This window comes from Nipponia nippon, unplaced genomic scaffold (assembly GCF_047370975.1).
Source record: "Nipponia nippon isolate SJK-2023a ecotype South Korea unplaced genomic scaffold, ASM4737097v1 scaffold_5, whole genome shotgun sequence".
Classification (NCBI taxonomy): domain Eukaryota; kingdom Metazoa; phylum Chordata; class Aves; order Pelecaniformes; family Threskiornithidae; genus Nipponia; species Nipponia nippon.
In genome coordinates this window covers 76,098,935-76,202,389 of record NW_028262369.1, presented here as the reverse complement: position 1 = coordinate 76,202,389, position 103,455 = coordinate 76,098,935, and the positions used below count along the sequence as shown (strand labels likewise).

Here is a 103,455-nt window from a genome sequence, read left to right as displayed (position 1 = left end):
CTGAGTGAGTCAAAAGGTAACAAGCTTGGGGAGCCACTAGTAAAGTAGACAGACATCTATACACAGGGTCACCTGAGATGTCTGCTGCCTTTCAGACAAGGCTGATCGTGGGGAAAAGGGTACACGTTGACAGGGTGAACCACATGGGAAAAGATGGGATGTAAATCCAGAAATCATTATTCAAAGCTGATTCAAGTAGCTCATGGTGACTCAGGTGGCTTTCTTATTGAGGTTATGGAGGAATAGCTTAGCCAGAGCTTCTCTTTACACCAAACACACAATTGTAACTCAGCAGAACCATTTTATATGTAAACAAATTGGTAAGTATGATTAACAGGGCTGGAGCTACACCTGACCCCTTGTTTAGCCAAATGCAGTGGTATGGAAATCTGAAGCTTGAATTAAGCTAGTCCACTAGACTAGTCCACAACATTAGGAAATATGAATTGCCACCTCAGATGCCTGCACAGATCTCTACAGTACCGAAAGAACGGAACAAAGTTCATCACCCACCAGAAGGGCAGCAGTACACAGATAAGCTTTAGCCTGGAGTTCTAGTAATCGTGATCTGTCTTTCATCCAAATGCATTGTATGTCAGCTCTGAAACTGAATAGCTTACAAGAATGGAAAATAGTAGGTTCACAAAAAACCCCAGTGTGAGCACAGACCACATGGAAGACAGCTACAATATGCTTTACCTCGTACCTCTCCCTCACCCTCCCCCCAAAAACCCACTTCCAGACCTATTCATATAAGGCACTATTAATATTGCGCTAGAGATGAATATTTAAAGATGCTGCATATTCTACACTCCTAAACCTCACATATATAAAAGGGTTTACACGGCAACTTTTAATCCTTTTGAGATGACAACCGTTTTCTTCCAAGAACATATGGGGAAAGTAGCTTCTCATGCTAGGTCCAAGTTAGACTACATGAACACTAATTTGGTATTTGAATTCAGATGAAAACAAAGGTCTTGCCTGCACCTTGCACTGATCTGAGAGCCACTAGTCATTTCTCCATTTCCCTAGGGATAGGCAGCTTACAGTAATAAGTTTCCTACATTTAATTCAGTAATCACCCATTTAACAGCAAGATGACAGAGCCAGCTTGTATTTGTTGAATGGTCAGATCTATTATTTAATATTCTGAATAAAGTTTGAGATGCTATCAACCCCCCCACCAGATTAGTATATAGTAGCACAGAGTATGTTGCTGTAAGTGTAGACAACACTGTAAATGCATTTAGATTGTTAAAAGGCAGATACTGTGAGAAGCAAAGCTTGGTGCTGCAGATACTTTGTTATTAAAAATGCTTTGATCCTACTGCTCTTTTAAAGAATTTGGGAGATAACACAAGGCTGACTTTACAAAATTAGGAAGCTGGAAGTTCTCCCTTTTAATTAGGTGATACCAAGAATGCAGTAACTAAGTAAGTGTGTAATATCAATGTGCTGCCATTAAACGCCTTGGACCAATCGAAAGCAGTAGTTAGTTTAGTTCAGCTGGGACACTGCTCAGAACCAAGTGGAAAATTTTTACCATGGTGATCAAAATTTATAGTGTAACTGAAAACTGATGCAAAGAGAACTTTCCTATGGATTTGTTCATGGATTTGTGTTTAGCTCCTTCTATCAAGAGGTGCCAGAACACCTTATGTGCCAGCTAGCCCGAGAAAAAACAAATTGTACACAGAAGAAACAGCTCTGGGTAAGTTTGAAATAAGTGAAGGAACAAGGCCAGTAGTATAGCCTTTCACATTTAATCCATGTATCCTTTGATCTTTCAAAGATATGCCACATTAATTTTACTAAACAAGTGACACTCCTCTATATATATTAATAGATAAAATGTTTGACTTGAAGTCATTGTTTGAAGGTCCTATGTGATATGTCATTATCAGGAGAAACACATGGTGACTGAATGACAAGATGCTGTCTTCCAGATATCCTAGTGAGAAAGATAATAAATGCAGGCAACAGGTTGACAGTTAAAGTTGTTATCTTTAATGAAATGACTTTGGAAATAGCATCAATTTCCATGACACCAACATTTTGGGAAGTCCCATAAAATGCAGAGTTACATTCCAATGCCAGTGTTACAGGCAGATCTCCTTTCACATGGCAAATAGGATCAAGAAAGCAACCATCAGACAGAAGAGACCCATAGCTTCAGACAGGGCGAATCCCAGGATAGCATATGAGAACAGCTGCTGCTTCAGAGAAGGATTTCTAAAAGAAAGCAAAGGTGTAAGACCTTTTTATCTTTACAATTAGTACGTTTTTTCATACAGCTTAATGCATCTGACAGATTCAGAACCTCATACTTCCTTGCCACAGGTTCCGTAACAGGAAAACCCAGTAAATCCAAGCAGAAGTAACTTTTAGTAAGGATTTCACTGAAGACAAATGACTTGGCAATTAAGACTAGATTCAGGTTATGCAGATTGTATACGGCTTTTCCAAATGAGCGCAGTTTTTGTGACTACATTCATATATGCTTTTGAATTTGACTTCTCTACATCCTCCCATGCAGGAACTGTCAGCATTATGCTTTATAAATTTATTTCGCATCTGTGACATTATAACTATATTCCAAGGAAGTTTGTGCATAACATTTTAAGTAGCTCTCAGACAAATAAAGGAACTGAAACCATCTAGAGCAAAAAAAGAAATACACAGCAGTTCGTTACAAAAATGCAATGAATTATCCCTCCAAGAAGGGTGTGAGAGAGAAAAAAACCTTCAACATAATACTGTGAAGTAATGTTCTACAATCTCTTATTGGCATGTTCATACCGAATTCAAAAAAGGAGATAGTAGTTTTGTACTTGAAAACACTTAAGTTTCTTCAAGTGGAAAGTGAACTTCCTTGTCTTCAGCAGGGCTTAAAAATCTTTAAGAAATAAAACCTAATTAAGTCTTAACTGGTTGGAAGAGTAATGAAGAACATAAAACCTTCAGTAAAGCTTTTTTATGCCTGTATCAGTTCTGTTCTTCCATGATACCACATGAACTATTCCTACTACCGGAACATTGTAAAGTTATCTGGAAGAAGTTCACCGCTACTATAAAATCCTCACCCCCTTCAGATTTCCAGAAGGAATGATTACTGATTTGATAATTACATATTCTGAGATGCAAAGCTGAACGTGTTAGAAAAACGAATTAAGCATCCATTTCTAAGTAACAATCCTGACTACTAAGTCTAAACCTCACATTACTTATTACCAGTTTTCATACAGTTTCTCTTTAGGACTTCTCCTCCCCTCTCACATGGGAAAAGATCCAGGCTAGATTTTTAATTCCATTCTGGAACTGAATCCTGAAACATTGGCCTTCAGTGATCATAACACTGACCAAATCTAGTGATCTCATTTCTTTCATGTCTCTTCTCCAGGTAGAGTGTACAAAGTTCCGAATTTAACCATGCAGCCATCCTGATGAATATACTACAGTTTCGTATGATTCTATTTATCCATGCTTATCGTTAATAGTAACTATTAACAGAACTTATTACAGTGTCATCATCCTTACTACAACTTAGCTTATCTGGGGGTGCTGTCTCAAGATACATCTGCATGCAATTCAAGAGTTTTGTAACAGAGAGGTTGATTACCTGGCATAACCAATGATTAGACTACCGAAGACTGTTCCAATACCAGCACCAGAACCAGCCACACCTACTGTGGCAGCACCAGCACCAATAAATTTGGCAGCAGTGTCAATGTCTCTGCTGATAGCACTAGTCTGGAATTCTCTAAGTGCTAGTCGGGAGACAGTATTTTGGGCCCCATTAAGTGCTGAGTTGCCCTAAGAAAACAAAACATGAAAAAACATTATTTTCAGACAATTTTCTATGACCACTTTCATAGTGTTATTCTGAAGTTTTAAAAGTTGTGTTAGACCCAATGTCTAGTTCCTCTTCCAAGTGATGAGACTATAACCAAGAGTTAAAAACTTCAGAATGTTACCTGTTCCACCTGAAAGCAATCAACTTTAAATGTAAAAGACTTCTCAGGGGAAACAGCAAGAAAGCAACAAGTATTATTAGGTGTTTGACTTAAAGCAAGTTTCACACTATAGATGTTTGAGTTAGTACAAGTGAACTCTAGGTTGAGGACATTTAGGCTCACCAGGTAATTTAGGAAGATACAGAATTTTGTTTATAAGGTACCTCTCCAGTCTTGACCTCTGGCCTAGACAACACAGATGCCGAAATTGGTCTGTACAAGATTCTTGATCCAGCACGGATCTGAAAGAGGAGGAAAAAAGCTATAGAAGAAGAAACATTTGATCACAGGTGTTCCCATACGATAGTCTGTAAGATTATGAGCCATTTGTCTTACTTGACAGACAGCAACCTCTGCGTAGCTGGATATTGAATAAACGATACAGAAGCAAACACTGCCATGCAATTTGATAGCACTGTTTTCAGGACACGCTATTGCAAATAGCTACATCATTCAATGAGCCTGTACATGCGTTATACTGATGGAAAATGTAGCAAAGCAGCAGCAAAAAAGCCAGACAGACCACCAGGCAGCAATATACATTTTGAAATGAAAAAATAAAACCCATCAAAATGAATTCCAAAGTTGTTAAATGCACAGACATAACCCAGACTTTTAAATCTAGCGAGGCATAAATGAATGAATCCTCTTTCACAAGCGGCCTGCATGTGTCCTTGGGCTTCCAGCAGTCTAAGGTCATATCGGCTCTTGCACAAAGCTCTTCCTGCAGGGGAAACCTACGCCTGCACCATGCAAAACAAAGCCGTTCTGCAGGCTAGAGAGGACATTTTGAAGAAAGATAGCCCCTTGTCTCTGCAAGGGCAAAAAATCCCGGCCTTGTGTAGGACAAGCAACAGGCTGGAGTTTGACCTACAGCAAGGAGCTGAGCGCACCAGGCCCAAGAGCTTTCTGCTGCGCTGCCCTCCCCCTTCACCGCTCGTGTGGGAAGGCCCCTCACCTTGGCACAGGGCCCTGGCCCACGCCAAGGAGGCGGGAAGGAGAACCCGGCCCCGCCGCAGCTCGCCCCCCCTCCTCACCCTTTCCACTCGGCCGGGCAGCCCTCGGTACGGGCTCGTCCTAGGGGCCTGCCCCGGGACTCAGAAGCCCACCCGACCCCCAGGCGCCCCGCGACCGCCGCCGCCGCTGCAGCCCGGGAGCCGGCCGGCGAAGAGGCCCGGGCGCCCCCCGCGGGCCCGGGCGCCCCCACTCACCAGGGAGGGCGAGGTGGCGAGCTTGGCGCAGGCGAACATCTTAGCGGGCGGCGTCCCGGGGGCCACAATCCGGTGTCTCTGCGGAGAGAGGGAGAGGGTGAGGGGGCGGCGGGGGCGGCGATGGGGGCGGATGGCGCGGGGCCGCCACTCACCCGCTCCGGCTGCCGCACCTCAGAGCCGTCGGGCTGGGGCGTCTCTGCGCAGGCGCGGCGGGGCCGGCGGCGAGCGCCCGGATGCAGCGCGGCGGAAGGGGGCGGGGCGCGGCGCCAAGGTCACTTTGTACCGGCTCCAGTGGCAGCGGCGGGCGGCGCGCAGCGCGCCCCACCCCGCCCCGCCCCGGCGCAGCCGCGCCGGCGCCGGACCCGCCTCGCTGCGGGGGGCGGGGTGAGCGTCGCGGGCGTCGGCGGTGGCGCGGTGGCGAGTGGGCTGTGGCGCGTGAGCTGTGGCGCTGGCTGGGGGTGAGGCCGCGAGCCTGGCGGTTAGGGCCGCCGATGGGACCGTTAGGGCCGTTAGCCAGAGCTGCGCACCGCACGGCAGACCCAGCCCGGCGGCTTCGCTGCCGCTGTAACCCCGCGTTGGGGGGCGGCGCGGGCTGGCGCCCCGAGGGCCTGCGGGGGCAGAGCGGGGGGGGAGAGGTCGCTTCGCCCCGGCGAGGCAGCGATTCGCGGCGTGGAGAAAGCCCGTTAACGAGGGGAGCGTGAGAGCGCTGCGGCGGGTTGCGCTGAGGGGAAGGAGGCGTGACGCCACCGCAGCGCGCGAGTGGCGGCGAGCAGCCGGCGCGGGGAGGCCTCCCCAGGCGGGTGAAGACGGGCAGAGCAAGCCCCGGTGTCCGGGAGCGCCGGTGCCTGACTGGAACTGCGGCTTCTGGCAGGGTGCGGGGCGTTCGCAACCTGCAGAAACGTACCCGAAACGCCTCAGGTGCCACCGGGGCGCGATTCACAGGCAGGGCACGTCTGAGAACCCCCGACGTGCTCGAAAAGCCCCCACTATTCCATTAGTTATTTTTGCATGATGAGCAGGTTCACAGCCAAGTAATGAAAAAATCCTTTTTAGTCAAGCTTAATCAAAGCAAGATTATCATTACTGAGCTCAGCATGTGTTCCCGAGAATCCCGCTTGAATCACTTACATGTTCTTTGATGTTTTTCACTTGATACGGGGGATCATTATTTTAATGGTCATTTACCACTGTTAGTAGTATTGGTGCCAACTAGGAAAAATGCAGAAAAATCCACGTTTTGGGTAAAACACTGGGAAACATATATTTAAGTTGTTGCAAATTTTTTTCATAAAACTAAATTCTAAAACAGTCTGTGCGCTACAAACCTTCTCCGAAGGGATGAGTAAGAGGATATGTACGTTATATTTTTGGATGGGAACATAGCACAGTGTCTTCGGAGTTAGTTGCTGTCCTCCTGCAAACTTCCATGGCCTATTGATGTTGCTGTCACCGATCAAACCACAGGTGCCACGCAGCTGAGGCACACTCCCTATCAGCAACTTGAGCGCCCACCAACAAACATGATCGATAGGCACTTTCAACAGCTGCATACTAATGTTAACGATAATGTTGCTTTTATAACCTACAATGCAGTGTCTTGTGACCCTTAGGTATGGTGGAGTTGTACTCCGTTGTCGGTCCTAAGGTGAGAGACAACAGTACAGTTTGAATTTCCCGGCTTTCTGCTCTCTGCCTCAATCCCAACAGCAAGCTTGGTTTGGTTCCGGGGTCCTTCCAGAGCCTTAGTAATAGAGCAGCAAGAAGGGAGTCTATGAAGGCCAGCAAAAGAGGTTATAAGTTGCCACTTTTTTTTGTTTATTTTCTTTTTTTCTTTTCACATCTTACAGCCGTTGTTTGGGAACTGAGGGGAATGGGCAGATCTGCAGTGCCTGTCAAGTGGTTCTTCCATAGACAAGTGCTAAGTAAGAAATAAGCATCAATGGCAAAAACCTTTAATGGCTAGGCAGAACTTTTCACTTTTAAAAAAAATTCAATCTGCATGCTGTTGTGGTAACAAATACTTCCAGCACCATGAATAAAGCCGTAAAGCAAATGTGGATGCTGTACTGGTGGAATGACTTAAATGTAACGTGTCGCTGTATGCCAGTGTACAAAGTACACCGTTTATGAAGTAGTGTACTTCCCAAGGGGAAGTGTAGCAGCGAGCAGGCCGTTTGCAACAAAGAAACCCACTTGTTCATGGAAGGAAGCGCAGCAGTTAGAGACGTTTTCTTTTGGACCTCCAGGCATGAAGTGGATCTTCCCACAGCTCTCCTGAGTAGAGAAGAAAGTGGACGTTACCCTCCTGTTTATGCAGAGCGCAAAGTCACGGGGATTCAAAAAAGTGTTAAAATGGAAACCCTCTTCTTTCACGAAGAAAGTGTCCTCTTCTGTCACGATTCCCACCCTGGAATGTTTTGCAAAAAATGCATTCACAAGCTGTTCAATCTGAACAACGTCAAAACCACCATTAAACACTTGTTTATTGTCGCTTTTAAGGCATAACAGCTGATACTGTATTTTACATGCAACTCGGCTGGTGCTTTCAGGAGGAGTTAGAAGAGCAGTTATTGATCTCTGGGGACCACGTTCAGTTTAATTCAAGCAGATCTTCATAAAAAAAGACTTCAGTTAATCTCATGCTGTTTCCTGTCTGCTTGACCTGCTGCTGGGTCCCCAAGGAAGTGCATCGGTGCACTAAAGGGCAGTGTAATTTCTAATTGCTCACCACGTTTCTGAAAGTCTATGCTACTGGGAATTTTATCTTAAACTCCCAAAATCTCTTAGAAGAGATTCCCAGTTTTCCAACTGACTCCCCCAGACAGGACGAGTTTTGCATGTAGGCGGTAGCCAAGGCTGCCAGAGGAGGTTTCCTCCCTGTTTCGCCTCTGGCAAAGAAGATGCAGTGCAGCTGCTTGAGCAGTACGTGGTGCCTAAAGAGCTGCTCCACTTCTCTCCCGCAGCTCCCTGCTGCTGAGCCAGGTTTGTGTCAGGGCAGTAAGAACAACAAGTAACCACTAGCTGTGGTTCACTATCTGGGAAAGAGAAAGATCATCCCAGATTTCCCGAGCCTTCTGAAGACTTCCCCTGAAACCATAAAGATTTTCCCAGTCATTTTGTCCTTATTTTTAGAAAAGCCTATTTCATCTTCTGTGCCGAGCAGCTGATTTCCTAGGTACACCATGTGATGGATCAGTCCTACAGTGACATGCAGTTTCACTTTGCAACCCTGAAATGAATTGGTATCTGCACATATCGGACTCGGTTACAACACGAGTATCAGCAGAACAGACATTGCATACAAATGGCATTTTTCCGGTGACTTCTTGTGGTGGGTTGACCCTGGCCGGATGCCAGGTGCCCACCAGGGCCGCTCCATCACTCCCCCTCCTCAGCTGGACAAGGGAGAGAAAAGATAACGAAAGGCTCGTGGGTTGAGATAAGGACAGGGAGATCACTCACCAATTACCATCACGGGCAAAACAGACTCGACTTGGGGAAATCAGTTTAATTTATTACCAATCAAACCAGAGTAAAGTAATGAGAAAATAAAAACTAAATCTTAAAATACTTTCCCCCCACCTCTCCCTTCTTCCTGGGCTTAACTTCACTCCCGAGTTCTCTACCTCCTCCCCGCCAGCGGCACAGGGGGATGGGAAATGGGGGTTGCGGTCAGTTCACCACACGTTGTTTCTGCCGCTCCTTCCTCCTCAGGGGAGGACTCCTCACACTCCTCCCCTGCTCCAGCATGGGGTCCCTCCCACAGGAGACAGTCCTCCATGAACTTCTCCAACATCAGTCCTTCCCACAGGCTGCAGTTCTTCACAAACTGCTCCAGCGTGGGTCCCTTCCATGGGGTGCAGTCCTTCAGGAACAGGCTGCTCCAGCGTGGGTCCCTCACGGGGTCACAAGCCCTGCCAGCAAACCTGCTCCAGCCTGGGCTCCTCTCTCCACAGGGCCACAGCTCCTGCCAGGAGCCTGCTCCAGCGTGGGCTTCCCATGGGGTCACAGCCTCCTTCGGGCACCCACCTGCTCCGGTGTGGGGTCCTCCACAGGCTGCAGGTGGATACCTGCTCCACCATGGACCTCCATGGGCTGCAGGGGGACAGGCTGCCTCACCATGGTCTTCACCAGGGGCTGCAGGGGAATCTCTGCTCTGGCACCTGGAGCACCTCCTCCCCCTCCTTCTCCACTGACCTTGCTGTCTGCAGGGTTGTTCCTCTCACATATCCTCACTCCTCTCTCCGGCTGCAATTGCCGTTGCACAGAAACTTTTTCCCGTTCTTAAATACGTTATTCCAGAGGCACTACCACCATTGCTGATCGGCTCGGCCTTGGCCAGCAGCGGGTCCATCTTGGAGCTGGCTGGCATTGGCTCTGTCAGACATAGGGGAAGCTTCTAGCAGCCTCTCACAGAAGCCACCTCTATAGCCCTCCCACTACCAAAACCTTGCCATGCAAACCCCATACACTTCTTAAAGAGATCTATCAAGCCTTTATACCTGTATACTTTTCCATCCAGGAATCAGGTAATAAGGAAACTGGGCACAGTACCCATAAACTGGTATGTCTACCTGGTAGATACATGTGGGATTTTCCTCCAGGTACAGTCAAATTTTGACGATTGCAGATTGGTTCAATTGAACAAGTAAAATCCTATGTAATGTTGAATAAATTAGTATGTCCAGAGTGCTTTGCACCAAAGGGTCCATCAGAATTCAACATTTATTATTAATAACTTATAGAAGATGAATGTCTGTTCTATATTTGCTGAAGGAGAAATCTTGGCTAGTCAGGAGAAATCCCATTGTCCAAAGCCTAAACAAAAAGTCCTTCTAGATCGAAACCTATTCCTTCAGGTTAAATTTTATCTCCCAGCAGAGGATTATTACCTCAAAGCATGTCACACACTCACACTAGTCTTTTTTTTTAAAATCTGTTTTGAAGAGGAGATGTGTCTAGAAGACCAATATATTCCAATAACCCTTAGTTGTTGGAAGAGCCCCAGAGGATGAAATTGGATCAAAGGCCTCCTGAGATTGTCCTAATGTTTGTGAAATGTTTTAAAATGTAAAGTGGTGTTATTACCTCAGGGTTAGCTCTCTAGAACTTCCAGATTTATGATGTACTTTGCAGGGCATTGATTGATATTGATTTACAAAGTCAGGGTTTTTAGTGTTTTTCACAGCCTGGGCCATGTTTCCGTCCGGAGAGTATCTTGTGCTCTTCCATTCACAACTGTGTGGTTGAATCTTCCCATTCAGGACTGCATAGGTCCTCTCGGGTAGCTGGAGCAATGGCTTGTGGAAAGAAGGTATATAGAGCAGAATTAATACGCTTCGGAATATTTAAACCAATTTAGTTCTGGGAAGAAGGAGTGAAACCATTAGTAGATGGCTCTGCTTGAAGTAGAAATTATCTTGGTAACACATGCTTAATACCTGTTTACCTTATTGATTATTAGTAGTTGGCAAATCTTGACATAAGTAAAGGTCAGAGTTCTAATTGCTGAGTGGGCTGGATTGGAACTGATGCTTTATAGGAAAGCAGATGATAAAAGTTTTTTATCATCATTGTAAACTTCTCCTTTACAGGGGAAAGGGAGAATCTGTTTCTTGAGTGATCTTTGTCCCCCAGAGTACTTACCCAAGCTATTTTTTGCTAAGATTAGTTTTCTTTTAGTCTCAACAGCTCCTTTTAGTAGAGAGCTGAAGGCAATTAACAAAGTAGGGCTAATTTAGGCTGTAGAGCATTCTGCTCAACAGTCCGTTGATTATGTTAACACCTGAGTCCTAGAAACGGATGGCATGAACCACAAACATCATACCATGTTCACACTTAGCAAGATTCTGAAAGAATGCTAATACTGTTGAGACCATTGATGCAATTTGAATTGAAAATCATGATAATCCTTGTCGTGTCGTTTCTGTGTCTCTAAGATCTGCTTTAAATGGCACAATGATTATATATGTAGGATCTACTGCCGCCATAGCCATTATACGTATAAATGGGATGTTGTCAAGAGGAAAACCATTCTGCTACAGCAGAAATTCAGCACGGAAAAGAGGTGTTCTCATCTTCATCCTAGCTACTGGATTCTGGTGGAAAGTGAGATCAAGGCTCCAAGGCAGCCTTGCCAGATGAGACTGGTAGAGCAGCTCTCACTCTGGATAACAAGCCCTATTGTTCAGCATTCAGGTTCTGCTGGTTAGCTTCAGGATGCTGTACAACAGTGTAAACATGTAAAAATACAGCCACCCTTTTGTAAAACCCAGCATGTCACACAGTGCAAGGTGATCCTGTATTTTTAAAATTCATTTTCTATGTCAGCAAAAATTATAACTTGTCTAAAAAATTCTGATTCCATACTTTAATGTAATATTTATTTGTATTTGCAATGTAACTCAAAGTGAAAGGAAATCTTAGGTTCATGAATAGTTTCACTTTATGGTTCCGATCTATTACACTGTGTGTGTCAGGATTGCCACCTTCAGAGTGAGCTTTTGTGTATTTAAAAATCATTATTATGTATCTACCAGTATTTTTTGGAAATTGATTTTTGAGGAAAAGCAGTAATAAAAGAGTCCACTGGTGTTTAATCAAAGTAATTATTATAAATACACAGAAAATTCAGAACCTTTGGAATGAAAGTGCCTCTTCATGTATTCCTTTAGAACATAAACTCCCTTAACTAAGGTGTCTTACTCAGATGACTCTTGTATTTCCCAAAGCTGGTTCAGGCTTCCTCTTTGCTATGTTGCAAAAACCAGCTGATATCTGAAATGGTCAATCAGTTGACAGGATAACGCACACATAGATTTCTAGTTTACAGAATATCACCAGATTAAATGAAAATAAATTCAGCAATGTTTTTTATTCCTACTAATAGTATTAAACACCTTTTTAACAGAAAACAAAGTTCAGCTGTAGGTTGACACTGTTAGCTGCACTGAATACGGCACAACGTCGGCAACCCAATGACAACACCTTTCATATCATACACAGTTTCTGATAAAACACAGATCCAGAGAACAGCACAGACAGCCAAGACTTTGGCTGCATTAGAGCCAGTGTTTCCAAAAGTATCCATAAATTTTGGTTGCTGAAGTTGAAGAAACCTAAAATGGAGGGATGTTTTGTTAGTGGGCTCTTCTGAAAGTACCGGCTTTTTGTGCAGGGGGAATTGCAATGCCAGATTCTTAGTTTTTAACGATAGTACCTAAGCTATTTTTGTTAGATTTTTTTTTCGTTCTTCCTGTTTCTCAGAATCATGTAAACGATCCGAGGCAAGTCTTTTTTGGACAATATATTTTGGCTGTTCGCAATCTGAAAAGAGAAATAGGAAAGCTGTCGGGTGTTCAAAAACCGTAGGAATTACTAATTCCTGTTTGGAGATTAAATTAGCGTTTTGGATAACTGATCTGTTATGGCTATTTGTGCCATGTAAAGGTCAAAAGCAGGGTACACATGTATCTGCCGGGACTGTGGATTTTGTCTTCCTCCACCCTCTCCGCAGAGACTATACTTCCAGTTTATAACCCCTGGTTGGAGGGGGGATGGGACTATAGCCCATCATTAATACATGCAACATTCATTTGCTTAATTGTAAATGACGTACCTTCCAACTATGAGTTTAAATTCTCATACGCTTGCAGATTGCTTTAGGATCACTGCCTGAAAGGCACTGTATAAACGAAGAATATTCATTATCATCTGAAAGCTCTTCAGTCTGAGCCACTTAGCAGAAAACCTCTGGAATCATTTTGACTCCGGTGCACAGGTTCTGCCCTCTAGGACCTGGTGCCATTCTGAATCCAGAGAAGCAGTTGTTCTAATTCAGCTGACTACTGTCATGCTTTGCATGGCTCAGATGAGCTATTTTTAAATTACTATAATTAATTTTGCTCATAGTTACAAAAGAGATCATATACTCTTATATTCCGCACCTAAAGTACAGAAACTCTGGACAGCCTGCTGTTTCTAAATTCTTGGAAAGGACTCTGTCCCTAATATTCAGACTTGATGAACATACTGGTTCTCTGGCATGCCTGCATTCACTCCCATCTGTCAGGCTGGCATTGTTCCCACTCGGAATTATCTATGCCAATTTCAACAGGGCATAGGTGCTAACCAAACATGGTTTTAGAGGGACAGCTTTCATAACACAGCAAGTGCCATCTCTTTTGCCAGGAGATCCTGCTGTTTGCAAATAATTCCAGCTTAAGGCCACATGCTTCATTACATGAGATCACATCTGTAGATGCTTGTGGCCATTATAAAAAAATCAACAAATGTCTACTGTATTTCTCTTTCAGTTTGGCTCAGTGCTTGGAATTTTGCATGTGGAGAATGAATGCTCTGCTCCCTTGTTAACAGGAGAGAGCCATAGGCTGTTATATGCTCTGAGCAGTCTTAACAGGTTTCTGCATCAAAGCTGGGGCAACAAACTGCAGAAGTTTACCAGAGCTGCGCTGCTTTTTCAGGTGGCCCTTGATTGCTTTGAGTCTATGGTATATTCTGAGAGAATGATAGAGCATTGCCTTCTTGCCCCACAGCTTTTGCCTCTCCAGATTCTGAACAGATTAATGTATAAGGCATATTCTGCCCTCACCCAGTTGTAAAGTGGTATATATGTACAACAAAATTAATACTGCTTATTAAACTTAATATTCTATATAATGCTCTATATAAGATACATAAATATTATATTATATTATACATATAGCATTAGTATCATATTAATATATTATAGCTGCACTTGAGTCCTGTTTTGCCCCCCTGAACAGATTACTTGTGTTAGCAGAATTACTCTGTACTGCATAAGGCTAGAAATGGCTTAGGAAAGAGCAAAACCTGTTCATGAGCCTCACCTGGACAGCTCACTATGCTCAAATTTAAAATACAACTTTGTAGTTAGGCAAAAGAATATTTTGCCCAGAATATTTCTCCAAAAAGAATATTTGTAATAAAATAAGATTCACGGTAGATAATTTCCAGCCATACATTTCCAGTCATGATTACTGACTTTTAGGTATTTCACCATCCAGCCAGGATCTGTGGAAAAGAAACCAAAAAATGCAACCCCCTCAACACCCATAGTGTTTTTACAGTAGTATGCTTGCAGTATAGCACTAGGAAAGACCATGTTCACGTCCTGCATAGAAATGTAATTTTGCAAATCATGAGAGAGAGTTTCAGTTGTTTTCTTTACTAGCAGAGCACCTAAGGCTGCTTTTAATTATATTTTACACCTCCCTGAAAGAATATTGAATTTAAGAATGTGCAGACGAGTCCTAGCATTTTCAAGGATGCAGAGTGACAAGTAGAGACATGAATATATTGGAAAATTCTGTTGGGAATCAAGGTCTAAAATTACCAAACATTTCTACTGACTGTGTATTTCAGAGGAGTAATGTGTACATTTTTGATAATTTTTTTTTTGTTGTTTAGCATAAGTTTATGGAATCAGGTACAGTTGACAAGATTTCATAGGCTTTGAAGCATACTTAATGTGCTTCTCCTATGCTATTGAGAAGTCAAATTTCAAAGTACTGTGTGGAGCTCAAGAAACAAACATAACCAGTCTCATTTTGCAGTATGTTACTGTATCAGTTGATCCTAATCTTTACCTCCTCTCACCTGTCTTCTGTCCTTAGTCTTTTTGGCAGCTAACCTGACCTTCTGGACTGTTAGCGCTGATTTTTTTGCATACCACTTGGACTCAGAGATACTCTTTTATTTCCTTTTTTTCCCCCCTTCCTCTGGCTCCTAAAAGTATTCCCTCATAATAATTGTATTCCTTGGAAATCACTTGTCCCTCAGGGAAGGGGAGCAGAGTGGCAGAAGACCTGTATGTTATTAGTGCCATAGAATGAAAAACCTCAGGGCAGATGCTTGAGAGACCACGGGTTTTCCAACTCAATAGCCCTTGAGGGGTGAAAAGCAGGTTCTACTCCAGTGGAGTCAGACCAGGAGCTGCCTCATGTGGGGGCTGTTGCGGTTTTGAGTGAGCTGTATTTCGGTTGTTCCTTACCAGTCACAGCAGCAGAGTTATAAGACGATAATCTGGCTGCCTGGTAGGAGTCTCAGCTCTGAGACGTTGCACTGAGCAGTCAGTCCATTATCTCACTAGCCAAACCTCAAATCTTTCCCATAAAATATGAAGTTGGACGTGGTACTCTTGTTAGGGAGCACCTAACGGCAGCATAGCCAGGGCAGGCAGTGGAATAGTTGTAAAAAGTGACCTGTGTTTGTTTAGACAGCTTGGAAGCTTTGGCTCATTGAAACTGCTGTCTCAAGAACACCAATAATTAAAGATACATATGCTAGCTAATTTGAAAAAGCCATGGCTGGATTGTTCTGATTCATGGCTGGATTGTGTTTTTAATGCCTCTACAATGACCAATAGTGTGTATAAATAGTGACATCCAGTGTTCAGTTAGATCAACCACAGGTCCATGTTCTGTAAGGTCATTTAATTAAAAGATTTATTACAGACCCTATTTAAAATGCCTGTGTAAAGATAGTAGGCTAATTTGAATATTAACTACCTGCCAACTTCAACACACCTCCACAATAAAAATTTCCTTCCTGACTTGTTGGGGAATAAGAATGGTGTGGCTCTTGTATAATGCTTTAACTTTCTTTTTTATGACAGCAAGTGTCTGATTATTCCCAGGTGTTCTTGATTTCTTCTTTCTCTGCTTCTGTTGCTATGAATGTGGCCATTAGGGCAGCAGTCATAAAGGATGTGTTCACCACTTCCTCCTCTGTCTGTCTCTTAACATAGCCACAAGTCCACCGTCTTCTATCCACATTAATTCCCTGAGGTATCCACACAGTATTTGTGTTGACTGCCTTAATTTTGATCTTCTCTAATCATTCCCTGCCAGATGGCAGTTAAAGTTTAATGGTCCCTGTAAAAATAGTTCCCTTTCTTCTTTTAATCAGTCACGTGTGTTTGCTTAGCTAACTGTTAGATGTTCAGAAAGCATGAAGGGACCACCAACACAATTACTTCAAAATACACATCCGTATTGTGATTTCAATGTTATGTAAAAATAAAGGGTTATAGGGTAAGCAAGATTCCTGGAAATTAGCATGGGCTACACAACCTTATTTTTTCTGTGTTTCTTTAGGTATATTGGAAAGACAAAAGTAATAATTTGTGACATTTCATATAACCAAATGTAGATTATTTTTAGTATCTTCTAGGCTCAAATGTTTGTGTATGCTATGCTGGAAAGCGTATGAGTATTATGCTTTTAGGGATGAATTGAGCAATACACTTAAGCAGATGCTTAACTTTAAGCATATGTGTATGGCTAATGATAGACAATACAGCCTTGAGCAAGGTACTTTGGCATATGCTTAATGTTAGGCTCCTAAGTAGTTCCACTGAAGTTATTTACCTTCTTGCATGTTTAGGACTACATATCGACACCTAATGACACAGAACCTAAAATTCTCCAGGATGTGTTTACTTGATTGAAGCTTATTAGAGCTTTGAGGGTTTTGCTGAATCAAGAATTTAATTCAATTGCATATTCATGCTATGCCTAAGTAGCAAATCACTTTAGAGGCAAACGGTTTAAGCCATATCAGACACCTATGGAGTGAGCAGGTATTATTGTGCCATTGAGGAATATGGAGAGCCTGGGAAAGTGACAGGCTAGAAGTCTAATCCAGCTGACAGTGCTCCCAGAGAAAAGATTGCTGTGGAATTAAATGGAGGCTGGATCAGACCCTGAATGTCTTGCCTAGAGCAATACAGGAAATATATAGCAGAGTCACTAACAGAACCCAGATCTCCTGATTCAAATTAGACTTCTTTTGTATCCAACATCTGTGTACACTGCAACTGCATGTGTCATTGCAGCCTGCGCGGGCTAGATTCTAGATTAAAGCTCGCGTGAGAACGCCTACGCATACTGCAGGCATCACACCCACCTACACATCCCAGTAAGATGAGACTAGCAGAACTGCAGACCATCCTGTGTTATTCTGCCTGGTGGGAGACTGAGAAAATAGGGATCCCTGTACCTTCTGCCAAAGCATGTTTTAACAACCATCTCCAAAACAAGTTACCAGATACGACAAAGTATGCACTGCAACAGTACTCCCTGCCCCATTTTTTTGTTTTAAATAACAGTGACGGAACTCAATTATATGGAACTTCTGATCACCTTACTGCTTTTTGATTTTGCCATGTATGCCTGGGAGTTGGACAATAAAGGGAGTTGCTACAGCTCCAATTTTTCCCGTTATGCCTTAATTAGCGATAAGCGATTTGGCTCTAACATAACAGAAATAGCTATGATATTTTGCTTAAGATTTTGACCTGAAAGGAAAATTTTCTGTGCTTCATCCAGGTATTTTTCCTCAGTTCCATTTTACATGCAGCTTTTTTGGGTAAGATCTAGGCCAGAGAGCAGAGACGTAGATGGGACAGTTTGTATTATGATAATAACAAGATGACCTCGTTGAGATCAGGGCCTCAGGGTACTGGATGCTGGAAAAAAATGTAATAAAAGCCAATCCCTGCCCAAAGGAACATGGAGTCTAAATACACAAGCTATTTTGTAAATCTGGGACACAGAGAGGTTGATTTGCCCAGTGTCAGACTGTGGCTGTTGCCAATGATTCACTCTTGATCTCTTGTGCCTTAGCCAACGGCCTTAACCCCAGCAGCATCCTTCTTCTCTATTTATATTTAATTAAAATGGCAGCAGAGCCCAGCTTTGCTAAATTTCCATATGTCTGAGCTGTAAAATCTGTCAGCTGTGGAAAAGTGGACATACCTTTATTTTTCTCTCCCCTAGTTTCCTCTTCTGTTTCCGTATCAGAGAAACATGCACTGGTTCCTTCCCTGCTTGGCTAAAGATTGCAAACATATAAACGATCAAAATAGAGCTTGCTGGGCTGATGATGGCTAATAGCAGGTGTCGAAGTGAAGGCGTTCCCCTACGGACACAACCCATCACAGTTGGGCTGATGCCCAGTTCATAGGAGGGAACATGAATCTTTCAGATGGAAAGGGAGATAAATTGCATCTAAACACTCTAATGATGATAATGTAGAGAGACAGATGTGGTAACTGAGTGTTAGAATCCCTCCATACGCTCTTTACTTCTATTATACTATCACATTATATACTATTGACTAATATAAGCCAGATACAAAAACAGAATGTTGTTTGAGTTTATCCGCTGGACTTCTCCAGATTTGTGCACCTTATAGATAGAAATATTTTTCACTGGCAAACTGACACAAAGGTCGCTTTTACAAGCTCATATGAAGAATGCCTCGGAAAGCACTCACTGGCATTTGTTTCAGCTGCGCAACTTTGGTTAAAACATTTGCACTATAAAAATTGAGACAATTGCAGCTCAGAAATCCTGATTCTGGGCAAGGGATTTTGTTTCCTTGCCCCCAGTGTGGCCACTCACACCTTTGCAAAGAGGGTGCTACGCAGACTTGTAATTCAGAAGTGGTTTGGATCTGCTTTACATAAATGTAAATGACATAATGATTTCACAAGGTGAAAGGCAGCAGAGGAGGAGGTGCAGAGCACTGCCAAGTGAGTCTAAGCATGGAGGATCTGTAAGAACCACACAGAACATTTGTACACCTGATATAGTATATGCCAGTTGTTAAGGCAGAAAGCCAAAGGTAATGAGCACTGTGAGAATTGTGAGAGCTTCTTTTTGGCCCAGGTTTTGTCTGTAATTGAAGCCCTATCCTCTACTGATCCTCCAGGTGCTATTGGAAAGATTTTATCCAGGCTTCAAGGGAGAAGCAATCCCTAAAGAGCGGAGGAAATTTTCTTTACATTATAGCTCTGTGCTAGAAGCAAGCTATGGACGTGACTCATGAGTATGCTTAATAGTTTTCAAAGAAAGTGAAATTCCTAAGGGAGGTTTTGATTTTAATTTAGAAAGTGATTTTTATGTGTGCTGCAAGATGAACAGAAAACTATATGTATGTTTATGTATTTATGTTATTAGAACCCACCATGAAATGTATATTGAAATTTATTAGAATTTATATTTAAAAATATTTCTATACAGTATTAGAAAAAAATAAGGCCAATAATAGCCATCCAGGAATATTCTCCATCAGTCTGTACTCTCCATCAATTTTAACAATAGGCTATTTTTTTTTCTTTAACCAGCTTCTAATGTATTTGCAGACCAGGAATGGTTATAAGACATTCTAATCTTACTCCCGAATAATAGATTTTAGCTTTTTTTATCCTAGTGAGCTTCTTCTCACCTACAATGTTGAATTTCAAGGAGCTAGTGCCTACTCTGTGATGCTGAAAATTTCTTTCTATTTCTCTGTCAGTTTCCAGCCTTGAAATATTTTTAAAGGATAATATATACTTGAGAAAATAGTCAGACTGAGAAATCAAAGACTAACTAACCTGGCAATCTCATTAAAGCGCAAATAGTAGTCACTTAGCTTCCCTTGCCTTCCACATTCTGTCTTCCTTTGTACGGTTTTACTTCAGTTACAAACTGTTTAGGACCAACACTTGCTTTTACTTTTGACAGGGGGCCTGGGACAATTGTGTGCTGCCTAAATAATCAAATCTATTTTTTAATCTATTCATTTTATTGTTTAGGTATGGGCCATCTGAGCTCAGAAGCATCCCTCAGAAATGTCCACTTGGGAAAAACATTCCAAAACTTTTAAAGATATGGTAGCAATCCTGGAAAGCACTGAATTTATAATTGACAAATCAGAAAGATGAACAAAATAATTACTGAAGCTGTGGAGAACATGCAGGCTTACAGATAATGATAATGGAAAAATTGTTTGCTGATTGTTCTATTCCCCCCCCAGCCTCCCAGGAGTTCAGTGATGTACTATAATGAAAGGGAGGAACTGTTAATTTAATTTGAAAGTGGAAATTCAAAACAATGGACTTCACTGCAAATTGGAAACAATGGAAACCCCTGTGATTCAATCATTGAAAACCAGACTGGCCAAAGCACTACACTTGATTGCACACCTGCAAGGATGAGGCAAACTTCTGTCTCAATTTGTTACTAATGACATTGATCTGGGAAGACACATATTTAATAAGTAACATTAAATGCACTATTTCTGTTACAGGACAGTGCTAGCTGCTAGGCAAATTATGGGAAGGACCTCCTTTGGCTGTCCATAACTGCTTAAGGACATCACATAATTCATTTCTCTGTTTATCAGTAATGATTCTTTGAATCATACAAAAACAAGTACACTGGTAGAATTAAAAAAAAAAAGCAAACAAACAAACAAACAAAAGAAAACTGAGATAACACCAAATTATGCTTTAACACTAGTGCAAGCAGACTAACAAGTCTAATATCAAAGAATCTTCCATGCTACCTAGTATCTTTTTACCTTATGGTAACAGTAAGAAATAGTTTTATCAGAATGATATTTGCATTTGGTTTTCATGCAGAAGGCTTTTCCAGGAAACAGAAACCCAAATTATAGTACTAGCTGAGAGAAACACAGCAAAGCAAATCCATTTTTCTCAGAAGAAACAACGTTAAAGAAAAATTAGTAGCTGTACAATGTATCACTGCTTCTGTCAGAGTTCATAAGTGGAAGTTACACTGGTATATTAAACTGGCAACTTACCCTCTTTGATTATACTGTATCCACCTAACTCATGAGGAAAGCATAAGAACATTAAAGAACTGCTTTTGCACCTGTTATCCTTATATTACGTTTTGCATTTTTAATGCTTAGCGGAAGCCTTTGGTGTTTAAAAATCTTCACCAAATGTATCCATGCAGCGTGGAAAAAGCTGAAGTCATTAAACTGCATGTCATACAACAGAATCATCTTGCATTTAATTACTAGATTTCTAAAGCAATTACTAAATTTGGACCAGGTGCCTGCCTAGAGGGAAGCCAAGTTTTCATTCCATTTTGAGAAATTAGCCTCCATTGTTTTCTCCACGGCCAAGGAGCGTGCAGTAAGAGTGCTGCTTAGCATAGGTGGCCAGCAGCACGTGGGACGCCGTGCAGGATGCCTGGGCGCAGGCAGGCACGGCACGTGTAGGAAGACCTGTCATGGTGGAGCAGGTACAGGTGCTGGCTTCACCTGCCCCACAGGCTGTGGAAGGACTGACACGACAAGCTAGCCTTTCTGCAGGAGTCAGAACAGAGCCAGCCTTCCCTTTTCGATTGCATATAACTATTGGTGTCTTTGCAGAGGAGTCTACGTCCTTGCATTTTTCTGTTATTTTTCCTATATGTTCCCATGATAACTTGACATAGAGTAAATATAAAATTTGTTTTTAACTACAAACAGGCATTTAGTAAATGCCAGAAGTAACGTAACACTAAAAGTTTGGAAACAAGAAAACAGCAGTTTTAGCAGAAGTGTGTTAAAGAAATTGGCTCATCTAATTTAAAATAGTAAAATGACCAAGTTCCAGGGCTGAATTATTCCCAGAAGTAATATCATTACTTCACTCAGGAAGCATTACTCAGTGGGATTATAGCTGGAACATTTTCGACCTTAAGGATTCATCTTCAGAAACATCATTCTTGGAGTGCAAAAGATCCTGTACCTCCCAGTCCTAGAATAGGGTTCTGTTAGTAACTCACATTTCTGTGTATTACAAACTTCAATTTGCTCGTGAGTCATTTTGCTGTTCAAGAACTGTATAAACTGTTAATTTTACATCAGTAAGGGTTAAGAGTCCAAGGAATTCAGCTTTCATTGAACTGTGGGATTTCCCTACACGCTCTTGAAAATCCTGTCTCCAATATTATAATACTTCACTTTTTTGTCCACAGGAGAAAATTTCATGCAGTTACTTATGGTATCCCCTGTAAGATGTGGTAAGGTATCTCCAGAGATAAGAGATAAGGTAGTCTCCTACGATGAAGCAGACTGTTTAGTGTGGTGAGGAAAAGAAGTTGGTTTAATTTATTAATTTACAAAAATACTCAGAAGATTGATGCTAATTCAAGTGTGCAAAGCTGCATGACATGAAGAGCTTTTTCCCCTGGTGTCTTAGACACACCGTGGAAATTTATTGCCTGGTGAGATAAACTAATGGATTGACAAAAATATAAACTCTACCTAACAGTAATTGCAGTAAAGCAGTGTCTTAGTCCAGAATGCAATAGAGAAAACATCACATTCATAGTCTCCTATCTTTCTTTCTATTACACAAGAAATCAGATTGAGCAAGATTGTGCTAAATTCCACTCATAAATACTGTGTAGAAAGCTGACAGTCTTCAAGCTTTTATTATTTTACTTTAAAACTGATACGGAGGTGGTGGTCTTGAATTGTTGTTGATAAATATTTTCTTCTGGAAAAACATGTGAAGTAACTTTCATTATACTAAAAGTTTAACCTCAGTTAAATTTATTGTTTCTTTAATGTCTGCCATTCTTCTGTGATTGTGAAAATGTGGTGCTTCCTTGGAGGATCACTGTCCACATGGAAATTGCGTTGGAATTAGGTTAAAGTAGCTCTTTCTTTTAAGAGAAAGTCAAGAAACTGGAACTAAGCTATAGCTTTCATTGTATTCCTCTCAAAAATACTGTTGCTGCTGCTAGTGGTGGTTTTGTGCTGAACTACCAGTGTAAGAATTACGAGTCATTAGAAAGTCTTTCTGTATTTGTCAGAAAACTGTATTTTAATGTCAGGAGTTCAGATCACTACTCTAAGCCTGGCTCCTTATGTACCTGCATGCAACCCTGTAGTCAGCACTCCTATTATCATGTCACTGCTTCCAAGTGTATCCTTGACAGATCACTGCCATAAATATCTCTTGAGGTGAAAGTAATTTAGTTATGTAGATCTCTGTATTATTTCAGTCCAAAAAGCTCAGCTTAAATGGAGACTACCAACTGAGTTAAAACGTTTTTGCGATATGCACTGATGTGAGACCAACAAACCTATTTCACTTAGGTGCCTTAAGTAGACTCAGATCTTTAGTTTTAGCTGTGCTGTTAGATTTTCCTGAAAGCTCCCTTATCCATAAAAAACAAAGTAAGAGCAGAAACACATTTTCTTGCGACCTGAAGGCATTTGGCTGTTGGTATTTATCTTCTTCCGTTTACAGAATAACGAGTGGGGAACATACCGTCCTTGAGTCTGAATGGTCAAAACTTACATTGCAGCATGCTCTCCTCCCTCTGTAAAGGTACAAGCTGTGTGATAAACACTAAATTCAGGCCCAGATTCTTCCTTCTATAGCAGTCAGTGGAAGGTGCATACACAGATTAAATGCTAAAGTAATATGGCATTGCATCAATTTGCCTTGGCTGAGAATTTCAGTTCAGAGAATTGTCAACAAACTATAATTCAGTGCTTTAGCTCTTTACCATATTCATATTATGAAAATAATAAGACCTTTCACTCACATGGTGTTAAACAAAGATTTAGTAGGAGGTGTGGAGTGATCTTGGATGGGAAAACATATGAAGGCTGTGCACATACATCTCCTGAGTGAGCTGTTTATTGTTTCACTTATGGTACCCCTGAATAATTTCTGTTGGGAGCAGGGTATTGGCCATACATTCACAGAGTTTTGGGCAGAATTCCTCCTGGATGCTAATTTGCATCCTGATTGTGATCTAATGGTTGCTTCAAAATCAGTATTTTCACGAGGTAGTATGGTTCTTTATAAAAAGAATCACGGTTGAAAATACATGACATTGCAGTAGCTAGGCCACACTGAACAAGTCAGATGAAACAGAGCTCAGTTTTACACCAAAATTGTGGATATTAGCTAATTTACACCTATAAACTGGGAATATTGTAACTTCTATGAAGGAGTTTAAAATCCATGATGTTGATTGTAATTTTATTTTTATCTTTCACCACCAGCAGAGGGAGCACCAGTGATTAAGCTGCACAAACCCTGGAGGTTTTGTACACTGATAACACTCCACATCCTCCATCAGCCAAATTCTGCCTGCAAACACCCAGACAAAACTTCTGGTGCTGTCAGCAGGAACCGAGGAAAAATATCTGAGGGTAGGACTGATCCTTGAATGTGTTCAAATATTCATGTTTTCTTCAAAATAAACTCTTGTCTACCCCCCAATCAAATGAGTAGCATCATATTTATGGCTTTATGAAAAATACATGGCACACACGAATGGTATTTGGAATAAGATCTGAGACCTGACTACACAGACCATGGCCATCACATCTTGTGAGCTGAAGGCATGGTCCAAAGATGTTTAGCAAATTCCATTTCTGATTTTGTAACTTAAACCACAGTTCCGTGGGAAAACATATTTCAAATACAAAAACTGTAGTTACTCAAAACCTAAGATTTTGAAAGATGCTGGAATGCATTTCAAAGTTAGCATTTGTTGCAGTTGACTTTCAGACTGTTTAAAAATGTCAGAATTATTAATCAGTCCTCAACAGATATTTTAGCATTTTTCATTCAACCCTCAAATCTAACAGAAAAATGGAGCTTCACAGCTGTTGAAAAAACATGTAAGAGAAGATTGGATATAAAGCAGTATAGCTCATCTCCAAAGTGCTGGATTTTCTTTAAAACTTTTGCTGGGGGAAAGCAGTATAGAGAACCTCTTTAAACAACTCCTGATTGAGTCCTAACATGCCAGCGAACATGTTAGGTGGCTGTGTGACATTTTACCCATTTCAGCAGTCATCTTTACCAAATATGAACATATATATTGTTGCCACTTCATATAAAATAATATAAAGCTGCACAAAAATCTTATATCAGCTTGGATTTAAGCTCATTCTACCAGATTTTCTCACAACAGCAAAAGCACTTAATTTGAGAGTTAAGCTAATGTATATGCCCAACAAACATCACCCTAACAAAGACATTTTAGACCTGACGAAGAGGCTGTGCACATGAAACCTTTTTTCCTTCAACCCTATCAGCCCCTCTAATGGAAGATACTCTCTCTCACTACAACCTTACATGCTTGTAGACACAGCCAAAAACCCCCTAGCAACTCAGTTCCTGCCCAGGATCATCTCAGTTCAGTTCATCTCAAAGACAGACGTCTAAAACGGAAAACCTAACTATGATCATCAGCCTGACTTTTATCACATTATTTCTAATGCACGTAAAGCAGCAGTAAAACTGGGGAAAATGGCAGTTATGGAGACTACATATTACAGGCAAAGAAAAGATCAAGAATTTCACTGGTGATCTTGCAAGAAAACAAGTGAGGGATCTCAGAGTCTCTGTGGGTTGCCCATCACTATGGTATCACACATCTATCTGTTGGAGAAAGTGCCTAAGGAAGCATTGCTGCAAGTTACTCTACGCCTATATAACTTGCTAAGGATCCAGTTAAAATGCCTGGCATGTGCGAGGTGGACACGTGCTATCTAAAGCGTTCACAGCATTGTATAAGTAAATTATACTTAGTCACCAAAATCCATTTAATGTATCCACTCTCTGCTACATGTCACTGTCACTCCTGTAGTATTTACTTAGCGATTGGTGTCAAGAATATGACAAAATTAAATCTTCTTACCTCAGGTGGCATTAGAATAATGACAAAGCACTCTTCAGTATCCAGATCAGCATGGTCCTCCCAGTTGCTTATTTGGTTGAGGGCTGGGCATTGGTCAAAGATTTTTTAGTACCTGCAAAGAAAGAACTCAAACTTCCATATCCTTCCTGACCAAAAGTTTCTCTGATAAAGGTCAATGTTACTGTGTCCAAATGGCTTATTCAGTGTGCTGTACAGCCATATGGGCTAAGCAAAAGTCAGAAGGCTTTATTTTGTTAAACAAATATCATTTTAGCCAGCTTTGAAGAAAAGGCAGAGGACGGATTACCAGTGTAACTGGATCATGTCTTCTGTTTACCACCCTTACAATACCTTCTAATTCTTAGGTTAATTAATTAAATGTTCATGCTTTTTCAAAAAGAAATTCCTGAAAACAGCAGTGCAGTTTGGTTTGCAGCATGTGATATTATTAATTCATATGCATTCAGATTCATAATTCATATTCAAAATTGCTGTCACTAATTGGATTCTTTGAAAGGGAATTTGGAGCATACTTTCACTGTATATTTAACACATTCATTTTTTCCATTTTGCTATATCTGATTCCTTTTGAAAGTTATTTACCATTTTTATAATTTACCAGAATTGTTTACCATGTAGGAAAAGAACCAACAATTTCAGAATTCCGAAGGCTAACTTAGTGGCTCACTATTGTAACTCAGTAACTTAAATACTGAGTATTTATCTTTCAGATAGCTCTAGTCACTGGATGTTAATGAATTACAAGATATTTACTAATGTAACTAAAATGGGTCTGAGTTGTTGGATCCATAAGCTATTTTTGTTTGCATTCTGAAAAAGTGACTATTTCTCTTAAAAAATTCATTGCTCTGCAGTGTTGCTTTCTGATCACTGGGTGTGTCACTACTTAGTTAAATCAGAAACATTTTTTGCCAGTAATACTGAATGGTTAAAGTTTCTACATGCTTTAAGTGCATACATATTCATAAGCAACATGATTGTTAACTTTCCTATAGCTTAATTTGCCCAAGTCTGCTACAATGTTTTAATTGAAAATGACAAATATGCAATGATACTGTAGCTTGTCTGCTTTTGGTTGTGATCTGTAAGTGTATGTGCTATTTAACAACCAATAAAATATGACAGGCATATACAATTCTGTCTGAGCAGGAAAGGAAATTTTATTGCTCAGGTTTTAGTCACACATGCCCTACATAAAGTTGTACAGTCAGATCAGTATTTTATTGTTATTTACCATATGTGTTACACCCCTTAGGCATGAAAGCGCAAGTTAGACAGAAAGCATTAACCTTATCTACGGAAGAAGAAATTACTTCAAATAAGTTTACAGTCAAAACAGCCTTTCTTTAGGAACAAAACAAGAAAAACTGGAAACAAACCTACATCTCTCATAGATCTCAGCCAGAGAAGAAAGGAGCCAATCTTACAATCTTAGATTTATTAGCTCCTTTCTTAAACACCATATCTCCTCTTACATGCTGAAATACTTGATGATGCACTACCACAGACCACTGAAATCAATAAGTAAACTGCTATCTCCATACCCACTGTATCCCCCCAAAACTCCTGGTGCTCAGGGTCTTCTTGGCCTAACACAGAGGAAACATTCATAATCTTTTGTGGCTACATACATAAATTTATGCATAAATTTATCAGAATCACCAGGTATGTTGTGCAGGGGTAGGTCGGCGGCGAACAGTGAGCTCAGCAGGATACATCTGCACTCTGTTCACGCTTTTCAAGTTCCTTGTACATCACAGTGGGAGAGGGCAAAAGGAGAGGTGATGATTTTGAGGCATTTCTGCAGATAGGGAAGGATTTCAAAACAAATTCCACTGGCTTGTTATCTTGGAATACACCGATCATATTTTCTTTAATACACATATGAACCGGAATTTATTTTTACTGATGTACTACCGGCATTTATCTCCACCAGTTTAAGAAGTATGTTAACAGCCTGCAATGCATTAGAAGAGCAGGATATGAACCTACACAGGATATGAATTTATAAATGCTAAAGGAGTGTAGTAGTAGCAACATGTAAATCAAAGTTCATAAAGCCAGGAAATATCTTACTTTAGATCAGCTGATACAAAGTAGCAACATATTTATTGTTTAGGGGAAACAACAAGTACTTTTGTGGGACCAGACTGAGGTCCTGAATGATCAGTAGGCAATGCCCTGACAAGGATTAATACATGATAGAAGAGAGGGAGAGAAAACAAGCTGTATTTCAGATTCCAGCATGCAACACACCAAAACCACTGAGGAAGGCCTCTGGAAGCCAAGTAAGGAAGCTTGTCAGATTTTCTGTTTCTTTGGGCACTTTACCTGTCAAGACAAACTGAAAAAAGGAAGAGCTACAATACCTTCATTTAAAATGTTCCAGGTAGCTGAGATATTTTTAAGCAACACTGGCTGAAATAATGGAGGAATGAAGAAATAGCACCAAGAATCTTTAAGACATTTATCCTGGATAAAGTTGCTGATCTCAAGCTTCAGATAAATTAACACAGCGCTTGCCCAAGCAAAACTTCAGTACAAGTTCCTTAGAAAGTGGGGGAAAGTTCGATTTTCTCTGCAATCACATATTCCCACGGAAATAATGTATTTGTATATGTAGTTAATGCTTGATGGATTTATGGCTGACTATAGATGTCTGAAGATTACAGAACTATTGCCTGAAGAACGAACCCTTGAATTGAGCCATATTAGTTGATAATATTTTTTTTCTGATTCTATTTTTTTTGAATCAAAGTGATTTCAGATTTCTGAACAACTACCCATAATAGGAAATAATCCGCCCGAAACACTGGAGAGTGTAAGTAGAAGGTGTTAATTATAGCTAAATGCCCAATTCCCCTCCCCCCCTCTGGGCTAAACACTACAGTTTTAGGTTGCTTTCATTTTAGTAACCATTTGATCTTTCCCAGGAGAGGATTTTGTACTATTTCTTTTAATCTTCTCTGCATGCAGTTCAAAACTGGATCACTGAACTCAATTTTAAGTTAGTGTTTGCATTTATGAGCAAAAGATCGCAGGATCTACAACAAAACAAATAAAAATATTTATAAATATCAGTTAAAGAAAATTGTGTGAAGTAAAGTTAGATGCATATGATTGAATGATGCTGTTACTCCCTCTGCTTGCTATGATCTGTGGGAAAAATATAATTTAAAAACCTTTGTAAAGCACAATAAGCTTTTACCATAATGCCTTTTCAACTAATGAACAATCTAGCACGTAATTTTAAAATTATGTTGAAAATAAAACAGATTGATGTTTCGCTCTATGCATATGAGGATCTTCAGTGACTAGAACCAATTAACCAGACAGAACAAAGTTAAACAAACACATAAATCTTTGCAGGGTGGACATCTATGCAGTAAATAATGCAACACTTCCATTGTCATCAGATAACGTGCACTGTGCTAACTTCCACTGAGCCAGATTTTGGCACTAGCATCAGTGCCAGAAAGGTGTATCTTGTAGCTTTTGACTTCTATGGATCAAAGGTCTTCAGAAATCAAAAAGCCTCTGTTGCATCAAACTGGATGAGATTTAAGTTAAAGTGGAAACAAGCCATGCAGTCATCTAAGAAATTGTGAAATGTGTTTACCCACCTCAAAATATTGCTCCAGATCTCATTCCTTTTGTAAACATGTCTAAAAATCCAAAAAACTTATTTTCCACGTCCATTGTTTTAATAAAGTTCCAAAGAGACGTTCATTTCCCAACTTCCTTCTAGCGCTGCAATAGCAAAATATGCTGCTGGTGTTAGCCATAGCCATGTCCACAATCTGGGTTCAGACAAAGCGACAAAGCAGCTGTGAGACCCAAATGCACAAAGGAGAAGTTGCAGCAATATCCTAATCATGCTTACAACAGAAAAACACACTGCCAAAAATATTGAATAAATATTTGACAAACAAAGGAAAAATCAAGATATAAGGAAAATAAAAAATAACAAAAAAGAAGAAATGAGAAATGTAGCACAGTATGTACTGGTTTGGACCCCACAGAATAAGGACTTCCATGCATCAATATACCAAAACCAGAGTTAGTAGCCTTACTTTTAAAACCTAGTGAGGCAAATTTATACTCAGGCCCCATTAAAACTGACTAATTTCAAAGCTGTTGAATTTGGGAACATTGTATCGTATAACTGGAAGCAGAAGTCAATGTACTGAGTGTTGAGTTTCACTAAGATGAAATATTAATTCCTGTTTATTCTGAATGTTGATTGTTTTAATACCCTGAATTTAGATACAGAAGATTAGATGTAATGGGTTGTTTCCATATGTCACAAGTAACCCATTTGCTCTTTTAACTGTAAATTCTGCAAGCATTTTTTTTCTTACCTAGCAATTCAAGCAAATGATTTAAAATTAAACCATTTTTCCAGCACCTGTAAAAACGTGCAAATGATAGAACTGGCAGTATGATGATTGCTTTACAGATAAGCATTTTCTTCATCATCTTCAAGGACACCCAGATTTACGATCTAATCACTCAGCCCTTTAACTGGATGCATTTGAGTTTGATTAAAAAAGAAAACAAATAGCAGTGCAGATTTATTAATGAAATCTGCGTGACCTTTTCACATATGGAACTCTCTCAAAATAGTCAGTTTAAAATGGAGTACGGCCTCCTTAGCTGCTTTAGCTTTGCCTGTCCCGGTATGCAGCATGTTTTTCGTGTGCTTTTTCACATTGGCAAGTGCAAATTTTGGAAAGCCATCTCCCCCCTCCCCCTCCTTGAACTTTAATTGCTTAACCTACATCCTAATTCAAGTTGCTCATAAACCTTAGCCTTTGTTGTAGGTCCGACAGCTGCGTTATGTCAGTAGCAAGTAAAACCTTCACAAAGTTCCGGAATGCTGCAAGACATTTTATAGGTACTGCAATAAAAGGCAAATTGAATTTACAAAAATGCATTTGTCACTGATTAAAAACTTACAAAGTTAATTGGAAACACTGTGTAGGTGTTGCCACACAACTAGAGGTGTAACTGGTGGTTTTAATTCATTTGGAGCATGGGGGAGAGTAGCCGTTCATGTAAGGCCAGCAATCTTACTCATATTTCTTTTCCCTTGAACAAACAGGGTGTATTTACTGCAAGACTTCCATGAATGGTCAATATTTAGCAGCATTAAAATGTTAGCCAAGGAGTAGTGACCACTTTCTGGCTCCGTTTTCAAGGCTGTATCAAAGTAAAGTTTGCAAGTACCAGTCAGTGCCCATTAGTAATTGCAGCATCCCTTGGGAAAGTTTTCCAGGCCTCTTCTCTTCCCCCTTGTTTTACGTTGGCAAAGTTGACACTACTGGAACAATCATTGCTTCAGCAAGTGAGGAGGGGAGAGGGAGGTAACCAACAGCCCAGGCAATCAGCACCCTCCCCCTGGAGCTGAGTGAATTATCTCCACATAATCCACTTAACCTTTGCCATTGTGGGACCTGGGAAGCTGAAGGTATTTTTAAACTTGAGTCTTTTAATTGCCAGTTTATAGTGTCACTAGTCCAGCTCAGCTGGAAAGAGGATGATTGGAAAATAGTTCTATGAGGCAATAGCTTTTCACCTCGGCTAGGAGTCCTAATTATTATTAGTTTCGTCGCTCACTGTCTTCTGTGTCTGTGGGGACAGTGATCCACAGTGAATCCACAGGTGACGGAGATTCTTTACCATAATATTAATCCTGGTTAATACAGCTAAAATGTCATAGATTTCAAACTACTTACAATCTTAAACTCAGGTAACAAATATACATTGTCATTAATTGCCAATATGCAGAAAAATCCAAACTAACACAAAATATTGTGGGAACAGCTCGGTAACAGCGAAGTTGAGTAGTATGAGAAAACTGCTTTGCAATTTCTATTCTTAGCAATCTCCACTTGCTAAAATAATTTATTAAAATCCCACTTAATCCCCTTATCAGACTTTAAAGGAAAACTAAAAAATGCCTTAAGCAAATGCTGAAGGATGCTTGTTGATAGTTTTCCAATGACAAGCTATGGAAAATTCAAGTAGAAAGTGATCAGTTCATTAGACTGCAGTAGGCTGTGAGAGCCTTCTGATATATTTTTTTGGTGTGTCTGCTTAAAATTTAAACAGATTAGTGCTTACCTATTTTATTGATGAATATTCCACTGTGCTGGACTGTAGGTATGTCCACATTTCAGTGATCATCAAATCAAGCAAGCAACCTTGTATATAGTCTTAACAGAGATACCAAGAAATGGAAAGTGCACCTTTTCCTTGAGCTGGGATTTCAAAAGAGATAGGCATTAACAAAGTTTGGCTTCTTTGGAAATCTAAATCTTAGAGTCCCTGAATTGTATAGGTCCATCTCGTCCCTTTAAGATCTCTGGGTAAAAATGGGATACTAATACCTTTTACAAATACTCAGGTAATCTTCAGCCCTATAGTTTTTACTCCTCCCTCTCTTCACAATTTTAAGTTTCCCACTCACTGGTAGAGACAAAGAGAGCACATGGATGTCTTCCACTGCTGGTTGCACTCATGCAGGAACGTGGCAGTCCACTGCAGACCTACGTTGTTAGTTATTTTTCAACAATAGAGATAATCACAGTCCATCATTCTTATACTCTATATACCAATCCAAAAAACCCTAATGGTACACACTCCCAAAGAAATTCTGAAGGGGAATTACTAATTCAGCCATCTCCTTGGTTAACATTCTTTGGTACATACTCCATCAAAAGTAAACCTCCCTATGTGATATCTTAGCACCAGTAGAAAAAGAGAATTATTCTGGGAAATTGATGCCAAAACAGAGTTACTGTTTCTCACCACAGTCTCTCTGTCATCTCCTTGATCTTTTATTAATGATAAGGAAGCAAGCAGCAGTAGTCAGGATTCAGTAACAGCAGCAAGGATGATCCAAATATTCCATTCCTGCTCCTGTTATTCAACAATTCAGCATTATATGATGGGAGTACCATATTACGTTATTTTTCACTTGCAATCTTTGAAAAGAAACACAGACTAAAAAAGGAAAAACAAACAAAAAAAGGATTTCCAACCCTGAATGTATATTTTTATCCAGGCCTACTGAGCAAGAAAAAGCATTTCTTCCACTTTGTTGGGTATCCCTTCTCACCTTCGTGTGTTCATGGCTCATGATCTTCTTTCCAGAGAACTTAAACAAAAAATGAGAGAAAGCGAGTATGTCGTGGAAGACTGTAGTCATGTCTGTGAATTAGCCAGTCCTCCATTTGGGTTGGTCTGGGCTAGAATTTCAGCAGATTTTTTATGGAAATTCGTTCTTTTTGGCCCACATACCAAGATGATCAAATATATGTGGTAGAGAAGGAATAAATGGGATTAAATAAAAAAGGAAGTGTTTAGGTTATTTTTCTAATTTCTCTGTTATTTCTGTAGTTAAGACTTCAATGGAATGATTAGCTTTAATATGACATTTAGCAATTAAGGGATAGGGAGAAAGAGGGGCTTACTGACCTTGGTGCAAAACCAAAGGAGCCAGCACAGCAGCTGTAGCTTGGTGCCTTTCTTTTCTCAGGACAGGCCCCAAGTGCAAAACAAATTAAATGAAAGCCTGTATTTATGTCAGAGACCGTGGCATAGTGAAAATGTGGCTGTTATAGATAGATGTGGGTCTCAAGAACCTTCCCCTTGTTCAAGCTAACAAAGAGCAGTAAAGCCCAGGCCTGGCCTCGGCGTGCCATGCCCGCACCCCGCTCCTGCTCCCCCAGCCCTCCTGCAGGCCAGGCTCCACTCCAGCCACTGCTGCTGGGACACGTCCATGCTGGCCTAACGACCCCAGCGTTAATCGAGGGGCGTGTACTATTTCACAAATGAGTATTGCTGAAAGCTAATTAGATGTTACAATTCTGTTTTAGAAATAAAAAAGACAGACACATTTCCTCTTGTGTGTTACAGTCTCCCTTGTGACAAGATGTACTACCCTTGAAGTCTCGAACAACCTCATGAATGGGGGATGTTGATCTTCACAGAGTGATAGGTAAAACGTGGTGCCATCAGCATCAGTGAGGGTTTTGCTATGGCTTTCAGCTTTTCATCCTTCCTGAACAATTATGAGCATATAAAATAGATTACCTTTGTGCTTTCTCTTGTAAAAATGGGCACAGAGACAGAGAAAGAGAGAAAGAAAACGCTTTCAGAGCTTTACTAGTAGCTGCTGAGCATGGGAGATGCTATCTAAAGTGATGTTTTATACAGCTAGAAAACAGTTCATTTTATATATATTGTCCTTTATCAGTTTAAGTTCTCTCACAGCTGATGAGATGGATCTTTCACAAAGTCACGATAAGGTTGTTATGATTTCAGTCATGTTTTTCCCGACAGGAAAGACACCTCTCACTTTCAGCCCAAGGATAGTAACTCCAGATTAAAGATAAAGCAAAAGAGCAGAAATGAAGCCTCTGTGAAAGAGCACCCTGACTACCTCCTTCCCATAAGAGGCTCCAGCTGACCAAGCTGCAGACAGACAGCTCCTAAAATGGTACGTGTGCATTATACCATAAACTAAATTGGAAGTTACATACCCATATACCCACCGCTTTCATCTTCACCATGTAGGAGTGTGCATTGCTAACTTTCTGAGCAAAAATTTTTGACTTTGATATGATTGAAAATACCACACTGATGTAGCACACTGCTGAACAATTTAGCCAGTTTGATTCATTCATTCAATCTCATGAATATGAGGCACGAGATTACTGCTATTAATTTAATAACTTTATTCAAAGGCTGTAAAATCCTTATCACTGATATCTGATCTCAGATTGGGGGAAAAAAATCACCCATTTCTTACATGAAGCTTATAGTAAAGTCAGGTTGCCAAAAGAAGCCTACGTTCTGCAAGATCCCATGGACATGCACTCAAACATTTTTCATTAATGAACCTGTGTCATGAACTGCCATGCCCTTCATATTCCCACTGCCGCTATAATTATTACATTTCATATGCTTTTTTTATGTTTGTGAATATATGTATGCTGTGTTTGCTCCTCTAGCTAGACACAGCATGTTATATGCTGAATATTTCTCTTGGGAGGGAAATTGTCAAATACAGAAAAAGTTCACAGCATAATTAAGAAACGAAGTATTTTTTTCCATCTCATGATATATGCCTTGTATCATACCTCCTTCTCAGCTGGAAGATATTGTTGTAGTGGTGGGGACAGACAGAAATTTTGATTGCATTTCAACAACTGAGGCCAAATATCATATACTCACATATTGATTTATTTTAATTTGCAGGAAGGTGCTTTTTTCATGTAAATATTTACTTGAGTATAAGGAGTAATAGGAAAGTGAAACAAAGCAAATAATGAAGAGCTGTGGGTAATGCACCAGTTGTTAGATGGATGGTGAACTATGTCTTGGAAAGTAGGGGCTATGAAGATTTGGAAGTCATGGCTGAAAAGCATCTGGAAAAGATGTCTCAGAATGACAAAGAAAGACCTAATGTAATTCTTCAATATGTAGATGGATATACTGAGAAAAATGTGGAGGATGGTAATAACAGTGATACGCGTGGCATCAAGTCTATTTCTGAGGTTCAGCGTGGGACGTACATACCCTTTGAAAGTATGTTGACATATCAGAAAACCTCTGAGAAAAAAAAACCTTGAGAAGTGGGAACCTAACTTTCCATAGAGATTTGGAATAAGCTCAATCTATTTAGTTCAGCCACAGTTAATTAAGAGATAGTTTGATCGTGGTCCATAATTATCTACAGATCAAGATGTTTGATACTTATAAAACAGTTAAGCTAGTGACACAAGCACAGGAAGATCTCATGACTGGAAAAAAGACAGTGAAGCATAGAGTGAGAATAAAGTGCAAAGGGCACTTAAACACTGGAACTATTTCCACATGGCAGATTCATCTTCATCTGAAGATTTTATATCAAGCTCAATGTCAGTCTGAAGAAACAGGCTACCTCGCCAAGAACTTAGAGGTTTGATGCTTGGATCGTGAGGTGAATTTCTACTCCCTGTTTTATCCAGGAAGCCAGGTGATATCAGATCAATGCAGGGTTGATGTAGGATTAATAGCAGCTTGTGATCATTGCTGATAAAAGTGAGCACGACACCACTTAAAAAAAAAAAAAATCTAATTACTTACGTACCTTAGAATTCTTACCTCCTAGCTGGTTCTCCTGTTTGGCCAGAGTTTCTTCAGAGTTTTCATCTGCAAAATCTGCTTCAGTGCGCTGAGTTCTTAATAAATGGAAACAAAATCAGGAACATTCATTCTGGAAAGAAAGTGCACATTATTAATGTATTTTTATGTTGATTAGAGCTCAGGGCTGCATTCCCTGAGCAGTCATTTCCTTGGAGATCAGGGTTGTCAGTGAAACTTATGTTTCCATCCTGGGTCAGACCAAAGGTTCACCCATCCTCCTGGTCTGTCTCTGACAGTTGTTTCCAGCAGATGCCTGGCATGCATAGTGTGATTTATCACGTGGTATGTCCATGGAGATTGCATCTGGGTTGTTGTATTTCCTAGTGACCAGTGGATTTATACTTTGCAAAATTGTCCAATTGTCTATTTTAAATGCACCTTCTCCCTATTTCAATGTATGAGCAATATGAGCAAGCTTTGCTTTCTTCACAATATCATTGATTACTATTGGATGTCCTTCAGCCATCTTTTGAGGTAGTTTTTAAAAACTTAAGAAGTCCCAACCTGTTCAGTTATTATTTGCATGGAACTGCTCTGTATCTGATCATCCTGTTGTACTTCCTTGAATTTTTCCCTAGTTCTGCTGTAACTTTCTATTATACTCTGACCAGAACAATAAGCTGGATCCAAGATATGGGCACATCAGAAGTCTAACCAGTTCAGTGTTTTCTTTGAAAAGTCTTTCCAAATGATTCCTGACAGTGTTTGCTTTATGAAAACTGAGGAGTACCAAGTTCATGGTTTTATAAAGCAACCCAATCCGAGATCCCTTTCTTGAGGGGCAGTAGCTTGCTTAGAGCCGATTTCTCCATATGCTTCTTTTTACCATGTTATTTTGACATTATTGACATGAATTTCAGCTACCATTTTATTGCCCAGACAGTTATTATGAAAGTTGTAGGCAATTTCTACTTATGGTTTTACATTTGGCTACCCTCAATAATTTTATACCTTCAAACTTTGTCCTTTGACAATATACATCCTTTTTGCAGCTTAGTGTTTAGTTGAAAAAAAAAGAGAGAAAAAAAGAGAAATATCTTTATATATATATGCAAAAATAGAAATGTATTCATTTAAACACCATTTCTGCTGCTACTTTTCCTCTTTTAATTTCTCTCAGATTTTTGCTGGTTTGTATTATAAGGAAGTTTCAATCTGTGGGGCAAATTAGTGACAGATTATGAATATTTCTTTAATCACAAATTCTGATTACTGGTAACACTATTCCTAAGGTATATGCTTTCTGACTAACAAATCTTACATTTTATTGGCTGTCTCATTTTGTTCTCTTTCATATTTCACATTTATGATATGTTCAGACATACCCCTGTTTTGTTAAGCAGGAATCTGTGTGGTCTTTGATGTAAGACATAATTTATTTGACAAGGAAATATGAGACGGTGCCCTGAATCTGCATTTAATTGATGGATTGAGAATTTTTAGCATTGCAACAAGACAGATTCTCATCCAACGTGTGATGGAAGGAGCGTTCTCTTAATCTGTTCTCCTGTGAATTAAAATACATGTGTATATATTTTGAGGAGTAATTTTAAAAATTCTTTATTGAAGGTATTTAGCAGGGTTTTCATACATGTCTGACATCCAAATACTAAAAGTGATTGATGCTATTAACTGTTCATAAGGGTATTTTTATATCTATGAGAAGTGAGTGCTCCATTCTGACAAGTCTTCAGTAAATATCACTAACACTGCAAATAAAGACTAGCTCTTGGTAGTGCATTAAGGCTGGGTATAAATATAACCGTTTTTCATCAATGCAAACTTGATGTGAGTTTGTGCTTGTAATTAAACTTTCTGCCACTTAATCATCAATCAGCTCCATTTTAAAAAATTATTAATTGATAATTGCATTATTCTTCCACATGATTTTCAATAGGACAGTATAGCACACCAAGAGCTTTCAGAGATTTGAGTAAGTGTGGTATGCTTCAACTTGCCATCTTATACAGTCTTCTGCTTGTTACTATCTCTTTATTATCTTCACAGATCTTCCAGCTATCACTTAAAGTTATAGGATGCCTTTGATCTGAGACAACTAACATTTATTTATTAACTCCAATGCAATCCCTTGCTACAGGTAGTTCTTCTGACATTTTGATATGGAACACAAAGACAGATTTTTTGGTCACCTCCTTTTCTGCCAGGATTTCTGCTTCTTAGGTAATGTATTACAAAGCTATTTTAGAGCTGTATGGATGCTGGGAAGTAACCAGGCCTCTGAACAGCACGTTTACAGTATGCCTTTGTCTAGTTTTTCTCTTAGCAAAAGGAAATTTTAAGCGTGGCTATTAAATGAATACTAGTATTTTGCCTAAACTTCTGCTCCCATAGATGTCAATACAAATGTTGCCACCAACTTTAGTGATACTAGGATTTGGCCAAAACATCAAGACATAATTGTTGGCAAAGAGCCCAGTCCTCCACCAGTGAAATAAATGGTGATTTTGCCATTCGTGCCAGTAGAAAGTGGATTGAAGTCTAACATCTTTAAGTTGATGCCCTCTCTGTTTCACAGAAACAATAAAATAAGATTATAAACAAGGTATTCAATTTTGGTTTTTTCCATGTCATTGTAACTTCAGAAAACTACACAAAGCAGCCTATAGATACTCTAGTGTCAGTAAAGTTAAAATAACAGATCCTGAAACATATTTTTCCTCCAAGTATCAAGATACATGTGTGTTTATATATATATATACACACACATATAAATTAGTTCAGGAGTACTTTTAAATTATTTATCAGGAGATAATTTAATTTGTGCAATTCAGGTGGTTGACCTCATACTTCTGCTTTTTGGATTTGATTAATTTTCTACTTCTAATAGTGAAGCAAAGCCTTTTTTCATGTTTTTGTAGTTTTACAGACGTTTTTCCATTTACAAAAAACAGAAATTAGCTAGGTGCTGGGGTTTGGTTTTGAGAAAGGACTAAGCAATTGCCAAGCAACTGCTAATTTTTTTATACAATATTAAATGTAAGCAAATAGATCCTCAGAAATACAAGAAAATGTGATAGTTAAATTATGAAAGATTGCTGTCTTCATGCTTTAAATATCTTCTTACTTTTTGGTGTCTGTATGTAGGGGCTGAGAAAAAAAAAGACTACTAACAATTGAGATGTTTATAAAATTTGTTAAGAAAATTCTAGTCACTGAAGGTTCAGATTTTTATGTTTTTACTTTATGTTAGGCAAGAAGGTATCATGGTTATGACAGCAACAGAATTAGAAAAGAGAGGGCATAAGCAGCAATTCATATTAAAATATTTCACTGATTATTGACTTTTGAATTCTTTCTCCCCCAATTCAGCTAAAGACTCTTTCTTTCCTTCAAGATTTTCATGTGACACTTGTAATCTGTAGTTGCTTCCCTCATACTTTATCTTGTCTTTATTATCACTGATTGAATTAGGTAAATTTGATTTTTCCTAGGTAACCCTATGGATCATCACGTGATCCAGAATGCTCTCCTTTTCCACTTCAATCCCTATTCCGGTCCTGCAGCAGGTTGGGTGGTTTGATGCCTGTTTATCTGTTACTAGGACTGGAACTAGAAGACACCTACGCATGCAACCCATTGGTTCACAGGGATTTCTTGATTACATCTATCTTCTTTTTCAGGCCCTTTAGAAACATAATGAAATAAAACATGTCTTCAGTATGCCTCTGATGCCAATAGGCTGTCCCAGTAACTTGAATTTGTAGTACATATACAATCAATTTCTTCTTTGCACGCCCTATGGGAACTCTCCCCTCCCACCAGCAAACTGTACTCCCTTCCTTCCACTTCACCCAGCCAGAATTAATCAGGAAAATGATACTGGCCTATGCAAACCGTTCTTTCTTGACATTGTACTAGTTCAGTCTTTTGGTGGTTTGGAGGGGGGTTTTGTTTGTTTGTTTGTTTTTTCTTTCTACCCCTCCCCCACCCTGAGAGTACAATTTTAGCTGCTTTATACAAGATCAAGTTTTGTGTCCGGTGCTTTGCCATAGTTATGAATGTGAACCAACAAAACCCAAAACGACAGCAATGGTGTTCCTCAAAGACAGCACCAGAACAGCAGCTGTCTATAACAGAGAGCAGTGGCATTACAGCAGCGGAGAATCATCATCGATAGTCAACATCGGAAGGTCCTTACTGACTAGCTAAAGCTGAAAGTCAAAGGAAGAGGCAGATAACATTTATTTGCTAGTGAGACAAACAACAACAAACTCTTCCAATATCCCTTAACAGAACAAAGGTAATCTGTGTTACAATAGTATCAAAACTGCACTTGTAAAAACTTCCTGAAAAGCAAATTTTATGTTTTCATGACATCTTAGAGAGCCTTTAGGGACCAGGCTAGAGACCTGGAAAGCCTGTCATTTTTTGCCTGAACAGGGATTGCAAAAATCAGACTGCATATTCTGAAATTAAAATAAAAATAAAGGTGAGGTAATATACAGCAATGGCCTCCTTCAACTGTAACAACCTCTCTCTTGTTTTTACCTTGCCTGCAAATTCGTGCGATAAAATAATCGCCATTTTTTCATCATTATGTCTTTATATCTTTCATAAGAGAACCACTCTCCTTGTTATCTTTATTCAGCGCTGTAAAAAAAAAAAAAAAGATAATGTCCCTTACTACATAAAACAATGCCTTTTTTAAAGCTTTCATTTTAGAGCTAGCATTAGGCCATGATGAATTGCTGAATGGTTGATTTCCTGACACTCTTTCTTACTAACCTTTCCTGACAGCTTCTGGATTGCTCTACCTGGTAATTTGCACTATAATAATGGCTACAGTGAGATGTCTCCTAACTATTTCCTTTATTTTTAACAAGATTCTTAACACCCTCTGTAGGTGACAAAATGCAATTACAGACATGAAGTGTCCCCCTGAGGATGGCTGTTCGCAGATGCCACCAGTACTTTAGTAGTGCAACTGTTAAATGAAATGAAAACAAAGAATCAGATTCTCTAAACATCCAGTTCAAATAAAAATTTAATTAAAAGTTATGAAAGCATTTTATTGATTAACGATCTTAGTAATTAAATAGCGTAGGTGACATTTTTTGGTTGGATTTGTTCTTCCGTGGAGATCTCTAATTGTTGTATGGCTTTACATTTATTGATAACTCTGTTTGATGAATACAGATGCCACCTTTTATGGTAGTCGTTGACAGAGTAATCATATTGTGAGAAACACCAGGCTTATGTAGTAACAGCTGTTGCAGTTATACATGCTGATATCCATTGGGAAAACGTGTTTGCTGCTATCATGGGTACACAATAAATGGAAGGTGCAATAAAGCACAAGCTAACATTTTGAAAATCCTTACAACTCTAGGAACTTTATTGCAGATTACAAGCACTTTGATCTCTGTCCAGTACTTAAGTCTTAATTATCAGACTAATTGCACAGACTATGTTCATTTTCAGTGGTAATCCTTTTGTGATTAGCTTCTGTGTTCAATAACTGACTTATCCTTTAATTAAAAGGACTATTAACCTTAAGGCTGCTGCTGCGGCTTGGGATTAAACCTATACAGAGTTAATATTTAATATCATTGTAAAAGCCTTTGGTGAAAGGTATAGAACGAAAATATAGTGATTCCATCCTTTACCGTAACTGGCTTTAAGACATAGCTTCATTATATGTCAGTATAATGTGTTTTACTTTGACATACTACTAGCCTAAATCCATTAAGGACATGCAAGAATATGTATGCACTTTGAGCACTTTTCTCATTTGCAGGCAGGGCATACTTGCATTGGATATTTCCCAAGTCTTTCTATACAGTCATGATCAGTGGTCGATCTGCCACACAAAAAAACCCCACCAAACACAAGAGTGAGCATTTAAAGTCCTGTTTTTTTCCAACATTAAAATATTTTTGTATTAAAGGACTGGGCAGTTCAATTTTTGCTTATCTGGCAGTAAGAAATTTATTTAGGAAAATGGAAATGCTGTGTGAAATGATGTGCTATGGAGGAAAAGGTTCTGCAGTTTTGCCCAGGGCCACTGCAATCTAACTGTTTGAAAGACTACAAAGCAAATCCAGAGTCATCGATGCCCAAGTGTGTCAACTCTGCCAAAAAGCCAGATGCTGCTATGGGAAGCATTATGTATCTTTTCTAGTTTGGCATCTGGGTCCTGCTATGAGCAGCCATGCCTAATGTCTGTCTGTGACTTAAGGTCCTACTGCTGCAGTAATAACAACTTGTTTTGGTAAAATATAGATTTTTTTTTTTTTTGGTTATATATATATATATATATATATATATATATATATAAAGTCCCTTCTGCTCCCCTGCCCCCATTTAGTCATTCAGATTGCTTCAAAAGCAAGCCAGGTGCAAAGTCCTAAAATCTACTCTTCTCGATAGCCTCATTGACTCATGTGATGGTATGGTATCTGTTGCTATCTCCATATACATTTTGCTCGTTCTTCTGATTGTGGTAAAGGAACCTGATCAAACTAGACTTCTTAGAGACAATCTTCTTCACTGAAATTGTTTATTTTCTATACAGTTAATTTGGGGTTAAGACTTAACTATTTGTTACTTGCCATTAATGAAGGCTAGTAAATATCAACCAGCTGGTCAAAATACTTACAAATTGAAGAGGAAAATTTATTATCTCATACCCATATTTAAGGCAGCGACAATATCCCTATCATTTCATTGGGATTATTATCTTACTTTCAAAGAAAAAAAAATATATTCTTTTTATGTGCACCATTCTGGGAATTAGTATAAAGATGCATTGCCTTTGTACAAAGTTTCCTCCAGTATGTTACTTTTCTTATATTACTCAAATGATATATATAGTGAGGGTGACCCAACCACACTCTTTCCTGAATGGAGTGGAGATAAAAGCAGCATTGTATTTGAAATCAATAGAAGTGACTTGTGGCCTGTGATGGGAGTGTCTGGCTCCAGAATTATTATCTGGTGTTAAGTGCTGACAATGCAATAGGATCTTTACAAGACATAAGTACAGTGAGGGATCTCCAAAAGCTTAATGCTAGCCTGGGAAGCGAAGCTGGTCAGGCTGCCTATCCAGGGTGTGATGGGAAGAGACTCACACTCACACTTTTCCAAAGACAGATGAAGAGCACAAACTGAAGCATCTCCTGTCAGATACAGAATGAAAGGCTGAAGTGCTCTGCATTAAAATTTCCACATGTGCTATTCCAAGCACTTTAACCAACAACAAATTTGACCGAGTTCAGAAAGTTGCGAGTGGACCAGGGATTTGGACGCATTTTCTGGAAGTTACTGACTTTCATATACTGGGGGATTTGGGGATTACCTTGCATTTAACTATAGTACTCTGATGATTCTTGGTTAGTTCCCTGTTTGGTCTTACTAGTCTTGTTTGCAATAAGACTGCTGATATTCATTGTTGTTTGCATAGTCATAGCTAGCTAATTTTTAGCTGCCTGTTAAAAAAAAAAATTTGAAAACTTGAGAGGAATTAAGACTCCTGCACTAGTCACTTAACAGTTTGAGAAACAGGAACCAAATACGGAGACCTTTCCCTTTTCACTGACTGCAGAGAAAGGTGAGCCTGCCTACATTAAAGCTGGTGTCTCTCCAAAAATCCCTTGTTCTGTCCCTCCTTGTATATGCCAATTAATTTGAGCAGCTGCATGGAGCCACTTCCCAGGGAGGTGCCAACCCAGGCAGGGAGCCTACAGATTTCTTTTGCTATCTGCAGGGAGATCTAGAAGCAGTAGGAAAACCATGACACGGCACAGTGGTATAAAGGCCATCACCTAGTCTGTAGTTTTAGTCATGTTTGACACTAGTGTGCTCCAGTAATTCAATTAGGATAAAAGAATCATAGATAGAAATGAGCACACTCCCACTTCACTGAGAGACAGTCACGGATGTACCATTATGGATATGAAATGCTGCCAAAGCTACCTGCTACTGGAATTACCAAACCACAAGAGCAAAGAGATCTAGTATAGCCTCCAGCTATGCACATACAGATAAAGTATCAAAATGCCTGTGGTCAGGGAAACAGATGCTGTTCTGCCATCTTTTTCTGGTGATAGAGACATAGAGCACCAGGCTGTCCAGTACAGCTCATTCAATCTCACTAACACCACATGCATGATCCACAAGAGTGGTGGGCACACAGGGCAAAAGAATGCTACAGAAAGTTCTGACAAAGCAAATGAGGATGATCCTAAATCATTATTCCCCTTAAAGTCACAATGATTATTGAAGGACATGCCTTATTACTACATTGTGATCTTCCCAGGGCAATATTTTTTTTTCCTGTGTATTTGACTGTGCCCTCACCTCCTCCCTCAATCTGGGTCTCAAGGTAATAAAAACTATTATATTCTTGAGCATAAAGGAAAAGCCTTTTCTTACAGAAATATTTAACTGTTCGCGAATGATAAAAAGCCAACATTCTCAGCAAGTATAATAAGACCACCACAAAAAAACATTGCAATGTTATTAAGAAAACTGAAATCTCCTTTTTCACCTACAGTTATCACAACACTGTGCCAATACCTGCTGCATCTGAGTGCCCCCTGGTTCGTAGTTACCTGCAACTTCTGATAATGCACAGAAAACAAATTTGTAAACAGAAAACAGCATCCAGTTTTGTTTTTCTTGGGTTTTGTTTGGGTTTTTGGGGGGATGGTGGTGATAGGAATAGAAGCCAGAGGAGGTCTGTTAGGCTGGCAGACCACCTAAGTAACACAACTCAAAATATCCTTTTCATTCCCATCATAGCCAGAGCGTGATTACACAAGTATTCGTTTCTATGTGATCTTCCTTATCTTTTATCCAGCTGACATCCATGTAACTATTTCACTCACTCTACAGCGCTATCCTAGTAAATCAGCATGCATAGTTATGTTTCCAAGACCCCAGTTCAGTATGGTACTAAGACCATACTTAACTTTAAGCATGATTGTGAATCTACTAAATAAGCTTTGTTACAGGCCTATATTACTATACTGAGTCAAGATTAACGGCTTGGGAATATCAATGCGTTTCAAATAATAGTACAAGAACCCTATATTCTTCCGAGAACTTTAAAACCACCGTGAAATACAGTTAAAGCATGCCAGTGCTTACTATAACTGTAAAACTGAATAAGGGAATTAAAATGAGTGGAGAGGTTGTTATGTGGAAGTAATTACTGAAATTCAGCCCAGAAAATATGACTAAGCTCCACATCTAAAATAGGAGATATTTATAGCAAGTGTGCTATTTGTCTATTGAAGTTGGTAAATATTGGCTTTTTAATAGCTTTAACTCCATGTTTTAATAGATGGTAATTAGACATTTTCATCTGGATGCTCCCACATCCAGAGAAGCTCCTGGGCAAACAGGAGCTTTTGTCCCTGACTGAATTCCAGTTGCTGATTTTAGATGGCTGGGATGTGGTCTTCTCATCTGCACCTAAGCAGACGTAGTAGCCTATCATGTTCCTGTTGCTGCCAGCTCTTTGCTAATTTGTACAATGATAAGCACCTATTTCCATCGCTCCTGGTAATCTTGTCATTTTCATGATGTCATCAGCGCAAGTCAGAAGAGAAAAGGTCAGTGGTACAATGATGTACTGTATATAAAATGAGCCGTTAAAAGAAAAAAATGGCTAGACATTTAAATGCCCAAGCTCACCAAGGCACAGTAATAGCTATCCTGACCATCTCAGGATATATTTATTATGTGATTCCCGTCATAAGCAAATAACTTACCCTTGCACTGTATTTTCCCACAGTGGTACAGCGTGTGCTGCACAAGGGAGCCTAGCTATACCCAGGTAGACCAGTGGGAGTCTGGATAAACATACATTTAATGACAGCTGCTATACATATTCACTGAATCTTTTGAATGTCCCTCGTTCGTTCTGCCTTTTAATTTCTGTAGTGTCTGTATTATAGAAATATATATTTAAATATGGTGTATAGATTTTTACCACCTTCTACGTAAAAAAAAAAGAGAGAAATCAAAAGCAGTGTAACAAAACCTTTGGGTGCCAGAAATTAAACAGGAAATAAAGTCAAAATTCAGACAAAATGAGATGTTATCAAAACTTCTGAAATCAAGTTACTAAGTTTATACCTTGAGGGGGGATAAGGGAGACAGTAGAGAGACAAGGAGACGCAGTGAGAGACTCCCACCAGATTCCTGTGCTGCATTACTGCTCAGCCTGCAGACAGACCTCATGCGTAGGCACTACTTGAGGAGTCCTCCAATGCTCATGTGTTGCTCTGTTATCCATGAAAGCAAAGCTGGAGAAAAAATGATGGCAGGTGCTCATTTCAGGACGTAACCAGCTACAGGACTTTTGCTAAAAGTGGAAAGCCAGGGACTGAAGTAAGCAAGCTGAAAGGTTGCTGTGTCCTTGGCTGCAGGAACAAGATCTGCAGCTTGGCAGATCACAAAAAAAAACACATGCAGAAGAAGAGAAACACCTCGTTGTCAGATGTTACACGTTGTTTAGGAACAGAGAGCTCAAGAAATTTCTAATATTGCCAGCTACTTTTCCTTATCCTTTTTTCCAGCCTCCCTCCTTAGAATTATGACTCATGTCCTTTCAGCTACCTTCAGAGAACATCACCCTGCTCCACTTAGCCCGCAGCTCTTTCCAAACTGACAGAATCAGCAGGACTTAGTATGCTTAGCATATACAGGCATATTATTAGCATTTTGAATTTGTGATAGTTGCAGTACTTTATGGATTTCCATCACTATTGCTCACAAAACTAGTGATGAGATAAGAATATGGGATTTAATTGGCCTGAAGTAAATATTAGACTCACTGATTCATTGCTACATTCTTATGAGATGCTGCTGGTCAAGTTAGGAATTGAAAGAGTGAAAAGCCCACTTCTGTTCTATGTCAGAACTGAGGGATGACCAGCAATATGCTGTGGATAAAAGTGAACAGACGCTTGCGCTCGTGGCTACTGGTGGCATAGTAAGGCAGCAAATAGTCCTGTCTGAAGACCACATTGTAGTGCTTTCCTTTTTTATCAGTGATCTTTGACCACAGGTGAGCACTGAGGTGATAAAATGCACAGATGACTAAATTATTCAGCTTGGTAAAGACTAAGGAAGGCTGTGAGGTTGAAAGGAACCTAACTAAACTGAGAGAGACATGTGCAACAGCAGTTGAACTTCAGTGCTGACCAACGAGAAGTAACGCACGCAGGTAAGAATACCCTGGGCTTCTCATCATCTAACTCCTGTCACTTAGAAGAAGGGCTTGGGCATTGCCAGTGTGAATGCACTACTGAGAAGCTGACTCAGCATAAGAAAAGCTAAGGGACTTCCTCCAGGTGGGGTTTTTATCATGTGTTCCTCTGAAACCCTAAGTTTTGGTATCTCCTGCGAGTTGGATATTAGCAAATGCAGCAACCAGTTCCTGTCAGCAACGTGGTCCCTATATTCTTCAAGTTAAATATAGACAGTTTCATACCACTGTTTGTATTCACATCTATAATTTATTGTTTTCTTTTTAAAATGTGGGGAAGTCATGTGATTTTTATGAAGACTACACCACCAGTCTATTTGTATTGTATTTTTAGAGACATTGTATTGATTGAAAGAGAATTGGCGAACCTGAGATGTAAACAATGACTGGCATTGGCCTTAACCCATGTGGTTAATATCACTGATTTGTCATGCTGAGTGATGTGAAAAGAGGAACGATTGGTTGTTGATTATTGAACAGCTCAACACAGGGCACATTTGGCATGTCAGATGAGAGGCTATTCTAATGAGCTAGAGCTGCTGCCAATTACTTAAGAGCCAGTGCCTCCTCTATAAGCTATTTTGTACATCTTCAAGATGTTTAACTAAATTCCAGCTCAGTAACGGATTGCAAATAAGATGGTTAGATTTGAGAATCTGTGCGTATGTATTCCTTTAACATTGTCTCACGTGCACCTGCCTGCTAATGGAGCCCTTCCTTCTCTAGTGATGACTAATTAATATGTAGCACAACAGTCAGTTTAAGAAATGTTACGTTCTTTGTATAGGCTGATAGACTTGTGTAATTAAAACATCCCCTTGTACTTTTTATTTATTTATTGGATTCAGGAATGAAAATTTTATCAGCCTTGAAAATCGTTAGAAGAATTAACCCTGGGAAGAGACATCTCTGATTGTGTGTGGCCCATTATAACGGCAATGTTTTCTTTGAGGTCAAAGCTGTAGGCATTAGAGAAAGTATGACAACCAGTAAGGTATAAATATTACATCCTTGATTGTATCTCAGTACTGAGCATGGTGATCATAAATATCTGTAGTTCAGTATCAGACAGAACTCTCATTTTATTTTTTCCTGGATGTGAAATCAAATTCCTCTTTCTCCAGTAGCATAGACAATATCCATGCTTAGATCTTCTGCAGACCTGTCTTAAAACAAGAAGTACTCTGGTCAGGCCCATTCAGCTACTCAACTCCCTCTGCTTAGACATTCTTATGTACAGTCTGATTTTGTGATGCAAACACATGATCTGAAAGACTGGGACTAACGCCATTACCCTCACATATTTTTAGTCACTGCTGATCAGGAATTATTTTAACTGGCAATTAACAACTAGCCAGCACATTTCCATTTCAAATATGATTAAGTCATTTAAAGGTGTACACAAGTTAATCTAGACTTTCTAGAGCATCTAGTCTGCTCATGTGAACATAGGACTCTTAGTGATAACAACCTACATTATGTGTACAGACAACGATAAGAGAAAACATTTTCCAGTTTCCCTTGCATTTTGTTAGGTCAAAACAGGAGCTTATGTTAGTTACCATGGTACATGTTAGTAATGTTGAAAAAGCAAAATCACATGATGATATCTTTTTGACAGAAAAGATTAATGAGAAAATAGAAATAATTAACGTTATATTGATGTGGGGACACATACTTCTTCTAAAAATGGGGCTATGAACTTTGTTTAAAATAGATATTTAAAGTTTTGACTATTTATTTAAATCTGGGTTTAACAGAATCAGGATACTTGTCATGGAAACTCTAGAAGTTCCTTTCTTTGTAGTTTTAGTATGCTATCTAGAAAGCTGTAACAAAAAAAAAAAAAAAGACTTCATTTAATTTATCTGAAATTCTTCTCATAGTAGCTACATTGTTTTCACTTAAAAGGGTCTCTATGAAATCTGACTGTAAATTGAATATTGAAAAAATGTGCGCTTTTGTGAGCCTGATGGGTCTAAATAGGCTCTGTGACCATGAAATTAAGGGTACTTCAGTATTATTTCTGTTCTGGGCATGTGTGCAAAAGAGCATGCTATGTGCTAAACTGCACAAAAATGCATATTGACTGCTTCCCTCCTTTGATCAAACCAAACATGTATTACAACTGAAAACCTAATTGAGTTAAACCTCACTGCAAATGTAAGTTATTTTTAGGTGCACTAACACCATAATTTATGGGTATTAAAATTAATAATTTTCTTCTACTTTTCCTCTAGATACATAGGATATGAAAGTCTCTTTAAAAAAAAAATGTGTTTGTAATAATTTGTTTGGGGTTCTGCAGTTGAAGCACCTTTATATTTTTTCTGATGAAATATTTGCTGCCTCCAATCACCTGGGGAACATTACCTTGATGAAGCCACTGAAATATGCTCCATCAGTCTCAAAGGGTTTTCCTAGCCTACTTTTCACCCTCTTCTTGCCAATTAAGCTGCCACATTATGTATGATAGTGAGGGTCACTTGTTTTTTCCAAGTGTTATTCTGAATTGGTGAAGATGACAGAAGCATACTGGTCTAGTGAATAATTAGAGTGGATCTTAGAGTCCCAAACCCCCATCTTGCACTGCCACATGCTCACTATTTTTAACCTCAGCTCCTGTCTTCTAGCAGGCTACACACATTTTTGCCAGGAAAACCTACTGTGGTATTCTGCACTGCATGTCTATATTTTATACTAAAAATCTACCAGAAAATAACTAGAGAGATGATGTTGAAAAATATAAAACATTTTAAGAAAATAAATATGTAATGCAGGGCTTACTTCCACAGAGTAAAACACAACATTGCTCTAACATAACATTAGTTATACTGTATTTGGCAAATATCTATAGGCAATACTTCAGGTTTTGAATTTGCATACCTCAGTTCATAAACACAGTAAAAAAGCAATTCTTCTCAATGCTTTAAAACCAAGTGCTATTCTAATAATCCTAAAGCAGTAGTCTCCACTGCACTCAGTGAGAGTTTTATAACTGATGGCAATTATTTATTTATTTATTATTTTAAAAAATAACCAGCCCAGAATTTCTGTACAGTTTTGCCACTGCACAACCGCAGAACAAACAGAAAGCACAGGACAGAGCAGGATTTAGTAGTTTCCTGCAGTGACAAACATTTATGTGTCTAAACCAGCCTTTCTAAAAGGGAGACAAGTACCTTAAACGTTCAGGGTTAATCCACTGTCCAAGACATTTAACAAAAGGGCTTAAAGGGAAAATTACTGACGCTAGGTGAAGTTTTTAGTGAAAGAGCAGAGATACTTCAGCTCGGCTAACTTTCCTCACATAGTTATTAGCAAATTTTACTGCAGCGGTGATCACCAGAAACAAAGGAGAAAATGATACAGTAATGAAGGGCTGAGTAGTGACCTTTCTCCCTCCTTCCTCTCATCTTTCAAGTTAGGGCAATGATGCATCTTGTGACCAAGTTCCTTAATTGAGCTCTAATTCTGTACAGAGTGCGAGAATTGGAAGATTTGCAACATAGATCAAACTTCTGAAAACAAAATAAATAAGATTACCCTTCAGGAAGTACTCCAGTGGCTTCTAGTCATCTTTTTCTTTTAAAGTGTAGCCACACAATTGTATAACTTCCCCCCCCCCCCCCCCCCCCCCCCATTCCTTGTTACACTCTCTTCCTTAACCTCAACTCAAGATAAGTTGTTTTGGAACTGTCAGTTATTCTTGGTTTACGCAGCCCTGACATAATAGGACCCCTTATACTGAGAGGGACAAGGACTCATCTCAAATATAAGTAAATATCTGTAATTTAATGGAGTTGTTCCTCAGAAGCATGTACAGCCTGTGATTTGTTAGCCAAGAGGCAGGACCCACGTGCTAAGGCAGAAAACTATGGTTTCCACTTGTCTTATGCCCTGGGTCACCTTGATCTTCTAGCTACAAGAAAATATCTTCTTCTCAACTCTACTGGAAATAGTGCTATTTGTTATGTGCAAAAGTGGCTGGAAAGTGGAGACCAGATGTCCCATTTCACAAACGGGGAGATGCTGGGCAGCTGATAGCAGAATTACAGCTTAGACCATGGTCTAGCCTGCTTCAGGCTATTGAGGGCTGCACTGACTCACCCAGTCCCAAATACATAGGTGAAAAGATCCTCTCAGTCTTAAGAGTATAGCATACCTTACATTTTAGTGAGTTTTCCCTTTCCCCTAGAACATGAAAATTTTTTTATTTGGCATCCTTCTAATAAGGACATTTCAGTATTGGTTTCTATGTGGGAGTTTGCCTTCTCCGCCTAGGATTTCAGCTAGCAATTTTGGGTTTATTTGTTTCTCTCCCTCTTACTTCATACAATTTGAAAAAATAAGGGTGGCAACAATACAAAAACTGAGTGCAGGCAAAAAAATCCCAAAGCAGCCAACCCACATCAACATTTGTATACTGGTTCTTTAGGATATTCCAAAATGGCATAGTAAGGGCTGTAGCAAGCAGGAAACTTGGATATAATGTTTATTTTAGAGTTAGTGATAAATCACTGTGAGATAATAATGGGAGCATATGTCTCCAACAGCTTTTCAGAAAAGGTGTTCTATTCTAAATGTAAACTAGTGGACCAAAGAGATAGTGAAGATTTATTTCCTCTTTCCTGGCAGAAATAGATTTCTTTCCTTAGCATATTAATGATGATACATTAAAAATGTTTACAAAATACCATCACTTGAAATTATGAAATGAATGTAATTAAATTGCCTACAAGCCCTTAGGGCTGTGAACACCAGCTTAAGCATTAGTGAGACAGATTGCAAGCCAGGATTCTAGTTGTTTCTCTCATGCTGCGGAGAAATGGAAATAGTATTGCAACCGAGAGCCGTACCACTGCATGAAACGTAACACTGGAATACGGTAGAGAGGAAAATGCCCAGCAATAGCTAGCACCAACTTGAAATCCTGCCCATGTGAACAGCACTGCCAATTTGTATCTCTGATCAAGGTTATCCAGCAGAACATTTACTATCATCCATTTGCTAAACAGCTTATTTGAGACTTGCTATGGTTAGACTGAAAATGGCCTTGTAATGGGGGAAAAAAAAAAAAATAGGGGGGAGACCTAAAAGGGATCTTAGCTTGAAAAAGCAGTTTTCCTAAGGAATGGCATCATCCTCTTGGCAGACAGTTGTCCTGAGGACAGAACCAAGCTCTTCCAGCAGCGCTGCATGACCAGACTAAAGTGTATATGCATTTGCAGACTCTGGAGTCACCACTCTCTCATGGCTCCTCTGGGTGCTCATGATCACCAGTGTCCAGCCCAGTTTCTCTATGGGCTGGTATTCCGTTGGTGAATATTCACCTCATTCAAAGTGACCTTTCTCTGTGCTAGAATATAAGGGGATCCTCTATCCACTTCTTGTCAGATATAATTGCTTGTTAGCCACATCTGTAAATGAAGTGTTCCAGTCAACAAAGAATGGAAGGTGGAAAGAAAGTCAGCAGATGAGGTGGGAATGGGGATGAATGTTTTCAAAACAGGGTTTACCTATTAAGACCTTATTAAGAAGTCAACTCCATCACCTACAAAACAAAATCCTCCCATCCCCTTTACTCTACAGCTTTGAGGAAAATTATGCTCATCTACGTTAAAATCTTCTACTAGCCTTGGCAGAGCAGGTCACCTGGTGAGAGAGAGGGCACAGACCTCCAGCGGCCTCTCTTGGTTTTAAGCTTCCAGCATTTCCATACCTGCCTGGACCCAGACAGCATAAGCCCCTTGTGTCTTGTAGGTGGTGTTAAATGGGAAGGTGAGAGCATCCTTCTGACTTCATGACAGCTTGGCGCTCTGGACTGTTGCAGTCCCCCTCAGATCTAGAAGCCTGAGCAAGACCACATGCCTCACATTCAGTCTGGGTGTCTGTCAACTGTAGGCTCAGAAGCTAAAAATCCATGGAAATCAGGAGAGAGAAACTGTTTGTACATGATGTATCTATTTCTGTACACATTAGAGAAAGAGTCTCATTGACTGCACCAAATTTTTCTTTTGCATCTTACAGTATTTGATGTTTTAATCAGAGAAACATCTGGCACAAACAGTCCCTGTGCTGCTTAATTTGTTAGATAGGATTACTTCTGTCCTTTTTCTTTCAGTTCTCACTTGAGCATCTATTATTGGCCACTGTCAGAGACAGGTTACTGAATGTGACAGTCATTCATTTGGCAGTTCCTGTATTTTTATTTTCCTCCCGCTCCCTCCCAGAGTGTTTTGGAGAATATCATTACAGAGAAAATCTGTGAAACGTTGTTTGAGTTCATCTTAAAATTAAGAAAAGAATTTTTAATTTGTATGTATGTATGTGTGTATTCATACAAATATGCCCTATGCTAAGACATCTTTGCAGAACTGTACTGAAGACAACATTAGGAGAATAGCTTATTTACTACAAAGTCTGAATTCAATTTTTCTAAACATATGTTGAAGAGAATGGTCTCACAATTAAGACAGTTGCATATGGCATATTCCATCTCAGTTTGATGGTTATCTCAGCAACAGTGCAAGTGTTGAGTAACTCACTGAAGAAAAAAATTTCCACAAGAAAACACAAATTTCTGATCATAATTTCTCATTTTTTTTTCCAGTTTGGGAACCATGCAGATTCCACGTGTGTTAGACATACGTGCAGTTGGAGTCAAAAGATCTGTAAAAAGAAGGGCAGGACATGCCAAGAACAGGAAGCCCCAAGTGTAAATTTGAGGGTTTTTTTTGCTATGTGTTTGTTGTGTTCTTCTCAGTAAGTCACTTAGTGCTTTCTTTGTAATCTCATGTATAAATTGATGAAAATAAAGCTTATGAACCTGTCCTTCAGAGGTATCTTGCAGCTTAAATAACTGACACTCAAACAGTGCTTTAAACAGAGTCTGTTTTTCCAAAGGTTTTCTTAAAGTGCTCTGCATTTCCAAAGAAGAATGTTTCAGAAGTGTCCAAAATTAATTGAGATTTAATCTCCCTTTTTCAGCTTGCTTATCTGCGTGTACAGTACAAAGGCAATTTCCAAGCTGAATACATTAACAACAGCAAGCTGTAACTCTGTAAAACCCCTATGGCAACAATTCCTTCATTAAGCACTTGTCCCAGTCCTTGGGAAACATCCATCCAGTGGGACTGGGGTTCTGTGTAAAAATTATGTAAGATAATGTAACGAAAGATTCTGTTACATAGGGCATGTCCCAAAAGGGTCAGATTTGAATATGAATAAATTATCAGTAATAAGTTCTAAGGCTATAAAATCCCTATGGCAATGATTCCTTACTCAGTTCGGGAGGTGAACATCAAGCAGACTGGCATGGACCCACACAGTGAACAGAATAAAAGCAAGAATAAAAGCACACTCAAAAGCTGTCTTAGTTCTTGGGAGCCATTCATCCAGGGAAATTTGGATTTTGTGTAAAAGGTATGTAAGAAAATGTAATCAAATGTAATGTAACAGATGATTCTATTACATGGTACAGGCTGGAAAAGGGTCAAATTTACAGTACATCATCAGCTTCCAATTTCATACCCTAACTTCAGGTATATAGGAGCAGCTAAGTACTGCAGGCAATCACTCTAAACATGAAGGGTATAGATACCTGCATAGGAATTTCATCACGTACAATAAGTTTTTCTATGCCCAGTGCTCATCAAGCAGGAAATGTCTTCCTGCGCATTTGAGAAGAGGTTGCAAGTACCCTTTCTCCTTCAGGCTGCAGGGCCTGTGCCCCTGGACTGCCTTGTCCCTAGGCAGGTATCACCCACAGACACCAATGAAATGGGCTTCTCCGTGTTTGACATTGTGCTTTGTCCAAGCCTGGATTCTAAGCTAGATTTCCCTGGATGCTTAATTGACTACCAAGTGTGGTCTGCTGGTGTCTTCACCAGGCACTACCTGATCCCTGTTCACACAGACTAAACTGTAGAAGCAACTGCAGAATTGCAATTAAAGGAAGGATGCGCATGTGACAAACTGAACAGCCACCTCCTCCTAGCCAATGAAAAGGTGCGCCTATTATAACTAAACACCACACCTAAAACCTCACCTTCTCGACTCAGAGCTTTTTACCCCCATAACCAGAGGGGTTTTTTATAAGTTTGTGACAACTGCTGAGATACAGATGCATGACAGATTCTACATCCACCTGGACAGCATCGTTCCCATCTATGGAAATGATACTTATTACTGTAAAGCAGAACATCCAAACTGAAGTATTGAATTTCATATGAACAGTTGCATACTAAGTCAGTATTGCAGTTTCTGTATTAGATATACTACTATGGAAAGCCTGAAGACAAAAGATGAATATTTCACCAGACCAAGTCCACAGACAAATCAGTGGATCTGAAATGGTCTCCCAGAACCTGCGTCACAGGTGTCTTACCTTATGCCGCTCCTCTTGGATTCACAAGAAGTCCTTTCAGCACGTATCGGAGGGTTGATCTAGCTCAGCAGTGAAGTCCAGAACATAGCTGCTTTGGGCTACTTATCACCACCTTCCTGAAACATTTTTACATTTAATTAAAGGCTGCCTCAAAACCTGGAGCTCTCCTTTTTACTGAGAGCGCCAGTTGTTGTCCTGAGAGCAAATCCCAAAGGGTTCTTTTCAGTTAGCACGGGCACTTGCCACAGCACTCCAGAAGGGATGGCTTTTGCTTCATAATGAATGCATCAGCCTACAGTTAGTGAAAACAGAGATAGATTGACACTCGTATGTAAAAGATTTCTCATGTAAACACCAAAACTACGGGGTAAGGGAGTCACTTTGCTGCTTTATCAATTCAGTGTTCCCCTTTAATCATTGTTTAATATCCATTTTATTTACTGTACCTTTGTGGACTGCAGGAGCACTACATGCTGTTAACAATGGCATTACATTTATTTTCTATGTTACAGCAATAGTACCTCATCCTCTGATATTCTCTTAAAAGACACATTACGGTGAGTAAATTTCTGTTATTTATACAGCTAACCTCAGTGTGACTATAGGAAACTAAAAAGAATAGAAACGAGTATCAGATTACTAGTAAAAGTTCAATAAAAACCCCCAACCCTTACCAGGCTTAGTCCTTAGTAATTAAAGCATTTTCAGACTCTACCAGATGTGTTAGAAACACTTAAAAGCACTTCCCAGATACCTGAGAAGTGCACATTCTCTCTTCTGCAAACTCAGCGCTGCAGAAACTGAGCAGGAAAACCTCAATATTACACTTCCTAATCACTGTTTTCTTACTTTAATAGGAGGAACAGTCATCCCACTAACTTCTCATATATGAGTTTTTGGGCTACTGTTACCCATTTGGCCTTATTTCAAAGAATAAATCAAGGTGCTGGGTCTGAATTCAGGTGGCAGCTCTTAACCTGTAATTAAGAGGGTTCCGCCCAAGCCTAGGTTTTACCTCCATCTCCATGGAACTACTACAAAACCTCAATGGTTTCAGAGAACAATCTCAAATACCCTTGTTTGTCACCTGTACAAAGGCACGTGAAAAAACTGAGTACAGGCCTTGAGTCTTAATCACACTAAAACCAGATACTGATATGCAAGTCCTAGTCTTCCTGCTCTACGCTCATAAGGTGATCTAGCTGACTGGGCAAGGAGAAAGCAACAATGTTATGGCCTCTGCAACAGGGCTGTAGAAACACTTTGTCTGAAACAGACTGGGAAAAATACTAGTTTAGCTGGTCCAACATGGAAAGAGATCCTCTTGCAGCAACACAAATTAAGCTGGTTTCAGATCAAACGGCTCTTCATTGCTGTGTCAGGCTCTTTTGAGGGAAGTTGGGACACCCACTCAGGGTACCAGCACCTGACTGAGTGCTTCCCTCAGGTGACTAGTTTCCTGCAATTTGTGTTTCTCTGGCCAGAGTGATTCAGCTTTGGCAGCTGTAGAATTTCAGGACTCAACCCTAAAACTGTATGAAACATCTAGGGTAGCTCAGTCCAACATAGGCTGTCTCTTGTATAAGTCACTCCCTTTCCATCTCGATACATCAGGACACGTTCGGCCATTCTTGTCCCCTCCAAGAAAGTCCAGTGGGAAGGTCTGGTCCAGAGCTCTCTGCAGCTCGGCTGCTCTGAATCTCCTCTGTTCTGCTTGGAATGTCAGGGTTATTTGTGCCTTGGAGTACCAGAAGTTACACATGGCCTCTACCAAATGAGATGTGGAACCACCAGACAATAGTTTTCTCCTGCTGAGTATGGAAATATGCCATTTGGAGTAGAATAGCAGCAGTAGAAAATACTGAAAGCAGCTCATCTTAGAATAACCTTACTGTGGTGGTTAGGTGCTTTCCTGAGAAATATTTAATTCTTGCATGCCAGCAAGGGGACCTAACTTAATCTCAGGTGAGAACTTTAAATCTACTGGTTTATAGGATTAACAAAAAAGAGGAGCTTCTCCTCTGTTTTGTGAGCTTAAAAGGAAAAACATGGCCAGTCAGAAGTATCAGAGTACTTAAAAGCAATGCACAAAGTAGTTCACCTGGAAAAGCTATTTTAAGAAATAAAATAATTTACAAGAGCATAAAAAAGTACCCTATCCTGAGGGAGTGACATGAATTACAGTTATGACGCATCTATATCAAACTTTGAAGTCTCCATACAGAGGGTCTCTGTAAACACGTGTATGTATTTTCTGCACCTTTAGATATATATCTTCGATCTGAGTTGTATCTTTTTTAATTTCGTGTTCCAACGCTCCTCTGAGGCTACTCATGTACCATACCGGATTGAAGTGGTACATCTGTTCCTTCATTATGCTCTGCTCAGGTCTTTAAATACCTGGAGCAAACCCCAGACTCCAGATTTACCTGCTATTTTAATACAGCTGCACTATCTCTTCTCTACTTGGCAGTCAGTATTATTGCACAGGCTGTATAGCTGAAGATCATAAATTTTTCTTTGTGCCCCATAAATGCACTCTTTCAATAGGTTAATGCTTGTATCCTGCAATTATTTCAAACAGGTGGGCACTCTGACACTTGCCATTAGCCAGTCCGCAACACACAAATGTATTGATCAAGTCAAAGATGCACTTCTGACTTGTGCTAATCAATTTATCAGTTCTCCAAGGGTTTTTACAGTGTAATGAGCAGGAAATATATATACCATTGCTAAGTTTCTCTCTCTTCAGGGAGCAACTGAGTGCACTTACAGAAGAGCTGATGTACTGATTTGCAGTAAACTGAAATGACATCTCCAAATAAAATTTTAATCTTAAGTATGTATGTAAAGTTTTGAGGAAGACTGATGGGCAAACTTGCAAAGTTTGCAGAATTATAGCACTTAATATACAGCTATGGAGCTACTGTGCAATTGTACCCTTTATTGTGAGTTTTCCAAAGTTAACTAGAGCTCCACCTGCTTTTAGACCCCCCAGGGAAGCCAAAAGGTGCCACAGGAACTGTTTTTGATGAGGAATTAGTAGCTTCTGTTCCCACTGAGCTGGAGCCAAACACATTCCTCAGTGTGTTCTTGGGTTTTTGCTTTTGGAGGTGATATTCTCAAACTCCATATCAGTGCCTGGTCTTTAGTTTACCATGCTTCACCTTCAGTCTCGGAGTTGCAGCTCTGTGTTAACAGTGTCAAGCAACAGTCATGCATTCTCTGTTAGTCCAACATTCTTTACAAAAATGAACAAATTGGTTCTTTGCAGACAGTCATGAAATCAAAGCTTGCTGAAGGCTGGCATTGTAAACATATTGCTTTCAAATTTACAGTTAAGATTGAAAATCTCTTTTTCACATGAGATTTGTTGAGCCACTCTCCGCTGGATCTTTCATTAAATATTCAGAGAATAATACATCTTACCTCCAGTCAGTGGTGTCATTTGCCTCCTTCAGTAGTTTGGTCTGTTGTATCTGATAAGGTGACTGATAAGGTGGCAGACAAAGGGCTTAATAAGCTTCAGTTAGGATTCTGGGTCAGTGCAAACCAGTGTTGCCCCCAGGGAGGGTCATGAAGAGTATCTGAGGTTACCCAAGGTTTAGGTAGCACAGCAAAAATGATGTAGAGGAAAAAAAAAATCCTCTAAAAATTTTTGTTTACAGTTTACCTGAAATAGATGCCAAAAAGTATACTGTGATCAATCCCTACAGTTTTTACTGTATTCTCATAGTTATATTCTGCTCATAATGACAGGATGTGGATTCAATAACTCTCTTTTTTAGCTGTATCTGAAAGCGCATACACCAAATATGCATGTTTGTCTCTTACGTGTCTCTGAACCAAAGATAACCGAACCAGACATTTTTATAAGGTCTTTTGATACCTGAACACTTATACAAGGTTTATGGAAAAATATAACTGAACACCAGCTGACCCATTTCTCATTGCCTACTCTATTCAGGGGGCAAAACTCCTTCTGAGAGGCACAAAAGGAACCTAGGTATTCTTAATCTCAAAATTCAATGTGTAATCCACTGGCACAGCGTGTGTCATATATTTTAATGGCCAGCGTACATAGACGTAAGTGTACAACTGCAAGCAGCTAATGGGTTTACTCTTTTAATGGAGGAAGTCTTGGCTGCTAATCTGAAGGCCCTGGGTTCAAACCCTACTGATGACCCAACTTAAATTGCTGTTTTATTAAGCAAAGACTTAAATATGATTGATATAATTTAAGCTATTTAATCTTCTATTATAGAATGATTAAGATTCATCCATCTGTTCTATAATCAAAGATGTTAATAAAGTTATGAAGCTAATAGTGTAACAAGTGTTTTTGCTAATCCCAAATTGTTGGGATAGTCCTCATCTGGGAACAGTGAGGGACACAGCAGGAGGAACAGTCCATCTCTATTAGGAGTGATTAGTATAACTTCAAGCTATAATTACTTGGATACATTCACACAGGAGACTGCTACCCAGCCATTAAGTATCCTTAAGAGGATGATCTTTTGTATCAAAAGGTCCAGCAGTTTTTCTGACAGTTGAGAAGTTTATCTCCACCAAGTGCCTGAAGGGTGACTCATGCATACAAAGTGCTTCAGATAGACAGCAGCTTTTTTTTTTTTTTTTAGTGGCTGACAATTAATAAAAAAAAAAAAGAGATGATGTATCATTTTTCTAAGCTTGTTCCTCTAAGGGGATACCCAGCAGTTAAGCAGTATAAGGGTTTTACTAAGCTGAAGGCACCTTGTGCAGCCTACTAACTCCGTAGTCGCCTGGAGAATCAAGAATTTCTCTGGCTGTTTGGCATTACGACGTCTTCAAATGAGCTAGAAAGAAACTGATGGGAAACATATGAAATCTCAGGGGAATGACTTCTACCCTGGAGCCTGAAAATTAGTGTAGATGAGCCATTCTTAGGTGCCAGGAACAGGGTCTGGCAGCTCATGGGTATCTGTCGATAAAAACAGCAAAACAGTGACACTTCATCCTTCCTCCTGCAGTACATTCTCCTTCTCCAGTGCTGGTGTACTCTCTTTCTCAACCATTTCATGCTTGCAGATAGTTGGCCTAAGCATTCATGAAAAGTACATTGAGGTCTAGAAGTCAGGAAAGCCCTCTTTTCTCTGCAAAGATATGCAAATAGAGGATCCAAAAGGTAAAACTGATATCTCAAGAATTGCATTTGTGAGACTGCGAGTCTGCAGAAAGTTAATACCACAGCGTGCAGATGGAAGAGTTTGGACAATCTTTTCTGGATACTGAGTTTAGTGGTCAGTTTTAATTTCTGAGAGGAGCTGAAGATGCACCCAAGGAAAAGGTGCTACTGCAATTTAGACAAACTGTTAAATGAAGAAAACATCACTGGAGAGGGCTTTGAAGCCAGGTCTCTGATACCACAAATAATCACGTCATTGTAACTGATCCACCTTAAAATCACACATGTTCCTCACATTCTGCTTCCTTTTGGTGGAATGTTATTTAAAACTCAGGTTTCTAGTGAGCTGGATGGACCTTCTTCTAATTTTCCATTTAAATTTTAGATTGGCCTGAAATTGGTCTTTCTCTATTTGGCATAATTTTTTAAATAGAATCTTCTTTTTCTCTGTTTTTATTTCTTTGCTGTATGCAAAACCAGTATCATATATCCTCCTCAGCTTTACTATTAGTAGGCTAGACAAGCCTTGTACACCTGGAGCATACCTATGTTCTGAAACACAATAATGTGCAGAAACCTAGAGGGAGCCCTGAACGTTTACATCTTTACCAGATCTATTGCATTGGTGGCTTGGAGTTGTATGTGCCAGCTGATTAAAGGATGACTTTCACTTCATCTGATGTTTCTGATGAAATTCCAGGTTACAGCTAGAGTTCTCTTTAATGTTGCATTTAATTTTGTTAAATTTCAATCTTTTTTTCCCTACGTTCTACCTCTATAATATTCCAGACCTGTCCCAAACCATCAGTGCCTTCCAAATTTGCATCAGCTACAGAGTTCATTAACACATCTGTTTTGTGTCAAGGTAATTGTGAAAACATTTTTTAAACTCTTTAGATTTGTTCAGCCTTTGAACCAATACTCTCTTTCCAATAATTTTCCTCTTCAGCTCAGCTGAATATCTACTGTTTAGCCAGTTTCTTGCTCATCTTATTCTTTTGCCAATGCTCTATTAACTAACATTTACATGAGACACTTTACCAAAACCTTAACTGAACTGCTAATTCAATACATTGTACTCACAGTCCCACATTTGACTTTTCAGGATTTTTACCTTCAGGGTTCTCAGTTTTTCTAAAGACTGTATTCTACTTCTTGTGCATTAGCAACTGGAACTGGAGGAGAGTGAAAGGGCAACAAAAGCATGTTCACCTGAAAAAAAAGGAGGAGAAGAAAAAGGAAGGCAATGTTTACTGTTTATTCAAAATTCTGAAAGTTTTTAGAACTCAACTCAAATACGAATGCTCAAAGTGGAACTGTAGAAATAAGGAATAAGGATAACGGTAAAGATAAGAAATGAAGACATGTAAAATATAAATATTAAATGCAGAGTCACCTAGAAACTTCTCCAGTGTCTTTCCAAGCTTGCTGCCCTCTGGCAGCTTAAAGAATCTGTTCACATCCTCGTAGTCTTTATACAAAGTTTCAACTTTTTATTCAATTTTCCTGAGAAAGAACTGAACAGAAACCAACCCAAGACTACAGTTAGGTTTGACATCTTATTTACTCAATAGTGAGATAACTTTCAAAGATAAATTATCTATTTTAGTTTTCTTTCTGAATAGTAAGCTTTCTGGGTTTTTTCCTGCTTACCTCCTTTCCTGTTTGCAAGCTGCATCCATTACTGCCACAAAGAAGGTTTATCTCATGAGCAAAGAATCAACACTCATGACTTTACCTACAAAGAGAAATAAAGGGGAATGTTTTTCTATCCTTTTCCACCTACTGTGGAATCAGCAAATGTACCTTACTTTATTTTATCACAAAATCAAATATATTTAGAATTCTATACTTACATTAGTTTACATTTTAAGTCACTTACTCTGGTAACTGGTTTTTTATGTTTGAAAAGCATCTCTAAGTTGCAAAGTTCCTGATAAAACTGTTAAAATGTAGCTTCTCTAGTTGTAAGCAAGTAAAACCAGATAATTGCAATAAAAGCAAAATGTCAGCCACTTTCTCCTACCCCACAATAAATAGTAAGTGCTCAGATCTGCATATGCATCAAAGAATCAAACATGCATGGATTGAAGCAAATGCTGTGTAAAGAGTAACAAGACACATAGGTCAGATTAAACAAAGATGCTGCTGTGGTACAGTGTTGTCTCTACTACTTTGACTGCTATAGAAAGAAAAACACTTAAGACGAAAAGGTGGTATATGTCAGAAAACTGCAAAGCCTTCCTGCTCCTTGTTTGCAAGCAGGTGGTTATGTCTACCACTAGGTCTATACAGAAAATGTGCCATAAATTGTCTCTGTAGTTAGATTATGTTGTTTCAGCACACTACATCAAGTCCAACTGAATCACTTTATCTCCTAGTAGAAATAGCCTGATACAGGAGTGTACCCTGTGTTCTGGATCACCATTGCTAAAGCTTTCGTAATGTCTTATCTATTTGCCTCATTGTAAAAATCATGAAATGTCAAGTGCTCTCTGGATCTCTGTGAACTGAGTTACAGTCTGGATTAGAGCCTTAACACAGAAGAAGATAAGTAGTCTCATTGCTACTCCGTTTAGACAGTGTGAGATTGAGGCTTTTTGTTTCAGCCCTCCCATAAAACATGAAAATAAATGGAGCAGTTTATTCTGCAAAGGTCCTTGAATCCCCAGACCTTTCTGCATGATCCCTGGGGCAAGCATCACACCTACTCCCCAACGTGATGTTCCAGAAGTTCTTGTGTCCTTCGACCCTAAAGCTTTGGGCTGAGCTGGAGCAGTTAAGGCTCACAGTCCTTTTCTTTCTTTGTGAGTCAGCCAAGGTGGCAACTTAATACTTCCTCTAAAAAGCCAACTGGTCAGCTACAATGCTTATACATTGATAAACCAGAGCACTGTGACCTCCTAAAGACAAAATGACTCTCTTAACAGTGATCAGGAATATTTGATTAGTTGTAAACTTGAGGTTCACAAAACAGTTAAAGGTAGATATCGGTAGTACTAAACCTATTTTCATTTCTTCATTTCATCTTTCAGCAGGAAGACTTCCCATTGCAGTGCATTACAATATGGGAAATAAAAATAATTCCTCTGTCAACACAGCTGCATAAATATGTCAGAGCCACTCTGAACAGGAAAAATTGCTAATCAGCTCACATTATAAAAACTAAATATTGGACCAAAACACTGAACACTTTGGAGAGTTTTCACTTTATTTCACAAAAGAGATTAACTGGATACAAGGTGGGCTTGCAGACAGGCTATTGTAAATTGGACCAGAAATCATCAGCCACCTACAGTCTGAATTTGACCCCATTATATTAAACAAAGAGCCCTGAGAAATAATTGAGCTGGGAGCTGCACAACAGCCTAAACCCCTGCTGGCTGACAGTGTCCAGCAGAGAACAAATGAACCCACTACTAATGGTAGTCAACAGCTTCTTCAGAGGACTGAACTTACCAACCTCTAAAGAAAAAACAATATTCTGCCTGATCCTTAAACAACCAACACGATGTAGAAATCTGACAAAATTCTCAGCTGCTGTAGATTGTTATAGCTCTTCTGAAATCAAAAGATCAATGAGAATTTAGATCAAGTTCTTGTCAAATTCTCCTTGCCAAACTGAGCATGTGAAAAGAGTAATAAACAAGCTTCAACATTATTCAATGCGTAGGACCCTGCTTACTCATGTAGGCATTATAGATGGCATGATCTCTCAGCAGTCTGGGTGCAAAGACAGGGTCCCCAGAAGCACTGATGCATGATTATCATACGTTATCATGCAGACGGGTTGACTGAACAGGTGTGCTCCTCCCCAGGTGAACATGGTAAGTCTCTAATGTGCCAATAGCTCATCAGAAAACAGTCACAGGCTCGGAATTGGGTCCTTCCCCAGTAATGACAGCTGTCTGAGCAATGGAGGCAGGATCAGTTTTTTTCACTTTTGCATTTTTAACATAGTGGAGCATTAAGTAGCTCCTGCTCTAGAACAAATTGTGTGGATCCAGTGCTGTGTGTTTTGCAGGCATAATAAGGAGTACTGTGAACCTACAAACACAGAAGCATTGATGGCTTTCTGGCAGTGGTCACTGCTATCAGCTATGGCTGGTGATATTCATGCTGCAAGTTAAGGGAACAAAAACAAGCTTCCTACCTAAATTAGTCGGGATACAAAACCCAGCTGCTATGCAGAGAAGAGAGAATTAAATAAACCATGCCCCACTTAAACTCCCTAGCACACCGTGATTTCTCTCTGAACGCGTCACCTTTCAAAAAAATGCTTCCATTCTTTTGCAAAAGTCAAAAGAGCAGGTAATTAAACCAGAATCTGAAGGGGCTGCCCCATGCCAGGCCTGACCCTGCTGCTCCTGCAGCGCTCAGGCAGCTGCCCCTGGGGCAGGACGGATGCGGAGCCTGTGCGACACTGCTCTCTGCTGAGCTGCTGGCTCGGGAGGGGGCAAACCCGTCTGTCTAGTCAGATGCCACAGAGGGGAGAAGGTTCTCCTTTCCCACCCAGAGCATTTTCAAGCTACGGTCATTCCTCCATAGGGTCTTGAGCTGTAAGGCTTGTCCTCAGCAGGGTTTATACTGGGGAAGTGGGTGGGCAGCACAGAAATCTCAGCTAATCTGTAAAAAGAGCTTGTATATGCTGGGAGAGTCTTGCATTTTGCGAGAAACTCTTTTTGTATTTAAAGTTTAACAGTGAAAATTTTTTCCTTGACAAATTGATCAGTTAAGGTCTTCTCAGGTTCTTCCAAATGCCCTTCTGAGTACAGGAACTTGCAATGTAGCTCTGAATTTCAGCACAGTCTGACGCAGAGACAGTATATCATCTGCAGCATACACGCAGGGTACACCGATAATTCTGGTACCACGTAGCAGGTCAGTCTGATTAGGACTCTTTTGCCATACACTGTGTTTTGTCTTTTTTCTGCAACTGATCAGGGAATCTCAGAATTAATTAAATTTCTTGATGTACTTAGACAGCTTGTGGAATAAGTGGTAAGATATTAGAGACACTGAACTTGTTCATTTGATTTCATCTCTGTAACCTGAGCTCCAATTTAATGCTGTATCTGCTACCCTCTTGAAGATTAATTGCTGCACCAGTTAGCAAGTCATCTCACCTTCTTTCATTTGTGAAGAGTGTAAGTCAGTAGAAATGTAACTCAGGTATTACTCTGGCTTTGTACATGACCGGTGAAAATTCAGTTAAAGATTTAACACTTAAATATGTTTAGCACTACAACACTCTTTTCTTAAAACCACCTCTAGGGCCAACTCAAGCATGGTCATGTTACAGGTGAAGGAATATGACTAACGTTTGAATTCTGCCTTCAGTTGTCTCAGTACAGACATAAATGCTCTCACCCCCAGCTCCCAGTACCAGAGGAGTTTTCTGGATTTACACTTGTGTTAGGGAACACATGCTAATTCTTCAGATTTTTTATTTTTTTTAACATATCAGGGCATTATAGGAATGACAGCCTTAATGTCGGCAGGAGCATTGCAGAACTGATTTTGCAATTATAGCATGCGAGTCTCTCCTGGCTCTGCAGTGGTCTCATGACACAGCTCTGAGCTACAGGGTACCAAAGCATCCTGTTTGCAGATACCTCTGCTCTAGACCCTTCATCTGTCTAAATAAGACGAGGTACACAGAGAACTTAATGAGACACCATGTTCTGGTAGCTCTGCCGTGAGGAGGCTCCAGCACAAGGCGACTGGCTGGCAGCAGGTTCACGCTTGTGCCGGAAATAGGGTTCTGGCAGTGAAAGAAAGCACAACAACTTGAAAACATAACGAGGTAGAGACGTAGGAAAGCAAAGCGGTACAGACACGCTCTTCAGTTTAATAACGACACATTCAAGAGGCTCTAGGTTGCCAAAGAGTAACTTCTTTGAAAAGTTAGTGGCCAGAAGAACATTAATTTTAATTTCTTAGACTCTGAGCCAAGCATATTTTCCTGTCAAAATGAAATCGATTAATTCCCAGCCATTTTCAGAAGTCTGTAATAGGTGCAAATCTACCTTTAAACACAGCTGAGCTTTTAGATAGTCTTGGAGTATAGCTAGCTTTGTAGACAACCACTCCTTGTAATCTTGACGCTTACCATAATTATACATAATACAAAAAAACCCTCCAAAACTGTTCTTCGTTATGTGGCAAAACTTGCCCCAGCCCTGGTGAGGACTTGTTTTGCCAATGAAACATTTACCTGTCCCTACAATCACTGTAGTTCTTAGCATTACTGTTAATATTGCCATTGCTTCTTGCAGTACCCACTAACCTTGCTGTCCTGCATAATGGCATCAACGATCCCATCCTCGGTGTCTGAAATACAGTACTTACACAGTCTTTTCACAACACGGACACCAGTGATTCTTTCCTAGAAGCCCTTGTCCCAGGAAGGCCAAAGGTGGCTTCTTGATTTATGCCCTTAGGGTTAATGGATTTTTCCAATGGATTTTTTCCCCCAGGATCCAATCTCTGCATTGTTTCTCCATACGGCTCCTAAAGGACTGCTTACAGCACCATCAAGAACCCATAGCAGTTGCCTCCAGGAGCACTCTGAAGACTAGTATTTGTTTTCTTAAGTTTCTTTTAGGTTCCTTCAGTTATACACCCTAGAAATGCATCCAAGTGCAAGCATCGCTGTCTGCTTTAGCAGGGCACCAGGTTGCCTGTTACAGACAACATGCAACAAGTCTTGCATTAATTCAGACGTCCATCCCTTATCTTGACATCTGAAAATGGCACCTTCTGGCAGCTTCCCCTTTTGTATTGTCTTTCTTTTAAGGATGATGTATAGTGGCAATTTTGCTTTATCTGCTAAGACCACCAGCAAAGTGGCAATCCTGTTTTTTCATTGGCAGTATTTTTGATAAGTGATTTGGGCTTTTTTATTGCACGGTAATATGATGTCTGAAAAACCCAATGCATGTCTAAAGAAAAAAAAGGGATGTTTGATTTGTGTTGCCTGTATGCATTAGTAAACATTTGTGAATTTTATATATTGCTGCATAGCGTTGAAATTCTACTATTTTTTCATATAGTTAAAACAGATTTTATCCCAGTGTTGTTTTACATCTAACATCTTGAGCCTGAGTATTACATTATTTATACATGCCAAAAAATGCTGGTTTTGACTTTCGGTTCAGCAAGATCTGTGGCTGTGAAGAAATTTTTAATTGTGATGGGAACCCCGAAAGAAGCCCCTTCTAAAACTAACAAGAAATTTTTGTTGGAAATTTCCTAATCTGAATAACCCATTCTGAATTTCACTATTAGCAGAATCACATTTTTCTTCTTTCTATAAAACCTATAGAAAGACACAGTCATGAATCTGCTAAGAAGTTTTCATGTGTCTCATACCACGATGCATAAGGTTTCCAAACCATCTTCAAAATGCAGGAATCTACTACTTAAAGTATTCAGTAACAATGGTAATCAAGATGTTTTAGAGATTAGGGAGGAAATGACATATATATTATATAATATAAACTATATTATATGTAAGCTAAGAGTAGGTAAGCAGTAGAAAGATATCATTCTGTTCTCAGCTTTGAAGGAGCCAGTGGCTCACAGCAGCTGCTTTGGCTGCTTTTGTTTGTCATCTTCAAGAGGAGGAGCAGGAGAGCGGCAGCTCTCAGAGCTTCCCCTCCCTGGGGTAAGTGGTGGAGGCTAATTAGGCAACATTGCTAGTGAATGGCTATACTGGAGTAGCTAAGGAAGATGCCTGTCATTGCTTACCATCTTAATAATGCACCTTCTTATTTCATCTTTTCTAACATCTGCCCATTACCGTAAATCTATGCTTTCAAATGAAAAAAAAAAAAATCCAGTAACATAAAATCTCATCTAATGATGCAACTGATAAAACATTTGATTTTCCCAATGCTGACATCCTTAAAATCGGGGTACAAGTCTTCTCCCTCAATATCCAGCATCCTGGTGTATTCCTTCACAGTGCTATGAGATCAGGAGACTAACAGGTCTTCCCCCTTGAATAATATAGCCCAGTTTAGGAGCTGGAAACACAGGGATCTGTGTGGAAGACCTGTCTTCTGGTGACACAAATAGCTCATGAACACTTTCTGGTGTGAACAAATTAGTGGGGAAAGTGCAGGAGTCTGTAGCTCTTGATCTTGCACCATGTGAGGGTCATTCAGCTGCCTTGCTTCCCAGAGACACCTGTTCTGTGCTATTACACAAAAAGTGACACTAAACGCATACAGTAGAAGAGTGGGGTTGTACTGTGTTCTATGAAGCTTTGTGGACACAGCAATCCTTCTCACAACAAACAGCCTTGCAGGACACACCTGAAGTGGGTTATGAGAGAAAGGTGCATAGCAGTAGATAAGTTAATTACACATGACTGTCTGCACGTGTGCCTGTGGGTTTCCTGGGATGCATGCCTGGTGGGAGAGATGCTACTCTGGCCTGTGGCGCAGGGACATGAGTGATTTGGGGCAGCTCCATAGATGTGTCCTTGCAGTGCTAAAGCACCTCCTGGCTGCCTTGGGATCTGCACCAGGACACCACAGGCTTTCACTGGTGACAACTCACCGCACCCTCCTTTCTCCTGCCTTCTTCATTGTACTCTTTCCCTGTTGTAAATGCAAGGTAGCTCTAGGTACCTTGTCCATTAGTTAAAGAAGGTAAATGACCTTCCTTAATGGAAGAGTGCCAACAAAAACACAGGCAGCTGACAGCCTTACCCAGCCCAGGTCTCTTCCCAGTCCGTCTACCCCGTTGCTGATACAAAGAGAGCACAAGCAGTTTTAACACCTAGGGTATGCTGAAAAAGTCACCACAAAAGTGTTACAAAAAGGTTTTTCCTTATCAGTCATCAGAGAGGATCTTTGGATTTTAAATCTCTAAAGGATGGGAAATTATTTTTCTGAATTTATGTATAATGGTAAAATCTCATCTACAGACACGGATAAGTTTAAGCTTTTGATGAAAGAAGCTTTTACCTCCCATCATCACAGGTTGTTATGCCACATGATCTCCCGCTGGTCTGCAGTGTCCCCCTTGAGCTGAGGCAGAGAAGTTGATTTTAATTCTTCCTTTTCCTAAGGGGAAAAAAAAGAAAACCACAAAACACCCACAGTCCAGCACTACATCCTTGCCCCTCCCCAGCTTGACAGCTCCTTTGCTTCTTGCTTTGGTGCAAAGCTAACTCATGATATTTTTCTCCCCAGGCTAAAAGGATTGATATGGTTTCATCCAAGGGTCTTGCCTGGTCTTTCTTACATCAACACAAAGAGGGAAACAGTAGTTACAGGGACCAAAGTAAAAATCCGTGTTTAGTCACCATATTAAGTTGTCCATGTTTCTTTGTCCATGGCTTCATCCTTCAGGCCCGTTACTCCCAGGGGATTTTTCAGAGCTTACCTCTCTAAGATTGTTCTACCAGACATCTTTTTACAGTGTCTTTCACTTGAATTTGTGACACAAAAGACACCACTTACAGTCTTGACTTATTTCTTCGGACCAGTAGGAGTGACTCTGCTAGAAAAAATAATCTTGATAAGTATTTTCTTATCTTACTGGCTTCTCATTCCAGTAAAGAATTGAAAAAAATCTGAAATGTCTGAAATTTCCACAAAATAGAAATTCTGGCTCCCCACTCTAAATGAGCATTAAGACTTATCTTCCTATCAGCAAAGCGGCTTCTGAGTTTTCTGTTTAAATGTGTCATTTTGTGTCACTGATAATAATCAGAAGGTGTCTGCATTAAACGTGAGCACACCTGCCTTTTTGGGAAATTCATATTTTGATATGGATCCAAACTTTGCACCTAAGGCCCACAGCTAGTGGATGTGAGCAGGTTTTGGAAAATAAAGCTGTGCCATGATGATGAACATCAAATTAGATTATCCTGGAAATTGTAGCAGTGATGACATCAGCTCGTTTAGAGACATGAGATTCTCAAGCACAGACAAAAGCCAACGCTGGAGGAAGTCATCCAGCCCTGCTAGAGCTGAGTAAAGGCAGGGTGCTTGCTGGGGGTCCCAGCCCCGGAGCTGAGGTCATTGGGAAAGCCGATTTTACTAGTGGTGTTACACCCCTGCCAGCCTGCACGTCTGACACAGAGGTGAGGTGGTAGCCAAGCCGCCTAGTATGGTAAAAGCAGAGGCTAGTAGAGAGATGCAGAGGGGATGCTGCAAAAGCTGCGAATAGCAGATGATGTGAGCTGGGTGGGAGCCCCATCCCACCCCAGCAGACACGGGAGGCACTGCTCTGAAAAGCTGGAACCATGCTACAGGATACACCCTGCAAATGGCTGGTCCGTCCAGTCCTGCAGGCAATAAGCCCATTTCCCTACACATTTCAGGCTCAAATTCATCCGTATGTGGGAGAAAGCACTTGCCAGCTGCGGGGGAGGCTTTGCCATCAGGACTGCAGTACCACTTGTAGGAGAGCACTGGACTAGTATAGGGGAAGGGCTCCAGGATTCCACCTTACAATGGCAATACTGTATGTATGTGATATGTCTTTAGGTAATCGTGGTTGAGAACGGTTTGTATTTTAATAAAGGGAACAACTACACGAGTTGGCACAATGGGAGTTTTGCCTGAAGTCAGAGTGACTGAAGGTCCTCAGAGCGTGTGGCGTGCTTTGCCCCGCTGCCAAAGCTCAGAGGAATTAAACCGCTCGGCACAGGGAGCAGGTACAGTTGTGAAAGCTCTCGGGCGCCTTTTTTCCTGCAAACAAATATGCCCTCCCCTCCTTCCACTTAAGCAATGCAGCGCATGGTTGTTTTTATTATGGTTCTGTCACTTCACACAGTCCAGCTTTATTTCAATAATAAAAATATAGAAATATAATTAGCATCTTTGTTTTAAGGCACTGAGTTTTTAAATTACCACGTGTGACAACTGTTATGGCAGTGAAATCGTTAAAATCATGTAAATGCTTAAACCATGTAGGCCTGGGAGATTATAGTTTCATTAGAGAAAAGGCTATAAAGTTAGACCTAGGTAATTACCTTTCCCATTAATGCTCGAAAATTCTTTGCTCCACTGAGAAGTGATTGTGGTGCATCATGCCTTCTGTGCTTTTACATTCAGACTGCAGGAGCCTTTATTTCATCAGCACAAACTGCAAGGAAACAGCGGCAGCCTTCCAGGTGTACTTTGCAAATTGGGGTTTAAATGTGGAACACATCAAATTAAAATTCAATATTAATTATTTTGTCTTGCTAGGAGCCTGAGTAGTTTAAAGCAGCAAGGGTAATTGTCTAACTCATTGTATGTGTCTACAGCGAACTTAATCATTATGTCAGCTTCCTAATAAAAGGTTATTATAGAAACAAAGATCCCAATTTTACATATGGTAGGCAAGGGAGAATTCGAAGAGCTAGTCTCCAAGGTAGACTTGAGGTTCTTGACAAATGATGCCCATGCTGTGATCAGATACTTAACAAGAAATCTCGTTATTAACTAGGCCTGTACAGATAATTAGCACTTGAGCTTCAAATTCTAAATCTGGCTTGAGATGTATAATTTATCAAAAGCCCTAGCTCGCTGTCAAAGTCCTATAATAAGGCAGTGTTATTGATGAATTGAGATTAAGAGCAGATTGAAGAGAAAATTAGGCCACTGGTTAGTCTGAAAGGTCTGATTTCAATATTTGCAGTACTAATTTGGTATTATTTTGGTAAATGGATGTGGTCCCCAAGTGCTGCATAGTATAAAAGAATAAACTGTACGTCATTATTCTAACAAAAAAAGTATTGTTTACTGTATGCCAAATTTTGCAGCACTAGCAGTCTGGTTAATAAGCTTCTTTACAGGATAAGTGTACCTGTTTTTATTGCATTAATTTATTATAACACATAGAGAACACCGGGCTTTTATTCAGGGTTAGAAAATGTATCTTCTTTACATTAAAAAGTATATTACATTAGACTAACGATGATCGAGTATGCCAATCCCTAATTTAGCTGTTTCCTTTATATCTTTGAATTGTCTTTCAAGCATTCTTTACACTGGAATGCAGATAAGTACCGTTTTGTATATTCAAGCTACATAAAGGGAGCAATCTTTTTTTAATGATTGCTGGTAGCACTTCATTGCAAGTGGTTCCAAGAAAAAAAAAAAGAAAGAGGGACCGTATGCAATCTATCTACAGTAAACCGCAGCTGCAAAGGTGTTAGATACACATTCATGATCCTTAGTACGTTAAATCTTTTTGATACACATAATAAAATGACGTTTAGGGCAATATCTGATTTCCAGAATTATGTTAGGTAAAATGTAAGCTTGGGAAAAAAAAAATTTTTTTTCAGGGTTTAATTCTTAGCCGAAGCATGCAGATCGTATCAAAAAGGCACTATGTTTTACCGTATATCCTGTCAAATATATATCAAATGCAACTGTGTAGCACTGTATATATCTTATATACCACATCAACATCCTCCAGCAAAATAATAATATCAGTTGCTGCCCGTTTCCAGGAAACTTTGCACTGACAATCCCTTGTAACCCGTTATTGGCAGCAGCTCCTTTCCTCTCAGTTTCCAGCTGTCCAGCGGGGTATGCCAAGTCACAGCAGGACCTGAGGAGTGTTTGTATTCAACTGTGGCACCGAGCTTTATGGAGATTTGCCTTGTATATTGTGCACTTGCAGACAAGCGGGATTTCCAGGACCCAGCGGGGGCTCCCCGGTGTTTATGCTGAGGTGGTTAGCTCGTTGGCAAATTGCTTTGGGCCAGAAACGTGTGACAGAGGAAAATGTATTGCGTTAGCTTTTCTATCAATAACATCTTAACGCTGACTTATAACACAATTGCTTTCACGCTGATCCAGCCTCCTAATTTTAATTTTAGGATTGATTGAATTTTGCAATCAGGTTTCTTTGGCGATACTGGAAAGAAAAGCCTTTTCTTCCTTCCTTAGAAATAACATGCTGTTAAAAACACAAGCAACAAAATATAAACAACTTCAACCACTCTCATAAGCCATTGACTGATACATATTTACACTGGTTTGGAAAATGTCTAATCCTTTGGATATATACATTGTTATAATTTTAAGAAGACTTAAAATAATTCATTCTTTTAGATTTTACTCTGCTGTACATAGGGCAGTAGCGTTTTGCAGGACCACCTGAGTCTTGCAGGAGTTTTAGTAGATTTGTAAGAGATCCAGAAAAGGAGGGTACTGCAATTCTCAGCGGACAGAAATGCTCATTTATACTTTTGTGGGGGTATTCATTCAGTCACTTCCAAGTATTACTCACATATTATGGACTGATTCTGGTCTTGTTTCTGCTGAACACACTTCTGCTGTGTATTAATGCAGTTTTAGATCGGGAGACACTCCTGGTTGAATTAAGACGTACATTAGTGTACGAGGTAAATCTGAGGAGCTTTAAGGGTCATTCAAGATAAAAGTAATCAATAAGCTACAGTTTAACTTTATTTAGAAAAAGAATTTAGGAAGTATTTTATATCTTTAAATGACATTTTCAAGTGTGATCAAAGCTAAAAAATATTTAGATATTTCAGAATTAGGAAGAAAAATGAGTATGCATATGCCAAACAGAAGCATGGGGCACGTCACAAGGCTCTGTCAATTTAGGACACTTTGGAACTCCTCAGATAAGGCTGCTTTCTAATAAGCTTAGCTACCCAATCGCCGACTTTGAAGTCCTTTCACATGAAATGTTCCCACAGCTTGTAAGGGGAGCTGTGCACACAAAAGATCGGCAGTAGAATGCATGTATCTATATTTGATTATATTCATATAGCAAATGTAATAACGATATAACACTTTTCATGAATTAAGGTAGGAAATAACAGCTACCCACGATCACCGTGCGAAAGAAAAGAACAGAAATGCTTATTATTTAATACCCGGCATCTGACACTGCCTTATTAAAAACAAATGGGTTTGGTACTCCGGTGGTTTGTACAGTCATTCCTACATTCCTTTTTTAAGAGATGTGGTAGTGCTGGCGTAAATGACCACATGTGGGCTGTATGAATAATAACACAGAGGAGAAGCAGGCTCAAGGATTCCTATTGATATAATTACAAATAGCAACTACTTAGTGCAGTGCAGGATAATAAAACAGGATTTTGCCAAGATACATTCCTTCAGCCAGCCCAGATCCATTCCAATGGTATAGACACTACTGTCATCTGTATGCTTTCAATGAGCTGAGTTATAAAATTCCAGGAGGAGGATTTCCTGCGCTTAGATACCGCTAGAAGAAAGGCAAAGTTGCGCCTCTAACTCGGTACGTTCCCCCACCGGTTGTAAAAATACGAACCCGGCGTTACTAGTCCAGGGGTACGAGAGCAGAGCTCGCCTGCTGCACGAGGGGAGGGCTCGGCACACACCTGAACAAAACGAGACGTTTTTAAGGAGCAACCCCAGCGCTGCGGGCTGCGCGTCGGCGCGGCTGCCGGCGGGGCCTCCCCCAGCCGCGGCCCCGGCCCCGGCCCCGGCTCCCCGCCGCCCTTGCGCCCCGCCGCCGACAGGGGGCTCCAGCGCACCGCGGAACCGCCCGCCCGCCGGCGCGGCGCGGCGCGGGGCGGGATGGGGCCGGGGCCGGGGCCGGGAGACCCCGCCGCGGCTCCCGCCTGCCTGCGGCGATGTGCAGCCGGCCCCGTATTTTGTTTACATCAGGCGCCGCTTCCCCTCCCCGTTAAAAGGAGCGCCGTGCCGGCAGAAACGGGTTTTGTCTTTTTCTGGGCACGGAGCGAAAGCAGCCGCTTGGGAGGGAGGGATGGCGTTGGGCTGAGGCAGGGTGGGGACCCAAACTTCGCTAAAATAAAGCATTCCTGATGCAGAGCGAGGTAGAATAGTGCATGGCTTCCACTTAGCGCGTCACAGCCTTCCTCTTTCCGTTTGGATTAACCAGCTATTTCCAATAGACCTAATGCTGATGGCTTTAGTATTCGGGCAACAGAAGGCAGAAAAACTCATTTTGTTATAGGTGATAGTAAATAATAATGCCATTTTGTTACACGAACAAGACATTCGCAATCAATTGATTTTTAAAATGTACGCAGAGTTTGAGTTCTCTCTCTCCCCCCTCCCCCCCCCCCCCTTTTTTTTTTTTAATTAAATGATTCAGGAAGACAACTGTCCGGAAAGCTTAGGGCATTTTCCAACCGGAATACAGCTCTATAGTCTGTGACAATGTACAGTGGTTGATGAGTTAGTTCTAGAGGCTTCTGAATTTTAATGATGTTGGAGATGATATTGTGTGTCCTTCAGCTTGTTAGAGTGACACTAGCACTCCATAAATCATAATACCTGTGTATTGTAAAATCAATACAAAAGTGCTATCTCAGCGCTAAACCTTAATAAGTTTTTCAGTGCTCTAACAGCTTAAACTTTGCTGTAATGCCATTGGACCTGTAGGTTAGGATCAGAGCATGCATAATTTGTTTTGTAATAGAGACTTTTCTTTAATGAAGGGCCGATTAGTAAAGCTTTGGTTGCCACTCTGGTGATCAGTTGGCAGAACAGCCTCTGCAATTAAACTCGTGTATCTCTGTCCTGAAGCAAAAAAGCAGGCTTAAACAGTCAATAAATGTTAATCCAGTCAGAACCTGTCTGTGCCTTTGAAGGCTGCCCATGAGGGGTTTTTCAAATCACATTTTTTTCATCTTGTTTTAAATATGGAGGTCCCCATAGAGCTGGTACGTAGTGTACAAGGCCTCCCACTGCTCTGTAATAAGATCTGGCATACTAACAGCATTCTGTACAGATCTGTCATCTTTAGGTTTGTTTGTCCCTCCCCATCCCCGCATACCTATCTGAATAGTTACTGGTTATGAAAAAAAGCAAACATCGCATTTTACATTTCCTGCACATGAGAATAAAAAGGCTGCTTTAAAAATCATTATACAAAACATGTTACTATGGGTGCATGCGATTTTTATCATTTACAAATATCTCCCCCAAACTTTATTCCGTTATTATCTGTTTCTTTGTGGGGTGATACTCAGGGGAGGAAGTTTACATTTATACATAAACTGCAAAGCATACATGGGGAGTGTGGAGCTGCCAAACAACTGTCCTTAAAGCAAGCAAAAGGAAAAGTTGAACCTTATCTAGGTTGTTCTTGCTCTCTCTAGGATATGCTTCTCGTGAAACGCTGCCAGATATTTATCTAATTCTGTTTTCCACTCTTGTCTGCTTGCTTTCTTTTCCTATGAACAGGATAAACAAAGCAAGTTGATAACTAAAAGCAGAGGGCGGGTTAGCAGAAAGCTGGCTGATGGAGTTGGGAGGGAAATGTGGGTAAAAGAAAGAGGCAATTCCCAATCTTTAAATGCTTTCCATTTGGGGAAACACAGCCTTTGCTACAAACTTTATTTTCTTCTATTTCCTAGCCTATTTTCTGTCTATCCCTTTAGCTGCATGCATAGCTGTACATAAAGCATTAACATACATGGGAGAGTGCATTAAATTTAGCCTAATCATAACTGGCATCCCCTTTATGTTGCTTTGTAGAATTTAGCTTTTGCTCTTCATCAGGTGACTGAAAGCTTCAGATAAAAAGATGAAGAGACTTGTATGAGTCACTGGATTGGAAATGAAAATTTCCTGCTGGAGAGAGAAAGCGAGGGAAAAGAGGGATAGCAGTCTCTTTTTACAAAGGGCCAAATTCATCACTAGCACAATGCCTTGACTTCCCCGGAGCCACTCCGTTCCCTGCCAGCATGACCTGGCAGGATTCGGAGGACATGAACTGACGCAGGAAATTCGTGCTGGCCCTCTGGACAGCGCAACTGGTACGGCCCAATCATGCAAGATTTCAGCCAAGGCAGGCAGAAGTGCCAATACTGTGATGGGATGTTGTCTGCTATGTCCCGTTGGCTGCCAGAGCAGTACAAACCACCAAGCTGGCTTCAGTTTAAGATGTGCTGAGGAAGTAATAGCTAAGTGTAGCACTGTAGGCATTATTAACTATATTCATATTACTTATAGATATGAATATATACATATATCCTCCATATTTGCTCTTTTGAAATAATTAGTTCTGATGAAGAATATTATGACATTTTTTAAAATACAAGTATATACATTTTTTAAACTACCGCTCTTCCTTCCAGCTTTTTCAAGCCCTGCCTTATTGCGAGACCAGTCACAGGCAGAGACGGAAGTCGTGGTGTAACTATCCAGTGTATGTCAGGTTGGGTCAGGTTCAGCCTGAGGTACACATTGAAAGGTAATTTGAAGCTGAGATGCAATAAGGAATATATTTTGTCCTATCCTTTGCTGTGTTTCCCTTTTCATTATACCAGATTCTATCTTAGGTTTTGATCATTTAATTCAGACTGGTTTATGATACAGGTACTTGCCTTGACTCTACCTCTTACGCCACCTCTGATTTCAGCCCTCTGTGTTTCCTCTAGTAGCCGGCATTATGCAGCCAAGATCTAGCTTGATTTTTGTCTTCCTTCACTCTCCTGTGATCTCAGCAAAGTCACTGGCATCAGACTTTGGGTTCCCCTTCGGTCGGGTTGTGTGCAACCTTGCAGAAATCATAGAGGAGATTCTTGCAGAAATACAGAAATCACAACTGCGGTCTGCAGGTTTTGATTCATTAAAAACACAAGCAGGGCCTGGGAAGGGAGAAAAAGGAGTCAGACAGTGTCTTTCAGATAAAATAGAACAAACAAAGGGGTTCCAAACAGGCAAACAGGATCTTTAAATGTTGGGAAGTGCTTGTTCAGTGCATGAAGCTGTGGAGGCCACACAGTCCTAGGCAATGACAGCACAATAGCGTGGATATTGATGGCCTGAAAGTCCTACTAATCCACAAAAGACATTTGTAAATTATGTTCCTGAATGATAATATGCTAACTTTTGCATTTAAAAATCTTTTTTCAAGTGGGATGTGATGATAAAGTGTTTACATTCTTTTCATTTCATTTTCCAGCATTCTACCACAAAGAGCTGGGCCACACGTTTCTGACTGCATCTGGTTTGTCGTGTAGTTTAGTAAGCACATCCCCAAATTTAAGAAAACAAGACTTGAGCCTGCAGGCTGTTGAGTACTGCTGAAAGGGAATCAAAGGGAGCAAACACTTGTTCAAGCAAAATGGTACACGAGATGTGTACTATCACAGAAGACCCAGTAAAGCATAAAGAAATGCATACGTCATTCAAAAAGGGAGAATGTCTTCATGCTCATGAGGTCTCTAATGACAGGCAGAAGTGAGCAAGAGGGTGGGCAGAGACTAGCTGTGGCCAGGGGTGTTGACCTGGGGCTGTTGACCCATGACTGTCTATAAAATCCCTCTAGATGTTCTCTGATGTATCTGCTCACCTAGTCCTGCATCATATTTAAGTGTGAACTAACCTTGTAAGAAACTGAAGCTCAGATGAACAGAACTGATGTTGGTTTCTTAGCTTGGGTCAGTGAAAATGGCTTCTGACCACATGGTCGCAAAGCCGGCTGTGTAGGGTCAGTGGAAAGCAGCAGGATTAGGGACTGGTGCATACCCTTTCTGTTCAACAAATTCAGTTTGTTTATTTTAAAATGTGCCCGGTTACTGGGCCAGCATTTCCTTCTGGAGGACTAGAGCTGTTTGTGTAAAGGCGAGTTGTCTGTATAAGCTGCGACCTGGGTGGGGAGGTGGGTTTGGAAAGGGAGGAGAAGGGAGACACTAAGCACCAGGTTTTGTTTGCTTTCCACTAGGTGTTAGCACTTGCTGAACAACAACTGCATGATCACAGCCAGAGTGTGACAATTATTGCAAATGGAGAAAAATCAGAAAATTTAAACAGGTCCCCAAGGTGACAAATAGAATTTAGTCTGTGTCTGGATAAGTATGTGTGTGTCTCCTACGCCTCCTTGACATGCTTTCCCACTTGCACACTGTTGGGAGGCCCACGGGTGTAGGACAGAGTCACACCAAGTATTCAGAGTGAGTGCTACATCAGCAGCTAGAAGGGGTAAAAAGAAATTTGGAGTAATCCTCACATGACCCACAGTGGTCTGGGCAGCCTCTGTAATTGTGAGACACTCAAAGACTCTCCCAGAAATTTAGGAGCTTTTGCCTGTTGTTTCAGTGGACTCCCAGGGTCAACCTTGGGTGGCTGCAGGAGGTGAAACTTTAAGTAGGCTACGGCCTTATAAAATATCAGCAGACACATACTTGAAAGCCTAATGATCAGTTTAGCTTGGCTTAATTGGGTTTATGTGTTCAAGGATATCCTGGCAGCCACTCTTGGAGAAAATTAACGCTGGAACAAAATTCTGCTGATCTGATGGAGAGCGTGAGCCTACCTCTGCGTGAGAGCTGGCTCTCTTAGCTGACTTCTTGTACTCAGGGAGGAAGGCTGAGCCCAAATATCTCACTTGTTCGTCAGCCATCAGCTCTCTTTTTGGGGTGGTGACAAAGCTCTGTGCCGGGGAAGCTGGTGAGTTGGCTCAGTGCTGCTTACTCACTTGCTTTCTCTCCCTTTCAAATCTCATCCACCCATTGCAAAAAATGAGTCCATGATGAATAGATTTTTGAATTGGCTTATAATTGGTTATTCTACTCTATAATATTAATTTTCATCTTCAACTGTTCATTGATTGAAGAATACTGGATGTGGATTGTTAGTTTTCTTCATGACACTTATATTGAAGAATGATTTGGAGAATATGTTAGTGCATATTGATGACATTTTCCATCTCCTATGTATTTTTAGAGTATTTCTCTTATTTGCTTCCTTGGAAGAAGCAACGCTAGCTTCTTTAGCTTCTATTTTTTACCTTTTATAATAATCAACTATTATTAACTGTTAAAAATGCTAAATAAAAAAAAATCCAAACATGCAACAAAATTTAAACTGCATTAAAATGAGGAAGACTTCCCTGAAGAAAAGAGTCAGCTTTGCCCATCTTACCAGTCTTTCTGACTTCCTTTCAAATACTTCCACTTCTCTCTCCATGTTGCAGTGTTGCCAGATGCAGAGTAGTGTCCTGTTTCTTTGGGCATTTCCACAGACCACAGTGAAGCTGAAAAAGAAGCATTTGCAATAACATTATTAATCCTACTCAGTTCACTTCAAAATTTGTGGATATGGATGGGTTATGTGAACAATTCTGAAGTAATGCACTATGCTTATCCATAATATGGAAACTTAATAAACAGTGGTTTACCACCTACGACTGGAAGAGATCCCTCCGTTTGATCTGTGGCACAAGCCTAGGAAAGGCTGACATTGCCACCGCTATATGCAAAGTGGAGGAGGACACTGATGGCTTCTCCCTCTGAGCGTTTGGTGGCCTGGACACTCCTGCAGCCTGAGGGGGTCACCTTGATCCTCCCTTTGGCACAGCTGTTCCAAGGGCTCCAGGGACTATTTGAAAACCAGTGCCCTCATGTGAGCTGCTTTTGTGGGGCCTTTTTCTGTCAAAGCTGCTTGATGTCTTTCATGGAGTCAGGATCACGCCCTGTGAAATAAGTTCATCAGGCAAGTGCAACAACCTGCTTTCAAACTTCCCTTGACATGATTTAATTTAAAACAAAAAAGCATCACAAGGCTGTATGCTTCTCACCACAAACTTCCATACTTTTAACAATTAACTTGCTGCAAGAGACTGCCAAAGAATGTAAATACACTTATTTAAAAATTGGTTTATTTTATTATTGCCTTCCAAGAAGTGGCAAAACTAATTTTAATGAAAATTTGTATTTAGGAAACAATCAACAAACCACACACATAACCACATGCACAGCTCGACTTGCTGCTGGGGTGAACCATGGCATGCCAATTTTCAGCCTGAAGCTAATTTTTTACAGCCAAGTTATAAAGCCCTGAAAAGGGGGTTTTATTGTGGAAATGCTGACAGAACCATAGTGGTGCTACTGGCCGCCTCTCTAATTAGTCTAAAGAATGGAAAGTTATATTTTGCAATATGTGGTAAGCACTATTGTCCTGATGTTGCTGGTTTATGCCAGAACTACAGGCTTAATTTGGTGCTACGTATTCTATTACAAGTTTGAAAAGGCGAGTTTGACTCTTTCGCTGTCGTGAAATGTTAGCACTCTCAGACAGCAACCTTGATTTGTACTTTCAATTATATAAATATTAAAAGGTGCAGTTTGGATTTGTTTTCAATGACAGTAGCAGATCCCTGCTGTGTTCACTCTACTTTGAAGAAGATGTGGAGTCCACATGGTGTTTCTTGCATGTTTTCCAGAGACTACTTTTAAATTCCTTCAATAAAAGTTACTTTTATTCCTGTTTAAGTGTTTTGTGGTAACATTTACAGAGAAACATCCTGCCAGCAGACTAAAGTAAATAAAAGACAGGACACTAGTAACATAAAACACATCATTTTACTACTGTTCTCCCACCACCTGCACTCCCCCATCTCTGCCAGAGCTCCCCGCTTGTAATTCCACCTACCTGGTCTGGCCTCCACTGGTTTTGACTTTCACAGAGTACACCGAAGGTTGCAGGAGCCATTTACCCTGCCACCCTATCATTTTCTACTGCAAGGTTGCTGTAGTATCGCTGTGATCAAACAACTTCGGTATTTTACCATCTCTTCAGCAATACTGAATTATTTTTAAGCTAAGACGCTGTTACTGTGCATCCTATCATAGTGCTTACCAGCTCTCGTCGTAAGCCTGCACCCCCCTATGCCAGCTACCCTACAACCGGTAACAAAAGAGCAGTCCTTTCTCCAAAGATAGGGCAAACATAAGGGAAATGGATAGCTGCAATTATAAGATTACGCAGTCTTGTGACATACCAAGCATATCTTAAAAACATGCATAATTATACGAAAATGAGTCGACCCACTGATTTAAATGAGACAACTATGTGATTAAGTGCTGTGCTGTGCTTTCATTTTGCTAATTTGTTTGTTTGGGTTTTTTCTCCTAATACAGTACCTACAGTGTCTTGAAAAATGTTACTCACAGTTGGTATATAATTGCTGTTGCTGCTATTGTTAGTGTGCTGGGGCTGGGTACAGACCTGTGCATCGGGGCAGGTTATAGTAAGGTTCTAAACACCTCTGTATATTAGTTTTAAATATACTATTATTCCTTCAAGTGCCTACAAATCCTTATTAGTTATTATACTGTCAGAATAAATTCTTATATTTACACCTGAAATCAAGACATTGCAGTCCCTCTCTCCTTTCTGGATAAAACTGTGAATTCATAACAGTGCCCCCTGTTGTATTTGACATCGTGCTATTTAGCACTACAAGGATTAATCGAGTGACAATAAGAAATTAATCTATTCTCTTTCTTCCAGTCCCTGCTTTCTACTCCCATCCATTTGCAAGAAATGCCTTTGTCTGGTACTTGACAGAACCCGCAAAGGCTTCAACACAGAATTTAGTACATCTGCTGAGATTACACTAAAGGCAACACTGGATTATTTTCTAAGTGCTAATCCTTAATGCAGAGATCTGTGCTCGTTCAGCAGAGGAAGGTCTCCATTTCTTTCCTCCTTTGTATTTTATTTGCTGCCACCTACACGGGAGGCAGCCTCTCCGGAATGACCTGATGGGCTGATGCATCGTGATTTGACTCAACCAGATCTGACCCAACAAGCAGTGCTCAGAATTAGATCACAGTCTCCGTGCACATTAAGATCTACAACCTACAGTAGCTCCGCTAGTCTGTTGAGCAACCAGACTGGCTCTGATTGAAATTACCATTTTGATGCTCTGACCTTCAAATCTCTTAATAAAGCAGAAAACGACCTGTCTGCTTGTCCTTCTGGCTGTGGGGAGGCAGAGTGGCACCAGTTAAGTGAGCCAATACAAGATTTAACTTAATCCATGCTCCCAAATGCAGCATCAAGACAAGAAGAAAAAAAAAAAAAGTTGAAGATCCTGATCCTTATTTACAACCGGGACTGCTCCCACTGCCACAAATGGGCCTTCTGCACCCCACGGAGGGTCAATAAGCATCCTGCCAGTGTGTGGCTAAATGGGCAGACACACACCTCCTGCGTCAGCTCCAGGGCCTGGCTGCATTTAAAATCCACCGCAAGTCACATGCTGCAATATTCGCTCCAAATACTTTGCGCTTAGATGCAAGTACAGATACCTGGCCACTGCTGAATTACGAGCTCCTCTTCAGAGCTTGGAGATGAAGGAATGGAAAGAGAGTTTCTTCAAAGGAGGAGGTAATTGCAGCAAGAGGGAATAACTCTTTTCTGTGTTAATCTAAGAGTACACATAAAGTAGATAGAATCAGTGATACCCACTCTAGGGCAGTTGTACCCTATGAAATCTGATGTGGAGGAAAAGACAACCTCATCTTTGAAAAATAAATTCTTCTTTAAGTGCTGTATTGCCATTTGATGTTAAGTAGTAGGTAAAAGATACTAATCTAGTATAAGCAAGAGAGAATCCACTGAAATAAACTGGATTATTTCATATCTTTTTACATCGAGCTGAAATTTAATTTTGCATCTCTAGAGTAAATACAGGAAAATACCAAGACAACAGTTTTCAAGGACAGTAGATCACAAGATTCTCTTTTGACCAAGAGATATAAAAATAATTATGTCATACTATATGCAAAAACCACTGAACCAAGCAACACCCATTTCCCTGCCAGACTTGCTCACAAAAATAAGTAACCTTTCTGCACTAAACTACTCATCGTGAAATTCAAAGTAAAAGGAGTAAAACAATTAGCCAAGGTCTATTGTAGAAAAAAATAAACTGGAGCAATAGTAAAGGCAAATTGAGAAGACTGGTAAAAATAAAGATGAAATGCACAGATATATGAAAAAAGGTTTTGTGTTCTATTATCTATGAAGCTGATAATTGGATCTTATTTATTAAACATTTTCATTATTAAAACTAAAATATATCGATGTTTTTCATGAGAATCGGCAAGTACTTTTATTGCTTTGCAAAACAGTATTGAATTGTACTCTATAAATCTAATCTGTATATAGATTTTGAGGGTGTTCACTCACACATATTTATGAGCATGCATAATTAATTTTGAACTGCACCATTTTTTTTTCTTCTAGCAAAAAACAAATCTCACAAATTGCAGCCAACCTGGTTTTGTGAATATAAAAATCCATAAATTGCAACTTAATGTATCTAAATAACTTTGATCGGGAAATCTTGTAAGAGCAGAACTTCATGTGAGATTTCCAGTAGTTCCTGATTTCAGCCATGTGGAAATACTCTCTAAGCAGCTTTCCCATGCTATTTACTCTTCCGGATGAAAATAGTAAGAATAATAAGAATTTTTACTATAGTATATTGTCAAAGTGGGTGAAAAGCATAATTAAATAAGCACTGAAGAACTGTCTGAAACATTTTAGTATATCAACAAACAGCTAATCAAATTCTTTTGAACATTAAGAGAAAACCTGGTTCCATTTGATTCATTTTCAGTAAAGGTTCATCTTCTTGTAGCTGAGCACAGATAAACCTGTGATGAAGACCGAGTAGGTGCACCTTCAGGCTTTCGATGTTCGATGAAACGTTACGCACCACCATTTTCCTGGTAAAGCAGGAACTTCTGTATAGAAGAAAAATGACCAGTGAATACAAAGTCCCTTTAAGGGGTGCAGCATTTTGTTTGTCCCAGATGCAAAGAGCACCACAGGTACAGATCCTAAAGGTGGCATCCAGATGGAACTTACAATAGGTTCAGTCACGCTACATTGATAATAGCCTCAAGGAAGGGGCTTTGTGCCAATGGACGCACTGTACCAGAAGGGACAACAGAAAGGAAGCATCTGATTCCTACATGTCTTATAGCTGTCACTCTTCTTGCTGCCTACAACTGCCTGGGCATGAACATGATGTCTTCCTGCTTGCTTCGGACAAGCAGAAAGGCCAGCAGTGCTGTAAAGACAGCCTGGGCATCTCCCCCACCCCCTTGCAGGGTCCCAGCCAAGGGGCTCTGCATTGCCTGGTGCTCCTGTACCATAGCAGTGTAGTATTTCTGTGCCTTCTGCTGGTGGGGCTAAAGCCTGCATCGCAGTTGGGCTGCAACCTCACCTCGTCTCTGGCAGCACCTCTAGATAAGGTGTGTGTGTTTTGGGTGGGAAACTGAAGTAGGGGAAAAATGACATGTGGGGAGAGCACTAGACTCAACAGAGATGAGTAAGGCAGCACAGAAATAAGCTGCTTTTTAAAATGTTCTCATGCTTTGTTCTAGGAGATTTATTTTCTGTATTCACTGGTATCAGTCACGCATAGCAAGAGACTTTTGTGGAGCCAAAATTAAAGCAAAGCAAGGCTGTTCCATGCCTTTTTTTTTACTTGAAAAATTGTTTTATACCTGAGACTTCTCTCAGGAAGAGAGCGCGCCATAAAAATTTTATGTGTATATTAGAATGTTAAAAGCACTGTAGTAACAAGCCCTGTGTTTTAAATAAAATATAAGTATTGAATCCCATATTAGGAGCGATGTAGTGGAGTCTCAAAGGCTCACTCTAAAAATTAAGGACCACTAGCTCTAAACCCAAATAAAATCCAGGGAGCTGGGAATACCAGAGGGATTAATAGCAATAGCGTTGCATACGCAATGAGCTCAAGTGATCATTGATGAGAGATTCACCCAAACACAAGCTGGATTTGGAAGCTGCATGTAGCGGTGCGCAGGGGCCAGCAGAGTAGCAGAGTAGACTACACTCTATGGTGTTCTCAGCACTGAGCGAAGCAGAAGAGATGCAGACTTCCCATCCCTCTGCCAGCTTCCCACTAACCTTGTGTGGTCCTGCTTGTCCCTGCCCCACTGCCCACCAGTGACCCTGTGTCCAGCCCCGAAACACTCTCCTTACCCTCCCAGGGCCCCATGCAGACAGCAGGGGCTGCTGCATCCCGACAGCCCACAGCCTCTTCTCCAGTTCTCTGTTCGTCCATCACCTTCACAATGCTTTATGTCAGATCCCTTCAGGATGGTGCAGCCTGTTCCCTACATGGGAAAAGGCAAGAATTGGTGCTAGCTGCCATACGCATTTCTCACTGGCACGATATCACTCCAAAGCAAGACCATGGGTTTTACTGGTGTTATTCTGGATTTGTATTTTTGTATCTGAGGTCAAAATTTGACATGAGTGAACCTCCAAGCGAGCTATGCATAGGAATATTAAGAATTGCTGTCTAGGTAGCAGTAATGTATATTAGACCTGTATATCACCAGTAATGTATATTAGACCTGTAGCTGCAATATAGCTGGGAATTTAGCTCACTTTTTATAGCTGGACTATATGTTGTCTAGTGTACTGGTATCTACAGCATGACTCTCCCAGTTTACCCTTCCTTTATCGCTTATGCCTCTGCAAAAGAAGTGCTAAGTGGATCTGGAAGTACACCATTCTAATCTGATAGGCTTTTATCTCTATTTTGTATTCTCTCTCTCCACAAGCACAAACCACAAAAATTTTAGGGAGTCAGTATTACATGGAATACATATTTAGTGCTACACAACATTGCTTTTACTAAGCGATACAATAACTGTTCTAGCCCTTGGTTAATCAACAGGCAAAGAACAACAGACAAAATATGCTTCAATAAATAGAAAATTCATTACTCAAAAAATGAGTAGGAAGAAGAAAATACTTGGTACTATGCTTTCCTTCTGTTCCTTTTGTTAAAAAGACGTTCCAAATGTCTAAAACATTTAAGAAAAGCATGGGAAGCTCTAATCTGCATACTTTTCTTTTAGGGCTCTTTAACACATCTTCTAAGAAGTCCCAGAGATGTTAGCCAACCCATTATGTATAATGAATCTTGGCATGAAACAACAGCACAGCAGCAGCTACACATGAAGCAGCCTATACCATAAATTATCTCAAATACAAACCAAATTCCCCTTGTTTATCATGTATATAAAGCACCAGTGTTCAAGATTCCCTCCAGAAGTGCTGGACTGTGTGTAATATTACTCATAGCATAACAAGGTCTAGTTCTGTCATTGCAATTGCTTTTTTTCCTCAGATGATAAAGTGCAGACATGTAGCAATAGGAAGGCTGTCCAAAGAAATAAAAATATCAACAGGTTTAACAAAAAGTCTGGGGCAACTGCGTGAAGAAGTGAATAAGTGCCACTGCAGATCTTTTTGAAGTATTTAATTAAGTCACCAAGGCTGACTGAAGTTCTTCACTGGTGCAGCACAGTGTAGCCCTGCTGACCTCAATGCTGTGAATGCATTGATTAAGAGTAACTCAAGATCAGAATATAGCAGAGAATGTACAAAACCCACTGTTCTGCTTGGAAATATATTTATATCACAAGCAATGCCATTTAGTACCAATATTCAGCTGCCGGTGCCGTCTCCAAGAAGGAATCCGAACCTGTGTGTCTGGGACACTGCTAAATGTGGCTATGAAAATAGGCCATTTTAGCATAGCCCAACCTGCTTCAGCTATGCAGAAATTATCCCACCAAGAATCTAAGGGATGGTCAAAATCTCTGGGAACCAGAATACAGGCCTGGAAGCCATAGAAATGCAGAAGCAGACAGGTAGCTGAACAGGGACCTCCTGCCTTGAGTCCCACAGGCCTGTATTTTTAGGCAGACAATGCTGACAGGGTGCTCTACCAAAAGTTTAGCTATGGTTTGTAAATGAATTTACTTAGAAATACAATGGAAACCTCATCCTGGGTGTGTTACATTTGCACATCAAATATTATTGGTTTGGCGGGGTCTTTCTGATTTTATTTCAGCAATCCAGGTTTCTCTGCTTTTTTTAAACAGTAGGACTGGAAAATGGTAGGTTAGGTGATTTTCCCTAATCACCTAAGGTACAAGGTTATGCAGGTGCAATCAAAATTGCATACTCTTCCCCATGTGATTTTGAGGTACAGCTCAACCAACTCAGGAAAGAGAGTACCTTTTCCCAGGAATGAGGCGAAATCAGTGTTATTTGAAAATGTGTGACCCTGCAATTATAACCTTTGCTGCCCTGAGGGGGTCAGAGTTTTACACTTTGGATGCACATTACGCTTTCGATGACTGAAGAGTCAACCAGAGACACTGGATGTGAAACCTGCCACGAGGGTAGGTGGCTCCTCTGGAAGTTCGTTCTACAGTGCAAGGAAAATAGAAGCATTTCTTTGTCAGATTGCTTGAGAGAGAAAATTGTAATTCATTGAAAGCTCTTGGAGGTTTGCAATGTTGGAAACAATTCCCAGAGAGGAAGATATCAGCACACAGTCAGAAAAAAGTTGCTGAAAGGTATAGGCTATCTACTGAAGGTTTGTGCAACATATATCTGCCAGTAGTACCATAAAGTGCGTGAATTTGTGTTTTTTCTACAAGCAAATCCAGAGTACCCTTATTGTGTACATTTATATGTACAGAATATCCATCTCTTAGTACCTATCATCTGTTCACACAACACACGTATATGACAACCTGTTATAATTTAATTACAGTCAAATTTGAGCATCCGGAACATCCTTTTCACTATTACAAATACTTATATGTTTTTTGAAAAGAATTATTTTTTATGATCATTGCCAACCACTAAAAATAATAAGCAGAAACAGCAAATAAGAACACAGAAAATAATAAGCAGAAACAGCAAATAAGAACACAGAAAATTTTAAATATTTCCACAAGAACCATGCCACTTGGGTATTTGTTACCTCTTGTAGCTGAAAGATTCTGCTAGAATTTGTGTTCGTTTTCTGTAGAAGGATTTGTACATAACAGCAAGTTTCTGGATCTTGTTAGCTCAGGGCAAAAAGTCATGCTTTGGAGTAGTTGCCCCAGCAGGAGGATAAAAGATGATGGTTGGTAATTACATCAGTTTTGCACTGTTGAGCAGATGTTCTTGCAGATAGATTTTGGCTGGCATTTACAGAACATCGCTAGTGAATCTCATGATAGTGTTGGAGGAATGCTGCTACAAGTGGATGGAGCTGCATGCTTGTAATAAAAACATTATGAACAGAAGAAATAAATGAAAAGAAGAAACAAATGAAAAGCGTACCAGCTAAACTGCTTCAAAAACTGTTTTTTGTTTTTTAAAAAGAGTTATATTTAATCTTGAGTAACCTGAATGTGGGCCAGCAGATTTAGAACTTAGCTTAATAAGCTATATGTGGTACCAGTTTTCAATATCCAGAGAGAACACACTAGTCTGCATAGGGCCAAAATTAGAGAAACGGAAGGAGATTCAGGGCTGGAGGGGCAGCAAAGTACTAGAAAGCTAAGAATACCCCTTACCTGCATATGACTAACAGCAGTTTGAAGAAAATTGGACAGCGACCAAAAATACAAGGTAAAATTTGTTAGAAAAAAAAAAAAACAGCTCAACTCCTATGACTGATTTTATAGTGATAGATGCAATATAGTGGGGAAAAAGGATTGTACTTAAATCTTTATAGGCAATTCTAAATGTTTAAAAATATTAACTAATTATTAACCAACGTTATTCATCCCTGGGATGGAGGGGCATTATTTCCTTCACTGTATGACTGGAAAATTACTTGCTTAAGCCCACACAGCAACTTAGCTGCAAAAACGTAATTGTGGGTCAAGATCTCCCACTCTCAACCCTGTGCTCAGCCTCCAGATAGATTTCTGAATAGGTCCTCTTTTAGGTGTTAAACTCAACATAAAAGGCAGAAGGGTGAAAATATGCCACAGTCTGGGAAATTCTTGGTATTTCTACCAAAACAAGCTTCCGAAGACTGAACACATTTTTAAATCAGCCAATTCAATGTATAACTTTCTACAAATTTTTGTACATTGAATGATGGAAATATGATATCACAACTGGAGCTGAACTCCTGATTTGACCGTGCTGTGGGCTGCCAGCATGTCTGTTAATGGAAGGATTTATTGACAAGAAGTGTTTTAAAAACAGGGCATTTACAATTAGATTAGAATCCATTCCCCTTCATTTTACCTATCCGCGGGAATGCTGACTTTCAAAATCCCCTCTTTCTTGTGCTGGGTGAATGATGCTAAAAAAAGCAACAAACTTGTCCCTACTGGCAGGCACCAGCTTGCAGAATTAAGTATGGGTGCTCCACTCGCCCCTTTCCCGAACAGGGCATCAGACACTGCACAAAGTGTCAGATGAAGTTTCCTATGCAATGCCAAGGGCGTTTGGAGTAATAAAAGAGACTACGTTGTTACCAAATGCTTTGCTCTTAGATCTCAGTTCCAAGGGGGGAAATTTGGTCGAACAGCCAAATTACAATAAATTGGGGAGAGTTCTTAAGGTATTTAAGGCTAGTACATGTTTTGACTCCAGCTGAGGGTGTTGTTTATTATATTCACTCCAGGACTGAATTTTGCTACAATACTTCAAAGAGAAGCTGCTGGTGTTCCTGTCATGCAAAAGATCTGAATAAGAAGAGGACTAGAGCAAGGTTGCTAGGAAGAGACAGTATCCAGAATGGGGAGGGACAAACCAACATGTGTTTACATATTAAAAACTTGAATTTTAAAAAGTAGATAAAAATAAACCCCAAACACCTATCTCAAATTATCTACTTTGATTTTTTTCTCCCGATTATGAACTGAACTAGAAGACAGAATGGCTGAGGAGTGCACGGAGGAGGGTATTGCCCTAGCACCCACAGTGGGACTATGCTGATGCAGAGGCCTCCAGTCAGTATAGGTTTCTAGAAGGAGAAAGCAAGCAGCCCATGAGAGTCCCAGAGTTCATCCTGCTGAATCAGATGGACATTGCCACCTACTACCTCTGTCTTGTTGTTGGAGCTCCCTTCACTTTGACTCTCTCTCTGAGGGATGCAGGTATCTTCTGCAGTACTCAGCTGTCTAAAGAGTTTTTGCACGCATCTCATGGCACCAGGAAGGCTGTGCAGTCCTGCTGTGAAATACTTCTTGTGGATTTCTAAGCACAGCCGTGGAGGAAAGAAATCTGTAGTATCACTGCTCACAACGCATATTTGCCCAAACAGCTGGAAGAACAGAGAAAGCATTTTATTTATATATTTATTACACTCAGGTAATAAAGACTTTTTTTCTAATGTGTTTGCCTCCTCCACCTAGGGCATAATTTGGTCATTCTTAACAGCAAAGAGTATAGTTAGCCTTTGCAGATGTAAAACAAAAAGCAATTCACGTGGGTACTTCATAATACTGCTGTGGTTTTCTCATGGTTTTCTTGTTGCCCACTGGCAACATGAGCTCATTCTGTCTTGCTTCCTTTCAACCCACTTCAAGTGCACTGAAGTGCAACTGGTGTAGTTTTCCTGGGAATCTACAGTGTGAAAAGGAGGAAACACAGTTCAGGGTTAGCGCTTCGGGTGCCATATGGAAAGGCACCCCAAGGAAAACAAGAGGATAAAGAACCAAAAAAGAAAAGAGGAGGATAAAGGGAAGGCTGAAGATACCTTGCTTTGAAAAGATAAAATGAGATCACCTTGGTTACGATGTGATCCACAGAAATATCGTGTGTTCATGACCTTTTTTGAAGAAACAGTACTCCATATACTATACCATCACCTATATTAATAATAAAACAAAAGACAGAAAAACAAATGTCACATATTAGAACATTGAGGTTTACTGTTCAAGTGATTAACTGAGAATCATTTGTATGATTAAATGCTGGAAAATAATTTGCTTTCACTGTGAACCTATAGCATAGATCTCATTACACAGAAGTGCTGCATATTAGTTGAAGCAAATTAACATTCAAAGGCTTTCTGGAGTGGCTGCTAATCACAGGCTGTTAATTACTGTCATTACATTCGACTGCTGAGGAGACTAACCAAGGAATCATTCTCATGATCTTGGTATTTGAAAGTGATCTTCACCAATAAAAACACGTCAGACATACAGAAATTGCAAATTGCTGAATTTGCTGACGCAGTTGAAAATTCCGCTGACTATAAGTACCCATCTGGTGATAGATGCATTCTTGACACAGTTTCAGTGTTTGGACTTAGGAAATAATGAGTATCAATGTCCTAGCTAGGGAATATGCAAAGATGAAGGAGCCCTTTGTATCCTTAATTAAGGAAAGTAGTAGCAGAGCTCATTCACAGATAAGTGACTGTACATAATAATCATGTATTTATGTGAGGAACTGTTATGCTATATTACTATAGCAGCAATTAGGTTTTCACAAAGTAGTTTTAATAAAAGGCATACTTATGTAATAAATAAACAACTAATTTCCATGGCAGATTAATTATACACGGCTTAAAATGGTCACCATGCTAAGTGAAACCTATAGAGGCAGATTCTTACAAACGCAAATGTACTACATGCTTCCAAGTGAACATATTCTTTACTTGTAAATCAGGGACACGCATGAATTTCAGGACGGATGCCTCTCTAAAAAGCAGGCTCATATATGATTTTTGCATGAAAGAAAGATCCAAGCTTACTGTACTTGAGGGACTTGGTAGGCCAGCCTAGAAACAGTCTCATCAAGGGAGGAGAGGGCTTTCTTGAAAATGTCAGACCCCTGCTCAGAGACTTGTAACCTGCAGATGTGAGAGATCTTTCCTACGGGGTCCTCTAACATCCTCTGTTCTTAGCTTGGTCTTTAGCTTACAGTAAAAAGAACAGGGAGGGGCTAGCTCTATTTCTGTCAGGGGGGTGGGTGGGGGGGTGGAGGGAAAGCATTACATGCTTTCTCTGATACGGAATAGGCCTACAGAATTTAGAATTAATATATTGTCTATATAATTTTTTCACATAACCCTATAAATTATATTCAAAACATTGCAATGACATAGCAAAACCAGATGCTGTAGTATATTAATATTTCATAAAACTAACGTTTAACTCTTTTTCAGTTCCTGAATTATCTGTAAACACACAACCATCATCTTGAGTATATTCATTATTAGAAGTGATTGTACTATAACATAAGGAAATAATTCTTGATTAGTTGCTTGTTCACAAAATAATTTGTTGCAGGTACTCTATATTCCAGTTGATGGCATGCTGTAAAAGCCAACAGGCTTTTCTGGACAGAAAAAGAGTTACTGCTGTTCTGAGAAGATGATCACCTAGAGACAATATATTGAGAGTGTTTTGCATGCTACAAACGTTTAGGAATTCAAAAACTCAATTACATTTCAAAGAAATGCAATCTCTTGTTGGGTGTTATCAGTAACCTCCACAGGAGGGGGTATATTGGGAATAAAGGCTTACAAAAATGCATGCCAAAGCAGCATATAAATTCAGTAAGTCCTCCTTCAGGGTAAATTAATGTTCTGTATTGTCCATGCCCTACTGATGGACAAATACAGATTAAGATCCAAATCTTGCCTTTGAATGTGCACATGGAGATCCTGTTGTGCCCTAGTTAAATAAATGCTATTTATTTTCTGTAATTGATCGGCAATTTCTTCAAAGAGATTCTTTGAAGTGATTCTTACTTTCCTGGCTACAAGGGAAACCCTCTACTTCACCCACAAAAGGTGCTCTAGGACTCAAGGGGAGCTGAGCTTAGAAGTTGAGATATCTAGCTATTTTGAGGTGATGGTGGTGTTCTGGGGTTTGTTTGTTTGTTTGTTTGGGTCCCCTGCCCCTAGCCTTCATAGATTTGGAGCAATAGATAAATAGTAATTTTCAACTCATCTCAGTGGAGAAGGGTCAGGTGATATTGGCATGATTTGACACTGCACCTGAAGTACTTTATCTAGCAGATTAATGAAATTTGGAAATCTGCATCTTTTATGATAGTTCTAGTAGGCATTGTAAGCCTTGCTGTGGGACATAGGTAACTAGAAGCCATCTTAGCCTGATACAAGCCAGTACAACTTAGTTAAAGCCCACGAGGTAACTTTGAGTCACGTGTCCAGTTTGGCCTGTAGAGGTGACAATACGTATATTACCAAAATAAACTTATTAAATTAAAAAAAAAGGGAGAGAACAAAAGATATATATAGGCACTTTTTTCAAATGCTTTATAAGCTGAGGATCAGCCATGACTACTTAGTTCCTCCTAAGGAAGTCTGAATTACCTGTCATTGGCAGGCTATGCAAGGATGACAGTGTCAATCCATTGTAGTTATTATATATCTGAACAACAGCTCTGAATTGTCAAACTTTTGGGGCTTACACCACAGCCACAGTGCTACTTGTATTAAAGAATCACAGAAAATGCTCTGCAAAGTAATTTTTTTCCTTACGTTCATTGGACTAGTGCTTTTGAGGTCCACTAAGTCACTATTAGAGACATTAAAAAAATTGATTGCATCTTGAGACAAAAAAGGGATGGTTTTAAGCAACATTTTTCCATTTCTCAGGCAGCTCTTTCTGCTAAGTTTATGGATTTGCCTTTGTACATCACCATTATGTTTCAAAGTGGAATGCAAAGGTGTAGGTGTCTGAGGCATGAAGTCATTATGTTGCAAACCCTATCCCTTCAGCATTTCATGTGAAAATAAAAGCAGTATAAGCAGTCTCTGACATCCTCTTTTTCCCTTCTGGAGACCTCCCACAAACCTCATCCTGAAAGGTATTGGAAAGGGAGAACTTTCCACCTGCCAAGTCTCCTCCCAGTTTACAACACAACCACGAGAAGACTCCAAAGCTCCAGTGTGGAGTTTCCCTCTCCTTAACCTTTCCTGCAGGATTTCCTATAGCAACGAGGATTTGGACCACACAAGTTTGGTAGGATTTTGTTGCTGCTGCCGCCAACACTTAGTCCTGCTAAGTAGATGCAACAGAGTTCAATTATAAAATCACATACATAGGAGAGGCTTAAAGCATTCCCCTAATCCCCTACACTGAGACCATACCACACTTGGCTACAACTGTGTCTAAACAGCTTCTGTACTGGTGACCCCTGAGAATCCAGAGGCTATTTAAAGGCCTGCAAGAGGCAGCAAAGACAAGCAAGCTGTTTTATCAGCAAGCTATATTCACTCTGGGAGGGTACACACTTCTATCAGGCGATGAAGACTTGTAAAAATTGCAAAATGTTAGAAGTTGCTGCTCTTGATCATCCCTGAGAGATGTTTATCTCTCCTTTTTCAGAAATCATCTCCTGAGAAAAACTCCTACACAGCCAAATCTACTGTTTTTCTATGTCTGGAGCTGTAAATTTTTTTCCCCTAATATTTAAAGTTTCTCTGCACAAATGAAATACAAGATCTTTTTCTACTAACTAACCAGATATTATATATTGTGTACTTGTGCTTTTGGTTGTCTTCATCGTAAGAGTAACTATCATTTTTTTTAAGAGATAGATACTAATAAAATTTCATTAACTTTTCCCTGCTATTAGTGTTTCCCTTCTTCTGTTATGTTGCCATTACTGGCAGAAATAAGATCAGCTGCATTAATTAATATTTGCTGTGGACTCAAGTAAGTAATCTGAAATCTCTACTGAGATTTTCTGCTACCACAGAAGATGATGTTCCAGACACCTAGGCTGTCCCAGCTGTATTTTTCAGTAGGAGGTGCCTGCTGCAGTCACGCTCCCTCTTGAGATGCAAGTTACCTTTGGTCCCACTTACTGATGTATTTGCGATCTGCTCTCAAACCTCCAACTCATGTTTCAAACCAGGCTCTGCACATGGAGACACACAAACCAGACGATCCCTTCACAGCTGTCCTGACCAGAGAATCGTCTGTCTGTGACCACAGGGGTGGCACTGGGGCATCTGTACGTAATCAAAACAAGCCGGTCTCATCAAAATGCCCAGTAGTGCCTCAGCTTACTCAGATTGAATCCTAATCATTTCACACAACTAAACTACCCATCTTCTTGTCTTGTTTACAGCTCTGCTGCGGGCTGTGCCTGTGTTGTGCAAGGCTTTGTCCTTACTAAAGATCTAGCAGGGACAACGACCCTTCTTTCCGGGGTGGTGGAAGTATGCTCAATCAGCCCAATATACACCTGGTCACCATAACACGTGACATTTAGAAGAAACCAACTTTGCTGTCCTTTTGATCTGTCCTTTATTTGCATAGAAATTTTGTCCAGTTAACTTACCTTGTATATTAAATCAACAAAGTACCCAATAATGTTTAAAATGCAGCAAATTTCTTCTTAAACATCAAATTGTGTATTATTCAAATGCCCAGCAGATTAACTGTAAATTCAAATGGAAAGTTTCAAGCTGTAGAACGTGAAATATATTTGCACGTGTTAAATGGTTTCTTGATCGCATTGGAGTCTCCACTGGAGTAGTCTCCTCACAAAGTTCAAGCAATTAACCACTATTTCTTTCTGCAGAACTGTAAGTTATACGTCCTTTTGGTTAAATGTGATTTTTGTGGGATGCAGTTATCCAGATTGTTCTCAGTAATAAATCTGCTCCTGCATAATTGATTAAATAACTGTTTGCCGGTTCATCTTGTTAAAATACGTTCGTTCGTTTTTATAAGCGTGGATGACCTTGAAGAATGGAAGCCAGGAAGAGGGTAACAACGTGACAGCCAAACACACATACAGAAGGGACCTGCCTCATGTAATCCTTGCATTGCAAGCAAAACCCTGCCTGGAAAACACAGAGGTGTTGCTCAGGAAAAGCTTTCAGCAGTGGCCCTGAATAGAGCAGTTCGAGGACTGCAGAGCAGGTGGCCAGCCGCAAATACACAAGAAACACTTTGGTCAGCTCGGGGCACTTTCTGAACATACAAATCAATGACAATTGAAGCGGATTATGAAAAAGCAATAGTAGATAGTTAAGTCTTTATGTGATTTAAGTGAGCTAAAGGTGCAGGGCCAGATTCTTCCCATGTGCTAATGGGTTAGAGATTACTATAACTCTAAGGAGGCATAGTCTCTCATTTCCTGGGGACCTTTGAACCTGTTCCTGATGGGAGATCACATAATGACTGGGGGGGGGGTTCCTATTATTGAGACTCCTTTGCTGCTGCAGACACAGTAACTCAACTGCCCATGCTCAGACAAGACATACTGCTGTAGCAACTCTTCTAATTTTTTAGGATACTTTGGGTCAGATTTAATGTGTCTTTAATTAGCCTTTTTCTGAAAATGATCTTACAAGAATCCAAGGGCCACAAGGATTGCCTGAAAGTATAAACTGGGTTAGAACAGATGTCCACCTGTACCTGTACTTCCTCTCCAACAGCTCTGTTTTTTTAGGAAAGAGTATAAAATGTAAGACACATGCAGAATCATTTTTCCTCAGCTATATTAACCTAGTTTTCAGTGATCATCTGTTTATGGACTCGCTGTATTGAATGTTTTCTCTTGATCACTTCATTTAATAATTACCAAATTGCTCAAATATCTATGAATTTGTCTAATCACTTTTAAAACTCATTTATAATTTTGGCCTCCAGGATATCCTGTGGCAATGAGTTCCTCAGCACCATTGCTATTTGTAGTTGACAGGACTCTGCCAGTCCAAAGAGTCTGACTTGAAGTAATCTGGCTTGAAATCAGACCACAAGAATAGAGAACAGTAACAGCCCTAAAGAACCTATCATATGATAGCAGTATATTTAAGAGAGGTAATTTGCATAGAGAGCTAAAAATAACCAGACAGGTTGCACAAGGTTTCCAGTAGAAGAATTATATGTACACTTTAGGACATAAGAGAAGTGAGTTTTCACATTTATGAATGAACACAACTGTGCAAAGCCAAGTATAAAAGCAAATAAAGTTAAAGGTTCCCTGCTGCAACATGGCAAAATTAGTGAAGTGCTTTCAGCACAGAAATAATGAACATGCTCAGGGCTTTTGGCTGCAGGGAGAATTCCGTTTCTGGAGGTCTGCACAAGCTGCAAATGCTTGAAGAATATCACAGGGAAAATGAATTGCAATTAACCAGCTAGAGATTATTTTAAAGCAAAAAAAGGTCTGAACAGTTCCATAAAGATACTGAAAGAAAGCTTGAAGATGACAGGGTAGGTGACAATCTGAAGAGACTACTACTGTAAGATGCTAAAAAGAGTTTCAAAATAAAACAAATCCTCAACTGGATATTTGAACTCAACAGCATCTTTCTAAACATAAACTCAGGAAATTGAAATAGCAGAAATAACCTACGGAACAAATATAGTGAGGGGAGTGTTATTGCTGCCTATTCCAGTCAATAACTACTCCCTCTTATCAGTGATCAAATTATTTAGCAATACAAATGGCAACATTAAGGAGTCAACACAACTAGAGGGATGCTGCGATGACTAACAGCTATGTCATTTTCCACTGGCACACAGAATTGCAAACCTGAGAAAGCACCATGCCACAAAAGGAAAACTAGATCTGATTTTTTTGTATGTGTTTGAGCATTTAATCACTGAGGCAAAAACCTATGAAAGAACCAACATTATATCAAAACAGTGTGGAGAATGCATTATGGATTAGGAACTGGAGTTATATACACTGTAGGTCAATACAGAACTACCAGCAATTGATGCCAGGAGAACTCAGAAATCAAGTAGGAATACATGGGCTCAAGTACACTGCTTTATTAAAGCGTACCTGATTGCCTTAAGTGAGTATCCTCTACACACAAGGATTTCTAGAAGCTGGCAATCTACCGCGCTCAGTATCACAACAAAGAAATACATCCATGTATGGAAATGAGAGGAAGACCTTCGTTGCTAAGAAAGGAGCATGGGTTCCTAAATTACCCAAACTTCAGAGCTAAGTGACAGTGGCACTGAACTGCAGCGGCAGCTGGGAATGGTGGGAGAGAAAAAGGCCAAAGCAGGGGACAAAGGCAAATGCAAGTTTAGAGGACACAGCAACAGTTTGTCAACATCTCTGTCAACTTTTCAAGATGCAATTCTTCATCTTCATAATGAGAAGCAGCCTCAATGCATAGCATTTTCTCTGTGGTGGGCTCACTCTTTCTCCCCAAATACTTCAACGACCCTTAGTCTATCGCTGGAAAGCTACCAATCTGTCAGTCACAACCTTTGATGTCTCACCAGTAATTCTTCCTCTTGCTTTCCAAAAGCAATTGCTGCATTCGCACCACTCGCAGCAAATCAATCTCTGCGTTCTGCCAGATCCCTGACTGCTTTCAGCGCCTCCCAGCCCAGCTCCTCCTCCCATGCCACCCCTCCACTCACCAGCGACAGCCTTCAGGAGTCCTCTCGGCCAGCACTGCTTTGCTCTTAGACTCTCAGATGGAGCTTAACAAAGCTTTTCAGTTGCTACCCTGCAGTCTTAATAGCACTCTTTCCCATCCACTGCCATACAAAAGACAGAAAGGCAAACATGAACGATTTCAATGCCAACGTGAAGAATAACATTTCAAAGAAGTCTATAGTAGATATTTGTATGACAGATACCTCACAGTCATTCAGAAATCTCCTTTACAGTATGGTATAATTATGGTATTTTTACGGAATTATTAGAAGCAATTCCATATAGTTTCACTGCCTGCAGAGTGCAGCAAAAACCACACTGTCTGAATGTGAGGTTGGCTAGTCCTTGGCGCTCTTCCATAATCCGTGGTCACCTCAGGCAGGGAAGGGAAATGGGCTCACCTCAATCCCACCAGCTGTTTTCCCTTCATCTTAACTCATCCCTGCGAGCCGACATGCTAGACAAAGCAGCAACCCCCACTCACCTGCAAAGCGGTGAGAATAACTTAATCCAATGGATAGATGTCAGTGTGCTTTACGAAGAAGGACTGCCTAATTGGATGGGGAATCCAAATCACAGAGACTGGAGGACACTTGCCCGCAGCCAGGCAGGTGATAGTGACACAGCAAAGCTCAAAACCCACACCTCCAGACTTCACCCACAGGTTTTCCCCGGGACATCAAAGCGCAGCGCTGGGTTTGTTTTCTTTCAACTCTCCAATGCAAGTACATCAATAAGGTGACAGCAACAGGGAAGTACAAGGAAGTTTTCTAGCTCCTTATTAATCCTGATGCACATTTAGTGTGAATAAGTCTCACCACATGTATGCAAAATCTAGAAAATTTGCAAATAGTAAATTCAGGCCAATGTAAACAGCACAGAGACTCTTATTTGAAAGAGGTCACACTGCATTTAGCAAGATTACTTCAGTCTTTGGGTTTTTTTGTGTAATTTTCCCCCCTGCTATTTTTGCTCCAGTAATTCTAACGAATATATGTGTGCATGTATAGTGTATGCTATTTCAGTCACCTTCTTACCACAGTAGATAATGTTACAAATGAGTGCCCCCTCCAAAATCAGAAAAATGTGTGTGGTACCTCTTCTGCTTTGAACGATAGGCCTGCAGCATTGAGCAGGTAAATGTTTTCTGGTAGGAGCAGTATTTTTCCCATGGCTGTGTGCTGCAGGAATGTTTATCTTTGCTCGAGTTGCCGGGCTATTGCAAAGCTACTTGAAATGATTCATGGGTCTGACAGGTGTCTGGTACAGCTGGATGTGTCCTTGATTATCCCAAAAGTCTGGACAACGCTGTCATTCACCATTGCCCAAATTATCTGTGTATTGACTGCAGAAGCCTCTGTGACAGTACTGTAATGGCTAATTGCCCAGGATACCTTTGATACTTACTTTATAGTGGCTTAGAAGAGTTAAAAAAAGAGAGAGAAAGAGAAAGAATTGGAGCAAAAACATAGCAGTGAAAGTTATACTCTTATATGCTCCAAAACAATATATGCTTTAGCCTACATGAGAATATGCTGCATGGGCTAATTAAATCCAGGCTGTCCTTTTAAAATGGACAGATTTCCAGCAAAACAGGTAAGGAGAAAATGTGAAGAATCCTGACAATGATAAATCATGGACAATAGAAGGAGCTATTAGCCAGGAGAGAATTGTATGTACAACATTCTTGAAAAAATGATGATGAGCAGCCATTTGCCTGCTTTATATGTTGCTGGAAAAAGAACATGTTCTGCTTAGCAGATAACAAAGAGCGGCATAGGTAGTGATGCTAAATATATATATGGCTATCTCATAAAACTGCCTATAAGGAGGTATGAAAGCAGAGCTCTCCGTTCCCCCGTGCTATCAATTAGTGCCTTTTGAAAAATACAGTTTCTGCAAAGTAGAAATATATTAAGAAAAGGGGTGAAAGAAGATAGGGTATAAAAACGTCATTTTAGTGAAGATGAGGTCTTAATGACAACTCAGGTGAAAAATCATCGCAAATCTCTACTTTTTAGGGTTGTGTCTCTCCTCATGACTCAGCCCAGGTCCAGACTGGAAAAGCACGTGTCAGCATTTTCCCCTGAGTTTCAAACAATTCAGAAATTATCTGAGATCCACAACAACAGTGTGGATGCGAAGTCAGTGATGACATTGCCATTGGCTTCAGTGGAGGAAGGATTTACTTTCCAGAACCAAACCTTCCAGTTCAGGCCTACATACCACATATACTGAACTGGAACATGCCACCCCAGCATCTTCTGTGGTGGGGAACAGCTGATTCAGTCCAGACACCAAATTAGAATTATGTGACCCAAATACATCTGCCTGATACTGCCTTAGCGATATGAGATATGCGGAGAACAGAAAAAGAAAGATCACGCTTTGGATCATGTGTTTGTCTTGCATGTCATTTATCCTTGTTACCTCACTGTAAATAATGTATTTGTTAGAAGGTGATGAATTATTGACCAGAACATTTGGATATTATTTCAGAAAAAAATAATAGCTAATTAATTCTCTTTGTAACTCAGAACTGAACAGTCAAACCCCAGTGAATTAAATACTTAGGGAACGTTGCTATTTCCTTGTTTGTCAAGTCCTTCAAAGAGCTTACATTTTTTTGAAGGTATATCTGTTATATGAAGTCATTCACTAAAATATTCATGAAAAAATGACAAATAGAATGTTTTCTGTTTAAAAGGTAAGGCTTATCCATTCAATCTTATTAGGGTAGAAGATCACATGCTGTTATTTACATTTCTTACTACGATGGCATAATTTTTACAATTAGAGTTCTGCTACTGTTACTTAAATTTCAAAAATTTTTCTTTTTATTACTCAATTAAAATTTCATTACCTATCATTATTAGCAGAAGTATGTCTATTTGTCAATCTGCTACAATACCTGTAAAAATTAAGGAACAAGAATTTAGTATTTGTGCTGAAGGAACTAACTACAGACAATCATGGGAAAATATTCTCTACTTCTTTGCATGGTTATGGCACTGCAAATGGAAAAACAACATATTAAATATGGAGCAAAACTGAAACATCTTTTCTAGTCCCACTGCTCAGGCTTCTAGAGGCTCAGATGCAACTGCATGCAGGCAAATTAAATTTCCAGTTCTGGCAGTGTGAACTAAAGCCTGACTGCTGCAAAATCTTGCAAAGCTAAATTTGTTACAAGGCAGGACAAATGTTTGGTAGCACAGTCCCACCAATTCTGTGCAGCGAAGTGTGTGTCAGCTGAGGACCTGCCCTGACAACACATATTTGAAACATAATAAGCATTAGAAAGGTTTGGTTAGAATAAAACAGTCTAATCCAAATAATCGCTCGTGGTGATTTTAGTTTTAATTTTGCAGCACGTCAATACCTTGAAGACGTACAGGGAGGCTGAAAACGATCAGGGAAATGACAAATAAAAATTCAAGTACTTTCTTCTGCTAGAAATACAGACTTTTCAGACATTTGCTCTTTCAGCTAACTAAATGGAACTGGGTGATGCTGGGAATACACAAAACCTCAAGAATGTTTAACACCAATGCTATTTGGTGACAGGCTTTGCAGTGCCTTAGATTTCAGCTTTGAGCTTCCCAATGGCTTTTGAACAATCAGAGTGGATGGTACAATGACTGATGACTTAATTTGGGGCCATATATACCTCATGTAACAGTCTGAGATGAGTCTCAGTCTTGCAAGCTGTCCATGAACTCAACAGGTAAGAGTGAGACATTGACCAATGGTGTTCCGA

At 40.0% G+C, this 103,455-nt stretch overlaps 3 protein-coding genes across 5 annotated transcripts in view; all 3 read right to left on the bottom strand.

Moving 5' to 3' along the window:
* Positions 1–1,987: 1,987 nt before the first annotated feature.
* ATP5MC3 (ATP synthase membrane subunit c locus 3) lies at positions 1,988–5,520 on the bottom strand. The gene is made up of 5 exons (XM_087733548.1): positions 5,380–5,520; positions 5,228–5,305; positions 4,181–4,258; positions 3,623–3,816; positions 1,988–2,235 (listed from the first exon to the last, which is right to left on the bottom strand). The coding sequence occupies exons 2-5, from the start codon at positions 5,264–5,266 to the stop codon at positions 2,121–2,123; spliced, it is 426 nt and encodes a 141-aa protein (XP_087589674.1). The 5' UTR covers positions 5,267–5,305; positions 5,380–5,520; the 3' UTR covers positions 1,988–2,120.
* Positions 5,521–5,558: 38 nt separating this feature from the next.
* Positions 5,559–74,055, bottom strand: LOC148052340 (uncharacterized). Its single transcript, XM_087733549.1, has 15 exons — positions 73,996–74,055; positions 71,741–71,886; positions 69,723–70,257; positions 62,398–62,482; positions 61,859–61,956; positions 59,007–59,250; positions 55,578–55,693; positions 35,894–36,019; positions 31,879–32,015; positions 29,376–29,552; positions 27,415–27,553; positions 25,732–25,843; positions 10,316–10,527; positions 7,421–7,501; positions 5,559–6,436 (listed from the first exon to the last, which is right to left on the bottom strand). Exons 12-15 carry the CDS (start codon positions 25,741–25,743, stop codon positions 6,418–6,420), a joined length of 324 nt encoding a protein of 107 aa, XP_087589675.1. The 5' UTR covers positions 25,744–25,843; positions 27,415–27,553; positions 29,376–29,552; positions 31,879–32,015; positions 35,894–36,019; positions 55,578–55,693; positions 59,007–59,250; positions 61,859–61,956; positions 62,398–62,482; positions 69,723–70,257; positions 71,741–71,886; positions 73,996–74,055; the 3' UTR covers positions 5,559–6,417.
* Positions 74,056–77,886: 3,831 nt separating this feature from the next.
* The window catches only part of LOC148052339 (uncharacterized), a 148,012-nt gene continuing 122,443 nt past the window's right edge, over positions 77,887–103,455 (bottom strand). Inside the window, exons 15-21 of one of the 3 annotated variants that reach the window (XM_087732930.1) lie at positions 99,677–99,796; positions 92,076–92,158; positions 91,390–91,611; positions 86,508–86,641; positions 85,086–85,237; positions 80,622–80,733; positions 77,887–78,343 (exon numbers count right to left, since the gene is read on the bottom strand). In XM_087732930.1, coding sequence (XP_087589056.1) covers positions 78,325–78,343; positions 80,622–80,733; positions 85,086–85,237; positions 86,508–86,641; positions 91,390–91,494 — 522 coding nt within the window. In that variant the 5' untranslated portion in view covers positions 91,495–91,611; positions 92,076–92,158; positions 99,677–99,796 and the 3' untranslated portion in view covers positions 77,887–78,324. Of the gene's footprint in view, positions 78,344–80,621; positions 80,734–85,085; positions 85,238–86,507; positions 86,642–91,389; positions 91,669–92,075; positions 92,159–96,138; positions 96,272–99,676; positions 99,797–103,455 lie in introns of those variants that run through there. The other 2 variants (XM_087732931.1, XM_087732929.1) reach the window with 2 other exon arrangements.

Excerpts from the sequence above, each read along its gene's own strand:
- LOC148052340 (XM_087733549.1), bottom strand. Across the intron at positions 7,502-10,315 it reads TCTAGAGAGCTAACCCTGAG|GAGAGCTGTGGGAAGATCCA; the intron begins GTAATAACACCA and ends TTCTCTACTCAG.
- ATP5MC3 (XM_087733548.1), bottom strand. The coding sequence starts at position 5,266 with ATGTTCGCCTGCGCCAAGCTCGCCACCTCGCCCTCCCTG. Across the intron at positions 3,817-4,180 it reads CAGAGGTCAAGACTGGAGAG|GGCAACTCAGCACTTAATGG; the intron begins GTACCTTATAAA and ends TTGTTTTCTTAG. Across the intron at positions 2,236-3,622 it reads CTAATCATTGGTTATGCCAG|AAATCCTTCTCTGAAGCAGC; the intron begins GTAATCAACCTC and ends GCTTTCTTTTAG.